This window comes from Halichoeres trimaculatus, unplaced genomic scaffold (genome assembly GCF_033239565.1).
Source record: "Halichoeres trimaculatus isolate MK-OKI-2021-1 unplaced genomic scaffold, fHalTri1.1 fHalTri1_scaffold_13, whole genome shotgun sequence".
Taxonomy (NCBI): domain Eukaryota; kingdom Metazoa; phylum Chordata; class Actinopteri; order Labriformes; family Labridae; genus Halichoeres; species Halichoeres trimaculatus.
In genome coordinates, this window is record NW_027437191.1 from 15,451,246 (window position 1) to 15,576,435 (window position 125,190).

Genomic DNA, 125,190 nt, shown 5'->3' on the forward strand with positions numbered 1-125,190 from the left:
ATCTCATAGCAACCACGTTGCTATGGCAACGGGGATACAGATGCCATGTTGAGGTGATATGGTGAGTGACTGGCTGCCTGACTGGCACTTTTTCCAAAAGAGAGGGAGAGAAAGAGAAAAAATAAATGCATGATTCATCTATTTTCCATTCCTAAATTATTTTCTTGCATCATTGGCCTCCTACCATTTCCTGCTTGTTCTCCTTCTATAATTAGTTTTTACCATTTCTCCGAAGCTCAGCCCGAGTGATGCTCCTCTCCACTGTGGATCAGTGACGTCTGAAAGTGGAAACATTTATGTAAAAGTTTGAAAGAACATGTTTTTTTCTCAGCACTAGTTAAATAACATAAGAGAGGATAAATGCAATGTTTCATTTTCAGTCCATGGGGTTAAAGAGGACAAGGTAAAGTGATGATTTAGGCATATGAGTCTATTTCATTTATAAAGCACTTTAAAAGCAAAAGTTGTTAAGCACTTAAGTTCTGCAGACATAGACTGTTCACATTTCAGCATAAAAACAGACAAGAAACACTACAAAGAGAATGTCAAATTAAGTAACAGAAGATTAAAACTAAAGTTCTTTAAACAAGTTAAGCACAATTAAAAGCAAGGGAATCAAAGTCAGTCTTTTGGTGTTTCTTAAAGGGGACAAATCATGCTGATGCCTGATTTAATACTTACATGTAATATAATAAATTTGAAAACAAGACCTTTCACCCCCTGATATATATTTTTTTCTGATATCCTAGAACGAGATTTGATGCCTCTGAAAATAGGTCATTGCCAGATGGCCGCGAGATTTCAAACATCCTGACGACACGAGGTACCGTTTTTTTATTGGAGCAATCTGATAAAGCAGCTCCTCCTCTGTGATGTCAGTTAGTCACACAACCGCCACCCAGGGATACACCCACTAAGAGCCGAGTATAACGGGGGTAATAACATAGTGACGAACTGACGGTAGAGGCTTTAGACTACACTTTCAGCATGATGGATAAAACAGACAAAGAAAAGTGAAGGAGCAGGATGGAGCCCTGTTATAGAAATAGTTTATTGGTGAAGTCTGCCGATATTTCCACGTATAAACTATACATGTTACAGTACCGGTTTGACTCACCACGCTGAAGCGTCCTGAGATGATCTGTGTCAAGGTGGATTTTCTTCCTCCTGAGCTGCAGAACAGTCTGGGTCTGACTCGGGGTCCAATACAAAAGGATGTATCCTACACTCTGCCATTTTATTAGTGCTATCAATGCCTTACAGTGAAGTTTTGGCAAACAGCAAACTCGCTCGGTCTGCTCCATTCAATGTGGCGATTTTGTAAATACTGCCATGCTGCAAAAACTGCCCCTGGCTCTACCCCCTCCGCCCCTCTGATAGAACTGACCAATCAGAGCACAAAGGGCTGTGACGTTGTGAGGTTACTGGAGGTCATTCTCGAAACGGAGCGTTTCAACCAGATCTTCAGAATGGCCTAAAATGAGGATATTGAGAACGCCATTGTGGGGCAATGAAGGAACTAAATGACTTGTACTGAGGGCAGAAATGCTCTACAGGGGTCCTAGTCTGGTATAGTGAAAAGGAGAAACAAGCATGATATGTCCCCTTTAACAACCCCCAGCCATAGCCAAGGAGGGGAGGCCTTGTCTCTGGCCTTTTTAGTTCATCATACAGTGCACGGCCCTGGAGAGGCTCTGGGGGGCCTTGTTTTGCTGTAAAGAGTTGACAAGTTCTGATATTTATATGAAGACGCAGACTGTGTAAGGATTTATTAATCAGAACAATTTCAGAAGGAACTCCGTGGTACAAAATAACCAATGTGAGAAAAAAAGGACGGAGGTGATATGCTGACGTTTCTTTGACCTTGTTAAGAGCAGTGCAGCAGCTTTTAGTTGAAATTGACTTTTAGGAAGTACCAAAGTAGATTGGATTGAAGTTTTCAAGCCTGGTTGATACATATGAACGCATGAATAACTGTTTGGAGATCATGGGGCATGGGAAATCCCTGATTATGGATATAATTCTGCTTTAAAAGAAACTGGACCTGACCCCTGCATTGACATGTGTTAGAGTCTGAAATGTCACAATGACCCGAAATGTAAAATAAAAATGTAGTAAAACCCGAAATGTAACAACTGGTTGATAATGTAATAAAAGTGCTGAGCATGAAATGTTATTTTTTTTTAAACCCACCATGTAATAACTTTCTGCTCAAAATGCAACTACTTGTTTCATATTGGGTTTTATGACATTTTTTTAATCACATTTGTTACATTTCAGTTAGTTACGATTCAGGCTCAGAAATGTGTCTGGTGAAACTTGAATTTTGAAACTTGAAAAAAGAACTCCAGTCTAATCTATATCAGTGGTTTGCTCAACACTGAAAATGTCCTTTTAGTCATTATGTTTGTAGATGACAGAAGTCCTGTTCTCTCTCAGACAAATGTTAATTCATTGATGAGAAAATGTAATATTGGTTTATCTGCCCAAGTGTAATGCTTAGGGAAAAATAAAACATATTTGAAAATCCTCAGCTGTTTTTCTAAGAACTTGTCAAAAATTCAAACTGGTTCTGTTGAGACGCCTCATGATTCAGCTCCGAGGAGATTTTGTTGATGAGAATCTGAGCTGGAAAGAATAAAATTTATTGGATTCATAGAAAAACTAATAAATCTCTTTTAAAGAGGGATAAGTCCTCTTCTTTCCACCAGTTGCCTCTTTACTCTCGATTAAAGCCTAATTTATCAATTTCTTTCAAATTCTGATCTAGTTTGGGTGGGTACTTTTCCAACAGCTCTCCTGTAAACTGTCGGTTCTACTCCTCCAGAAACGCTCTGATAGGATGGCAACCTGATCAAAGTCAAATGTCTTATATTCTGTTTTATTTCAGAAGCTCCAGACATCCCAGGATCTGGATATTTTTCTCTATTTAGCTTTAAACAGTTTGCCTGTAAAATCTAACATAAAGTGTATTCAAATCTTTTGTAGAATAAATATTTTTATTAGTACAGTTGTTTCTTAACCAGATCCTTGTTTACAGTGCTCATAAGCCTGATATTCTTATTTTCTGCTCTTGGAATTAGTAGCTGTAACTGAATTCATATCCATCAATTACTTTTATTTATTTATTTTCATTCATTTTTTTCATTGTGTTTTTTTTTTCATCTTATTCATTTTTTAATATTTATATCTTGTGCAGCCTCATGAGCTCCCTTCATTATCTGTATTTTTCTTTTTTTTTCTCTTATGTACAATTTTAATCACACACAAAGTGGAGATGTAATTAAAGTTCTGGGAGAGCATCTTGGTATGAGAAGTCTCTCTATTTATTTTCTGTATTTCCTCATTTAACTGCAGGACATTGTGAGCTTGCCAGCGTTTATTTTTGAGAGAGAGAAAAAAAAAAGCAAAAATGCCATAAAACAAGAATTACACATTTAATCATAACTGGCCTAGATAAAAAAAACTTACTTTCATGGGGTGCAGCTATTCAATACAAAGTTTTTAATTCCTTTTTTTAACTGAACCTGTGATTTCAATATTCTGCACACATGATGTGTTTCTGTTTCCCACAGGTTTTACACTTTTGAACAGATAAGCTCAAATATTAAAGATGTAAAGAGTAAGGCTCACAGTCTGTAAAAGGTGACAGTCTCTCTCACCAAGGTTTGCACGAGATGTCCCCTTCCTAGAGTGACTCATATGTGACAGTTGTGAAATGCAAATACTTCAAACGGTACAAGAAAAGCATCATAAAGTTCAAAAACAACTAACTGCCTGAGTCATACATAAAGGGACCCCCCCAATCCATATTACCCTAAACTTGTTTATCCGGTATCTTGTTGAGTGGCATTTTGACGCGTGCTATTACAGAAATAGTGAACGGTTTTTAAGGGGAGTTGTGTGGGATATTTTTCAGTAGTGAGTGTGTCAGCCACAGAGGATCCAGGTCAGTTGGACCCCTTGTTTGAGAAAGTGTGTAATGAACCTAAACGAACGCCATTGTTGGAAACCCATGCTTTATATTCCCATCTGGACGCCATCCTTCAACACACATGTTAGCATCTGATCCTCACAGCAAGAAATAGTGACACAATGGTGTTGAATTCCCCATATCAATCCAATGGCTTATCTTGGAGATGTTCTGGAGAACCAAGTCTAATCCATGGAGTTGACAGCTCCCAACATAGAGGACTTAAAGGATTTGCTGTTAACGTCCTGATGCCAGAAATGACAGAGCACCTTCTAGTGGAGTCCAGCAGGTCTTGTCAGGTCAGGGCTGCCCCAGCACTGACCCTGCATAATGAAGGTGTTAAAAATACATACCATGTCATGTAAACAGCGACTTTACCTTAATGAAGTGTCAAAACTTCTCTAAACTTTCTTCGAACTTTGATACCATCGCACAGCTTTCTATGGAAACGACCTGTCACTGCTCCTATGATTCTTTCTGTTATGTTATTATTACATATGCTGTGTGCATAGTTTATGAAACAGACACTAGGTCCCCTGCTGTTATTGTCCAGCGACTTTTTGTTTTTTTGCCGCACGATATGTTGTTTTTTCAAGATATTGTCTGCACATTTTTATATGAGATCCCCCCTCAGGAACGGATATTTCCTATAGCTTGACACAGGTTTGACTTAATAAAAAGCAGCGAGGTTTGGACCAGATGTGCTGGAATCTCACATGCAGTTTGATCCCATGACATCTTTGTCACGTTTTTCCTCTGACAATACTTTAAGAATCACATCAAGCTGGGCCATATGCACAGAGACATGAACACACGTAGTCTTGTAATGGATCAAAAAAGCTTTTGTGTTTTCCTGAGTGACGCTGAGGTTTGGATAAAATTGTAAAGTGTGTTTGAAGCGTGAGTGTCTCTGTTTGAATACACTGTCCCATGCTTCCAAACCTTGTTTTCAACATCATATGACTTAATGTGCTTGCGGCTACATGAAAAGTCATGGGATTGGCTGGATGAAGGACACAAGACACTTATTGTCTTACTAAAGTCTACCTTGTTCTGACCAGGGGAATGATCGTTTAATTTAAGAACTGTGTGTGGATTACAGTTGAGGCATGTGCTTTAACATGAGCAGAGTTATGTAGACCCACATTCAGAGCCGGAGGAGGGCGCTGTTTTATATGTTGGACAGGCTGGACCCTGTGTGCTTGGCTTATAAACCAGTAAGCACGAGGAGCAGTAAGAGAGGGAGTCGAGTGATAAGAAAACAACAAGTCACGGGAAGAGATCTAAAAGAGTGCAGGCTTCCTAAAACCAAGAGTCACAAATGTGCGTACAGGTCTAAACAAGTGAACCTATGAGAAATGAAACTGAATCATTGTGTGTATTTTTTTTCTATCATGTTAGTGCCTCACTGAGTAGTTACACTTTTGATGGGCTGTTTAAAAAGCTGTCAATGGCTTTTGAAAAGTTAGGTAAACAGAAACCTGATAGCAAACACATGCAGCACACGGTAACAGACGTGTTTCTTACAACCTGGTGTTAGAATTTATTGATGGCAGTTGGGTTTCTCCATGGTCTGTGCAAAAACTGGATGTAGTCTCTTAATTCTTTTTGAAGAAATGTTTTGAAACTGAACGGTGGAGGTCACGTAGAACTGCAGTTTTTGGGGGTTGCCGCTTAGGGTTTTTAAAGATGCTATAAGGAGGATCTGTGTTAATTGCACTCCCTCGCCACCATGTGGCCCGGTTTTAAATTACTTTCAGCGAAGTGTGTGTTAGTTTTGGAATTAAATGGAGATCCCATCGCAACAAATTTTCTTTGTTCAAGACAACTTTTTACTGGATATGTCGCACTGAGGTGAGGTATTTATCAGTACAGTTACACAGTGCTACGGTTTGAAATGTGACATCAAGCAAACGTTGTAGCAGCTGGCTACATGTAGCACTATTGTCAGCCTGGTGCTCCAACATATCTGTAGGCTAACGTGACAACAAGACAACTCTAAGACATGTCTATAATGTGTAACGTCAGTAAATCCTGGTTAGCTATGTCCTGCCAGTCATCTACCAAGCAGAGCTAACGTAACCTCACTCTTCATTTTATTGATAGACTCTCAAGTTTGAACAGACCACTGCAGAATAACTGCTGACTGTGGGTTGGAATGTGCATTACCACAAACAGTTTAGCCCCTGTGCTATAGAGTAATACAGCTTGAGCTTAAGGCTAATTAGCCTTTAGTTTGAGCTGTATCACTCTCCCATTTAGGTTTCTTCTGCTCTTCTGTCCCTTTTCCGTCCAACAGTTAGGCTCCAGTGTAGAGGTCGACCAATATAGGTTTTTTGGGGGCCGATGCTTTCCAAATTTGGGCAGCCGATGCCAATATGCATAGCCGATTTTTCCAATTTGATATTCAGGCCGATTGTTAAATAAATATGTATTTATCACATTTTTGTGAAACGCAGCAATTTCTGAGCAACTTAAAGAAATCTATTACAACAAGTCGTATCCAGTCCTCTGAACATTTATTCAGCTTTCAAAACAATGAAATATTTTGTCTGAGTAAACACACAATGTAACAGCATTAGTAAAGCAGTAGTAAACATTCACACTCTTCTTAAAATGTCAAAAAAGAAATTCAAACTTATTAATATAATTTGAACAAAAGTATGTAATGTATCCAAGTGGTTCCACAAGTTTGAGGTGCTCATCTTTTTTGTGCCTGATCAAAAATTGCTTCATTTTATACAATGGATCAAAAATCGGCTTTTTAAGAGAAAATATGGCCGATGGCCGATACAGAAAAATGTCCAAATATCGGCCCGATATATCGGCAGGCCGATATATCGGTCTACCTCTACTCCAGTGTCCACCATCACTACAAAATTAGTCATTGGAGTTGGTTTTAGCAGAGAAAAACACAAATCTTTGTGTTTTATCTCCTCTCTGGTGTTGTCATGGAAACCTGGATATTCTGTAAATCATTCCGGTCCTGGTCGACCCGAACTAGAAGCTAAGAAGTAGCAAAATGAAAAAAACAATTAAAATAACCTGTAACCAGCAATATTGGCGCTAACAATCTCATTTTAAAGCGTGGGTTACGATCAAGCATATATCTGGAAGGGAGACTTTTTCAAGACCACTTTTAAACTCCTCACAGCCACTTTAAGTATTTGGCTCTTTAGCAGCTAAATGCTCCTTTTTATCTGCTCTGTAAGTTTGCAGTATGGTCAGTATGGTGCTTGCAAAAAAAAACAGTATACCAGCATAAACAGTTTGTGGGCTATGAAACCAAACCAAAGAGTTAAGAGATGCTAAAATACTCTCTAAAGCCTGTGCATTTGCAACCACGAGTTACTTCTTCCTCATGACATACAGCCTTTTGATCCACAGTTTTCACCAAATTAAAAATTAGTGTGGCTTTAAATAAACTTAAAGGAACCTTTGTGTAAATGAGCAGTGTGGTTCAAATACGTTGTAAAGCGTTTCTGTCAATGCTTGATAAAAATAAAGATCAACAGCTTTGTGGTTACCAGGTCTTATCTTGGATATGTTTACTCCTATTGTTGTTTTAAAGTCTCTGGCAACTCTTCTATGGAATTTCCCTGCATACTGCAACAGTGATACTCATTAGAGGTTATCTTTGTGGTATTCGGCTGTTACAAGTATTTAGCCACACGTGGCCTCATCGGCGTCTTGGGTCTTAGATGGGTTGGCCAAAAAAGTTGAAAATGCCTTCATCTAAATCAAATCACATTTTAAAACAGTTCTTCTTTGGCCTGGTGCCTGTGTGTCTAGTAGATAAGATAACTGTCTAAAAAATTTTCTGCAACAAATATTTTTACAGATTTACAGTAGTGCCCTCTTTTCCACTGACAAACCTCACCTGAACATTTGAGTTCAGAAAAGCAAAGGGTCTGCTTTTTTCTTTCAACAAACCTAGACTTTGCACCTTGAAGTTTTGCAACTTTACAGTTGGAAAGAGTTTGCTGTTTATTGTGAGTGAAACATATCAAGTTTCACCTTTAGACCCTCAATCTGCCCCCAATACTATGCTAACATTGATTATTTCATAACTCAACAAACATGTACCACTTAGGAACATAACATGTTTTCAGTATGTGGGTTTTGACGTGTTGTCTGAATCTGAAGCTTGTACTATCTGTTAACACTGAATATTACAGACTCCATTGGAAATACTTCTATTCTTATATACCTCACACAAAATGAAATGTTTATTCAAAGTAAAAAAAAAACAACAACTATTTTTTGAATTATGTAAAGTAAAGGCCAGAAACTTAAGCACGCCTTGCACATGAGTCATGCCAATATCTCTTGAAAGTGATACGAAGATCGTCTCAGATGGTTGTGAGGGAGTGGCAGCTCCATCCATGTTGCCCTTTTACACTGACATGATAAATGGTTTGTTCCTGGGTGGCACTTATTTTGTCATGAAAGGGAAATCACCTTAAGGCCTCACTGTTGCTCACACACAAACACACACCTCAAATTGTGTATTGTCACAAGAGGCATCTATACCAAACTCTTGGCCCCTATAGAAACATGATTCCCTGGAAGACCTTTCATTTGATGCTGGTGATGTAATTTGATGATCCTCTAATGTAAAGCCTGCCTCTTGTACTTTGTCACCACAATGACAACAATGACTTAAGCAGTGGGATCTTACTTAAATTCTAGAGACTTCAAAAAGGAAACGTAATTTACCTTGTATTTAGCTGCTTACATTATAATGTTAGCTCCATAACGGCAATGAGCTCGCTCTTGGCTTCAGTCTGTAGCAAAGCTTTTCATCCTTTCTCCACATCCCCAGATTTGGACAAACGCTTTGACTAGTTATACATGTCTAGAAATCTATATTTAGGAGCAATAAAAAAATAGACTAACTTGAAAGACTGACAGACTTTCTAATCAATCTTACCTGAGAATGCAGACGTAAGTAAAAAAAAAAAAAAAAACAGTGACTAATTAGCAGACACTGACCAGGGCTGGCTAGTGAAGAATCAACAAACTTGCCCTCCATAACTTTTACTGGCCCTGGGCTATAAGGTATGGTGAACCCATGGTCTGGTGAACTGCAGGACAACTTCTACTGTTAATCTGAGACAAACACATAGTAATAGTAGGATGGTTGCCTGTAAAGTGCTGATTTGGTTTTCAGGGTCACTGGATCTGCTTTTGTCTATAGAGCTGTCGATCATGATGATTTTGTAATGATTAGCAATTAATGCCAGAAAAATGATCACTTCAATGTCTGACTCTTCTCTAATCTCCTTTTAGGGTCGAGGGAGGCTTTATGCATCACACTGCAGCCAGTCAGTGCGGAGAGGTCCAAATGTTTGGCTTCACTTCTGGTGAGTTGTCATGTCATCCTTTCTTTGTTCAGTAAATAAGGTCAAAACATGAGAAGAATTAAATCAGATCACATGTTGAAATTAGGTTAATGAAGGAGACATTAGTTTTAGACATTATTCAAACAGAAGTTTGAAATTTATTGTTGCTTTTTCAGTGAAATAGGACTAAGAATCTTATATTTACAAACCTTTGGAAAGTCTCTGTGCATAGCTCCTTAGGGCACGGTCAGACTAGCCATCCATGCTATGCCATACTCAAGCATGATTGGCTCCCTGTGGCACCATTCCCCCACTGGCCAATGCGGCACATGGTCACACTACCAGGATCGTTAGGTGTCTGTTTGCAAGAAGGGCGGTCTCATCAGCGGCAGCATAATGGAGAAAACAGAGAACATGGCTACAACTTTTATCACTTTTTGGTTCATGTTAATTATGTTTTGGTTCGACACAGCCCACTAACACCCCCACCCCTATTTAAAATGATTGCTGGGAGGAGCGGTCACAGCAGTCATACACCATGGATTATACGTCATGCCCTCGATGCATATGCATGCTTGTACTTGAGCATGAAGTGTACCTGGACTTAAGGGTGCGTAGGCAGGTTACTGATGGTCAGTGTGGCCACGCCCTTAACCATAGAACACTATCGTACAAAGAGTAACCAACAAATTATATTGAAGTACAATACATGGCAAACTGAACTACTCTTCTTTTACATTTCCATACTCAAAGTCTCATTAAATGAAAAAAGGTGACATAAGAAGACCCAAAAGTAAGGCTGGAAAATTTGTGAAAAGTCAGAGTCATCAATGGAATTTGCCTTAATAAAACTAATTGAGCCTTTTTTGGTGAAGGTTAAAAAAAAGATACTATTTTTCAAATATTAAATAATGGTAAATATATAAATATGTATATATATTACCCAAACACATCCTTTCTGAAAAAAAAAAAAAAAAACAGGGACGGTAACAGGAAAAGACGCCTACCTTTGATGACATCAGTAAGTGGCCTGAAGCTACTCAGGACCCACGGAACTCAGACAAATCCAACACAATGAAAATCGTGTAAAATACATTTGCCAGGGTGAAAACCACCCAGAAATAAGTGGTCTGAATGACTTCACACACTTAAATATTGTTTTTCACTTGATTCTCTAGCAGTTACTTTTTTGATAACAACAACATTAACATCTGAAAGATATTCTAACTTCAGTAGCTTAGGTCTAGCGATGAAAGAGGCACTGGATTTAGCCAGGTAGCCAAAGCTATCTTTAAAATCCTTACAACGTGTGGTGATGAAGAATGCTGAACAAACCCCTCAGCCTCAAATGTAGGACAACACATTTGGAAGAGAATTTATTTAAATGTGGAAAATGTTAAGTTACTGTACATCTTGTTGTAAACCAGAAAACACATTAGATCAATGGTTGACAGAGAGCTTTAGTATCTGTTTTGCAGCTCAAACACTTTTTTTTTTGCATGTGAAGGCCTCTGAGGGAACATATCTCGATGATGTATGACCTCTTTTACACATATTCTCCACCAGCAGTTCGTGACTGGCTGTCCCTGGGAGAATACTGTATGTGTGATATGATGCAGGAACAATGATGCTGGTTACAGAGGAGGGTACAGTGTCAGCAACTTCAACCTCAATGACCTCCCAGCATCCCTGCACGCAGCCCTCGCAGTCTCCGCTGTGTGGCTTTAATGTATTCAGGCTTCGTGATGCCTCAGTTAAATCTCATTATCTCTTCACATGCATGTACCGTATGGCTATGCAGTCCTCATACATTAATGCGGCATACTGCATAAATGTATACGGGGAGGGGTAAGCTGGGAGCACGATAGCTGACGTGCAACACGGCGTCAGCGCTGAAAACTTCTCTCACTGTTTCTATGCTGAAGTGGGGATGGGGGTGTTTTTTCCCTGTGTAAACCTTGCTTTTGAAATGAATTACAAGCCTCCAGGCAGAAACACGGTGATAAGACGGTCAGTCAATCAGTGATGTCTGACCAAAGAGCTTTTTAAAAATTACAGCAGTGACTTGGGTCTAACTGATAACAGAAAAAGTCAAGCGGAAAAAGACAAGGCTATCACTGTCAGGCACAACGACCCTCAAGTTATCTGCAGAAACATTTCTCTTCCTGACAGCAGAGAGGCCAAAAGTTGAATGAAATGTGCAATCACGTGTTTCTCCCAAGTAGTCTTGATGTCTGGAAAAGATCTGAGCTCAATGTTTTCTGTATTCAAAAGCAAAGTTATAAGGTAGCAACAAAATCACATTGAGCAAAAACTGGGTAATTGTTCTCAAGGCAGAGGGAAAACTCTCAGCGTCTTTTCTCTGCTAACTCAGACAAACATCAAACAGTGTTTTACCAGCTCATTTAAATGCAGTGCAACATAATTCTGTCCTTATCTGTCAAAATTTTGCCCACTGTGATGCTTCCTGCCTCTGCCTGGAAAGGACCAAAATCGCATCACTCATCTTCTTTACAGACTTTTATTAAACTGAATAGAGTATGTGCAAGGTGTTCTATTATTTGGTTCTGCCGCATATTGGACATCAATTTGTCTCTCGCTGCGGCTGGTGACTGCATCCACTCAGGCAAAAGTAGATCTAACACACTGACATGATGGGAATGCTCTGATAAGAAAATCTGTTTGACCTGAGACACACATCAAAGACCTTGCAAATGTTTTAAGTTTTTCGTCATCAGAAATCCAGTCAGGAAAATTGAACTTCTTTAGTTTAAGGTTAAATCGGCTCAAGCAGGGGTAACTTTTGCATATTGGACTTTTGGACTTTTGGACTCTGTAGCTGTGAGAGGAGCTCAAGTCTGGCTCATGTCGACTCTGCAGACTGGACTCAGATACCCCGTGTCAGAAGTGAGGCTTCCTGACAATCTGTTGCTGTCTCATCACTAGCTTTAGTTTGAGATGACTGGCTCAATATACACAGTCTCATGAGGGACTGGGTCAAAGGGGAGGGGCAAAACAGTGAAATTCAGAAGACAGTAAAAAAAGAGCTAAGTGTGTTAAAACTTTGATTCTAAATTAATTTAAACTGTGTTCTGTGACTTCAGGAGATATTTCTCCTAAAATAAAATCCCTGTTTTCAAGGCATAAATGTCATGTGACATAGTTTGGCTAACAAGTTTTTTTTATCTGGTGAATCATATCAAAATGTAAAAGCCCTTTGTACCAGTGATTCTTCTTGGCACCCTTATCCCCCCCCCCCCCCCCCCCCCCCCCCCCCCCCCCAAAATGACCATGAACTGTTATAACTGTTTGTTAAAACTGTGCGTACTTCAGTGCCTGAGAGTGCAGCAGTACTGGGGGCTGGTACCCCTTAACCCCCCCCTCCCCTCTTTCTGCATCCATGGTTATGCTAAATCTTTGTTTTATCACTTGGCTCTGCAATATAGATTCCATATGGCTGTTTGTGTGTGTGTGTGTGTGTGTGTGTGTGTGTGTGTGTGTGTGTGTGTGTGTGTGTGTGTGTGTGTGTGTGTGTGTGTGTGTGTGTGTGTGTGTGTGGTGATGTTCATGTATATGTGTCAACGACAGGGGGGAAAGGGGAGGGAGTTAAAACTGGAGAGATTCCAGATTTAATGAGAAAGTGAGTGTGTGTGTGTGTGTGTGTGTGTGTGAGAGAGAGAGAGAGAGAGAGAGAGAGAGAGAGAGAGAAAGAGAGAGAGAGATAAAGATAAATGGATTAAAGTGCGCTCCCTCACAGCCCCTAATCAGCTCAGCCTTCTTTGTTTCTTGGACTGATCCACATATAGAAAATGTACAGCACTGTACGATATATGATCTGTCTGTTCATGTATGATCTCTAAGCATCAAGCAATTGTGATGATACGCTGTGAATGTATGTATGCCTTTCACTCACTATGATCAGCATCTCTTCCCTGAATTAGATTAGTAATGATTCATTTCAGTTTCTCATATTAGATGCCAAAAGGGGGAATGCTTAAACTCAATAGTGATTATATTAAATTAATATTTTCTAATAAACAAAGTTTTTTTTTAACTTATTCTCCCATGACTTGTTTTTTCTCCATCATCACTGCTCCATAATAATGATCAACTCTGTTTCTTTTTAGAGACAAAAGATCCGCATGGAAATGACTGTGTTAAAACTTAAACACCCTGTTGTCTTATCACCTGTGTGTCAGATTAAAGTGACTTAATGAGGGAGTGAATGGAAAACTAATTCGTCACGAGGACACATTTACACTCTGCTGTAATTTACTAAACAAATGGAGCATCACTAATCACTAATGAAGCTAAATTAGGCTGGTTACAGGGGCTTGGGGTCAGAGGAGGCGAGTCTAAAGCAAACAAAAAGTAAAAGTCGACGGATTAACGTCGAAATGAACATCCTGGAACATCCCGAGAAACTGCACGAGAAGCAGGTGTGACGTCACCCGGCTCAGGTTATTACAATTGGCTTTAAAAACAGGCAGTTTCCACCTCAGTTCTGCCTGTTTTTCAATGAAAACTCATCAATAAACAACTTCAGCGTGTTTCTTTTCACAGTGGGCAGTGAAATCATCAATGTGTGATTTGTCATTTATTAGGAACATTTTGTTCATTACACTGTTTTCAACATTACAACGTTTGGCAATCGATCATGGATGAAGGCATCTGGCTGACATGAAACCCGCTGCCGGTGTCAGAAACATCAGTGTCGGTTTTCTGGCTTTGCCTTTTAAAAACCGAACTTCACAGAAACACCGGCGCGAGACATCCGCCTGGATGCACGCACACATACACACACATACACAAGTACACTTAAACACACTCACGCACGCGCGCATCAGTATTGTAGAAAAATAGAGTGATCACTAATTGAATCCAGTTTCCATACAAAAAAAAACAAGACAATCGCTATGAGCAATCAATTAAGGTCAAACACACACAATGTAACAGCCTACAGCCCAGTTACAGGCTTTAACATGACTTTAGGCTATTTGTCAAAGAGTCCTGAATGTCCGTATGCAGGAAAAACAACATGTCCCGTCATGTGTGAACATCTGGTAGCAGCATCGGAATATCTCGCACTGTGAGTTGGACGTTGAAGCAGAATGAGAGCAGCAGGCAGTTCAGCATCTTCAAACTACACATGGAGCACGGCTGTTTGGGAATTCACCAGATCGTTCCTGTATTGCTCCAGCCAGTTCCTGAGCTCAGAAATCCGGTATCCCTCTGGCCCCCTGCCACCCTGGTACACCACTCTCTCATCCCTCACGATGTAAAGTCTCTCAAAGTAGGCTCCGTACGCGGCGTTGGATGAGTTGTCCATATTATCCACCACCACGTTACTGCTCGGCACCTCAGCCAGCATCAGCCGGGCGGCTCTCAGTCTGTCCTCTAAGCACTGGTGCTTGGGGATCTGGTACGGCGCGTCCGTGCTCACCCAGCCGTCCGACGGATGGGCTTCCTCAATATACACTACTAAAAAGTCCGCAATGTCTTCATACTGTCTCACGATGCGCTGAAACGCCGCCAGACGCGTCATGAATGGCGGTCAGGAGCAGCTGCCAAAGTTGAGGATGAGCGGTCTCTTCCCTTTCATGCAGTCCAGGATCCGGACCTGCCTCCGCTCCTGGACCAGCATCACCTCAGTGTTGGGCGCAGCGCTCCCGAGGTGCGCAGATTTTAGAAAGTCTAGTTTCTGTCCATACCACACCGCCCTGAGAGACTCCAAGGTGAACATCTTATTGGAGTCAGAGACGCACACCGGCGGGTCGTCCGGGCTGTCCTGTCCTTTTCCCATTTTCAGCAGCACTTTTTTCCTAATGCACAAGAAATCCAGGAGCCACAGCATGACGGCGGCCAGGAGGAAGCGGGGCAGCAGCATCAGGCACAGCGCTGCGTGCTTCAGCGCCCTCGCCATTTGGACACCGCAGGAGTCGTGCATCATCTCTTTCCCTGCCGTTAGGATGCGACCGGGCCGGCGACAGAGAGAGACAACTCGTTGTTAGTCACCTTTACCCATTGGAGAAAACTATCTGACGCACGCAGGCGCTCTTTTTATAGGTACCGCGGCATTTGAATAATGAAAAAAAAGAAAGGAAAAAAACACGCCTCCGGTACCCGCACCGCCCACTCACATGGTGGGGATTACCTCCCGTCCACTCTGGGCTCCAAAGATCCACAGAGAGGGAGAGAGAGACAGAGACAGTGAGAAGACTTGTGTCCTCACTCCACATGTTGAAATCAAACATGTCAGCGGATGGATATATGCGTTTGAGATACTTGGATTAGTTTTAATTGGCTGTAGCTGAACGCACTCTCGCTCCTTCAAGTTGTTTTAAAAAAAACAGCTGATTAGACTTTGTTCTGCCTGTGGACTCGCATACTTTATGCCCGTCATAAGTATATGCAGCATCCTCTGTTGCCACTAGAAGGCGCTGGGTTCATACGGACGGGGAGGGCTGGATGACTCATTCACAGATCTGCTGAAGGCCCCAGAACACCTTATGGGTAGGAGGAGGCAGAATAAACCTGCTGCCACCGGTGTACAAACTGAAGAGTCCTCAGTACATTTAAGTCTTGGCATGTTTGTCTTTGGTATTTATCACATATTTAGAACTCCTGATCCCCGACGAAACTCAAATCATAACTTTACAGTGGCAATTATTTTTTGTACAATAAATGACCCCAGTTATGACTCAAGGTCACTAAAAATGTGGATGTAACTGATCAAAAGGCAAAACTCAATTAAGAGCTTAGAATTTTGCCAAAGTTCAGACAATTGTTGAGTCTGAGGGATTAAATTGGTAAAACCTGTACCCATTTTTGCCAGGATCTCATTATCTGTTACGGTGAATCCCCATTTTCTATAGATTGACTTTAATCACACCCCCTATTGGTCAATTCAGCTTTCCATTAGCTTTGGCTACCTCAGCACTTAACTAGGTGACTGACATCCAGCACAAATTCTTACATGTATGTTTTGCAGCCATTAGTTATGACATGGACACGGACTTAGTGATGTGACCCCTTATTTTTCTAAGGCACAGCTATGGAGGAGCCTTATTTGACACAGTCTTAGTCTGAAAAACCACAACCCCTAACTATGTAGGAACTAAAGATTCTTCTTATTCTTATCAAAAAAATGGCCTAGGAAAAGTTTTGTAGTTGGAGGTTGCCCTTGCTTTTACGGCCAGTCTTAAGTGGACAGTTCAGGAACTTTTTGCAAGTCTGCACTGGGTTTACTTTACAATACCTAAGTATGTCATTGACTGTGCATACCCTGCCTCTTATGGCCCAGTTTATGGATCATATTACTTTGCTGCCACCTGTTGGGTGCCAGTGTGTAAAACATTTCAGGCAGATTTATTCCTGTGTCCAAAGAAGCTCCCATCTCTTATACTGAAGAGGAGGGTGTATGGATGAACAACGTATAACCAAAGTCAGCAGAGCATAAGACTTCTGCACCCCCGGGCTAAAAACACATGACATTAATTATCAACACATGAAACATTTTGAATATGTTTTTCATTAGAGATTTTCATTTGAATCCAAAAGTATTCACCATTTCCTTGGAATAATAACACACTTATTTCAAAGTACTTCACAAACTTGTTACTCAGTAAAGGTCTGTAGTGGTGTCGTGCACATCCTGTTTTGACCAGCTGCCAATGCACTAAACCAGATACTGAGATCTGGGAACACTGTGGTGTCATCACAGCAGATAAAAGATATGGTGTGAAAACACAAGTGTCTAATCAGACAGGATGTCTAGTCATGTTTTTAAACTTTCAGTTTCTTTTTGAGCAGGTGAAGTGGAACCAAAAGTCACTGTAAATGACATACTGGAAATGTATTTGCGTTAAGCTCAGCAAACAGTCACAAATTTTGCCAGTACACATTAAAAAAAGCCTTACAGCAGAATTCCTGGAAAATATTTTTTCTTTTGTTTTCTCTTCTAAACAAACTAAACCTACCCTGAAAGTTTGATTGAATCTGAAACACAGTCTGACATTTCTGTGAGAATCTCAGCCGGTAACTCATGGAAAGACTTGTTTGGTAAAGTAGAGCAATATTCTTGTTGATAAATCTTATGATTTAAAGGAAATATCCTCTTAGAAGTACACCTGCAGACACATCACAGACATGCAGGCTGACTAAAAGCACATGTAACGATTTAACAGCTGTTGCACTCGAGACCTCTGACCGTGTTCACAGAACTTTAAAAAAGAACTGCAGACAACCCAGTGAGGAAAGGCTGTAACAAACCAGATGTCTAACTTCTAAGCTGCTTTCACACAAACATCTGTGAGTGTGAGGCTGCATCATTTAGTAAACAAAGTAGTAGAGAGAGAAGCCAGGCGCCATCCACTTTGAAAGATTCATTAACTGGAAGTGTGTACTCTGGATGAGATGTTGTATAAGACAGCCACACATGTTCCGCACTAAAAAGGCAAAAATGTCAGTTTTACTACCCATGAGATGGATACAAAACACTGTGTGCTTTACTTAATTTAATCTATTAGTTATGTAATGTTTCAGCAACCAAAACACTTTCACTTTGCCCTTTTCATCCTGAGCCAGTCTAATCATGTTTAAACAAAGTTGGCTGATGTGGCTAAAACTTAAAAGAATTTTAAATCTAAAAAGAGCGGAGCTGGTCAAAGTTTGTCTTTCATCCAAACAATAAACATATTGTCCAAAATATTCTGAGAGTCTGGATTGTGTGTAAGCATGGAAGTAAAACTATGAACTGCTACAAATCAAGTTGCCAAAAATACATATTAATGAAATATTTTTTATCATAACTTCTTATTTCCAATGTAATTACAAGTTTTGCCCATGAGGGAATGGCTGACTTAGCAAGCACTCTGTAGCTCTCTGCAAAGACGGCCTGCCTCTCCCAACTCAAATGCTAGGTCGGGTTCAGCATTTCCAATATGGCCTCTGCCAACAAGAGTCTTCAAAACTCCATTTCAGAAATAAATGGGTTACATCACGGACACTCACTACATCCATATATTCACAGTCTATGATCAAAGCTGAAACATGAGATAAGTAAACTGAAATGCAATACTGATGAGGTAACCAAGACTCTTTTATGCATTAAATCCCAGTTGTTTCATTCATTTATGATCTAATGCAAGCTTTCTTTATGACATGGTTCATTGGAGTCGAGTTAGATTATTTGATAAAGGTTTTGTATTATCCTTCAGGAAAAAACAACAACAACAACAACATAATGTTCTTACTTTGTACTTGTCTCAGCAATTCTGGTTGAGAAATGGTTTTAATGTTTGTTGTAGGCTGTTATCAACCAACAGAACTTATCAGAGACCGCAAGACCCTCCAGTGGCTTTTACTAATAGACAACTTATTTTAACAGGATATTCACAGGACCTGGAGTTCTACAGAATAATCTTTCACACACACTCATACTGGAAAGACTGTTGAGCTGAGAAGCTGTGCTCAACGTGAAATTTGTCATCGCCCCACCAACTTGCTTTCGGTGGATGTTACTGTCACTTGGTGACACATTAGCTTAGGCTAACTCCATGTTGACATTCCACCAGAGGATAAAGGGAAAAAAACAGCTTGAAGTCAATATAAGGCGTTACACCTTTTCAGCCATCAATCAAAAATGTTCAGAAGTGCATGTGTAACAGTTGGGAAAACGATGTGTAACTTGTGATTTCAATATGTTTTGATGCAACCTCATTAAGAACGATGCATAGATTAGACTTTCTTAATGTTTGTTGTACACCCAGTTTTCATTAAGTATCCTGACAACCCCCACTGAAAACAACAGAGTACTCCATTATGAAACCATGGTCAAACTGGTTTTACTTTTTCCTGCTAAGACATGGTTAAACAAAGAGCTAATGAAATGGAAAAAAAAAAAAAAAAACTTCTTCACACCCAAGCTTCACAATTCACATTTCACATTTTGCAATCATGAAAAGTCAGATTGGATGTAGTCGTGATGAAAGTTCCTGCAAAAAGAGAAAAAAAAAAACACAAAGGAACATTTTTCGTTGAAATGGATGTGACTCAGATGCTGATGTGCAAATGAACCACCCTCGCTCAAGCACTCAAAATGTAGCTTCTGATGACACACTGTTTTATTTCGTGAAGCCTATCGTTCTCACTCCATCATGCAATGCCTGCTCATTAACTCTGAGGCTTAGCATGACCCAGTTCACAGGACAATAACATGCTCTCTTTATAAGACCCTATGCATATGACAGTCGTAAGAATGAGGCTTGATTAGTTCGAGAGTAAAGTCTAACTGATCCTATAGCAGTTAAACTGAAAGCAAGTTTCTCTTGTCCCCTTTTATTTGAAAAGACTGAAAGGAACGTGCAACGTGCAAAACTTGTTTGGATAAGCTACAAAACGTTTCTGAGAAAAGTTCCAAAAAGTTCCAATGTTATAATACTTGAATGATTTGCTTTAAATCCTATTCAAAAAGGTGTTCATTAAAAAAGCAAAAATGTCATCCATCAAGTCTAAAGAGTCTAATGTTGGCTTGGAGCAGAGAAATCACTCAACACTTGGCACTCTGTAATCAAGAGTTCCTGTGAATGTAGTTTCTCCAGACCGCTCTGTTAAACTGCCGCTGTGATCTGGATTAGACCACTGGCGTCTTTCGGTTGTTTACACCCAGGCTAAAAAGAGAGAAGCGAGCATGTGTGTTGGCCAGTGGCGGTTTCATGAATCTGATTTTCCTAGAATCATTAGGACCCTGTGCTGGTTCAGCCTTGTGTGACCCAGTAGTCTGAAAGGTTATCACAGAAACACTAATTCCCTCTAGCTCGTTAACTCTTGAAAGGATCCTCAGCACACAAACACCCTAGGATGGGGGTCCCTTGAATCACAAGCCAAGTCCTTCCTCACAAACTCAGTGACCTTTGACCTTTAGAGTGGTATGTTAAAAGAATGGGATCAGATCAGTCAGTTGACTGGTTTATCCTCACTTTAACTTACAAGAATATGTTCTCAATTCCCTCTAGTAGCAATTGAGGAGCTTGAAAGAATACACAGACAAACAGCAACACAAAGGCAACAATAGATCATGTACATGAGCCTAATGTGGAGCTTGTATATTCTGTTTTACACCAGTAATGTAAATGAGTTGGCAAGACTAAAAACAATCAAAGTGACATAATTATTCCCAAATATTTTAATAAAGATATTTTGATATTAGGTGAAACCTAATATTAAAGGTAGGAAAACAAATTTCAAACTGGGCTCCTCCTTCTTGGACCAGTGTCAGCGGCAGTGCACACCCACTGACCATGACTATGTGAACACATTCACTAGCCCAGCAACCACCTCCAGCATCGTGTTTCTTTGTGTGGGAGAGACTCGAGAGCCGTGCACCTGACTTGGCATGTTAGCACAAGCTGATCATGGGTATTTGACACATTCCTGATCAGTAGAAAGCCAACTCGCGTCACTCTTCATCCCATGCTGATTTCCAAGTGCCCAAAAGTGAGTGCAATGGGCTAAGCTTTAATACTTCCGTTAAACCAACCATTTCAACCAATGGTTAAATCAAATCAGGTGAAAGTAGCATTCGATTGTTTTTCTCCTTAAGCTTGGTTTATGCTTGACACATCCACAAGGTTCACACAGCTCTGTGTGGACGAATAAAGTCATTTCAGCAGCCTTGCCCACCCATGCGGCCCTTTTCAAGCTGATGGCTCACACACATTGGAAACTTTCTGACTGCTAAACTGAGATGCATGGAGAATATGGCGGACGAATAGGAGCTCCTAAAATCCTGGCATTTATATAAGTCATCACACAGAGATCACCGTGACAACCATGTGATGATCAATTCCTTGCATGACATCGCAGCTACACTTAGCAGAGAAGAGAAACTGGTGAAAAAAGAAATTGCAAATGGTGAAAAAAAATGCAAACTTATTTTACTTTTGTTTAGTACTGTGGTGGACGTGCATTTGCAACACACCACCCCTTGCAGTTTGGGAATGGACGCCAACAGACTCCACCTAGAGTGCTAAAAAGCCACATGCATTCCCTCCAAGGAGCACCTGCCGGCCCAAAAGAATAAGGTGACGTGGAAGTCTGTCAAGCGCTTGTTTGAGGGGCCGTTGACACGACAATGGTTTTAAGGTGAAATGCAAAAGTTTTGTTGCGTTTCAGCCTCGCGTTTACATGGATACGGCGTTTCAGCCGACCTAAAACGCAAACTTTTGAAAACGGCCTCCAGAGTGGGATTTTTCTGAAACGCTGCCTACCACGTTGCTGTGCAAACGGTAAGCCGGCATTTTCAGTAGAAACGCTGACGTCACATTCCACTCCTCACGAGCGCATACAACAGTACAACAGTACCGTTGTTACGATCATCGCGAACTACCGTGTTGCGCTTGTGCTGCTCAGTCTGCTGAATCTGCTGACTGTCTTTATACAAAATGTGCATCTGTTGCTCCACTTCTGCACTTAGTATTCCCCAATACATCAGATGATTGGCTCAACTCTACTTCGGTGGAGATCTTCCAAAAGCAGCTTCTTTAGTTACAGCGCTGACTACAGGCCTGGCATGCTAAGTACAGCGTTTTCAGTCCCTCAGCGTTTCCGTGTAAACGCAGATTTTTTTCACTGCGTTTCAGCGTTTTCAAATGAAATGTTGTCGTGTAAACGGGGCCTGAGGCTGGCTCTGGAAGTACCGGAAACCACATCCATGCTACGTTTCAGAAACAGACAGGAAACATCATTGGAACAACGTCTTTTTATTATAATGTCCATGGTCTGCTGGTTTCACGTGGCTCATTTCCATGCATCACATTCATGCCGACATCTTTAATCCAGAACATCTTCTCTCCATTTCTTCCTTTAACTCTGTTCCCCTTCTTGAGTTTTGTTTCTCAGTTGCAACTTCCAGTTTTGTGGCTTTAACTTCTCTTGCCTTTTTTTCCTGCTGTTTCAGACTCCTTTCTTTGTTTTCTTAGCGAAAACAGCATGTATCAAAATCCATTCTACAAACTGATACAATCACAGAGTTCGCCAGAATATGATCAGAAACACAAAACATGGCTTATTCTTGATAACAATGGCCTGCCATTAAGATATGACCCACTGTTGCTTTATAATGACCTTTTAAAGTAAAGTGCTTAACACAGCATTTACCTTAAACAGAGAAAGATAGCGTAAAAGCACATACACAGAGGGAGGTGAAATATTTTCAGCCTTGTTAAGGATCTGCTTGTTGCAAGAAGAATTCCAATCTCTTTACTTTACTCCACTGATCTTAGAGCAGATTTTCACAGATTATATTGCCCGACTCTAATCACCTTACCTCTCAGGAACATTCATTGGGTTAGTTTATTAGGAAAATTTGGCTAGTTCTTGTCTCATAAAACTTTTAAATCCTAATAAGACTTATTAAATTAAAGTTTTATTTATAGCAACACTGGGCTCACATAAAAGGCTACCTGAATAAAACAAAACAAATACAGCTAATTAATAATTCAAGACCCACTGATAGACATGTGTATATTGTTATATTATAGTTTTCTGATCAGCGTTTTCTTGTTTTTTTCGAAGAATAATTCAAGTTTGAATCTGTTTTACTTTGCAACCCAACTTTTTCACTGTGAAAATACCTCTCTCTGTGTCTTTCTTTAAGCCTCCTAGTCCTCTACCACAATCCCACAGCTACTGCTACTTTTCACATTCTCCACCGCCGGCTTGACAAGTATGGCTTAATGAAACACTGGCGGCCTGAGCCTTGATTCTGTGTGTTTTCTTTTTTTTTTTTTAGAAATAAACTTGCTGGAACTCTACTTTCATTAGACACAGCCTGGATCTTGGCATGGCAGCGAGGGTCACACAAGGACATCCCAGAATAGGAAAAACAGCCTGGACTGAGCCTGCAGCAAAGCACTGAGAGTGGCAGGGATCCAGCTGAAACCACTATTAGTACACTGGCCACTGGAGAGTCGGTGAACACACACGTCTCAGGTAAGAAACACACACGAACACGCGCACACACATAAAACAGATTAGTTTTAGTGCTGTCAGCTGACATATAAACATGTGTATGTCATCTATCATGTTAAGTACGTGGTTGAAGGTTAGCTGAGGATGCAATAAAAGGCACTTTTTCACTTTTCATGGTCAAATAAAAATACAGTCTCGTCTTTTATATTCGTCAAACATTTGAGTAGGTTTGTAGTTACCAAGCAACCGCCATGTAGTCATTCTCAGGCTAATCCGTCTAGGCCGCTGAGGCTGCATGGAGCCTTCAGTGCACACTGATACATCACCTCAGATCACCAGCGGCCTTTTGTCCACAAGAACACCGCTGATACACCAAACCACATGTCTCTTTTTTCCCTTTATCACATCACACAGCCTGGTCATTTAGCCCAGGAAAATAACTCATCTGTCCTATTGATAAGGTGTCATTGCTGGAGAAATGGGTACACTTTTCAACACCTTGTTCCTTGCTTTGGTTTATCTGTCTGGGCTACCTCCTTTGACTTACCAAAACAAAGCAGATAAAGCCGGGAACTTACAGGCCTGATGCTTCCTCTGTTAGACTGAAAGAAACTAAATAATTTCTCTGACAACACTCTAGCGAGGCTGCTAATATGATCTTGATTTGGACAGGAATTCCAACGTCTTTTTTCTCAAGCAGCCTGTTCATAAAATAGTTTTTTTAAGAAGGTCATATCAACAGGAATTTAGTTTTTTAATGGATATACTTGTAAAAAAGAAACTATTGTTGTCTTTCCAACTTTTGTTAAACAGACACAAGTTTCTCTAAAAATAAAGAGCAACAGAAATCTGAAAAGATTCAGTGCAAGCTCTGCTTCTCTGCAGCCTCTTCAAAGTCAGATTCTAAAACCTAATGGACAACTCTTCAGTGACTCTTAGCATTCTGCGTTCAAACTGCTCTGGAAAAATTATTCATTTCTTGCAATGTTGTTGTCCATCTATGTTACATTTATTTTGAAAATTCTAAGTAAGAGCATTGACTGTTAGTCTTTATAGAATAGATTTAGTTTTTTGATGTCACATATCCATTTTTGATTCAGTTTTGTAGCCTATCCTAGTCAGGAGACATATTGAAAATGCTAAACTCAACCAAGCTTATGTCGAGGTGGTGTGAGGAAAGAGGCGGGCTTTGAGCTTCTTCTCTAACAGCTGCAGGGAGCCCACCTGTTAGAAAAGCCTTCATCCCTGTACAATGTCTGCTGTCAGAGAAACTACTTTTGCAAACTGAATTTATTGTTCGTAACAGGCTGTAAACATTTTTATTTTTGCTCAAAGATTTGTTATTTTTGGCTTAACTTATGGTAGCATCCTCTAGTGGACACTTTATGAACTGCAGTTTTTAGCACTCCCGAAATGTCTTCATCTCTTGTGGCTGGAGGTTCATATGGAAGTATAACTGCCACACCAGAAAAACACAAGAAAACGCATCAGTATCATGTTATAACATGGTAAGTTCCATGTTATTACATGATACTGAAATACGACCATAGACTGTATAAAAAATGGATGTCATCTTGCTCGAAGTGAGGTCGCCAGGAAAACTGCTCCCTCTGGTGGCTGACTGGAGTACAGGTAAAAAAATGCAGCTCTCCAGGCATTTCAGATGATGATTGACTGCTGCCTTTCTTGCAATTTTTTTAAAGGATTGTAAAATATTTCAAAAGGTATAGGCAAAAAGAGATTAGACTTTCAAAAGAAAGAAAGAAAAAATATTATTGCTACCACCCAGCTCCACTCAGATTCTCCCAGAATCCCTCACAGTCTCTACTGCACACACTCTGGCTGCACAACTGCTATCAATGGCTGCGCCTGTGACGGGGGGTATTTTGCCCCCAAAACCATACAACGGTAAATGGCGGAGCCATGCTGTCCACTCTGTATACTGTTAATGATTACGACCCGATAATGTGTTACCTTTTTGGCAGGGTTGGGTTGGTGCATCGTGTTTCAATGGAGCTTTCTATGCCCCTCCAGCTTGTAGAGGATAAATGAAGTTACCTCCAGAAGGCCGGACTTATTCTTCCTTCTGTAGAGCCCCATGCATTTCAAAATCCATCCTAGAGTACACATACTTATCACTGTTTCATTGACATTAATCAATAGCAGCACAGCATGATCTCCTCATGTCCTTACCCAAGCATTAAGTAGAGTCTGATCAAAACATAAAAGTGAGCCATATTCAATGATTTTGCTGTTCTCTGTTCAGTTTCTCCAGTCAAACACAAGTTTAACAATATGAAAAATCCCTTTAGCATGATAATGAAGTATCGAGTTATAACATGAATGTTTAGCATCATGTTATAGTGTGATCATACACTGGTAAAACATCATACTGATGTATTTTGTATTTTGTTTTGTTTTTTTCTGGCGTGGCAGCAAGATGCTCCAGGAGGTTGTTGCTTGCGTAAGAGTTAAAAAAAAGTGCTGTGTTTCTGAATCAGTCAAATCTCAGTTTCAACTTGGTTTGTATAAGTAAACATGATTATAAATGGCTAAACTGCCAGTCTGACTTTGTCCAAAGGCCACAGATGTGTTTAAAGGTAGAGTTACAGGATTTTCCTGAAAAATAAAATAAAATGTCAGTTTTTACAGGAATAATTCTGCTGAATTGTCTCCTATGGGCCTCTATGTGTGGCTAAGTGGCACAGGACTAAGGGCTATGTGATTTTGCTTTCTGCTGTGCAGATATGTGTCAAGTACTTGTGATTAGCCTGTACTAACATGCCGAGTCCGGTGCATGGCTCTCGAGTCTCTCCTACGTAGAAACATGATGCTACAGGTGGTTGCTGGGCTTGTGAAATTGATCATGTAGCTTCGGTCAGAGGCTGTGGGTGTGCGCTGCTGCTGGCACTGATCCTAGGAGGAGGAGCCCAGTTTGAATGTTGTGTTTACAATCAAATCACTAAAATTCCTGCAGACCCTACATTTAAGCTTTATACTCATGTCCATCCTCTGCAGGGTTCTTTCCTCATTTTCTGATTAATTCCTCAGTTGAAAGAAAACCTGTTTAACTTAACAACCTTGAAAAAACAGATCCATACATCGGGGTTACAGGATCAGAGCTTGGAAATTGTGTTGGTTTTTGAGAGTACACAAAATTAAAACACATGTGACTTGTCTTTATAGTCAGCAGTCACACTGGTTTGGCAAGAGGACAAATAATAGAAGAAAAAAGCAGCCAGTTAGCATAGCATAGTGGAAAGTCAGAAAATAGGATGAAACAGTTTGCCTGGCTCTGCAAGGTGATAAATCAGCCGATGCCTCGTAAATTCCTTATACGTCCCTGAGCTCCATGTTCCCCGGTCACTCCGAGCCAAGAAGCAATACATTACCCATACATCGTATTTCTCCTCAGGGAGCGTATGAACATATGTACGCATGTGACATTAATATATGGCAGAGAGAAAAGCAAGTATGCGGATTTCTCAACATTTTCTATGTTTGAAGAATGCATGACGCACATATAGGTGACATTAACATGTTCTGAGGAGAGATGCAAACATTTAGATTGGACAGAATCCAAAATGACTCAACATGTTCTCATGTTATTGCCTTGTATAGACTTCACTTTAATGGAATTGGATTTATAGATTAGTCTTAAATGTTCTCAGTAACACTGAGACTACACAGTAGAAAGAGTCTTAACACATCCACAATTATTTAAAGTGGTTTTATAGAAAAGACAATTAACTTTTTGTGCAGTCTGTGAAATAAGAAATAAATCTACAAGCTTACTTTAACATGATGTTTACAAAGCTGTCCTTCACTTTTGTACACATTGAAGATACTTATATTGTTAAGTTTCATATCACAGTTAGAACAGTTGTGACACAATTCCTCAGATTTTTCTCTTTTTTTTTTGTATTTTTTAGTCTGTTTTTCTAAATCCGTTCCCTCTCCAGTTTGAACTCCTGCCCTTTAATGTGTTTGCTGAAATCCTATGTGTCCAGCTCTTCCATTATCACCCCCCTCCCTTCAGCGCTGTTATCTGTCTAGTAACTTATAATAACAATAATGGACCATGTAAAAACCCATAACTGGCAATTAGCAATGTGCAACATATAGTTAATGTTGCCCCTCACAAACCTTTGCACTCAAATAGCTGAAGTGATTTTTTTCTCGGTGAAGCAGAGCAAAGTTTTGCATCATTTATAGACTACTTTCCTGCTCCCACATGAGCTGTTTTCCCCTCACAAAGGACCAGTTTCCATAGCTAAGGGGTCACAGACTCACATGGAGTAGAGGCTGAACTTCTTTGAAGTCTCCAAATATGTTTTTTTTTTAATGCTTTGAGGTTGACATTTACAGAAATATTTGGCCTTAAAAGTGTTTGCTCTTGTTAGCCTGTCAGGATTTGAGGTCTGTTCTAACAGAGAGGTCTCACCCAGAGAGTCATATGCCTACTGTATGCTTTTGTCCTTCTTTCAGTTTGTCATTGCACATTAAAAATCAGGAGTTTAGAAGATAAAGTTAAAAAAAAATATTTTACTCCTTGCTTACATGTAAAGCTGAAGGCTAAACATGCCCTCACAGTTTCAATTAAAATTGAATTTTTGCTCCTGCTTGAAAAAAGCTTTTTTATGTTCAACTGAAATCTGCCTTCTTCTGGTTAAGCTGTATGAAGGACGCAAACTCCAAAACTTTGTTTTAAGGTGCAAGTTTAGAGGAAAAAGAGTTGAATTGTAGTCTAATCATGTCAAATTACCATACCATACCATACCGACTTTATTTATAAAGCACTTTTAAAAACAACCACAGCTGTAAACAAAGTGCTGTACAGGTAGATTGAATAAGGGTGCGGTCACACTGGCCATCCAAACCGTGCCGTGCCTAAGCATGATTGCCCCCCGCAGAGCCAATCCCCTGCTGGAGAGTACGGCCATCGGTCACACTGCCCCTATATGAACCAGACTTTAGCGGGTATCACACACACGCATGGCCTGCCTACATCATCATGAAGCGTCTGTTTACATGAAGTGCGATCTCATCAGAGTCAGCACAATGAGACACAGAGAGCAACTTTGCTACAACTTTAGAGACTTTTGGACTTTTATTAAGTCGTTTTCGCCTGACACAGCCCTCTAACAACCCTCTAACAACCCTGCTTTGTTTAATTTGATTGTCGAGGGATGCACTTGTGGTGATCATACGTGAAGGATCACTTTTTTTTTTTTCGTTGCTAGGCGCTGCCCAAGTAGCTGCCTGTTGCAGCAGGTCTCTCTTCTTTGTCTGTTTCTTGTAATTTTTCGTCTCTTTTTCATAATCTTTGTATTTGGAGTGGATCATTGCTTTGTATGGCTCATTTGTTGATCATGGACACCAAACTTTTTGTGGCTTCAGCGATATTTTTACTATTTTTGCTCCTGTGTTTGTCTGGAGATCCTACATGTAACCGTGGCCACATTGTTTACATGTGAAGTCAGCTGTTAGCAGCCTGTAGCATGTCAATGCTAACTGGTGTAAGGCCTGATGTTTTCCCACAAGGTGAGGAGAAGGAGGTGAGGACGATGTGCTGGTTCTCAGGTGTGAGCTAAGAAGTGATGACGTGGACCTGTCCTTCCATCCATCATTGTTGGGAACGTGGGATCTATCTCTGGTGGGATGGATGAGCTCGCCGTGCTAGCCCAGCGGCATCGTGCTGTTCACAGACGTGGCTGATGGAGCTGACATCGGACGCCGGCGCCAGGAGCTTCGCCTGCTGTGAGCAGACAGGATCCAGGAGACAAAGACTGAACAGACTGCTGGGGAGGCTCAGTCCTGGACCCTGTGGAGGTGGAGACTGGCTGGGCTGGAGAGTGGTGGATGGGGCTGTCGTCATCTATTTTCTTGTGAACCTTTTTGCCCTTTCTGTGCCCTTTCTTGCTTCTGTTTTGCTTGATTGCTGCTGTGACTCCCGAATTTCCCCTCAGGGATACATAAAGTATTTTCTATTCTATTCTATTCTATTCTATTCTATTCTATTCTATTCTATTCTATTCTATTCGCTGTCCGCGTGCTTGTGCTCGTGCATGAAGTAAACCGTGCCGAAGCCCACCTCTCCAAATTATGCCAAAGCAGAGAAGTGAATCGTGCTTGAGCATGGCACAGTTGCGTTCACACTGGCCTAAATGGGCTGAAGTGTGCTTAGGCACGGCACGTTTGGCCAGTGTGACCGCGTCCTAAAACAGATAAGGAAAAACAGACACACAAAAGATAACATAGTAAAAACAACAAAAATAAAAAAAAATAGATAAAAGGGAATAAAAGAAAATAAAAGGGAATAAGACTGGGCAAAGAAACAAAGTCTTGCCGAGGTTAAAAGCCAAAGAATAAAAATGCATTTGAAGCCGATTTTTAAAAGTGGACTTCCATTACTTCACATCTGGGACTCCAACTTCATGTCTACTCAATGGATAGTAGGAGGACGCTTTAACTTCAACCTGGCTTCTCAGACACAGACACATAAAGTATAACAACACTGTCATCCCTCTGTGTCTGTTTCCCTCTCACCTCCTAATCTCAGCTATGAAAAATCAGAAGGAGGCGCCAACCTACTCAGGGGTATGTGTAAAGCTGTGACTGAAGTCTCTGATTACAGTGGGGAAAAAAAATGGACAAAACTTTCTGTCTTGACCACATTTGATCATTGTAGATTACATCAACCCACCTGCAGGTTTCATCTTTCAATCCTGTCAGTTTGAGCATGTGGAGATGAAGATCAGGTCGTAAAACACGAGGTAAACTTGATGTGAGATTTAAAGCATGGTAATGGCAGTAACCTAGAAATATCTATATTACATCTACATGTCTCCTCTATTAATCCTATGAATCTATTAATCACCACTAAGCCTGCATCATTCTCCACAGGGTCTCACTGCTCCTCAAATTCACATCGCCTTCTAATCCTGTTCGTGCTCATAGAATCTTTCCAGTCAAGAAAAGTTGATCGGACTACTAACACTTGTCTTTCTACATCTACTAAACAAAGCTCAACTTGTTCAAATTCTGATGCCACTACTGAGTATTTAAGCTTTCTCGTTTTGTATCCCTCAACTGAATCCTCTCAGGGCACTGTCATTTCTATCAGATTAATTCTGCTGACTCATCAACCTTACGTCAGGCCTCAGGATAGTGCAGACTGTCTCTTGTGGAACAAGTTTTCCCCCAAAACCCTTGAAAAAGAAATTAACTACATAATATTTATATTTTATTATTATTCTGTTTTACTTTTAAAGAAAAAAAATACATGTTAATTCTATACTCAGGAATAAAGTTTCTCTTTGGTACTTTGGTGAGAAGATAAATAACTCATGTGTTAAGGTAATAATTAGAGTATGTGTACGCACACTTCACATCACCTTAGGAGCCACTCCGGCTAACTAAGTCCACCCTAGTGTACAGAAAGCTGTGAGCAGACTTCAGACCTAATTTCAGGAGAATAGAATAGAATAGAACTTTATTGTCATTGTTACAAGTACAACAAAATTGAAGTCATAGCAGCAATCAGGAAAACAAAATTAAGAAAGTCCAAAAAGGTCCATAAGAAAATAGATGATGACAGCTTGTCCATCATTGTCCAGTTCAGCCAGCCTCCACTTCCACAGGGTCCAGGACTGAGCTTCTTCAGTCATGCTTCATCTCTGTCTCCTGTGTTCTGTCTGCTCACAGCAGGTGAAGTTCCTCCAATGTGGCGTTGGTGTCTGATGTTAGCTCCATTAGCCATGTCTGTGAATAGCATGATGCTACTCTGCCCTCTGGTATTCCCTTTGTTGCTGGGTTAGCACAGCTAGCTCGTCCATCTTATTGTAAATAGATTTTAAGTTCCCAATAACGATGGATGGAAGGACAGGTCCACGTCATCACTTCTTATCTCACACCTGAGAACCAGCACGTCGTCCTCACCTCCTTCTCCTCACCTTGTGGGAAAACATCAGGCTTTACACCAGTTAGCATTGGCATGCTACAGACTGCTAACAGCTGGGTTTACATGTAAACAATGCAGCCATGGCTACATGTAGGATCTCCAGACAAACACAGGAGAAAAAGTAGTAAAAATATCACTGAAGCCACAAAGAGTTTGGTGTCCATGACCAACAAATGAGCCATATAAAGTAATGATTCACTCAAAATACAAAGATTAAGAAAAAAACCAGAAAAAATTACAAGAAAAGGACAAAAAAATAGAGAGCTGCTGCAAAAGGCAGCCATAGCCAACAGGGCGGCACCTAGCAACCCAACCCAACCTGTTGAAACTGAGTTTTAACTGTTTTTTTTTTATGTATAAGAAATTCAAGGCTCATATTAAAAAAGATGGTTTCCACTCAAACTATTGTCAATGTAAGTGCAGCAGGTCACTATAGAGGAAAAGTGACATAGTGTTAACTCACACTTTTAGACACAGTTAGCCTTCATACTTCTATGGGAAAATAAATCTTCCCTATGAAATTGATGCCTGGTAGACCTGGAAAGTGTACTTATTAGCTTTGTAAGTTAAGGTCTGGTAAATACTGACACACTATATTTTGATACTAATTAAAACTGTGTTCAAACATGGGTGTCACACATAGACTGTATAAAACATGGACGCATCACCCGTCTGTTCCTAAAACCATGAAATATAGCCAGTCCGTTTTTTTAACCAGGCTGTAAATATGCTTTCTGCAGCCAGCCTCAAGTGGATTATCGATGAACAGCAACTTTAAGCACTGCCACATAGGCTTCATTTTTACTTTTACCCCTGGTGTCCCATGGTCAGCAGCTTAGGGTTAGCTGTATGACCTCTTTGCCCCTGTAAGGATAAGCTAAACCAACAAACTAATGAGCTTCCCTAAAGAAAAGTTATCAGGCTCAGAGAGATTTTCCTCATTTTGTTCTCTAGCTTTAAAATGATTCATGAGCTGAGAACAAAAGCCATGGGAAGAAAAACATAAAGAAGCTGACTGAAGCACTTCATCAAAAGCACCCTGTTAATAGACATTTTCTAAATCACCTCAGTGAGTAGTTGCATGCTTTCACAAGAAAATATTTTGAGAAGAAAAGTAGATTTCTTTTCAGTGAGCCACTCTAAATGTGAGAAGATTTACGTCCCCAGCCACAGGTGATACATATTTAGCACTGAGCTCAGCTCATTGATTGATGCTCTGTCTGAGTTCTGAAGTACCATCTGTTCATGTCTTGAGGACACTTTTTTTCTACAGCAGTGACGCAGTGGAACAAGAGCTAGCACATGGAGTCCTCTGTCTCTGTGTCGCTGGATTCAAGACGACACCAGCATTTGCTAAAGGCCACAAAGACAGAGCCTCAAGTAGCTGCACATAATTGAATGATTAGAAATTGTGCACGCAGTTACAGCAGCACTATCTGATCTGCAGGTGACACTTCTTCTCTCAGTGCAAAAAATAAATCCTGTATGTTGTGAAAGGTCTTATCCCAAGCCACTGTGACGGTTTCATCTGCCTGTAATGGATTCATGTTGTTTGCAAAAACAAAGCAAAGCTTTGGACATCTTTTGACAGATTTTTTTTTACTTTATGGGAAATTTAAAAATATGGCTCTTTTAGTGTTAGATTCAAAGCCTGTAGAATCTGCCAAAGAGCTACAGTAAGAGACCTCATTTACTCCTTCATTATGGTTTAGTTGCATACCATTCAAGCGGCAACCTCCAGTCTAAGAATATGAGACAATGCGGAAGTGTTAAAATCGTCTGTTTCTCGAGTGTCCGCTTGAGGCTGGCTCCGGAAGTCACTTACACACCAAGCCAAAAAAGCTGTTTCCAAAGCAGAAATTAACCTATTTACAGCCTGGTTCAAAAAACGTCTCCTGTCTGAGTAGCTAATTTTATTATTGGCACACACTGTACATGGGGTACATTTTTTTCTAACTCAGTAGTTCAGAGGAAAAGATTGCACGCTCACCCAATCCGTGGCACAGCTCAGGGTCACGTGACCGACAGGCACCCTATAGCTGTATGCGAAGCCCCTGCCACTACAAATATGGCTGCGATAGCCGATGTGCTTCATTTTCTGTTTCAGAAACAGACGGATGATGTCGGGGAGACTACGACCATGTTTTATACAGTCTGTGATACCATTACATTTTACACAGTTAAAGCTGATCAGTCATTAGAGGTGTTGGGCAAATTACTTAAAAAAAGCAATAAGTGAAAGTTGCTCATCACGTTCCCCAAAAAGTAACTGAATTACTCCTTCATGAATGGAATTAGTTAACAGGGAAGGTTATTATTTTGTTACTTTTTGTAATAACTTTAAATATATTAAAGAATTCAGATTTTTGTGCACGTTTTTTTTGTTCTGGGTCATAATGTAGAAGTATTGCCTATAAACTCTGAAAACAAGTTTTAACTCGACAGACTGCTCCAGATTCACCATTGTTGCGTTCTCTAGTGTGGCTATTTGAGAGACTTTGTGGTTGTAAAAAAACAAATACCCATCCATCTGAAGTCTAGCTCTGATTGGCTTACCATGATATACTCTGCCTTTAGCCAATCTCCATTAGTCATGTGTCTGTGGACCCTCCCTCCTCACTTAAAGGACAGTCAGAAAAAAAAAGAAAAGAAACATAAACAAAACACATTTTGTCTACAGCTTCCTTTGATGACAAGAACACAGCTCCATGACAGAGGTGATTTATGGGTGGTACAGAACAGCATTATGGCCACTGAAAGGCCAATTTTTGAATGATACATATTTGGGTCACATTGCGATAAAAACAAAATGTTGAGATATGGCTTGAAACTATACTTAGTATGAGGTTACAAAATACATAACTTTTTATTTGTTTGGCAGATTAAAAGGAAAAAATGTGTGTTTTCATGGCCGTTGTCCCAGGTATGTTACTGTCGAAAATGATTACTTGCTGAATCAAACAGTGACACTGCTCCCTGTGTATCAGAGAAAGAAAACAAGTAAAGATAGAGAATCCAGCTTCAGTGGGCAAACACTTTTTATCAGCTGTATTTTTACCCCTCCTAATGTTTGTACTGATGATGATGTTTGAAACAAATAGTGACTTATGTGATCATTTGTTATTGTGTGACCTTTTATTTCCATACCCAAGGCCCTCTCTGTTCTCTTCTGGCCTCTAAGAAATTAGTTTTTCTCCACCGACTTCTTTTTCTAAGGGCATGTTTCGAAAAAGCGATGAAGTCAACACTTCCTGGGGTTTCTTTTCTTTTTGAAGTTGGAATTGATTTCTGCAGTGAAAATAAATATATATTTTATTTCTTCAAATAGTTCTTTATTTATTAAACACTTTGCTCAGCTGTGCTGCAAGGAACATATTGTACTTACATTGTCTCACATTGTTCAAAAGCTTAAAGGGGGTGGCTTAGACTTAATTATGTAAAACAGTGGCCTCCTATTTTTTGATTTCCATTCTTTTCATCAAGACAAAAAACAAAAAAACAACTGAATTGACTGAACCCGTGCATGCATTTCTTATTGTTATCTGGTGTTTCTGACCCTGGCGGGGCATCCCTGACAGGCTGCTGCATCTTCACATGTTCAGAGCCTTTATGAAACGAAGAGGAGAGCTGAACACCAAACAACTTCAGTTAACAAAACATGAAGCTGGAGGGTGTTTATTCTGCTGTTACCATGGAGATATTCCTCTCAACTCACGGTTATGTAAGAAAGTTTTAAAATTCATTTATCTAAGGATAAAAGGACAATGAGCAATGACTCCTGAAAAAGAGACAGTGAAGATAAACTGTAGTCTAGGTTTTCTCTGAACAACCATGATGAATTTGATCACTTGCTTTTTAAGTTATCAACACTGACATAACCATTACTTTCTACACTTAATCAAAAATGGTTTAAAGGATCAGAGTTGGAGCAAAAGTTATGATAATAATGCCCACAAGCTAAATTTTCAGTCTCTGTTTACAGAATGTTTCCCTACCTGTCATGAAAGGCATTTTATTATGCTCTCATGTCATCTACCATGACTGAGTTTACAGTAAACAGGCTGCAACAGAACAAAATGTAGCTCAAACCAAATTTTTTGAATGTTTTGAATTTTTTTTTCATATTAACTTAATTATTTACTGTTGTTGATTAACACCCAGCTCCCAGAAAGGAAGAACGCTGTGTCAGGCATTAATAAAGACAGAATCTGATGGTTTGCAAACCCTATTATTATTTGAAAGCAATGCAAACACATATCACAATAATTGCCTCTGGGAAAATAGATTCTTATTTTGACTTCACTGCTGTGTTGCTCAGCCTCCTCTAATAATATCACTCTGTAAACAAAACTGGAACTGAGGAGACCAGTCTCTGAAGTTTTAAAGTGAAGCTCTTTCCCCTGTCTTGCCTGATGTAGAATTTCAGGAGCTCAAGAGATTAGAGTTTCTTTCATTCTTTCATTTTTGTTTCACATAAAATACCAAATCAATTTTAGTGGGTGACAAGTTAGGACTCCAGGCAGGTTTATAGTCCCTCCAAATACAAAGCCAGGCTGATGTAATGCACAGTGTGTCTTGCTGAAATATGCAAAGCATTTCTGAAAAAAGCCTGTATCTGGATAGGTGTCCATGTCCTTTTGTTCAGCATTACGCATATATGTAAGCTACTCATGCCATGTACATTTATGCTAGAGCCCGATCAATATGGGATTTTTGGGCCTGATGCCGATACTGGGGGCAAAAAGAAGCTGATATCCGATATATATCGGCCGATACCCGATATATCAAATGATATCCGATATATCGGCTGATATATATAATAAATTCATTGATATACACAGGATAAATACTGTAAACACAAATTATAACTAGCTATTGAAAAGTTCCATCTTCCATTTAATGCATGGGATTAAAGTAGATTTTAAGTAACAATGTAGCTGCTTTCAAAACATGCAATAAATACAATTACAACAAAGTACATTACAAATTTTCAAAAAAATTTTCAAAGAAGACAATAACTTGAGAATTTATAAGCCCAAGTTAATCCTATATGGCATTACGAAGTGAGATGCTGTGAAGTAGCCTTATGACGATGTTGATTAATTGGTGACAGGCTAAAATCGGCCCGTCTAATCGGTTGGGCTCTAATTTACGCAGCCCTTTTCCATCATTGATGCTGACGTTTGAGCAGAGTACTGAAAACTTTTGTTCCTCTTTAGTGCGAAGGGTGTGTTGTCCAGGATTTCCAAGAAAAATATCAAATATGGACTCATCAGACCACTGGACATCTTTTTTTGATTAGTTTACATTTTTTTTCACAACATGAGGGGATTGACATCCAATCCTCATATCATATATCCAACCAGTAACTGCAACCCCACAGCATAATCTGAAGTTCAGCCGTGGAAAACAGTAGAAAAGTTGAATTGAAATTCCAAGCCTGATCTGATAAAGGCAAGTGGGTTTGGTCAAGAGAAGACAAAGAAAGCCGTCAGTTTGAAAGAAGTGCCAAGGAAGCCATTAATGCTTTAACAACCTTCCCTGAACAGAGATCAAGGCCTTATGCTACTCTCCACCATAAGATGCAATTCTGAATTCTCTGTGCCAGCAGAAAGGCCACACTGACACAGAGGATAATGTGACCCCCAACAATTCTCAGGAACCAGGCCAACAACTTTGCTAACACCCCATGTGACTCACTGTGGCAGACTGACTCTTTTAGAGACTTGGATTTTCTAGCCTTGTCCACCACTCTGTTTAATACTGAAGAAGCCTCTCAGAGGAAAGGTGAAGCATCCTTAGGAACCTGGCCAAGTCTGGTTGTCTTAATGGATCAGGCTCAGAACTACCATGACCTGGATCTCCCCAGACTAACACATTGTGTGTGTAACATTTTAAATCACTTGAAATTATCTCTTTATCCAAATGAGGGGGCATTACACTGAAATCAGCAGTTTTTTGATTTTCACTTTTCACATGTAGGCCACCTGAACCAGAATAACCCAGTCTGGCTGCTGTAGTCTGGTGGTCTAAATTTCTGTTGAACAGAGCCCCGTTGTTTTTGCACAGTATGACACATTATCACATTTCAAAGAGCTGCTACTGAGGAATATGTGTCATTTTAAAGCCACCGAGCTGCTGTTTTACGTAGCAAAGGGTTAAAGAAGGATTACTCATCAGTGTTCTAGGAAACTAATGATTGATTCATGTCCCCTTCAGTAAAATAGACAACTCAGGGGAAGATGAAATGAGGACTAGCCTTAAAGAAAAAAAATCATACTTTCCATCTTTGTTACCCTCACACATCACTGAGGGTTCCAGCTTTGCTGCACAGCAGAGAGAAACGTGTTAAAGAGAGGTGGTGTTACTGGGAAACAGTCTTTTTTTTTTTTTTTTTTTTACCAAACAGCAGGCTCTCGCTCATGGATTTGAGAGAACAGCAGGAGAGGAGAGGATGAGAGTATAACTGTGCAGAAACACAGGGGTCACATGAGGGCACGGTGTCTCTGAGAAACAGTGGCGTGGAACAAAATGAAGAACAAGTAAAGAAAAAAAACAACAACCAGGATTTTGTTAGAAGGAGGTTAAACGAGGCGAGCAGACGGGACAAAATGAGTCACACAACATTACAAGCTTGCAGCAGGACAGGAGGAGATGTGAGTTACAACCACACATTTTATCATGTGTAAAGTTCGTATCCTGCTGGCAGCTGCAGTGATGTATTTACCTATGCTTCCAGAGTGTGGGGGCCTGGATCACACAGCTGGATGCAGCAGCACAGGAATCATGCTTGATGAGTCGTGGTTATTCATGAGCATCAATAAAACAGGACCCTGATGGGTTTATTCTTTTATTTGATTGCTTTACATAACGTGGGTGTTACATTAGCTTAGAGATAACATGTAGTGAATGATAACAGGGAGATGAAAGAGATAGGAATAAATGGCTCACAGGTGCAGATTCTGAGCAGACGTTTTCAACAGACACAGAGGGATTAGAGGACAATCAGGCCTGCCCAAAAAGAGATACTCCACTATCTCCTGGCTCTCAGGGGCAAACCTGTATCTGACAAGGTTTATTTGCTGTATCATGAGAGGATTGGGCTGTTCTGTTTTTCGAGCTTGCAAAGTTGTTTAGTGTTTTTACTCTTTTCTGTAAACCTCAAAATATGTCTGATAGCCAGAGAAGACACATGAAGGTAAAAACTTTTTTTTTTTACAATTTTGAATAATCCCAGAATTTCAACAGGTTAATGTATTAAACACATGTAACCTCTAAAAAAATGCTTTGCATTTTAAAACAGTTTTTAAAAAGCCTACATCACCAGTTTGTCCTGATTAGGAAATCTTGACTTGTCGATTTATTACGTAAGTAAAAGCTGCTACACCAGTGTGAAACTTAGACTTAGAGGAAGGAGATGATTTCAAAGTGCTTACCCATTGCAAACAATGTTTCTTTCTAAGAAAATGTGCAGAAGTGCATGTACAAAATGTCCAATCAGTGAACATGTCATGGCAGTTGGAGAGCTCCTCTCACTGACCTCCACTGACCTCCACTTGACAATGTTACTGCATGTGCACTTTGAGCAGTCTCTTAACACTTTCCTCCTCCAATCCACCTTAGACTCAAGGCTTCCACAGTCGTCCCTGTCCTGCAGTCAGGGCTCACCGTTTTAGCAAGCCCTGTAGCTTTTGAGACACCATTGCTCACTTTGAGCTGCACCTGCATGCTTATATATATTTTTTTTATCTGTTTGGCTTAAGTGAATATATACTGGTCAGCTAAGACATTTGAGAATATTTTTAAAGTGAGTCATTCAAAAAAGCAGTGGTATCCATATTTTCCTTCATGGTGGGCGCATGAGTACAGCAAAACAGTTGTGACTTTACAGTGAACAGAAAGTGAAATGAAAGTGAAACTGAAAGTAGAATTAGCCACAAAATTTGTTCTGATCTTCATCACAATGTTCACAACAATAGACAAACACACTTTGTTTGATGTAATATCACACAACAAGTTACATGTTTTAATTTTTTTTTTTAACACACCTTGTAAAATTCTCAGTGCAGGGTGAAAAAAGTATGTGAACTCTGAGATTTAAAAACTGGTTGACCCTCCTTTGACAGTAATAACTTCAACCAAGTGTCTCCCGTAGTTGCAGATCAGAGGGTTGCAACTTAAAGGAAAACATAAACAAAAGAAAGGGTGCTTAGGAAATACTCTTCCCGAAAAGTCTGTGCCGTACATTGACAGAGTTCTCAATCTTGTCTGAGTCTGCTGGTATTCCTTTCTGGCTTTTGCTGTGGCAACAGTGTTGCTTTTGGCCTGGATGATGTGTTTGAATTCTTCATATTTTTGAAGAATAATTGTCTACTTCTCATGGGTAAAGAAGGGTACTCTGCAGGGTTTCTCCTGATTCTTAATGTTTGCAATTGGTCAGTCGCACACAAAGAGACATCAGTGTTAGATTTAGGGATTTTCATACCTTGCCTAAAACTCTTTCCAGGAACTTTGATGTTAAAACAAGATTATGTTTTGTTTATTTACTAATCTTTAAGCTCATTTCTGTGACAGAAAATTATTCATTATTTACTTTAAGCTCCCATGAGGAACTTCCATACTGTAGATTTTGGTGCCCCCTGTGGACCAAAAAATATGCCTTACCTCTTTGCAATTTTGTCTTGAAGTAGGGTTTTTCATCCCCAAAACCTCATCCTAGTGTGTTTTTCTATAAGTCTTGCACGTCTCTCTTCATGAATCTTTGCCATGGAAAGAGCTTTTAAAAAGTCTGTGTATGCAGTTTGAAGTTCATCTCTTATCTGACACCTACTGCATTACAACAGTTTCAGGCATTGAAAATAACCACTCTGAAATCATTAGTCTTTATACTTTTGGTTGTGTTTGCCTTGGTTGCTCAGTGGACTGTCCAAACAAGAAAACAAAAACTATTAGCTATGAGCATACAAAACTCTTAAACAGCTGCATCAAAAGTGGAGCCAGGAATAATATTGGTTTTGTTGCGTGTGGCTGAAAAACGTGAACAATCTCAAACTAGGCCAATATAAATAGACATTGGGAGCAGGCTTGTTTCTGGTTTTAGTCTTAGAGCAGCAAACTTTTTTGTAGTTAAGGAAAGTAAATATCAAAACATGAGAAAAATGTGAACTTACTTCTAGGATCTTGACAGTTTGCATGTTCAACCCTTCTTGAGGTAACCTAAACTAATTGGATTGAGGAAAGAAAGGTTAAACACTTGTAGGTTTAATATAAAACAGTCAGTAACTATAATCCTGATCAAGATACCATAAATAGCCGAGACAATCCTCCCATTCAGCATGATAGGCTATAAATACCTGGTTCTGCCAGGATTAGTGACTGTCCACTTTAAATTTCCTGGTCAAATATGTGACACTGGTTCAAGATTGAAGCTTATTAAAAACATTATTCAGTACCTCATGCACAGAGAGCAACCTGGATAAATCTAATAATTCAAACAGTCCTCTGACAAGTCCCCATTTCTGAGATGAGTGGCTTTTAGTGAGAAAGAGAGACTACCTACTCAGAACCAAAGATTTAAATAATGTAACCCCTGATTTTGTATTGTATCAGACCTTTTTCCCCTAGTTACATATTGGATTCATAGTCTGCCAGACACAGAGGTGGCCACAGGTGGCCTCGCTAATCCCTGGGCCAGCGGCGACAATCCAGTATGTCAGCCTTTTGACAGAGGAAAGACAAGGTAATCTGTCATGATACAGACAAATAGAGCTGTTTTGGATTAGATGGATTGGATTTTTTTTTTTCACATCTATTTTACAGTTCCAGTGCAAGACCATCTGTGAAATAAACAGCTAGAACAATCACATCGAGATGTTTTGTGTAAAGCTCAGTCCAGGAACATAGCATTCCCAAACCCTTAATGGACTTATAAGTTGAGAAACACTTGAGTTACTCTCCACTCTTATCATATGAAAATATAGATATGAATAAAACATCACTCAAGAGAAGATATTGTTAAAATTATAGTGTGTCATAATGACACACTATATGATGACAATGATCAGATTGATCACATTAGCACCAAGATGAACCTTTGAGATTCGCAACATTGTGTTTCCAGCACAAGAAAGAGAAGGAATACTTTGAGCAAGCATTTAAGCGAGAGACAGCTTTGACCTAAAATGTCCCAACATCACCTGTGGGCTTCATGTGTGAACTCAAAGTACTGAATCCAGTGACAGAAGCTTTCAGTGGACTTTAACCTGCAACGTTTGATGAACAAAGTCTGTTAAATGTTCAGGTGAGTCAATGTGTAAACGCTGCAGGTAACAGACTAGGAAGTACTGGCTAGAGGCTGACGCTTAGCACAGCACTTCTCCGTTTACTGCAGTCACCTATACATTGGTTAAATGACATGTATTCATTTGCAGATCTAACAGGTAGACTTATAAATAAAAAGAACACTGAGTTCCAGCAGGTGGATCTAGATGGGGTTGCCAGCTGGTATCTCTGACTTCCAAGTGAGATGCAAAGAAATAGATAAAGACATGCTGAACAGGGAGCTGTTATTGTCTCGTATGGAGCCAAGTGGCTGCGGGGAAGATGCAACATGAAAGCTAGTTAGTCATCAGGCACAAGCGCCCAGATTTAACAGTTGTTGAGACAGTTCAATCAAAACCACAGACATCCACCAACTGGTATTCTGGAACAAGTCATGACAATACAGACTGTAGGGCCAAAGATAGATGTTCAGATTGATCAAATGGAGAAACAAACTGAGTGATTTTGTGCCCTGATGTGTAGGTTTCTGTGAACAGATGATTTACATAAAGCATAACTTTGATTATTTCACCTGAAGGATCCCATTAATGCATTAAAACTGCCTCCTCTGTCCTCTGCTATTATAATACTAAATGACTCACTACATCAAAAGTCCTGTCCTTCACCTGCAAATTCTGTGATCACTTGCATAATCCATTTATTGAGCTCAACCTCACAGGGAGGTCAGAGAAAAGTCAACAGAGGAAAGATTTTTTTTTTTACTGATAATATCGTGCAAGTTATTTGGAAATACAACTAAGAAAACAATATCTGTAGATGCAGGGAGTTGAGCAAACCTGCTCCTGATTGCTGACAACAATAACTGACAGGGTTACTTTTTTGTTTATTTGTTTTGCTTTGTTTTTGCATTTGAAAATAAGTAGTTCATGCATACCTGAGGACGAGAAAGGTTCAGATTTAGTAAGCAAAGACATTTGTCAATTCTATCTGATCATATCATAACGGTGTGCACATAAAAGAGATCATACAGCACAGTCTCTGGTTCTTTTCCTTGGAAAAAAAAAGGTGGGTCATCAGGTGCTGTAGATTCAGTGGTTTTGGCATCAGATACTGCTGCTTCGAATTTCTTCAATACGTCTTTTGTTGTGATGAAGACTGCTCAGGTTACTTAAAAGATTTGTTGTGTTAAAACTTGAGGACTATTTGCTCTTATCGGATTACATGCGGCACGTTTTGTTAGTTGCAATCATGTTGTCCTCTGATAGACTGAAATACATTCACACCAGTGACGCTGTTTTAATCCCTTGTCAGTTTGTTGTTGTTGTTGTTGTGGTTGTACTTGTTCTTCCTCTCTGTTTTTAATGACAGATACACCACCCACTGTGTCAGACTGTGCTTGGTTCTTAACACGTAAATTAAAGCTACGGATCAGTTGTTTCTAATGAATAAAACTGTTATCAGACTAATCATTGATTCATTAAAATATTCCCTTTAGCCAGCAGATTACTTTTCAGCCTGACATGTCGTACATTCTTACTAACAATTTCAACCCATGAGAGCTGCAAAATACCAAAATTTGTCCACATTTGTAAAGAGCACATGTCCCCAGGAAACAGCTTAATACTTTTTCTTTGAAGGAACTGTGTGATGCAAATTGCATTCCTCATTGAAATTCATTCATATAGCTGAATTTATGTCAGGCAGAAAGAAAGGAACATTTTGTACTAGGGATGACAGCATTTCATGGAGTGAGTTCACCTGAGGTGAGTTTTTATATCGAGGCTATAATAGAAGCAGTATGTCCCACAGTGCCCTGGATTTCCCTTTTGAAATACTGCCAACATATCAGACCTCAAAGTGTGCCATGATACGCTTCATGACCTGGAATATGACTGAGTGTGTGTCTGTGTGCTTTTTCTTTCACAAGCAGCTGCTGAAAATCACTGTCTGTGAGTGGTCACATGATCCTCCACGTCATTTCACTTTCAAAATGAGTACAAACGTACATGTGTCTGTGCATGTGCTGTTTGTCCACTCTGGAAACAGTCTTCTAGTACATTTTATTGTTCATCGAGGCGACCTGTATCAACCGGCACATCAAAGATTGTCTGAAGTAATCCCTTTGCTGTTTGCATGTCATGTGAGCAGAGTGTGCCGGGCAAACTCAGAACCCTCTGTCCCACAGTTCAACTAGAAACTCTGTCTGACAGCAGAGGTTAAATCGCTGCCAAGTTTCCCAGGAGACATTTGAGTCATGGACCCAGTATTACAAGAACTGATGAAATGTCTTGGGAGTCTGACGAGAAATGGTTTCAGGATACAACAAGTTGGTCTTCTGCCAAAAATTCACGTCCTATTAATGTGGCCCTGATCTTTATCTGTTTTCACTTGTAGAACGTACTGTCTTCCTCACAACACAACAGCACACTACTAGACCAATGAGGATCACATGGGGGAGTTTTTTTTTTTTCAATATGTGGTCCAAATAGGATGAAATACAAGATTCTCCCATTGGATTTAAACAGAAAAAGTAGCACAGTATGTGTTACTTGATAATAGGCTGTATCACAAACACCCCAATAAGAAGCAGTAAAGGACATGGTCACACTGGCAAACCGTACCAAGCTTAAAGTGATACTCCGGGATGGAACAAGTTGGGTCCTATCACAAGGTTTAGAGCAGAAATGACCCCTACAGCAGTGTTTTTGTGAAGCAGAAGCCCAGGGCACACGCACCAAACACCCCCTCCCTGCTCCTCTGCCGCTTTCTTATGCATTCAGATGGGGCCATTTTTTACTTGACCAAAAACACAAATAAACGGGCTCCCACCGAAAAAATCTGATATTGGTCTGCATTCACGCTTTATTAGGAGAATTTTCAGTGAGTTACTCTAACACGAAAACACAGCTAAATAAAGCTCTAGTTCTCATCGTGTCGTAAAACGGCGCTAAGCGGCGAGCGCCTCGTAGCCAGCTGTGGCTCTGCAGCAGAGGTAGCAAGTGTGACTGCAAGTGTGGTATGCCTAAGCACGATTCACTTCTCCGCTTTGGCAGAGGTGGGCTTCAGCACAGTTCACTTTGTGCGCGTGCATTAGCACAAATGTATAACCCATGACGTAAGATCGCAGCAAGCGCACCTCTCAACAATCATTTTAAACAATGGCGAGGGTGTCAGAGGGCTGTTTTCAACCAAAACAACTCACCATAAGTCAAAAAGTCCCTGAAGTTGTAGCAGGGTTCTCTCTGTCTCATTGTGCTGACTCTGATGAGATTGCGCTTCATGTAAACAGACGCTTCATGATGACGTAGGCGAGCCATGCGCATGTGTGATACCTGCTCAAGTCTGGTTCATATCGGAGTAGGGTGACCTATAGGTATGGGTACTGAATTAGGTATTTTTAGAGGTACCATGTTAACCTAAATACATCCTTGTGACTGTGAGGGAATGGAAGAGTAGGCGATTTTGCTATTTAGCAACAAGTGCAAAAAAATCTGCCAATGGAACAAGAAAAAAATGCTCGGAAATTTGCTCAAAACTAGAATAATCTCTTAATAACAGTAACTTTTCTCTTGTTTCATTGGCAGATTTTTTTTTTACTCATCACAAGTAATTCAGACCTCATTCTGGTCAGGAGAATGTGGCTTATATTGAGTCTAAAAAGACATTTTCTACTGAAAATGAGACAAAAACACCTGATAAGATTTTTCCAGTGTGGAACCACTAGTTCACTTTCTTCTGTTGGCTTTTGATATTTTTTTATGTCAAAATATTAACAGCCCGCCTTTATCCAGGCTTTGAACCAGCAAAAGTGACCTATAAGAGATTACACATGTGTAATTAATTTACATGCATTCCCCTACTCTGGTTGCAGCTTGGGGGAGACTGCTGGGAATGAGGAGGATTTGTCTGTCTATGAGTGGTTTGTATGGGGGATGAGCCCACGGCAGCACCCAGTGCTTGCTGAGAAGAGTACTTCTACATCAGAAGCGCCACACTCCAGAAAAGTCTAGATTTGTTGCTAGTCGCTGAGTTGAAACACTTGTGCCTCTTCTCACGCCTCTCCTTGAACTCTTTTGCGCCCCCATGGGAGGCACACCTCACACTTTAGAAACCACTGTGTATTTTTCAATTTGTTAGTCATCCAGAATTCCCATTTTATTTCCATGATAATGTCTGCTGTTATTCACAGTAAGTGACAAATATTGATAGTGATTCCAAACAAGCTTTTCTAATGCTAACTTTGTAAAGGAACAAATCATGTAAGTCGTATGAGGGCATGTGTGGTTATTCATTCTTTCTTTGCTGAAACTTGGTTAACCTTTGTAGAAGGTGCTCTGAACTTAGCCTCACTTAACCTGATCCCTCATGTGTCTGAAAACATGTGACAGGCTAATGATGTGTCTAAGCAACATGCAGAACATATACAGTTCAAACATGCATTGTAGACAAAATAGGCCAACACTGTGACACGTGAAAGCATAAAAATGGGTGGGAAAAAGTTAGAACACTATATTTTCCATGCCAGAGGTTAACGGGAAGTTAAGATGTAAAAGAACAGACGTGTTCCTTTAGATTGAGGACAGGCTGCACCCATTAACATGTAAACTTTGACTGACACAGTAATCTATTAAGTTTTACAGTTTCACGTACTCTTGTGCAAACCCTTTCTTCAGTTTGTCAATTGACCAAAACATGTTCCTTGTAAAGTCTGACACAGTTGCAGACATACATGCAGGGTCATTGAAGAGGGAACGTTGAGTGTAAAGTCCTTTTTTTTTGTCTTAGACATTGTCCAGACTCTGTCATCACTGTTATTAAAACTTTGATGGAATAAATAAATCCCAAGGAAAAGTCACTGTGTAATGCTCTGACCGCAGGATCATTTGTGTTAATCTATGCCAAGTAAAAACAGTCTCAGCCCTTTGGGTACATTGGAAACATTGTTTTGCATGTTTCCAATTGGAGGGCATGAAGCTTTTTAAATTCTTCTGCCCTTTTTGGGTTTTGTTCCCTGATTTACTGCAGTGCTTCTTAAGGCTATCTGAGGTCAACACGTGCCCCGTTTGGTGACCTGTAAGCCAGGCCAGGCATGGCAGGGTTCATTGCTAAATCCTCTACCTGTGCTGTGTGACAGCTGTAGAGCATCTGTCCCCAGTGAGTGGCTAGTCACTACGTCTAGAGAGAGCATATGCTGACTGACTGAAGCTGAACTAAAATCTTTTTATGTGATTTCATTAAAAGAGCAAGCATAAAGAATTTAGAATGAGAGATGTTAAAGAGTGTGCCCCCGACAGGTCTGTCTGCGAGATAAAACAAGCATATACATTTTTTAAATTCTTGTGAGTTGAGTTTTAATCTTCAATTTTAAAACAACCTCATGTCATTAGGAGAGACACTCCCTGTGACTCTTGGCACTTTGTAGAGTGATGCAATTTGTTTGTGTACAAATATACTTATCACCAGAATTTACTCAAAGCCCAACACACACATGCGGATAGAAGATTGATCAAGGCTCACGTGTTGGCTCAGTTTCAGTGCCCAGGGCAGTACAGTGGGTTCATCTTAGCATTACATTACATGTTACACATTGATGTGGATCTTTAATAAGAATGTCATTACAACTTCTTAAAAGTGAAGCCAAAATAGTTGGTGCTCCTGAAAGCAACTGTGTGCAGTATCAGACATAAAACCTGCTCCCATGTTGGCAGAGGGGACACTGGTCAAAGTACACTTAACATGAAGTCTTCAAAAGCAGCCTTATGTTTCTCTGTTGCTGTGACAGCTTCCAGCTTCCCTCTGTCACATCACTAGAGTTGTTTTTATTCAAGCCAGTGTGTCAACTCACACTGGATCCACTCCATTGTGGTTTGGCTGCTTCTCTGCGCGGCAGCTCACAGCAGATACAACAATCCTATTTTTACCAGATGCCAGTGCTGTGATGAATCAATTCACAGATGGAGTAGGGGAAGGAAGTTGTGCATTGAGACCACCTAAAAACAGCCAGTGACTTTCAAAATAAAACAAACCATTTCAAAACTCGAGCATATTTAGCTTGACTATAGCAACAAACAGATGTAATGAGCCTAGCCAGACCAGGAGTCAACAGGTTTGAGGTTTTACTGCTTATCATAAATAAGGAGAGGTAGGTACTCCTCAGTCTTGTGACTCCAACTGTCTGGCAGTTCTGCATGGTGCTGGACTGCCAGGCAGCAGAGGAGCAGAGCCAGACTGATGTATTTGAGCCAGTTGAGCCAGTTTTGTACACTATATTTGCAACAGCATAATCATTGTGTTTAATTGAGGGGGATTCGATTTGTGTCCCAGACTTTGGCCCAGTGAGAAAATGTCCACAAAAACTGATCATTTAGAAATATCTTGTTGCATTCTTAGTTGGTCCACTTATTTTTATTTTGTCAATGTCTTCTGCTCCTCTGTCTTTCAAACATAAACCATTTGACTCTGCTTTCTCCTGAGGCCATGTTTTGTGCACACTAATTATGAACTATTTATACTACACACACAAACCTTAACTAACAATTTGAACAGAGCTGTTTTAAAACCTCCTCTGGTGCTCCTCGACAGGTTGTGATAAGGCCATGGCATTAAGTGGCTCCATTTCCGATAACTACCTGCTAACCATTCTAGGGCTTCAACTACGATTGGATAAAATCGCTAAAAATCGATAAGTGAAAGTGTGAGCAATGTTTTTCCATAATCGATGCATTGTGCTGTGCCATTACTGAATTAGTTTGTCTTCAGTTTATTTGTCTTCTTCTCTCTTTGTTGGATTACTTAGCAGTTGGCAACTAGCTAAAAGTATATTACCACCACCTACTTGACTGGAGTGTAGAGGAGAGGTTGAGCCGACAGGTAAGGGAAACCAGTAAACACGGAAATAATAGCAGAGCTGGAGAAGCCGTTCATCCAGAAAAAATCCAGAGTTTGGGAGTATTTCACAGTGAGTAAAAGCACACAGAGTTTTAGCTAAAACATTTGCAAAAATGACCTTGCATGGCATGGCAGTACGACTGCAAACATGTCAGGCTCATCGATGACGAGCTGGGGAGCTCAACAGCGTGGCGAGTAGCTACAAAATCCCACATACACTCATTTTATATGTTGTGAAATGCATGGTTTGTCTTTAAGGACTCGTTTTGTCTTTTTATTGAACCGTGGTTGAAAACCACGAGGAGTTCATTAAACCATTGTTAGCATTAGCGTTAGCTGTTATAGGTAGTGTCTTCTGTCTTTGACTCTTTTCTGCCTGTAGCAAACAAGTCAACATTAAGCTGTCCTCGATTAACTCTCCTTCCTTTCTGAGCTCTGTGGTTCCCACACCTTTAAATACCAACAAAGTAAATGTCAAAACTTCTAAAACTGCTGCTCTCATCACCTCTGCTCATAGTTTAAGTTTCTTTGTAGGACCGGTTACCTTAAGTTGTTCTAACCTGCTCAGCCCTCTTTGTTAGGATCGTTGGAAAGGATCCATATGAAAATATACATGCTGTTTTTAAAAGCTGTATGTAGCTGTATGTCTGCAGCTAAGCGTCTGCTTCAGCTACCCCCCTGCATTACTATGTCGAAGATGATTGAATTATTGCTCTAAAGGGGACCAAAATTCCTTAAAAAATGTTGGACCCCTCAACGTTATTCCTCTCCCCTGATTTTTTTTCCAGAAATTACACACTGAGTAAAACAACATCTCCAGCAAATTTAGCCACAGCAAAATAACTGCATCAGTAAGCTGACCGTGGTTTGGTTTGCAGAAAGGCCAGAGCATCAATACCAAGGCCAGTGTCTACTGCTTCAACTCTGACAAGAAAATAACACCAGCAAAGGAAGTCTGTGTCTGTCTTTGGGCTTATTTTGGCTTTAATTTGAATGAACAGGATTGGGAGGACACATGTTTTTTGAATTTAATGTGTGCTCAATGACCTTAATTATTTTATTGGTACAAGTATCCAAAACTAAGCATTTTTTCTTACAAGAATTTTACAGTTAATGGTGTAAGGTCGTCTGTTTTTTTTTGTTCCCAGTCATTTGGCTTGGCAGTGCTGAATGGCTTCTGTTTCCGCTCCTTACCAAATAAACAGATCTGAGTGCTATATCAGTCCTGACATTTTTCCTCTACAGGCTCTGAGTAAATTTAGAAAAACAGTATATTAAACTTTTTTTTGTTGTTGTTTAATCCATTTTGCAAGATGACTGAGAACATCTCTTTTCAGGAAATGAGTTGTTCCTCTTACTTTAAAATATACAGTTACTGGCAACAAAAATGATCAGGACATGAAAGTTTTCTCATTTATAATCCGTCTCGAGCCACAGTGGGTGATCTCCGGAACAGTTGGCCTCTTGGGTCTGTATGTACTTCTGAGTGGAGCTAAGAATAATGTGCCGAGTAAACATCTTGTTAGCAGCAGTCCTTGATGATGGAGGAGGTAAGAAGTGAACGGCCAGACTTCTATAAACAGAAACCGCTTTGTGACAAGCCTAAATGTGATGCATTTAAAGAGTTTGTTTACATTAGTGGATCTCAGTTTAGCATGTGATTCAGCTTATTTTCACTGTATTTGTAACAAAGTTAACTCCAGTCTTTCACAAGTGTTGCTCCTTCTTGGATCCGGGCCATTTTAGCTTCCCCCTGAGGCTAAAAAGGGATCCTTATGTTCTTACTGAATTCCATGTTACGTAACAACTATTTGAATAAGTCTGAAATTCTGCAACTTTTTTTCAGTGGCAAAACAACAAGGTATCAAACTTTCTCAGTGGTACTCAAAAGGATTTTTGCAAAGGAGGCTGGCGATGAGTCATGGAATGCATCAGCCACATTACAACACCCTCTGCCCCCGTTTTGTTGTGATGTTTATGAAAGCAGACTGTCCCGGTTTTCAGGACATGAGACGTGTGCTTATTCAGTATCGCTGCTTGACCTCAGCTCACCCCACCTGCTGCGAGTAAATCTTTCACCTCATTTGAACTCTGTGGATCCCTTGGGCTTGGAGCCCAGGGCGATAAACCCATCCGACTCCACTTAACTACAACTGTTAACACCCAGTGTGCGGGAAATCTCTGTATGGCTTAACTGAGACAGAATTCTGGGGATAGTTTTGGTGAAATTAGCAGGAATAAAACAGTTAGAGGACAAAAAATGAAAAAAGCAGTTAAATGGCTGAGTGATAGTCAGATAGCAGAAGCTACTGTCTCAAACTTTAATTAACAACACAGTCTAAATGCATGTGTCATCCTCTCACATTATGTAATGCTCCGAGGGTAGGGGTTGGGTTTTCCTGCCAGGTGATCTGTAAATGCACCGGAAAATTACTCAGCTGCACCAACACGCAGACCCTGTGATCACTGATGATCAGAGCATGCCCCTGCACTCCCTGTCCTCTTTTCAAACCCTCTGTCCTCCACTCACCTCTCTTCCTCCTCCTCCTTCTCACATCCTCTTTTACTTTCTTTTCTTTCCCTGTCCTTTTTAAATCATTTACTTCCTTATTCTATCCTTGTCTCACTTTCTCTCCTCCCTCCTGGCCTCCTCACCCTACAGTCTCTCATTAAAGCCCTTATTCTGTTTTGAGGGTAATCCTTTATATGAGACGGGTTGACTCTATGGGAGAGATGGAAATAGCTCCTGTGATGTGATCCATTGTCTCTTTGGTGAAAGAGGTGCTAACTATGACTCACCTCTGTCTTCTTCGACATGTAGCAATGTCTGACAACCAGTGTTGGGCCAATTGCTTTAAAAAGTAATTGAATATAGTTACTCGTTACTACCCAAAAAAGGAACTGAAACTGTACCGGAGGTAATCCTGGCATAAATGTAAGTAGTTACCAGGATAAGTAGTTATTATGTTATGTCAATGGTATCCAATTCCTCAGCAGAGTATCAGCTTCTTTACTGTCAATATTCTGAATTTCGTGTAGTAAACCGAGACTTTGGTGACAGATGAACTGGAAAAAGCAATGATGGTTGTTTTTTGCCTCTTAATTTCAGAAAAAAGGACACAAAAAGACAAATGTTAATAGAAAAAGTCATGGAGACGGCATGAATGTGGGCTGTATGCATTATGGTGTGAATTGGTAGTGAATAAAGTCGTCATAAGTACTGGAGATAGACTTTTTAGTTCCTCTTCGGTCAATCAGCTGATTCAGCTAACGTCTTGATTGGCTTTGCTCTGGTACAAGTGACAGTACATGCTCAGCTCACAAATATTAACCATGTTCATTGTCAAGGGTCTCTCATTCAGGGGCCTTCTAATTGGCTCTGCCAGGACCAAATCACACCCCACACCAGACAAACACAGGAGAAATAGTTGTAAAAATATCACTGAAGCCACAAAAAGTTTGGTGTCTATGAACAACAAATAAGCCATACAAAGTAATGATCCACTCCAAATTCAAAGATTACGAAAAAGAGACAAAAAATTACAAGAAACAGACAAAGAGAGAGCTGCTGCAAAAGGCAGCCATAGCCAACAGGGCGGCGCCTAGCAACCTAGGATGACGCCAGAGCAAGAAGGACAGCTCCTGTCCTGTGCCTTGCTGAACAAGCCAGGTTGGATAACAGCTGTTAGATATTGGTGCATACACCATCAGAAAATGTCATAGCTTTGTAACATTTGAAATAGTAATTGATAAGATTCCCCATTGCAGGAAAACAATAACGGCATTATCAACACTGTTATTTTTAGCGTCTTTGTTCTGTCAACTACTGCTGAGTAAAGCTACCCACATGTGGATGTTTTTAAATTTTGATCAAAGTTGACCATTATTCTTAAAAATGAACCTAATTATTGACATTAAATGGTAATTGAACCCAACAATTAAAACCACACATCAAAAAAACATTATTTCAAAAATTGACCCTCTCACACAGAAATAGACCACCCTGGTTCCACTGGCTGGTTTCTTTTTTGTGTGGTTGCCTCCTGCTGGCTGTCAGAGAGAACAGAAAACTTACAGAACCAGTACAGTCAGTGACTCAAACAAACTGCAAAACTAAATTCTCAATTTTTAATGCAGAGATGGGTTTTTGGTAAAATATCACGTAGAAATAGTAATTTTTTAACTTTCACCGTTAATTTCTTGACCACACCAAGCTCATGTCAGCATAAGCCTCTGAAAGATGTGACGGTCTGTTACAGATGAAACGAGGACATGCCCTCTTTAACATGTTTGCTCATGTGGTGGCACGCTGTTTGTTGTGCTCCGTGCCCCTTCACTGTAGGTCATTCCCCACCCTCCCAGTTCTCACTCACAGGCCAGAGATTTTGGACCCAAAAGGGGATCTTTGAGCCAGCAGTGAGGACACGACCCCACAGTTTGTGCCTTTGTTGCTGATGGCGTCCATCATTGATTTGGTTGTTATGTTGTCACCACAGAGGGAAATCAATTCACCTGAACTGACCCTGAAGAGTACATAAATACACGCTAGGGCGGAAACACTCTGAGCTCTGACGTACGTTAGGGGAAAAAGGATGTTTCATAACAAAACATTTGTAGATGACATGTGGTTGAAATTGTGACTTTAAATGCATCGTTTACCTGAGCCATGCTCATTTGATTATTATGCATCAATGTAACAGATGTTATTGTTGTTGTTGATGTTTAGAACAGCGCTGTGTCAAAGTAAAGTAAATGGCTTTGAGCTGGAAAGGGTTTACTGCCCTCTGCTGGATTTAAAGAGCGATGTGACTAATTGTATTAATTTACGTCCCAGACAAGCAGAAAAGCTCCAGCGCACAGTGACGTGCAGCTTCTTTCTCTGCGTAAGCTCACTGTTAGTTCATCTGTTTTGGAAAATGGACCCTCAAAGTGCAGTGCCAGTTTACACAAGGGCCCCAGTGTTGGCTTTCTTTCCTAATCCCAGGGATTGAAGAGGGTCCATGTTCCTGGGTGCAGTTCAATGCTGAGACTTTAATTCATTAATTCAGCAGTGTGCTTACTGTGTTTAATCATATTACCACATAGCAAAACTAGGACAGGGTAAGAGTCTGAATTAAATGAACATTGGTGTGTTGATGGGGCCTGATCAGCTTGGGCCCCTAGTAAGTAAGTGTGGCACTATTGTATAAGTTCTTATGAGTTACCCAGTTATTTGTTGAACACTGAATACTACACCCGAGGGTAAAATGTAGGTTTGATTTCAGACATGATGTGAGTCATCATGGTGTGTCATGACAAATAGTGTGTTGCAAAAGTAGGATTTCTGTGCTGATGAACAGTGTTTATGGGGCAGCTGTGGCTCAGTGGTGGAGTCAGTGGTCTCGCAGTTGGTAGCTCAAGGGTGAAGCCACAGGTGTATATGATATAACAATGTAGAAGTATGAGTGGACCACAAAGAACTGAGCACATTTGCATACTGCACATTAAATAATAGAGGTGTTCAGGTTCAGGTTATTTTATTGGTACCCGTAGGTAGAGCTGTTTTGCAGTTAGTGAGATTACAACAACTGTTTCAAAACACCAGAGACAGATGTTAAAAAAAATGTAGTAAAGTGCTCCATGTTCCGTCAACAGAAAAGGCGTAAAGGAAAGGACAGTAGCCTCCATTAAGATCAAATTAAAACCTCAAAAACTCAGCAAATCAATATCTCTCTAAAAGCTAAGGATAAAACCAAGTTTAAGATAGAAATTTAGGAAAGGAAAAAGCTCTGACAAAAGGGTTATCTGATCGAGAGCAGAGGGATGCTGTTTTTTTTTTTTAACATGTGCATACAGTTTTGGTACGGCCACATCACTTGATTGTTTCCACACTGATAATGTGTAGCTCAGTTCAGTTTTTGAGGGGCACATGGGGTGCTGGTAAGAAACATAAGCCTCGTTTATCAAGTGGTTCAGTTAAGTTCATCATGGCATGCATTTTATAAGGCCTTTTTCAAACCGCCCCCTACACACTCCCCCTCCATAACGGAGTGCACTCCGTGATGGAGTCACACTCGCAGCTGAATGAAGCTCACTTCATCAGGGTGTAGGGTATAAATACAGCTTTGTGACAGAAACTTCACTCGATCTCAGGCGGAAACAGATATACAAAGAAAAAAATAGAAAATACAACATAGAAAATACAAAAGAAACTTAACCCCACTCTTCTTTGGCTGCATTTCTTTTTTTATTGAAGAGTTTTTCTTGTTTCACTCTCGCTTGAATGAATTCTTTTGTTTTTGTAACAGTCCCTGTAAATATAAAACACTCAAATAAACATGAACTGTCTGAACAAATGCAAGGCCGGCCTTAATCAATGACATGTACATCTAAAGTTGTGAACATCTGCATGACAATGATTGAATATTTGTGTTAGTTTAACAGTGTTTGTGCAGGCACATATGCGTGGAACTTACATTTGTATGTTGCTTCCTCCATGGCTGACACTGGACGCAATTTAGCGCTGCACGTGCTCAGCGAGTCGGTGTCTGTGCAGACTCGCTTGTGGAGGGTTTTATAGCTCGCTACCCCTCCCAGCGGATCGGTTTGGGATGGCTCTTAATGTGACGGACCCTTTGCAAGAACGCCCAAATGGAGGGGTAGTGGGTAGGGAGAGTGTGAAGGGGGCGGTTTGAAAAAGGCCCATAGTGTTTCCACTGACTGATCCCAGGACAGAGGCCCAAGTAACACTATGGCGTCATGCTATTATAATGCGGCTATCAGCATCCAGCTTACATACCGCCTACCACAAGGGGGCACAGGTGGCTGTGGTAACGCAAACGGGACCAGGCTTAACCGAGCCAACCAAACCTCACTGATCTAAACTGAACTGTCTGGTCAAAATAGGGCTTTAAATGCAGATTCTTGTAGTGGGGTTTGTTCTGGATTAGATCTTTTTTTCTTCACGACACTTAATTATTTCAGACTAACAAATGTCTCAATATTCTTCAGTGTTTCCAAAGTAGAACTTTTTGTTAGTGTCTTTTCTAAATTAGAGATGACTGAATATTGGGTTGCTGTCTCCATGTTTGCAGGGTATGGAGGAGCCATAATAAACTGAGAATTTTGAATTTTAAATTAAAGAACATTTATTTACTGATCTGGGATGTTAGTAGTCGTGAAAATTGGCAGTTGAAATGCTGAATATTTATAGAGATGCTGACTTTTTCTGAATGAAATGAAAAAAGTGCACTCCAGCAGATCCACTTGGCAACTGTCATCGTGTTCAAATTCAGATTAAATGCTGATGCAATTAGTCGCATGGTTGGCACAAACCCAATGTGCTATCGCTGTCTATTATGACCTCACTCTCCCACCACTCTCTTTATCACGTGTGCCAGCTTCACACACACACACACACACACACACACACACACACACACACACACACACACACACACACACACACACACACACACACACACACACACACACACACACACACACACACACACACACATGCTTGACCCAAATCAAAGTCACTAACAGTTATTTTCATGTAATACTTACATACTTGAAACTTGAGTAGAGGCGGTGGCAGTGCAACAACACAAGACTGTTTGTGACATCACATTCAGGTAATCTTTGATATGATGACAACTGTTAATGTCAGAATGTCTCATATCTCTCATCAATTGATTGGTTCATTAGATTTTAAATTTCCTCACTCAAATGTGTTGAATCATGGAAAAAAATCTGATTTTAAAAAAGAATTATAAAAAGTTTGTTGTATGATGTGGGACTTTTATCCAGCTGGTAGATTAACTATAGAAAATAAATAAATAAAATAAACAAATGAATAAAAATGCATCTAGCTGAAATGCCAGAGCCCACAGTCTCATAATATTTGACCCAGGAAAGTCAGAGCATAACTCATGTCCTTCCTTTTTCTACTTTTCCCCTTTTATCCACAGTTGTGGATAAAAGGGGAACTTCCTTGCAGCATGCAATGCCTAAGTCATGAGTTTGTTCGGTACTTCAAAAGGCTTTTACTCTGCTTCCTCCCTCTGATGTTTATCAGAGTGCTTTACTCTTTTCAGATTTACTGTCTCTGTTTCTTCTTTGATCCAAAATGCAGTCTGACTTACCCGTATTGTGAGGGTTTTTTTTCGTTATGTTTTAAGATTTGTTCCTTATTTTCTGGATTCACTGTGTTAAAGGGACCAATTTAATGATGTGAAAGATAAAAAAGACAATTTCAGCTGCAAGCAGAGTTGATTGGGCTCCTCACACATTCATGCATTATAGGGTGTGTTGCAGTAGAGTGGGCTGCATGTCCGGCAGAAAGGTAATGTCGGTCCACTTACAGCTTTTATCACAGATATAGAGTTTAGAGCAGGTTAAACATTACATACAAGATCTACATCAATACCCTTTCCAAGACATCAGGGTGTTAAAAGAAAAGTCCCAAACCTGCATTTCATAGGCCAAAAACATTTAATCACCAAAAAGTGAAATGTTTCATTTGATTACTTATTCTTATAAAACTAAATTATGGTCATATCTGTATACACTTTAGCATTTTAATTTGGTAGTGATAAATTAAGTTTTGCTGCTTGTTGCATATTTGACTTGGTTGTAACTTGTCACTCAACTGGATTATGTTCATGTTTCAAGTCAGTCAAGCAGTTTCCAGTCAATAAAACGTTTTTCTGTACCAGTGGGTTAAAGCTAAGAACTGATAGGATCACGAATGTCAATATGTTGGTGCACTGTCAGCCCAATCTAACAATTGGAATACTGTGGAGAACAACCAACATCAAAGACAACAAGGATGTTCCCTGAGAACTAATAGTACGAGAATTATTTGCATGCAGTAAGTTTTATTTGGCATTGTGGCTCTGTTTCCAGAGCTCCCTGCACGTCCACAGGCCCACTTGAAATGCCAAAGCCTGAGATGGGAAGAGAGCACCTCTCCTCTCTTAAAGGTGCATATATGAAAAGCAAAGGCAGGGAGAGCAGCAGCAAAGACCTTTAAAGGTACAGAACAGTGACAACACATGACATTGGTGAAATCGGACACAAACAAAAGGAGGAGCTGGGTTGGAGGTGGCTTACGTTGCGGTTTTCAGTAAAGCAGCATGAGTAGGCAGGCTGAAGCACTGAAGCATCCCATTTTTCTATTGGCTTATTTTATGCATAATCAGCTGAGCCCTCAGCTGAAAGGGCTAGTGTTAGGGCAGGTGATGTTTTTTGTAGGCCAAGCCTGACTTCATGGTCTGTTGGGCTCAGTTTGTGGGTTAAAAGTTACTCTACTTCTATGATGTTGTGTGTTTCAGACATAGAGCCCAGTTTCTGTTTATATTGGAAGTTGTATATTCAAAATGACATTTTGTCACTTCATATGGCTGCTGTGAAAAAGGAGTAAATGCAAGCGTATTGGCTACAGCATTGACTGACACAAACACAGTATGCATCTTCATGAGAGAGAGCGAGGGATTGATTTCAAAACACACCACAGAGAAATAATCAGTGCTTCCTAATCAATTCCAGAGGCTCACATGAACAAGACGTGTTGAACAAACTGATTATCCAACACTGGAGAGAAAGAGAGAAGGAAGAGACGGTTCATACTCTAAACAGGGAAGATGTGCTTCAAACATAGGTACATGAAACCCGGAGCTGTCTGTGGTCCTGAACTTCACTGATCCTCTTATCAATTAATCTACATAATCAATCACAAGGGGGACAGATATCACTGTAAATCAAAAGTTTAACAACACACCAACAAAGTAAAAATCCCCAAAGCTGTGTGAACAAAATGGCTCAGTTATCATAGAGTAAATCTATCATCTGGAACTAATCCAACAGCACCTAAAATGTGACGGTAAAGGCCTGCATGTAGCATTTCAAACAACTTCCTATAGGCTTACACAGTCAACACTGGAACATACAGGTACTCAGTCTTTTTCCACAGGTACTTAGTCCTGAAAGCATACTGGGAATCGGTGCCTATGGCCTCAAGCTCACGCCAGCTTGGCATACAGCTGCTATGTAGCAGGAGTTCATAAGTAGTGCATGTTTTTTCCTGCTTGTTTCGAAATCATTAACGCTGGCTTAAAACAATCTAACTCCCTCCAAGCTCCCTCACTCATGAATCACAGGCATCACTGACGCTCATAGCCTTGTCTTTTGATGACCTTTCATGGTCCTGCCCGCCCAACACTCTCTGATTCACTGGTTTGGAGCACAATTAGGATGTGGAAGATGAGCAAACAGAAAAGCGGAAATATGTTCAAATGACCACATTGTAATACCTTTGCTTCATCACTTTGCTATTATGTGTCCTCTGAAAACTCAGTGGTAGCTTTCTTCTGACTGGGACACTTGGCCAAATTAAGAATAAACTTTCTTCAATCCACATCGGCAAAATTATGCATATTCATTATCTTTGACTTCAGGCACAAATGGCTGATGCTAAACCATTGTGAGCACTAACAATAAAACTCTGACAAATCTCATGAATTGTGGGAAACATTTTAGAAATCTGTAAACATGGTGTTAAGCAGGCTGTAGGCAAAATGCACACAGAAAAGTGTGTTTAAAACTTAGTGAAATAAAACAGAAAATGATCACTACTGAATGATTTTTAGTCATTCCTTTGAGCTCCACTTCTTGCAACGATTGCGTTCAATTGATTTCCTTCCTAATGAGGTGTGAGCTGTTGGGCTTCTAGTGAAAAAAATGAAGGCCAGTTGCTGGTAGAGAGCCAAGCTGTACTTCCTGTTACTGAGGCAGAACAAATTGAGCAATGCAAAGTTGGACTTGGTCATTGAGCAAATCTCACCCAAGTGAGGTGGGACCAAACCCTTCAAACAATTAATTTGGCTTAAGTTTGTCAGTGTTGCCATGTGTGTTTGGCGGTTCCGGGGAACACTGGCTCCCCCTCCAGGGATGTGTTCTGAGCCCTCCTGCTGTACACCCTGATGACCCACAACTGTCGTACCCATAGACTGTATATAGAGTGGACAGTATGGCTCCGCCATTTATCATTGTACAGTTTCCAAGCCAAAATTCCCCTGTCACAGGCGCCACCATTGTAGCAGTTTGCAGCCAGAGTCTGCGCAGTAGAGACGATGAGTGATTCTGGGAGAATCTAAGTGGAGCTGGGCGACAAAATCGAGAGTCTAATCACTTCTTGACTCTACCTCCTGACATATTTTACGATCCCCAGAAGAAATACACGAGAACGGCATCTGGCATCATCATTAAACGTTACGTAAAACCTTGTTTTTAACCTCGTATAAGTAATGAAAATTAAAATTTCCGGAAAAAATAGGACTTGAATATAAGACAGCCAAATGATATCTTCAAACCACCACAACAATCGGATGTGAGAAACATTTCTATGATGTGTATTAACTTTTTAAAGTTTGACCACGGCCCATCTGGAATGGCTGGAAAGCTGTATTTTTTAACCTATGCTGCAGCCAGCCACCAGGGGGAGCAGTTTTTGTGGGAACCTCACTTCGAACCTAACAAGCGGACATCATTTTTTTTTTTTTTTACAGTCTATGGTCGTACCAGATCCAGCACCAGCTACTTCCTGATGTAGGATGACAAGTAGGCCTACAGGGAGGAGGTGAGACATTTGGTGGACTGGTGTAAGGTGAACAATCTGCTCCTCAATGTCAACAAAACAAAGTAGATCATCGTAGACTTCAGGAGTAGCTGACCCAGCCACATATTAGTCCTAATCAACGACACAGCAGTTGAAGTCGTCCCTTGCACCAAGTTTCTGGGGGTGCATATCACAGACACCCTCAGCTGGTCACTTCACACCTCTTCCTTGGTGAAGAAAGCTCAGCAGTGCCTGCAGTTCCTGCACCGGATGAGAAGAGCTTCCCTCCCCACTTTCTTTCCACCTTCTACAGAGGGACTATGGAGAGCCTGCTGCCCATCTCTGTCTGGTTTAGAAGCCGCAGAGCCTCAGACTGTAAACCTCCGCAAAGAGTGGTAAGGAAAGCAGAGAAGATCATTTAAGACTTATTTTTTTCTTTATATACTTCTACAGTCTTCAGTTTTATACACTGCCCCCAGTCAAAGTATAAGTCAGTTAACAGAGTGACCATTGACAACAAGGAATAAAAAGGCCTCTCAACGTGCTTTCATGTCTGTGTAAGGGATACAACAGAAAACTGCTGCCAAAGGAGTCTAAAATAGCACGTCAAGCTTTATGAAGTGCTGAAAGTGTTAATTGGAACAGAGAATGTTCTGGAGTATTTACAGCGTGTTCACTGACATAAAATAAACTCAAGCATCCGTTTTAAGATGCCAGCCTGCTGTGTCACGCCTATGAATCAGTGAAACGTCTGGCTGAGGTGGCCTCTTTCCTCTGTGGTATGTTAACTCCATGGGCCTCATTGAAGGCCAGACCGGTATTGAGCGAGCGTGTTCTTACTTTAGCTTTGTTGTATGGAAACAGAAAGAACATGGTGTACATCATTAGTAGTGGCTGTGACCTACTACTGGAATGAAATAAACAGGACAAACAAAACCTTTTTTGATCGCCTCGGCCTTGCATGTTGACTCTTTCGAATCTGACTCTGTTGTGTGAAAATCTGCTCACACTATATGGTCTGCTGATCTGAATGACCTCATTCAACTTCACTGAGCAACACGTTTGAGAAAGCAGCAGCTCCACTGCTCTTTAGCAACTTTTCTCTGTAATTTATTGAATACATGACCTTTCCATACTTGTGCTAACGATGCTATGAGGAGGATCTGTTTTAATTGGACTGCCTCGCCATCTTCTGGCCCGGAGTCTCACACACACTGCCATAAAAATGTGACTTTTAACCAGGCGTGTGTTTGTTTTGGAACAAATTTTCTTTATTCAAGACAACTTTTTATAATGCAATGAGGTAAGGTATTTATCTCTAAAGTTACGTAGCGCTACAGTTTGAAACGTGACAACAAGCAAACGTAAGTTTGCACCGTATAGCTGCGTTTCCACCAAGCAGTACGGGTCGGTTGAGTACGGTTTGGGATGGTTTGGGACAGTTAAGTCTGATCCCGTTTGCGTTTCCACAGCAAACTGTGCCCTCTCGTGGTGGGCGGGGTGTAAGCCGGATGCCGGAAGCCACAGCTGGTAAACAATAGCGCGACGCCGTAGTAGTTTACCCCGCTATTAAATCCAACAAAGAAGAAAACGCAACACAGTAAACAAAGAGTACAGATGGAAGACATGCAGCATTTCGTCCTCTCTGTGATTTTCATGTAACTCTCTGTTACAAAGTGCAATCAAGCTTCGTTTTAGAGAAGTCTGTGTGCCACCAGGAGAAATGCAGCCGCTGTCGGGGTGAGTGACGATTATTTTGACCAATCAACCGTCTGCAGTGTGTTGCTCCACCTCCCGAGAGCGGATCGGTTCAGTCTGGCACCCATACGAAAGGGTCCCAAAAAGGTGGGACGGTTCGTCTCGGTTTTTAGGGATCCGTCCCGGGATGAGTCAGTGGAAACGCCGCTAAAAGCGCACCGTACCGAGACGAACCGACCCGGACTGCTTGGTGGAAACGCGGCCTATGTCAGTAGCTGGCTAACCCTGCTGGCAGCTAGGGATGGGTACCTTTTACATTTGATATGATACGGTAGCGATGCCTGGTACCTGGCAATTGGTTGCGGTACTCATTGGTACCAATTTTTGATACTTTTGTTGTGTTTATGTGGTAAAAATATCAATATCTTTAACAATAAAATATATATTTTTCAGTTAGACATATTCTCCACTATATAACCTTGCAATGCTGTGTTTATGTCTGGCATGTAAAATGACTTACTCTTCCACTCTCTTACTATCACAAAGATGCATTTAGGTACCTAGACATGGTACTTTTTGATTTTACGTGAATCAGTATCTGGTACCCCTGACAGAAATTGGTTGGTACCTATAGAAGTACCTAATTCGGTACCCATCCCTACTGACAGCCCAGTGCTGTGATCCCTAATTTACACATAAAGCCTGTGTGCCACGCCGCACTAAGCATTGTTTTGAAATAACCTATATTGGCAGTGATAATCTCATTTTAAAGGGTGGATTATGATCAGGCATACATCTAAAAGGGGCACTTTTTCATGATCACTTTGGGACTCCACGTAGCCCTTCAATGTTGTGACTGTTAAATAAAAAAGGCAATAACACTCAACAGAGAACTTCATTCATAAATTTGAAGGAGTAACTGATGAGTAGATGATGCCAGCTTTTATGAGTCACTAAATCCAGCAATGACAATGTGAAAGTATAGAAAACATCTTGTCTCTGAGAACAGTGAAGAGGACAATGACAGGGACAAAGACACAGACTCGCTGTGTTAATATTGTGCCTTGGGCTAATATAAACCATAACTGGCAGACAGCTGCCAGCTATCGTCAGTACGTGTGATGTGTGTGTGTTAAATGTTGTTGTGGTGACAATGATTTCTGTTGAAATTGCTCCATTTTCCATTCTTATGCTGTTATTTTGATGATTGTATTCTTTTCACAGTAAAAAAAAATGTTTTTAAGCATGAATCTGCCTTTTTTGGCCATTGCTTTGTCCTATAATGCCTGATCATGACCTTACAGGCCCAAGTAGATCAGTCCTTTTTTATCCACTTCAAAAGTGAGTAACAATTTTAATTCATTTTTTTTCTGTATAAGGAATAAACAAATAAATCAGTAAATACAATGTATGACAGAGAAAGGAGTTTTGAGGTCCTGGGTGATTAGCTCACTTTTGTGGTCATTTAGAGCAGCAGGCAGTTTAGAGGCTTGACCATCTTTGAAAAAATAAATCATCAAACTCAAGAGAAGCCTGATTTATACTTCTCCATCGACTGTATACTATAATGGCCAGCACTGTCATACAGACTTGTGCATTGTTATGCAATACTCCCTGAATGCTTGTAGCATTTCTCTGCTTGTGAAATCACGTGTTTCTAGTCTTGCTACGTTTTCTGCTTGTTTGTCCACAGAAACTGTGCCACTCAGTGCGTATAATGTAAAGTTGGAGCAGATAAATGATTTGGTGAATCGATTTATGACCACATAAATTTTATGATTCAAGAGATTTACAGTCAATTTATTGGGATTCTGAAAAAATTAAAACAAACCTAAAAAAAAGGTGCTACCCAGCAGACCAACCACAGCTCTTGTAGTCTTTGTTGTTTTGATACATACTGTAACAGTTTGAAGGAACTGCATGTCAAAAATCAGGATAGTTTTTCTGATTAATAAAACAGATTCGTCCACCATTTCCTAACTGTGACATGATCCGTTCCACTCTGTTGTGTCAAAATCATTCGTACCTGCTAAGAATCATTGAGATTCCTCATACCTCCCTCCTCTTGACACGGCTGCCGCCTAGCAATTAGTGGTTTTTCAACCACTGAGCAGATGGGTGATGTAACGTCACTCTTGAGAAACCAGAGAGCCCTTTTCTGTCAGTCTCCTCTTCTTTAGCTGGCCAGTCATTGCAACCTCTCTTCTTCTGTCCTCTTTGATCTCCAGTTATCCCCTCCTCAGTCAGCTTCTTTCTAAACCTCCCTCAAGAGAATCAAATATTCTTCTTTTTTACTTCAGTGGAGCCTGTTTGTGGCTGAGCCCAGATATAGTCCCAACATGCCCCTCTGTTTTAGACTTTAGTCCCTCCCTTGCTGTGCAACTCATATTGTCCTTTTCCTCGAGTGCCTTTTTCACTTGGCTCAGTGCTGGACCTCGACTGTAATCCTGTCTCATCCTCCTACCAGGCACCTGCTATCCTTTCATTCCCAGGTCAGTTAATTTATCACACATCCATGATCCCAATAGGCTTGCTTCTATAACCTAAGTTCAGTCATTCAGTGTTTGAGTCAGGCATACCCTGGTGTAGCCATGCTTAATCCTTCTCCATTTAAAAAAGTTAGTTTTTTTTTCAACTGCTTAAAAAATCATTTGGCTGATGTTTTGGGTTTGGACAAACCACAATATGTCTCAATACATCAAGACATTAACACTAGCAAATGTTCTGGTCTTTGTCATTTGGACTCAGTTTATAAGTGTAATGCAAATAAATGTAAATTGATTTTCTTTGCTTATACCCTTGTAATGTGGTTTGCAAAGGACAGAAAAATGAACGGAAGATGTCTTTGTTTTAGTCCTGAACCCATCATTTAACTACTTTGACTTATTTAACCTCTGACACGTACCATATTCAACTAAGTCATGTATATGACGTCACTGCTCAAGCTAATTTTAGCCACCCAGTGACGCCATGGACGTCGAAGGTGAAGGCCTAATCTTCTCTTCACAGAATTGACTGGTAAAGATTGGTTTATCACCTGCACAAAAAGTTGGACTTTGTCAACTGCTGTGCACCTGGTTTGAAAGAGTGTGTACACAGCTTGAGAGACTGGTTTGGTCCAATGTATTCGAAGGGATGGTGCAGTCACTAAAGCAAACAAAGGGAGGGGCAAAGAGCTCAGTCTGTGTGTCATTGCTGTTCTTCTGATACCAGGTTTTTATTGACACACACTCGATTAGGCACACAGGGCCTCTCTGAAAATGAAATATTTGCCCCTTAATCTGTCCTAGAACAGTTAAATAATTAAGCAAATCAAGATCAAGACACTCAAAAATGAGCTGAGATTGTATAAAATAAAAAGTCAAAAATAAACAAAACAAAACCAATGACGTCTTAGTTGTCAAGAAGTTTTGGAGTTTGATGTTGGAGTAATCAACCATACTGTGTTTTCATTAGTTTTTAAGTAACTGCTTTGGTCTGTTTAGCCTACAGCCTATCAGTGATTCCCTCTATTCTTGTTTTTTTTTATGTGTTTTTGATGCTGTGTCTGAAACTAATCAGGGTTGAAAATGGCAATGACACTAAAATTTCTCAAAGAAACATCTGTTTAATCATTAACATGCATGTCCCTAAACTCTCAGCTGTTTATATATATATGTGTATATATATATATATATATATATATATATATATATATATATATATATATATATATATATATATATATATATATATATATATACATATATGTATATATATATATATATATATATATATATATATATATATATATATATATATATATATATATATATATATATATAATTCTTTCTGAAACTGTTGTATTTGTGGAATTAGGCAGAAAATGTTTGAGTTATTTTTCCGTGAATGTTGTCTTCGTTAAGTCTCATCTCATTCCAAGAAACGCTTTTGTCAAAGGGTTTAGGTTAAAAATGGTTGTTTCAAAGTTGTAGCAAATTTCTACATGACTTTTAATCATTCATTTATTTATTTGTTAGTTTATTTTAGTTTATTTCATTTTTTGTTTATTTAAAGATGTTGCCTTTTACTTGTCTTTAAAGTTTGGGCTTATTAAATATAGTGCTTGAGGTTGTTATTGAAATATAAAATTAAATTAGTTTAAACAAACTGATTGTTATCATGTCTCGTGAAAATTCTCATTTCCTAAAATGTTCAATATTTGTAAAGAATGTGTAAAATATGGTCTTGTTTTGAAAACAATTGGTCACTTTTTGTGCAATATCTCATTTTGTCACATGTCACTTTACAAATTGGTGTCTCCTGTTAATTATTCTAATTTGGAAAATGTGATCATGTTTTGAGACAGAATTTTTATGTTATGTCATTTAATGACACTGAAAGAGTTAAAGTGTTATGTTATCTCATTTTGTATAATGGTGTTTCATTATTTCATGCTGGAAATTGATATTTTCTATGAAATGTCTTACTTCTTAAAATGAGATTTCCTTTTTTTTATAATATAAATTTTGTTTGTTTGATCCAATATCACTGATCGCCGATCATATCATCAGATATGGTTTATAAGAGTAAACATGGATCCTGCTAGCCTTAAAACCTGAAGTGGCCACTTCAGGAAGTCTACCACCTGTGGTGAAGGACCCATTAATATCAGACACTTTTCCATCAATCCCCACGATCCTGCTGCCTGGGCTATCTGCACACACACCCCCTCAGGTGTCATTCAGATACACAGAACAGAGAGAGTCACGAAGCAATCATAACAACTGTGCCTCGTAAGTATTTGACAGCCCACAGCAAACCAGTAAAAGACATTAAAACTCTTCACTTAGAAATTCCAAAGTCGGCATCATGCCAGGACTCAAACACTTGAACAAATTAAAAGATGTTTTCTGAGAGAACATTTTTTAAGACATTCATTAACACAATACTATCTGAATGGAGCCTGTTGGAAACTGGAAAAAAAAAGTCTGCTTAAAGGTTTCTCATGGTGTTGCAGATATCCCTTATAAAAACACGGCTCTGCTCCTTTGCCCCTTTTATTCTGCTATACGTTTTGTGAGTAGGTCATCAGAGCCATGTAACAGAAACAGGGCAAAGGTCTTCTTTACAATCTAGACACCATTATTTGAAAATAAAAGCCATCTCCAGAGGAATGTCACCCTTCAACCCTTTCATTCTACATCCTCTATATGTCCAGTTCAGCGCTCTGTGAGCCATGAGAACTCTTTTGTTTATTTTAGCAGAAATTTGGCTTTTTTTCAATTAATTAAAATTAATCATGAGAAAACACGTGAGGCATCTAGACTGAACTCGATGTGTTTACTGTCAGTTATCTCATTAAACACGAAGCTGACAAATAATAATAGGCTCCTGCAAGCAGAAAGTCCAGGTAAGAGGTGAAATATAACTAAATAAATTACCATAATGCTTGGTTGTACAGTGGCTCAATGACCGTAAAAAAACAGAGAAGGCATGGGAATGTACTACCACAGACCAGTCCCACACGGTACTAGATTAGTTCTGCTTGTGCCAACAACGTATACATTGAAATGGCTGGCTGCATGTGCCGACACCTCATTTTCTAATTAATTGGATGCAGACGTGTATATTGACGTAGAGAGGAGGTCCGCTTCAAACAGAAGTTTGAGGCTGCACTGAGGGGATACAAAAGGTTGTGGCCTCACACGGTCTTCCAAAAGGATACAAGGCTTCTTTGTCAAGAAGCCCAATGTCCTCCTGGGCTCTGATGGAGCTACGGGGTTCACGTGAGTACAGCAAACAGTCAGGGGGAGAACACAGCTGAAAGAAACCAACGTTGACTGTTTTGTCTACAAGCCTAATGTCCTCCTGAGCTCAGCTGGAACAACCCCAGACCCCCTCACACCACCGGGTGTCCCCCTGGATTTGGACACTGAGAGTAACCAGCGCAGAGCAATGTGTACATGGTGTACAAAGTACTGCCCCGTCTGTTATCCTTCTTTAAACTGTGGGATACTTGTTGCACGTGTAAATGTACAGTGTGCTGTTGATGTAAAGAGCAAAGACCAATCATGAATTAGATTAAACTTTAATCCACTGAAAAGATTAAAGACTTTATTAGCACTGTATCAGCACAACACCATAAAATGCAACTGCTTTGTTTCCATTGACTTTTCTACAGGGATGAGGAAAAACACATGCCAGTCTAAAGCTAATGTAAATCTTAGGTTTCAAAAGTGAGTTCATGTGGTGAGGAACAAGCAAAATAAGGGTCCATGTTTATGTTTATCATCTTTATGATGTGATAGGGCAACTTTTTTTTTAGCATCATCAGCACCCCATCCACTAAGTTTCAGGATTCTGCATAGATATTAATAGATATTAAGAAAAAAAGGAGTCTTCATCAGGGATACACTGATCCCATCCTGGTTTCAGTTAATGGCCTGATACAGCCTCTCAAAGCTGGATTGGGTATTGGCAGGAAAGGATCGGACCAGACACTAAGGCTATACTATGTTTTAGTCTACATGGTATAATATTTTACAATTAAATAGTCATTTCTGTAAGTTCTGAAAAATAGTTTCAACCAAATTGCTGTTAAAATTTAAACACTTAAGTTTAGATAAATATAATTTAACACTGGTGTCAGATCAGTATCTGCTTTGCTCGATACCCAAAGTCCAGGTATCGGTATTGGGACCAGAAAAGTTAGACAGGTGCATCCCTAGTGTACATAAGTGCCAACCTGCAGTCACGAGGACTGGCACAAATGTGGTTGTGAAAACTGGAGTTCCTTAAGTGTCCACTGGAGGCTCCAGAGGCCCTGTTAACACAAAGTGGATTTATAGTAAAGAATAAATGCTGATTTTTTGTGTTTATATTTTTTGGCTGATTTTTTGTGTAAACCATATGTTGCTGTGTTTTTTTCTCTCTGGCTTCACTGACTTCATCTTTCAACCCAAAAAAAAGAAAAAAAAAAAAGCCAACTTTTGACAGGACACCTGTCAACAACAGTAGTCTCCCCTGAGCAGCCAGGCAGTGCTTTCTACTCAGACTGATGATGATGAAGTATCAGGCACAGCTTGCACTATGCTTACCAAACCTTGAAAATATATGCTCATAAGCTTATAAGCTTGAGCTGCTATTTAAGAACTCTCACAGCATTTCAGAAAGCAGAATTGTTTGCTGAGAAAACAAACTTGACTGGATTTTATCCACAGTGCTACAGAGCTATTAATTCAAGTCCAGCTGTCCAGTGCTTACACTTTGAATTAATGCAATCATTTGAATAAATTGTGTTAAGCTGGTGCTTATTAAACAAAGTTAAGCCTGATCGTGACTGACCGTGACTAACTGAGCTGCTTGTTTTTGAGTTCTCTCAGTTTGTGCCAAAATGATTTTATTTTATTTTTTTCAACTTTGCAACGTTTTGCAATAGAAAGCCTTCATGCAACATGAAAGCAGCCTTTAGCTGAATGGATCAGTAGATATCAAGTGTACAACAGCTGTTGAAACACAAAAGAAAGAATGCAACCCAGTTGATGTAATATCCCAACAATTAATACCTTCATCAGATAGGTATTAAATGTTGATCAAAAGATGATCAGTCGGACTGAAAGTGCCAGTTACCAGGGTTACGCCTTAAACTGTCCCCTTGTCTTAGGTTGGGCATTTTGGCTGCTTTGAATACGCTTTGTTCCCAGTGCTTGTTTTGGGGTCAATTTTTTTTTTTTTTTTTTTTTTTTTAGAAGGGGGGATTTTGCTTCTTTATTTGTTGAGGATAGGACAGTAGACAGAGCGGGAAACTGGGGGAGAGAGTGGAGAAAATGACATGTGGGAAAGGGGCCTCTGGTTGGAAGCAAACCCTGGCTGAACACTTCTCAGGCTCACAGCTTCACCAGTTGATGTCCATCCCAGATTTTTTTTTAAAAGGACAGCTATGCTCATATTCAGCTTATAGTTACAGCTGTATCTGTGATACTGCTCTTTCCTGTAAGTAAACTGAATCAGTTTTGGACTGTCGGTAACACACTGTGGGTACTTTGATAACCAAATAATTAATTCAGGTAATGAAAAGCAGCACTAATATGAGTAACAACACTGATTTATTGTCTGCGGGAGGAGGTATTTGCTTGCTGAAACAGGTCTCACTCTGTCTGCAGCACCAATACACATAAAAGTTTTATTTTCTTGTCTTGTCCTCAGAGGGCAGTGCTTTTGGAGATCACTCTGAACCCATGATCTGTTTGCTACAGCTGGGGCGTATGAACAACAAGCTTGGTACACTTTGTCAGTCTGAACATTTGTACTTGAGATCAAGCCGTGTTTAGTCCCCACTCCTAATAAGGGATTGTGTGTTTAATCTGCAGGTTCATGTGACGTTCTCAGTGTATGATACACAACTTTCAATTGGTGAATATGTCCTTGGGCACTTGGCTGAACTCCAGAACGTCAACAAAATATTAATTTTCTGTGCTCTTTGAACAGCCTCACCTTACAGTATGAGTCAGGAAACAGAACAGACCTCAGGGTTTAACCCACAGGAAGATAAATGTAGCCTTAAGAAGAGGTTTTGTGCAATCACCGGGACGTATACTGGATTTAACCTTTCGGCAGCAATAATAAATCACAAGGGTTAACTTACATGATGACAGGTTTTCAAATGTTTATGTCACCGTGAGAGCCAAACAAAAGGCAGGTTTAAAAACATAAAACTGCTTTATAGGACATTTTAAAAGCCAGGTTGACACTACTGACATAGATTCCAACATTAAACAGCTGCAGTTTCTCTGTGATATGACAGATTTATTTTAGAATGGCTGGAAAATGAGCAATGAAATTTACTTATGTTGACAAAATCAGTACAGCAAAGCACACGTAGCAAATACAGTGTGGTTTTATGTTAAACTATTTTTGAGCATCCAAAGAAATCAATATGTGAGTTTATCAATATTCATATTGTCTCTGACATTCCCATGTGATTGGCGCATGTGATGCTGAGATCTGAGGCCCATTTGGAAAGGGAGCAGTGTTGCTTGTCAGTGCCTCAGTAAGCCTTTAAAAATTGCCACAGTCGTGGAAATGGCTCACAAGACTGCTTCCTAATCGGCTATGGTTCGTTTGGTTTTGGCAAAGCAGCTACTTGGTGTGAACTGTGGTGCATGGTTTGAAAAATCAGTAGGATGAGGTTGAGGCTTAAGACTCAGCTGTGGCGAAAAGCACATTTAATTTGGTAAAGGAAAGATGGCGTCACAGTTTACAAAGAATGTTTTTGACAAACAATATTAGAATAGTATCAGGCTTCTTAAAACGACCTATTCATTGTACTTTCTGTAAATTTTGTTAAAAAAAGAAAATATTTAAAATGTCCTCACAAGATAAAACTACCAAAGGGTGGTTTTAAGCCTCGGAGTAAAGTCTCAAGAAGCAAGGTTCAAATATTAAAGTAACCAGTCAGTCGGAAATACTTGTTATTCTGCAAAATGTTGTTTTGACAAAGTTAGCTCTGTTGTTTCCTATTCTTGCTATTTCCTTTTTAAGCTTAATGCAGGTGAAATCCAATTAAGATTACAAATAAGCACCTCTGAGCCTAATAAAAATCTAGAAGAGAAGGAAATTATCTATTTTCTTCCAGCTCTATTACTACAAATCGGTCTCTCCAATGCTATATCTAGACTAAACTCGATTTACAAAGTAGCTTCCACTACGCTCGAGTCACTGCAAAAAGCATGCAAGGGTTTCATTATCCTGTAAAGTTTGAGCACTTCATAAACTGTTATTTCTGGCTCAACACATGGTTTAAACATTTCTACTTTTCTTCCCCTGAGTCGACTCTGCCAAAGTTTTGACAGAGTCAAGAATCTCCTGCGTGTTTGACGGAGACTGAACTGGTCTGAACCCTCCACCGTTGCACTCGGCTGTCACAGTGAGTAGGCGATCAGAGATGCCAACGTCTAGGCTGCTGAAGGGCTCCCACCCAGTGCTGCATGACAGTTCCATCCATTCGCATTTTCTTTTTCTATTCTTATATCTGTACTTTTTACTTTTCTTTTGTTTTCTCTCCTCATTCTCCTCACTTCACACCGAGTCACACTTGTCCTTTTCTTGCTCCAGTGTCCCTGTGTTTTTTCTGTGCCTGCTCATTATACTTCCTTGCAAAGCATTCCTCTTTATTCTCCTAATTGTCTGTTTTTCTTCACACACTCTGCAGCCTTTTGCTCGGTTCAGTTCAGTTCACTGTCTTGAGCACTTCCTGTTGCTCTCTGTGGCTCCTTTAAACACAGACTGGCAGTTAATGATGCTCGAGCGCTTGCCATAGAGACACTTTTCAATCAGTGACGCTGATCAATATTCAAAGTGTGGATCCTCAGCGTGAAGCTGTATGCAATATGGAGGGCTGAGGAAAGCGGCATAAAACGGCCTCCTCCTGGGTAGTCTGGGCATTGGGCCAAATCAAGGGGCTGCTCTCTCTCCGTCTCTGCTCATGTCCATCCTGGCATTACTGACCTGATTAACCCAGATTAACATACTGCATTATTTTAGCTTATCAGTAATAATTCTGAACCTTTTAATAATTTGAGCCTTGATTCACGTGAGACCTGTCCTTTTCCTCATATCGTCACATACTCTTGCCTTGTTTGTCATTCCTAACAAAGATCCCATTTGGAACACTTCTGCATGTAGGTCCATGGTAATCTTCTTTATTTCTGCCTGAAACCTGTTCTACATCCGTCCTGTTTGGTTGAATGTTCATTGTAAAAATCTGCCTCTTAACCAGCTACCCTGCTTTCCTTCTTGCCACCAGCCTGAACCACAGGGGTCTAGCCTCATGGCCAATCATACTGGAACTCAACAGGACAATATCCAGTGTGGGAACCATCTGTTGTCTTGTTTTAAATGATACTCTGAAGCTTAGTTGCTGTGTAGATTTAAACAAGACTGTCCTCTGGAGAATTTTCTGGCATGGAGTGGTGTGCCCATAGAGTGAACAGTATGGCTCCGCCATTTATCAATGTATGGTTTTGAAGCCACGGATGCAGCCATTGTAGCAGTTGTGTAGCCAGAGTCTGCGCAGTAGAGACATTGAGGGATTCTTGGAGAATCTGAGTGGGGCTGGGTGACAAAAATGATCATTTTTTTTCTTACGAGAGTCTAATCACTTCTTGACTCTACCTTATGACATATTTTACAATCCCTGAAAAAAATACATGAGAACGGCAGCTGCCAATCATCGTTAAACATTACATAAAGCCTCGTTTTTAACCTGGTATAACTAATGAAAACAAAACTTTTCAGAAAAAAGAGGACTTGAATACAAGACAGCCAAATGATATCTTCAAATCACCACAACAATCGGACGTGAGAAACATTTCTACGAGAAGTATCAATTTTTTAAAGTTTGACCAAAGCCCATCTGGAATGGCTGGAAAGCCAGATTTTTTAACTTATACTGCAGCCTGCCACCAGGGGGAGCAGTTTTTGTGGAGACCTCACTTCGAGCTGAGCAAGCAGACGTCCATTTTTTTTTTTACAGTCTATGGGTGTACCACATACATGAGAAATTCTTGCTAGGGTGTATGCTGCATTCACTTAATAAAATAGGACTCTAGAGAATGTTTGGTAGGGAGAACATAGAAATCAGACTCAGAATCAGAATGCTTTATTGGTCCTTGAGGGGAAATTACATTTCAGTTACATCCCATCCAAAACATATAGGAACACATGGTGACATGGGAATACAGGAAGTGGGAGAACCTTGGAGCTGCTAGTGTGCCCATATGAAATAAAAACATTGGGAGAAGAGAGGGGGGAAAACAGTTAAATTCCACACTATGCCCCATGACTATAACTTAGATATAAAAGTGTATTGCCCCACACATGTAATTAGCAAAGCTCAGGAAAAAAATAGGAATATATGGTCATCTCTGTGATCCTCTAAGCTACCCATCACATATAACCCCAACTCCATCCATTTCCAACCAGCTTAGACAAATGGAGTTTGTGAGATTGTGAGAAAGACCCAGAAACAGGTAGACAGCCGGAAAGCAAAGATATACTGATGTACAGCTGTGCTTCAGTCAGATCCTGATGAGGAGACAAACTATTAGCAGGTGAATGATAGGCATGTGAAAGATAGCCAGGTTAACAGTGACAAATAGATAAATAGATAAATAAATAAATATCATGAGGCTTGTAAAAGCACAGTTTGTAACAAAGACCCAAAATGTAATTTAAAAGTATGTAATAACCCCTAAAATGTAAATACTGGCTTATATTGTCACAGGTGTGCTGAGCCTGAAGTGTAATAAAAAGAATGTTAAAAACAAAGAAAACAAACAAAAACAAAACCGACCCAACATGTAACAAAATTTTATGTTTTGGGTTTTATATCAGTTTTTTTAAATCACAATTTGGGTTGTTGTTACATATTGGGCTCCAACAAAGCAGAAAAAACACAAAAGAAATAAAGAAAAAAGAGAAAGACATACACAAACCAGAAAAAAAACTAACAAAGAACAAAGAGAAAATAAATGACGATGGAAGGATGGAGCCGGCTTGATTGTGGAAATAGATACAGTAAAAGCAGGAAGGAGAAAACATGATAACATGGTCATTTTAAATCCCTTTAATGATAAAATTACGCCATGGTAGTAGCTTACTTGAGACATCACTGCATTTTTTGTGCAATTGACAACAGGGAGATGATACTTCTGATGATACTTAACATGGGTAAGATCTGCATCTATTTCCTCCAAAGTCCAGATAACACGTTAATTATCACATATTATATAAACATTGTCTGTGCAATATTCATAAAAATATCTGCATCCCTTTCCAAATGAAAACCCATAAATACTGAAAAGGAGTTCAACAGGGATCCATATTGGGTCATCAGATATTTGTATTCTTACTTTGGCCTCAGAATACAAATTGCAAAATATAACAAAATGAACAAGCTGTTCTGACATTTCCCCAAAATTCCAAAATGTACAGGGGGAGCAAACAGGATGAATACATTTTTTTAAAAATATATAAATGAAATCTTTTATTTGCACGTAGTGTTCCTGTGGTCTCTTACCAAACCCATCAGTCATCTCATTTTCATTTGTTCTGGTAAGAAGATCTTGAGCTGCTGTCATCCTTACTGATTTCTCTCCGACGTCAGATTCGAAATGGGGCAGGCGCTGTAAGGTGGTGCCGCAGAAGCTCAACTTCAGCCTTTTAGCAAACAACCAAGACAGCAGCTTTTGTCGCAGGACGGTTTAGTGAATCTGCTATTTTGGCCCGTTGTACGCAGCGTACGATGCTACTGTGCGCTGCGTCACACCCTGTGTTGCTCTGATTGGCTGTCCTGTCCCTTCCAGAGTCACTTTCGCATGGCTCTGAATAGGCCTGGTGACAAAAAGCTACCAAAACATTTCTAGACATGTTTAAGACTCCATGTGAAAGAGGCCTTAGAAACATGCTTACTGTTGGCACATTGGAGGCAAGTGGAGGCAGCCACTTGCTAATTCCAGGATTCTGAAAAAGGCATGACCACAGTATGCAGACTTGTTGCACCCTTTACAGAAATTACTCTAGTGGACAAGTCTGAGTAAATCTAATTCTCTTTTCTTCATAAAACACAGGCTTAAATCAGATTTTTATGGGAAAAAAATCAGTTTCTGACTGTCTTTAAAATGTATGATAAATTGTATTCACTGTCTCTGCCTTGTTTTATTACTTTAAACTTAAGTAAAAGAAACAACCTTATGTGACAGATTTAATTTGACTGCTGATATCTGCAACAGCAGATCACAATATACCAACGCTCAGCTGGTTTTCAGTAGTATGCAACCGCAACTGGAACAAGCATGAAACTCATTCCCCTGAGGAATTGGTGGTGTTGAAATAATTATTTCTGGGATTGTATTAATTAGTGGCTCCTTGTGTGTGTTTTTAATCTCATACTGAGATCCCGACCAAAGAAACATTGAAAAAAAAAAGAACAAGTACTGAAACTAAATGAAAAATACTCTGACAGAGCTGGTTTGTGTTTAATATCATCTGCTCTTTTATGTCGATGAAACTCTGACAACTATTCAGCTGTTAAGTATTGTGCTTGTCATGATGCAGTCTTCCAATCAAGACACAAAATAAGTATATTACAACACATTATCAAGCACTCCAGCTGGAATGTGCTTGAGCATTAAAACTATTTCATTTGGTCCATTTTTCCAACTCCAATTTGCCACACTTAGTTCAGAAGAAATATGAAGTACATTAGCGCCCCCTCTCCTTCACCTCCATTATTTCAGTCACACTGCTGAGCACACTTGTTAGTCTTCAGAGAGAGTTCCCTTTTTTAAATGCATGCATCCTTTAACTTACTCATCTTGGGCAAACATACTTTTCTCACGATTTGCTGGAAAGGGTGTATAGTTTTCCAGGGTGACTATCTTTTCCATGTTTGTATTTTTTTTTTCTCTCCTCTTCCTCCTCCTCACTGTTCTTCTCTTTCTAGCACCCTTACTGTGTACCCTTCCTTCACATCCCTCCCACCTCACCCGACTGATGCCATCTGAGGTTGCAGGCCCAGGCCGTCTGAGCTGCAAATTTACCCAGCAGCACACGTCACTAACAGGGGAACGCAGAGCTCCCAAAATAGCCCAAACAGCAATTGGTGAAAGGGGGGCCCAAGTGGTAGTTACCGAGGACTGATTCTGACAAGGAAATGAAGCTTTTTGAATATCACGTGAACACCAATCACTTGATTTGTTACCCTCACTTGTATTGAATTCATTTAAACACTTTGTCCAACAGTGAGTAACACTGGGTACAGAATTGACATTGTCTTGTTGCCAAGAAATATCCATACAGCCAGACGATCGATGGAAGTGTGTATCACTGTTAGAAGATATCTTTTCCCATCTCTATCACTTGGGATAAAAAGGCCCTATCCCTTGCTTTATCCACGGGAACGCCATGAAAAGACACACAGGCAGAGATTTTAAAGGACTGCTCTATGTCAAAGGTGTCACTTAATTTAAGCTTTCACAGCAAAGCCGACTGCAACTTTATTAAACTAGTTCTGTAGATGCTTGCATAATTGTGGGCTGTTGTTGCATAAGGGGGGAAGACATGCAGGGTTTAATTAAAAGCAGCTAACAAAGGAAACATTCAAGGGTTTTGTAGTTTCACAGTACCAGCTCTAATTCCTAGAATCCAGCAAGTATCCCTTTGTGAAAAAGCTTGGTTTATGAAGTACAGCCTTGGTTTGGAACCCCATTAAAGGAGTATGAATTCAACAAACCCTGGGCCGACTTATGTATGGCCAGAACATGAGCTATGTGTGTAGAAAGCTGTGAACTGCACAGAGTTTCTCATAATCTTTCTGTTAGACCACTTGAAGTTCGTTGACAACTGAGCTCTTTATGAGAACAAGCACAGTTGTTTGGAGATGTACGGAAAAAAGGAAAGTTTAATTAGGATAAATAAATCACTTTGTGTCTTGTTCAGGTTTTTGTTTACAGCTCACAGCACAGACGTCTGCCACAGAACTGACTCGGAACATGTCTCCCGGGGTCTCTCACCTGACATGACCCCACTTCATCCACAGAGTACTCTGAGGGCTTTTCAATCATCACAGTTCAGTTCTCTTCAATGAATCAAACTGCCGGCTGACAGCCCATGCACTGTGGTGAATGCGATGGTACGTCAGAGTGTGTTTTTGCTGTTATAAATTGTCATACCTGTTCTGTACTTTATCTTCTTTTGAAGTACCATCCTGAAAACTTTACAAAAGTTACAGTGCCGCCTTTATGAAACAGGAAGTTACTGCTTCACATTGGCTGGAAAATATCAAATATAATTAGGTAATTCGAAAACCTTAACCATACTCCTTTATGAGCGTAATGCTATTGCCGTGACAACATGCACTTCACCATTTTGAAGAAAGCAATTCATAAAGGGATGAACATTCTGTTACTGTCTCCAAATTAGGTTTGTAGGAGCCCAATAGCCTGTAAAAATTATAGCCTGTAAAAATTGTTTTCCAACCAGAAGTATTGGGTACTTTTAGTTCCTGGTAAACCATTCCCAGGTACTTCATGATTCCCGTGGCCCATTGTTTTTCTGCGTTGCCACCAAGGGACGAAGATTGTGTAGATTATGCAAATCTAGCCAGTGATTTAAGGAGACAAAAAATAAAGGTAACTGCAAAACATTGCCACACTAGTTTAATACTGCAGTTAAACTATTGGTTTTGAGGATACTCAGGATATTTATATAGAACTTAACTTAAATGCCGTCTCAAGGACTTCTTCAGTGTTTCACCAGGAACTGACAGAGACACATTCACACTATCAAGCTCAAAGGACATGATTTTTTAGATGTTACTAAACCAAGTCAGTCACGGCAGTGTGTGATGTTATTATGGATGGGGGGTAAATTAAAAAAAAAGAGTCACTGTGGCCGAAACCACCCTTTAATAGCTCATTGGTGCCCCCTACTGCACCGTCAGCAGAGACATGACATTTATAGGGCATATGTATCATGCCTACATCTCCAAAAAAAGTTGTTTGAAACTAAACTTAGCATGAAGCTAGCTATTTAAATTGACTGAAAGTCATTTTTTTAGTGAATCATATTTCAACAAACTAAATCAAGTGTGTTTTTTTAAACCCTGCAAGTTTTAGTCAGTGCGTGAAAACGGGCTAAAATGTGAACATTTATTGCAATCACACATAGAACTTAAAGGATATGGCAAGGGCAGCTTTTTTTCTCTGTTTCCCAGAGATACAGCTGAAAGCAGAGTTTGAAAGTTTTAGGTTAAGAGAACAGGGGCTTCACGACCTGGATGTAGAAGAAAGAGGAAGCTATTAACCTCTGTCACCAGACTACTGAGGAGGCCGGTGGTCAAAAACCCTTGAGTGACAGCTGCAAGACTTGGTGGCAGAGACACTGAGGCGTCAGTTTGCACAGTTAGGCACATAGACAGTGAATGTCTCCTTGGATGAACTCTACGACACACACCATCACTGACCCACAAGCGCGTCAAAAACAAGCTTCAGTATACTCAAAACTAGAATACTAAACTGAACAGCTAAAACACATAAGACACAGAAGTTTGGGGATTCTGTTCGTGATGAAACAAAACAGGAACTTTTGTCTGATCAGCAATCCTCCCCTGAAGCCAGCTGATGCTGCTGTGCTCCTAAAGATGGCAGCAGCGACAAAAATGTCACAAAACTAAAACCTATGAACAGATCAAGAGCAACGGGAGAGGGGTTAAAAGGGATGATGCTGAGTGCCATGCAACAGTTAAAAGTTCGCACTGAGTTAAGGAGTTGAGACTTAAGTTCAGACAGGTTCATCCTTTTTGGATAACTCTGCGTTTTTCTCCCCAGAGCCCTCGGCATTTGAACTCCTGCTGCGTCAACTCAGTGGTCTCGGATGAAAGAGGGGGCTTTGTTTTTCCACATAGTGATGTTTTTATTGGTTGTAACAAGGCTGAATGCAGCGTTTTGCACCAGAACTAACAGAACAGCACTTGAGAGACTATCTCTGGGAAGAATTGTGTTTGTCTATTGCATGGAGTGAGTTATAAGACTGCCACAGTTCTCAATGAAGAGATTCTGGCAGCTTTTGGCAGTCCAGCACCTAATTAATACACAATATTGGGCTTTCATTTGTCAGTCAGCTGTATATCATGGTAAGTATACAGTTGTGTTGAGACACAACCCAAATAAGAGGGGGAGTTATTGCACAAATAATGTCAGCGGGTTGCTGAGTGTTGGTGGTTCTCTCCATTAGTTCAAATATTTCCTGGATTCCACTTCATATTGCTTGTGGGATAATCTGATTCAGTTAATTATTCCAATGAACAATGGGTTTGTTTGTCTTGGTACTTAGAAACACAGGAGGTGGTCAACACAATCAAGGACTTAATACAAGAGATGAACCCCAAGTAGTTTCATGGGAGCACTAATTCTTATTAACGATCATCTTCATATCTAAATTAATAAAGAGGGGAAGTGTGCCAGTTTTTGTTGTAGGTAAGTGTTTCAAGGGGCAAAAGTGAAAGCACTTATGCCAATTGTTACAAGCAAAGCTTTATCACTTGCCCCAATTGAAAACCTGCTTAGTTGGGACAAACTAGATTTAAGGCTCCATGAAAGGAACAGAGACACTGATTGTTTCTGCATGGCTCCTCTCAAGTAAGATAAAACAGATATTTCTGAGGTCAGCTTGCAGCTGTGGAAAGTTCAGCATGACCTTAGTTCTAATCAAAGCCAATATCCTGGCAAATTCATCCCAAAAGGATTTATTTTTTGTTGTTGTTTTTGAGGCTTGTTCTGCTCGGATTAAAAGAGGCAACAGGTCCCATCAAAACTTACACAGATGTCATGTATTGTAAAGACAACGTGAACGGTTTTATTTCAAGAGAGAAAACATAAACAGGGATTTAATAGAAGATTAATCTCTGATTTCTGTCGTTATGTGACTAAACATATATGAAATTATTCCTATGTCCCCCTCTTACACATTATGGTACCACGGCTCTACAGACAAGAACATTTAATATGTACAAACGTAACCAAGAAAAGGTGATTCTGAGGCCTCATAATGACAGTATTCATTATTACGTGTGTGTGTTGTTCTTTATATTCACTTATTAACATCTGTGTGAAACTGCACTGCCAAATCTTAAACTCAGTTTAATTCTCTTCAAACTGAAATGGTCATGAACATTTTTGTACCATAACATGGGGAGTGTTACGGAAAAGTGTCACAAAAGAATCTGAGATTTTCTTTTAATTTGGTTTTATATTGGGTGTTCTGTAACTGCAATTTGACAGACCATCTGTTTCTATTGTTTGCTTGTTTTTGAGTTAGATGCATGCAAAATGAAAATGTCTTTTCCCTGCTCTACCTGACATAGAACGTGTCAAAACTGCGATCCCTGCCCCTTCCTCCTTTTTAAATGGAGGACTTTATGCATTGCCATAGCTGAATCAAATCAAAGGAAGTGTGCAGCTCAGCAGGTATCTTTAGACAAAGCTCAGTCTTTCAGATCACAGCCACTGGCAATCGCACAGTGCAGCCTCTTTCTTCATTTTAATACTTAATTTTTGTGTATTTGTAAATATCAGTGTTGTGTGTAATCCAAGCTGGTACTTTGTTATCAAGACTGACATCCTTTCTCTATATCTGTTATCTGTAGTCATACTTATTTGTAAACAAACATGATATGATGTCCCTCTGACTTTAAAGGGTGCTGTGCTAAAAAAACAAAAAAACCCCAAAAACATAAGCAACATATTTGTGCGTTTACTTCGTCTTAAAGGATAGCATATACATGAATAATACACTTGCAAAAATCTGCATGAAATTAATATAAATCAAAGCAATAGCTGCAACAGAGTTTTCCCTTTTCATTACCGAACGAAAAGTTCAAGGATTAGTCAATGATAACGCAAGACCATCAGTGAATAGTGCCAAGCAACACTTAACTTAAAGTTCACACTGTATTGAGTAGTCACGTTACACTATCTATGAAAGGCACATCAAGTGCTGACATGATATTCATATCAGAAATAAATAAAAAGAAATGTATGTCACATACACGTATTTCCTCTTGATACACATATTTTCTGATCAAAGAACCCTGATGTAAGTCTCCTCCACCCTGGCACCACACTTAGTCCACATGATAGCAGCAAGACTAAAAAAAGTGTCTCGTTTTCTGGGAAACAGCAAATTAGAAAATGTCTTGGAGAATGATGTTAGATCAAGGGTTTGTTTTTATGCTTCGGCTTTGTTCATGAGAGAAGTTTCTGTTGGTGATACTGTGAAAAACCCAGAACCTGATCATCCCAAGGCTCTTTCCTTCTATTCCGTGCTTCATGGAAATAACTCCTTACAATCCACTTCATCTAGTTCTTAAACATATCTGGACTGTGCATCTTTGCTTCTGGGCTGAAATTAACAAGCCTTCCTCTGGACATGCACATGAATCATTCATTCATGTATCCTCTACTGCTCATCTTGATCAGGGTCGCAGGTGGCTGGAGCCTATCCAAGCTATCTTCAGGCGAGAGGCAGGGTACACCTTTAACTGGTTGCCAGTCAATCACAGGGCTGACACACAGAAACGGACATCCTTTCATGCTCTACGGGCAAGTCAGAGTCACCAATTAACCTGATGAGCATGTTTTTGGACTGTGGGAGGAAGCTGGGGTACTTGGAGAGAACCCACCCTTGGAAAAAATGCAAACTCTCTACAGAGAGACCCACCTTGAGGTTGGGATTTAAACTGGTGACCTTGCTGTGAGGCAACAGTGTGCCTCCATGCAGCCTCCATGTACATGAATCATACATAGAAATTGTGCGTGCTGCAGCTCATTCATGATTTCAACCCACTGCTTTGTAGGGACTTGATGTTTGCAAAAACGCTCAAGTTTAACAGTCTGAAGTCTGTTTAGATCCCATAGTGCACTGCTCTTCAGATTCTACGTCAAATCAGTCATTCACACTTTTTTGGTCAACAAACTGTTGAACCAAAGAAAAGTGAAAGTCTTCAGCTGCCCTGGGAGGCCATCTAGTGGTCAGATGGGTGCTGGTCCAAAGCTGGTACCAACATCACTGACTAATTATTCTTGAGCACATTAGGATTTAGCATCTTACTTTCCTAAACAGATAGTTATAAGTGTAACAGTATGTTAAATTTAATTTACAATACAATACAAATATTAATGAAATACTGCAATGCAACAGACTGCAAAACGTTTTTGGCATTTTGCACATAAAACACACAGACAGTGGCAAGAGGTAGTCAATACTATTCAAGTCCCACACGAGGAGGATCACCACTATCAGGTGCATGCTTCAGAAAACCTGTGAGAACCTCGTATGTAAAAAACACCACCATGTTGACAGGAAACGCCCGCAGACAGTTGATACCTAAGCTCCTGTAGAAAACACCAACCCCCTCCATCCTCGCTGTCTCTGTGATGCAGTGATAAAAACCCTTATATCGCTTTGTCTCCCTCGCTCCATCCATCTGTAAACGGGCTTTGATGACATCCATCGGCGTTCCTATGGACCAACCTACCATTCCTGCTATTCCACCAGCCAGCATTACACCAGCCCAATCTGAAAGAAGTGAAAAGATAAAGAGTTCAATGAAAGGAAATTAATCCTTTTATTTTTTTCTGAAAGGATTAATTCACCTGACATTACTCACTTGGTCTTTTCTCACCACTATCAGTCAGCCACTCACAGATGGTGGTGTAAGTCAGAAAGTAAGTTGCATATGAAGGCCCGTCTCTCAGCATGAGTGGCAGCACACCTCTATAAAGTCCCTTGAACCCATCTTCTTTTATTATGCTCAGCAGACAGTGAACTGGACCATGGTACTTGGGTTTGAGCATGCTGACTCCCTTACGCTTGGACTCGGTCTGACACTGCAGACGCACTTTAACTATGTCACCAGGAGACATCACCAATGTCTGCCAGAAGAAGACAAATAGCAGCAGACGTCAAGGAAGTAGAAACCACAAGAACCTGAGCACTTTTTACAAAGGCGTTAAAACATGTGTCAAAGTAAGAGAAAATGAGAGGATATGTTTTGTATCCTTTACCTGAGCTATCCCTCCAGCCAAACCGGATAGGAAGACATCAAGTTTGGTGTTGGGACCACATCCTCGTGCTTGGCTCAGACATTGCAGGCAATTTCTGTATGTCCCAAACACCACTGAAGAAGTCATTGTGATTGTAATGAGAGGTAAGGACATGCCTTTGAAGAAGCCATGTACCTAATAAGACAAGAGAAGGTCTTTGAGTCTGGTCAGCTGTTTTCAGATAAATCTTGAATTGGTCTAACTGATGTCTCAGTGTTAATCCAACCTGGACTTTTGCAGAAAAATGGTGTAATGAATAATAAATGATGAATTTGGCTGCAAATCTTTTGTAGTACACATCTTCTTACACACCTGACATTGCTACCTAACCAACACACGTGCACCACTGCAGATCCTCTTGATTGTGTATCTTTAACAGACCTTACAAGATTTTTTTTAATTCTCTTCTGCTCCTGAAGCATATTACCAAATAAAAACCTGGCAGTAAATGGGACTTTGTTGTCCTGCTTACCCCCTCCTTTGAAAATGTAGCCACCGCACACTGCCATACTCCAGTGAACTGTTTCTGGGTCTGGATCCGGACCTTAAAGGAAAAAAAAGTTATGTGGTAAAAATGTGTTCCTATGTTTTGCAGTCATCTTGAATTTTTAAAGCTTAACACCTGCACACCTGTCTAATTTGCAAAGAAAATAGGTATTCATTGCAATGTTTTGGTGCTTGACATTAATCTGGCAAACCAAGCATTGGCAGGTGTGTGCCAAAACAGATGCATGAAGTAGCTCAAAGATGTGTGAATCTCCATTTTTTAAAAAAAATAAATGTTACTTTACTGTACCTTCACAGTATCAAGAGGGTATCCCACAGCAACTCCACATGCCCCTGTGCGTTTCCAGAAAAGGGAAACATCAAGGACACAAAAGCAACGTGGCAATGCATACAGTTACAGACACTGAACAAAATTATGTGTTTATTTACAGATGACGTGGCTGTTTTTAAATCTTTTAATATATAGCTTTTTGAAAGATGTCCAAACAGTTACCAAAGCCTTATCAAAGTTATCTGACCCCCCTCTTCATGTAAAGTGGCCCTGGTGCTAGTTCCTAGCTAATGCAAGTGCTAGTTCAGAGTTGGTTTAAAAAGAGAACTCACAAAGAACTAACTTGTTTTTTGCAGACAGGGGTCACCAAAGAGCAATGTCACAACATCACTAAATATGCCAGGAAACAAGTAAATAATTCAAAAGTACAAATAAATGCATTGGTTTACATTAAGGGTACATTTTTCCATTTGATTTAAAAATAAGGGGTAGAGGGTAAAAGGGTGACTCCCATTCTGACAGGGGGTAATGCGTGGAAGTGAATCCATAGCTCTAGATATAAACTTTGAAAAATCAACAATAAATGAATTGTTTTAATTAATGACTCACCCAACACTTGTGAAGACATACTCTCTTTAATTCATCTGTTTTTACTCTTTTTTTTTTTTAAATTTGGCTGTCTTCACCAAAATATTGTAGGTTGGTGTAATTATAGCCACAGTAACCCCACCTCAACGTCCTTTCTCCAGCCAAGCAAGGAGTTGATGCTTCTCTTCTGTTCTGGTTAATTTGGTTAAAAGCTGATGTGGCTCTGAACACAAGGATCTGGTGCCTGATTAAACACTGACTCTGAACTAGCACTGGAACAGTTTTGGTGGTTGAATTTGACTTATTCAAGTCATTACATAAGTTTCAGTTTATTCAATATCATCATGCCTCACTTTTAGGACGTGCAGCCCAGAAAGAGAGATGAATTGAAGTTTTTTTTTAATGTGATATAATTTAAAACATCATTGAAGTCCCAACAGAATAGTTATTTGTGTGGAAAACTGTAAAATAATAGCATTTCAGACACGTTAACTATATCTTTAACCTCCTGTAAATTCTTCAAAATGAATAAGCTTGATGTTGAAAGAATAAAGGCTGTCACAACTGTCACTGTTCAAAGACACATAGGCTATCGTGAGGACTGATCTGCTCTCTACACACGTTGTCATTCCGCCACACATACAGAAGCTAGCGAGCAAACTCATTTCATCTACAGAAGGACGAGTTGGACTCTTACCTGCGCATGATCCGGAGACAAAATCAGCAATGTGCATCCTGACAGATTGAAACTAACGAACAGAAACTAGTTATATGTGAGTCCATTCCTCCTGTTATATGTGCTGCATAGCTGTAACCTTGAATATGTTGCTGTTACGTGACGTGTTAAAGCAGGGGCGTGTCATGCTACTAGCCAAACGGCGTCGAGTGACAACATTGGCTCCGAATTTACCCGAGGACAACCGAAAGTTCATCTTCATCTGAACACCTGTTTAGGAGCCGTAACTTTAGAACTTATAGTGTGTACTTAATTTCAGTGAAGTTGTTTCATGTAAAGCATTTTTAGTTTTGGTTTCAGTGTGACACTACTATTGCCAGGAAATAGACTGCTTCAGTCCATCAATGACACGAGACAGTTCATTCAAAAGCAAAACATCACACGGGATTAATGACGCACTCCAGCATTGGACGGCCTTCATCATTCAGCCAATGAAGGGACAGGATTATGTTATACGTAGGGTGTCGGCGTCACTTCTCTAATGTGATTGGATGAAAAATCTACTCGAGGCCGGTAGGTCCCGCCTACGCGCTGTTACTTCCTGTGTCACTAGCTTGCTTTGCTACAGAAATAAAGCTCCTTGACAGACCCAGAGAGCAGGGAGGGAGTCCGCTTTGACTGCTCAGCCCACAACAGTTCACTGGGTTTGTGTAGGTCAACAGGAGACTGGTTTTAGAATAAACAGAAGACAAGCTGGATATCCTGGCGGTGAAGTTTAAGTTGTTATATCATTGAGGGGGGTCTTTAAAATAGCTACTCGGGGCTAGCTCACGTATAGGCTTGTCTTAAAGTTAAAATAAGCATTTTAGCTTAATACAGGACGTGGAGCAGTGACTGTTTGTTGTAGTAATAATTTAAAGGTGTCGGTAAGCGATTTCAATTCATAGAATTGTTTGAAGCCGTTTCAGTAAGCTGTAGGTGATAACTAGTCCCTCTACAGCAAGGTGACAGTGACGAGCAGCGATGGACTTCGTTGCAGGATGCATCGGAGGTAAGTCATTAACAGCTGCACTTTATCTTAGATGATAACAGCCACTTCGGTTTGAGGTATGGTAACCCAGTCCGATTAGGATGAGACTTTTTTTGTGGGTCTTTTATAAAGGGATATCCGTAAAAAAAAAAAAAAAAAAATCCAGCCCCACTCTTGAGGAATGTGATGCAACTCGATCACAAGATTACAAGTGCATTTTCTTAATTCCACCGCTTGTTGGCACACTGAATCCAGCCTGGTTATTCCAGTAATTACCGCATATTTCATGGTGAAATAACTTGACTCTGAGTCAGTTTTAAGTCACCAGTGATGTATTTTAGTTGCTTGCTAACTAAGAAGATAATTAGAAGAATAAAAAATTCTTTAAATTTCATAGTTTACTTAATGAAGAGGCTGCATGAAATCACATGAACTGATAACATTGTTCTGTTGTCTTCAATTGGCTTTAATCGAACAAATTTATTTTTGTGTGGCCAGAGAACCCTTTTTGCATCGGTTACACTCATATATGTACTTACTCCTGAATAATGCACCAGCCCTCTGTATTTCTCCCTGGTGTCATTTGAACAACCAGCTGAGGGTTCGAGGAAGCAAACACCAGGCAAGTGCAACCTGAGCCACTCAGCAGAAATGGTTTGGCTGTTTAAAGTTTCCACACTCCTCATTCAGCAGAGGGCATGAATCAGTGCACTCCCTCCTCGCAGACCAATCCCAGGGGTTGCTCAACAGTAAAGGACAAAGCGGACCATGTGGTTCCCCTCCCTCTCACTGTGCGGATGATTTCGGGGAAACTGTCTACAGTAATACAGGAACCTGTTTGCAGCCAAAGTAGTGCTCAGCTCGAAACTAAAAGTATGGTCAGCGAAACGAAAGCATTTGTGAAAACAGATGGTTCAAGTCTCAATGTTCAAATTAAGGGGGATGACTGAGGGGAAATTTTTGATAACAACTATGATGCAACATACTCCACTGTTTGTTTTCCCCATCCTCAGTTCATGCCAGTGTGATGAGGTCAATGACCGCTCATCATTGTGTTAAACTCATGGGTGCTTGTGTTCTTTGGCTCACAGATAGGGCTCATTCCCGATAGGCCCTTTTTACAAATAGGTCAGGTGCTTATGTGGGATTAGCAGTCTGTGGTTTGTTTACTGTTGGAGGGCAGGTGCACAACTAACTCCTATTCTATTTCTTCATGATTTTCTTTGATCTGAAGAAATGGTACTATTTCACATCTAAATTAAATAAAATGATTAAGAACAGTGGTATAAAAATTAAGTAGTTTGGCTTCATGGGGTAGTCATTTCTCAGTGTTCCCATAATAATTTAAAGTTGTAGCAGAATATAGTTGAAATACAAATATATAACATATATCCTGTTAAGCTCTTATTTTTCTTAAGTAATGTGTGTGTGCGTCTAGTGATTTCAAGTTTTCAGTCACTGAATGTGTGGTGTAAGTACATCAAACTATCATGGAGCAAGTGTGTTTTAGAAAAAAAATCTGCTTTGAAAGTTGTTCAATACCTTCCAAATGCTCATACTTTGTGTTGCTATTAGAGAAACAATACAGAAATTGCTACACTGAGTATGAAGATGCAAGTACCACAATAAAGACAAATTAACATTGTCATACTGCCTGCAAAAGCCCAATGCAGCTGTGTGTTGTGTAACTTTCTTCTCAGCCTCACCTCTTAATATTGTTTGTGTGTAGTCCAGGAACTATTATCAGATGTCACCACTGACTCAGGTGTGAATCCCAAACTTGAAACAGAACATAGGCATGTGCTGCACAAGGCTCGGTTATGTAACTTTGGAATAAGTGCTATAGAAAGTTTTATAGGGTGACAGTGACGATGATGAGTGAGCTGATTCTGGCTTCAAGAGCAGTGTTACCTTGGAGGACATGCAGCATGCTCTCGACTTACACAACAGTGCCAACAGAAGCAAGCGAGGCTTTTGGCTTTCTAAGAATGCTACGATTGGCTTCAGATCTTGGAATAGGCCTGAGATGTCAGTGGATAGATTTTACTGAGAAAAGTGGAGTGTGCCAAAACTTGGAGGATCATGACTCCAAGAGTTACCATTTTATTGGTTAAATTTGCAAAACAGAGACAGAGATTGTTTCGCTTGTTTATTGGCTGCCTGAGCTACAAGCAGGGCAAGAGCTAGGGTTGAACAATTAATGGAATTTAAACCGACATCACAATGTGAAAGAACTCAATTTTCAAATTGCAAAGGCTGCATTTAAAAAAAAAGGAAAATTTTTAAAGTGCATTTAAAAAGTGCATTCCACATGTTGACATATTTCAGTGGCTGAGCCGGAGATTTGGTCTTATTTAGATTTCTGCACTTTATTTAGTGTGTGGTTCAGAGAGGAGAGGATTTATGGTTGTTTTTCAATTTATTGTTCATACCAGGCCTGTTGTTCTGCAGTGCTTTGTTCCTTTCTTTGATTTTCAAGGTATTTTATGATAATGATATTACACATCTACAAGGTTTGAAGTTAAATCAATCCATCGCTATTCTGCTGTGATTGTTATAGTTAAATAAAGATATGTTATTTGTATCAATTCATCTTATTACATCTTAATATGTAGGCCTAGCCTATAGGAAAGAATTGTTTATATGTTACAGTTAGGGATGCACGATATTGGATTTTTGCCGATATCCGATATGCTACAGATACCGATAATCACAAGTTTGTTTGTTTTTTCACTGTAAAGAAAGCTAAGTCTATCCTGTACTGGAATTTATATGTTTCTCTTATTGTGACGGTCTTATTTGTTTAAGAAACACACATAAAACAAGACAAAAAACATTTGATTTTACCATAAATAAGAAATGTATTATTTTTTCAAACTCAAGACATTCAGTATTGAAATACAGAAAAATAATTTCTTTAGATCACATGAACTTTAAATGTACAATGCATTTTTAAAAATAACCAAGTTGCATTTGATTATTTTAGAGCTACTGTAACAACCTGGTGACAGACACAGAGCTCTGCAGTGCAAATAAATGAAGTGCTACATTTTATTTAAGGAGCTTATTTTTCAGATGGAAAAAATAATAATCCTAACTGAATAGCACCTTATCGGCTGTGCATATCGGCAGAAATTTTCATATCTGTCGATACCGATAAATGTGTTTTTAAGCTTTTATCAGCCGATACCGATATTGTGCCGATAATATCCTGCATCCCTAGTTACAGTATTGGTCGCGTTGGTCTTACTATGAAACGGTTTATTGATTGTGTTTAGTAAATAATGCAGAAGATAAACCACATGCTCAATCACATTCACAATATTGGTCCCAAAAAAAATGCAATTAGATTATTTTCCAAAATCGTTCAGCCCTAGCAAGAGCACAAATATTTCAATTCGAAGTATTGCAAGTCTGATAAAAAGAGATGGAGGGAATTTGGACTAAAATTGACAACAAGACCTTTTGTATTTTATCTAAATGAATGCTTCACATGGCTCATACGGTATAAAACAACCCTTTCATGCAGCAATGGTTTATCTCTGTGTTCTTTTGTTCCTCAGGTGCTGCTGGAGTCTTGGTCGGACACCCTTTTGACACAGTTAAGGTGGGCAAAGGTCTTTTTTCATAGCACTGTGTCTGTATATAACCTATCATCAGGCTCTGTTCAGTAAATCTGTGTCATGATAAAGCATTTTATTAAATTAAATTCAGGTCAAGTGGATTTTTGGTCACAGTTTGCAATACTGGATATAACAGCAGCCAATCTGCAACAACATGCAGAAAACAAAGTTAGTTTTAAATTATATGGGATACCTACTTTAGAACACCATACCATAGTTATTCCTTCTCATAAACCGAGGGTAAGGAAGAATAAAGGTTCAGGAGGTCATTTGTTGACCAGTCACCATGCAGAATGTAGGCCACAAGTCTCCCTCTGCATTGAGCAACAGCACTAGAAAAGAGGGCATGAGAGAAATATACTCATCTCATGCTTCAATGCCGGACTCAGATATTCCTCTCTGATCTTTTATGATGTATTTATTTGTGCTGTTAATGATTGGTTTTGATGATCACTGAAGACTGCCTTGTTTTTTAGGTGAGACTGCAGGTCCAGAATGTTGATAAGCCTCTGTATCGAGGGACCTACCACTGTTTCCAGTCCATCATACGACAGGAGTCGGTATGTTGATTTAATTTTGCTCTTTTATCATATAATATTTGTATACATAGATTGTATATAAGACAAAAGGCTTGAGGCTGTGTTGTTTATGTATTTGTTTGTCTGTGTCTGGATGTTATCTCATCTCAGGGATTGAATGTGATACGTGTTTTCCTTTAGGTTGTTTGTTGCTGTTTACATCTAACTTCCTTGGCTGTGAAGCTATGAGCTCATGGCTGCTCAGGATAAAACCAGCCAGATGCCGTAGTCATGTTAGACTGAATCTATCTTTAGAAAGGTCCAGCCATCCTGGATGGTTGAAACAACATGAGTTGAGTTATGTCACTCCTGGTCTCATGACAGATTGAGGCACCTTCACTTGTTGTGCTAAAGTGAAGGACACCATGAGTGCAGCTAAGTACGGTTGGTTGATTTAGGTCATACATATTTTCGAGCTTCTCATTAAATAAAACCCCAAAATAGATCACTATAAATGTGTTAAAATGTTTAATCAGAGAGGAAGAAAGAACTGTTTCCACGATTTTATTTAAATCAGCTGCTGGGTGTTTTGGATGTTTATTCATGCTGCAGGCTTTGTTTAGAAAAAAATATGACTTCTTAGAAATACCCTAACTGGCTTTTCTGCTAAACTTGACACTCTGATCAGGCTGCATCTTTTTGCTTTTAGGAGGTAAAACCTAGCAACATAGGCTGACCTGCAAGTTCTCACAAGAAGAGGGTGGGTTCATAGGGTTTGAAACAGCACAAATAAACTGTAGATCTTTCTATCAAAGTGGAAAAAGGTTCCCACTGTTACAACTTAAGGCACTTTTATTTTCTCTGATGACATCACTACCTGTATAACCTTCATTTTAAAATCAAGCGTACAGTGTAATGAAACTCATTGTGGGAGTAAATTCTGTAAACTTTAGATAATTATAATGATAAAAAATTTTTTTAGCTACACAGCCAGTATTTGTGGTTGTGTAGCTGAAAGGAAGCTTAAGTTAGATTATTAAATGTTTAAAAAAAGCCAAAACACCCCTGATAGGTCGTGCAGTTTGAGCCAAATCAATAATCACTTTAGCCTCACTTTTGTGGTCAATCTTTTCATTCAGTCTATTTATCTAATTAACATTTCTAGCAAATATAAGAGCTCTTATAAAGGCTTATAAAAATATGTTTCTCCACTCCTCTGCAGGTGTTTGGTTTGTATAAAGGTATTGGCTCTCCTATGATGGGCCTTACTTTTATCAATGCCATTGTGTTTGGAGTTCAGGGAAACACTATGCGGCTGCTGGGACAGGACACCCCTATGAACCAGTTCCTCGCCGGAGCAGCAGCAGGCGCCATCCAGTGCATCATCTGCTGCCCCATGGAACTGGCTAAGACCCGTATGCAGATGCAGGGAACTGGAGAGAAAAAGTCCTCTAGGAAGCTCTACAAGAACTCCCTCGACTGCTTGGCTCGCATCTACAACCGAGAGGGTCTGTGGGGCGTAAACAGAGGCATGCTGACCACACTGATCCGGGAAACACCAGGCTTTGGTGTGTATTTCTTGGCCTATGATGTGCTGACACGCAGCCTTGGCTGTGAGCCAGATGACCGCTACATGATCCCCAAACTGCTGTTCGCCGGAGGCATGGCTGGCATCGCCTCCTGGCTGTCCACCTACCCAGTGGATGTGATCAAATCGCGGCTGCAGGCAGACGGGGTGGGAGGAGTGAACCAGTACAGCAGCATAGCTGACTGTGTGCGGCAGAGCGTCAGGAAAGAGGGCTACATGGTGTTCACACGGGGTCTCACCTCCACGCTGCTACGAGCCTTCCCTGTGAACGCGGCCACCTTCGCCACCGTCACCCTCATCCTCATGTATGCTCGAGGCGTGGAGGAGGGATCCAAAGACTGTGAGGCAGCTCAGCCGAGTCACCACGCACAGATACAGCAACAGGCCCAACCCTCCAGCCTGTGACAGCACAGAGGCGTCACTCTCCACCTGGGCACTTTATAAGAGCAAGGGAAGAAGAGTTTCACAAACAAACCCCTTATCACCATCTGACTCTGAGTCACAACAGACCAGTCATTCCCTTTCAGGGTCAGAACACACCTGCTTTTTATCTCCTCTACAGACTCCTTTTTTATTTCCTTTTTAAAAAGGAAAAGCATATTTATTTTTATCAATAACTTGAAGTTTGTAGTCTGAAGCTGCAGTCGTGGTGTTGCCACATCAGTGAGGCAGTCTGAACTGTGACATTCAAACACATTTTAACAGCTGCTTTTATTCATGACAAACCTCTTGTATGATACCCATCCAGACCTGTTACTGAGCCGCCACTCTCATGGTGTCTAAGTTGATATCTCTTGCAATTATCTTGAAAAGTGTAGTTTTAACTGCATCTGTACATACCACAGATTTTGACCGATCTCTTTTATCATTGTATGATTGAAACATGACTCCTGCCTTATGAGATGAATACTTTTATTTTATTTTTTTTACCTAACTGCTTCTGAACTGAATCCTCTGAAGAGCTGAGCAAGCAGAGAGGGAATGTAGCATTTTATAAGTGTGAAGGACTTCTCCATTTTCTTCAATTCAAACCAAAAAAATCCTGTCAGCTGTAAACTGATAACCACTGAAGCACTGGTGGTCCATACAGCTTATGTTGGTTTCTGTGTTTTACGCAAACACTGGCTATTTTTTGGTTGTTTGGACAATGTGAAGTTTAATCACCCTGGCTTTACTGTTCAGTAAAAGTCCTGATCCAGGTGGAGCATGGTGCTACATGCAGTACAATTCTTTATTTCTGATCTCCTTTTAAAAATGTTTATGTCATTGAGCTGTGTGGGATACAACGGTTATCACAGGGTCAGAAACTCATGATAACATGAGGCCAACAAATGCCTCTCATTTCTTGTTTTTGTGTCAGTCTGACTCTTGAGTTTGTTTCAAGTGCATTCAAGTTGGAAACTTTGCATAAATTTGTTCCAACGACCTCCATGCTCGTTCCCAGAACAAGCTCTAGGACCTTTTCAACACTCTACAACCTGCAGCACGACTCACAATACGATGTGTAAACTTATGTCAGGGTTCAGAGAAGAAGTTATTGAGGGTGAAATCTTCTACAGAAGCAATCGGATCCTCTGACAAATGGTTAATTTTTGTGAGTGGGTGACTTTTCTTTACAAAACCCCTGCATGAAGTGTCCCTGTGGAAATTTCTGAATGTATTGTTTGCCATAACTTGATAAAATGTGTATATTTGTAAAGCAGTACTCCATTTACTGTACCAAAACTTGATTGTGGCTTTAATCAGAAATATTTATTTTTATTTGAAGTATCTCTAACATGTAGTCTTTCTTCTGAGAAGGACTGTTTTGGATTTTGCATGTGCTTGGTCAGTATATCATTTATTATCTTGATATTTTCTTTCAAAAAAAATTTTTATTTCCCACTTGAAGCCCGACAGCGACTGCGTTTTGCTCATTTATCTATGAGGACTTTCTATAAGATATGACCAAAAGTCAGGGGACAGCAGAACGTCAAAGCTGTATGAGCTCTGTTGACATCATGCTATTGGACTCTGGGCACTGATACTGAATAAGATCTCAAATTTAGCTTGATTTGCTTAAATAATCGTATTATATTCTTTTTATAAAGACAAAAATCTTTAAGAACTGCTCCATACTGCTGTCCTCCCCCTCCTTATTTTTGATGACACACTGTAAGAAAGACTGTTGGAGAGTAAGTCACAGATGCACTGAAACCTCTAAGTATCTTGAATGTATCCCACCTGTACACACTCACAGGTGTTCTGACTGAACAAGATAAAAGAGAGAATCATATATCTGAGCCCTGTTGTTTAAATCAGTGCTGCTGAAATGCTGCTAAGAATCCTGAACCTGATCCTGGCTCTGCTTTGATACTGTGGGAGGATGAAAGTGGAAAACTGAAAAGGGATGTTTAGTCTGTCTGTTGAGATTGTTTGTGTTAATCAATAATTTCCCCTAACAGCAGCTGTTATCTCAATAGTCTAGGTGATATCTGAGGATCGCTGTTTGTCATCTAATTTTAAGTTCTGCTGTTGTTTAAGATGCAATATGTACAGGATATAACCATAATGTGATATTGTGTTGAAGTGGTTATGTAAATATTATATCTATATACATAAAACATATATTTTTAGCCTAAATTAGTCATGTGCTTTTCTGAATGTTTGGACAGTTTCTAAAGTGATCAGTTTGCAGTAGCTCTCACATTGAAGAGATTATTCATAAAGAACTGAGACTTGATATTTTTGTAACATAGTCATACTCAACCTATTTGTCTACATTTGTCACTGAGGATCTGTACACATGGGTTAATAAAACTAATTCAGAAGCTATTGGCCTGTGTTTTCTCTCACACACACACACTTTTACAAAGGATAATAACATTTCATGTTTTCAGTTTGGCATATGTCCTCAGAGTAAGATTTGACCAATTTATGTTGTTAAATACTTATGTTACTTATAGCCTTCTGTTAAAAGATTCTTTAATTTATTGTAAACAAAGATAGTATGCATTTTTAGGTTTTATATATTTTTTAGGCTAACTTCTGTACGAAACTACTGCACCATACACACAAAAATGAGTAAAGATGTTTTGTGTAGGTTAAGTGACTGTAAGCACTAACATGAAGTAAAGCACTAAACCTGTTTTCTGGATGTTTAAACGTTTCTATGCTTTTACTGGTTTTTACCAGAGATGATACCTTTAATAGTGTGTTCTCTGTGTATGAGAGTAATGGTTTTTTTTCCTCCATAGAGATTGAGTGTCAACCTTGTGACTTCAGCCTCTACCATCTCTGTAAGCAATAGGTGTTATAGCACAATGTAGCCAGCACAACTTTAACTGCTCTTGGTTGAGCTGTTGATCTATTCAGTTTGAAACAGAAAAAAAAAAAAATCATATAATGGATGATGATTAAATGAGCTCATCAAAGGTTGAAGGGGAGGCTGTTAAAGTGTATATGGGTACTGCACAATGACTACTGTACAGTCATTACTAACCTCCTTCAGAGCCCTTTTTTTTCAACAAAAATCGTTTTAACATTAACCTGACTGAGCAAAAACAAAAGCAATGAATAAAAACGTTTATAAATACAAAATTGTACTAAGTAGGAAAATACTTACATATAAATGACCCACTTTTTTGAAGAAGAAAAAAAAAAAAAAAAAAAAAATTCTTCAGAGGTCTAGTCGAAAGTGATTTTCAGAAACCCAAAGAAGCCTGCTGTTGTGAATCCTACAGCTTGTTGATGTGCGCAGTGAAAGTGAGAAAGTAGCTTGGGTGCCCTCTATTGATGGATAGTGGTAACTATCGGAAAGGCTGTCAGAATTGTAGTAGTGGCACCCCCTGGTGGCCGAAAATCCTGCTTACATCTGGCTAGCGAAGCCGAGCTGGAGGCCGAGACATGCAGCACCAGCAGAGCAGGTAGAGAAGACTGACCCAAGCTACATAGTGTGAGTTTGTCTGAGCAAACTGTGACTATTTGATAAGTTTGGGACATGTTTGGACTAACTGTTCACATTTGATGCTGTTTTGATGTTCTTTTATGTGTCTCCAAGCTAATGAGCAGATGGCATGTGCATAGTTTGGCTGGTGTATGCTGTTAGTCGTGTACTGTGTGAGACTTATAAGCAATATCATTTAGCGATTTAGTTCTCACTGTTCTTGTATGTACATATATCGGACATACTATGATCAGCCTTACATAAGAATTAAGATTCCTTGTTATTTTATGGCTGGATTTATGTTGTATCATTTGTGTTTTTCGCATACATCACATGTTGAAGTATTAGTGTATTATCGTACTGTTCCTGTGTGTGTAGAATAATTCACTAAAAGGAAAAGTCAACCGTATTAAGACGTCTTGTGTGTTCTTACCATCACTCCATGGTTAATACCATTGCAGGTCAACCTACGTCTATACAGTCCTAAATAAATGGCTATTCTATTGTAACTACAACACTAGGATAACAACATCCAAAATACATATATTCTCCTTCTACTAATTCCACACAAACAGTCCCCTATACCTTCCAAAATCAAAACTGCCTAAAGAAACTATTCCCACTTGCAAAATAAATACATAATTGTAAAAATGTTATAAAAACTGTGTTACATTTTATGAAACCATGCAAACAGAAAATTGTTTTCAGTATTTCTATGTTTTCCCATGACCCCTTAGATTACCAAGTTAGGATAATAACAGTATCAGTACAGGCAGATTTATGTTGGGAAAAAAGTGATGAATGCGCATAGTCTAATTTTCTATTGATCATCTAAATGAAGTATCTTATTCCTTTTTCTGCCAGGGGCCTTTTTCTGTCAGGGGCTTCCTGGACCATGATTTGGGGGGCACTGGGCTAGAAAGTTTGGGAACTTTCACTTTAAACTTTTCATCATCACAGATTTTGGTTGATTCAGCATTTTTGTGTCGCAGTCAAAAACCTGAGGACAAAACTTAAATGGTGCATTTACAAAATCTGTCACTTTTTAAGGCCTTTTGTCAGGAAACTCTCTTGCAGATGACCACAACTAAATCACCAAAGACACTCTGCTTTGTCAAAAGGGGGCACCAAAACCAACAAAAATCAAAACTCAGCTTTGTCCATTGATTTGTCTTTATTGTCATACTTCTGTAGCTTTATCTTCTCTCCTTAAAGGACTCACAGTTGACTGTGTTAAACTGTGTTAAACTGTCTTTAAAATGACTTATTTTAGTAGATATTGAAGTAAAAAAAAAAAATGGTAGAGTGACAAGTCACAGGCGTCATCAGCTTGAGGATGTTGGCAAACACTGAGTGTGTTAACCAACTTTAACGATGAACCTGAAGTGTACCTCTTCACTGTGAGCAGACCGGTCAACAGGATGGCTGAAATCATTCCCTCTGTAATTAAGACGCTAATGCTGTTATGTGTCTACAGTTCCAGTAAGTAAGACTTCTACACACTCTGGTAAATGTCATTAAATGATCTTATCTTGAGCATAAAATATAACATTCAACACTTTATTTCTTTCTACAGGCATTAATGGAAGAGAGAGTTTGATTTTGGCTGAACTGAGTAATGGTATCAAATATCAATGTGGAAAAGATTTAGTTTGTTATCATATTTGGCAACTTAGCACAGAAGAAACTCATGATCACATTGCCATACTCACTAATGGAGAGATAGAAACAGCTCTAACAGCAGACTCTGAGGATTCACAGTGCACTCTGAAAATCAAAAAGTTCACACTGGAGGATGCTGGACGTCATCACTGCAGACAGAGGCCAATCCTCTTCCCATCTGACAACGGTAAGTGCTCTCAATATTTCAGTCTTATGAAATTATATGAGTCTGATTAAAGCAAAAAGGAGACATAAGTCTTCTTTTATCTTTCAGTCCTCTCAAACAGCCCACAGTTAAACCTCATGCCTGGTAACACGGTGTCCCTGCAGTGTATCCTCCTCACCTACGTACAGCAGGGACACTGCTACACACAGCTACAACAACAGGTCAGCCTAACGTGGGTGGATGAAAGTGGTGCTGTGATACAGGAAGACTCACAACAGCACTTAAATCAGAAGTCTGCTTGTGATGTAACTCTGACTGTCAACTATCAAAGTCCTATAATGCACAAGTATAGGTGCCAGGCAACTGTGGAAGATCAAGTCCTGACCTCAGTGGAGTTCAGCATAGGACGCCCAGGTCTGTATGATCCATCTTTCCTATTCATCTCGTATTTAATGCAAAATATGATAAATGACAAACTGTTTTAACCTGTGTGTGTGTGTGTGTGTGTGTGTGTGTGTGTGTGTGTGTGTGTGTGTGTGTGTGTGTGTGTGTGTGTGTGTGTGTGTGTGTGTGTGTGTGTGTGTGTGTTGCCCTTAAAGGAAAAGGAAGAGGAAGAGGACGGTTCATACAGGAAAAAGAAGCTCAAAGTCAAGGTACTGTTTCATTCTAATTGACCAGAAAATAGCTTGCTGTCCCTGTCATTAACTTTTTTTTTTTGGAGGTATACAGTATCACTAAAGTACAGTTACTCCTGTACAAATTAAAGGCCAAACTTTTGGTTGTATAAAAGATTTATATTATCAGCTTTATTGTTTATGAGACCATAGAAAGAAAAAATAACCACAAAAACAAAAAACACCGCACTGTTACCTTCACTCAATAGCTCCAATTGTATGTGTTTTAGTTTGAAATATAAAATGAAGAGACACTTGTAGACACTGCTTATTTTCTCAAACAAAAAAAAACATGAATAAAAAAAATGTGAAAAAATAAAATAAAATAAAATAAAATAATAAAAAGTATGGCTAACACCCAGTTATTTGATGTTAAAAATACATTTTCCCCAAAAAACTGTGGCCTGGTCAGATTTGTCGACCTGCATCTTCTTTATTGGCCAGCAGGGGGCAATTCAAACAAGTACATTTTCTCACCCTGTTGGCACATTCTTTCAGTTCTTCATAAGCAAACAATGTTAACTCCTCTGATACCTTCTGCTTAAGACCCAGAAAGTCAGACAGATTATCAGAGGCCTTAGCACACATATTTTAAGATTATATTACAAATAACTTGAGAACCTGTTTCACTTCTCACCCTAAAATAAAAAAAAATTATTCAATATTTTTGTCTTTTATTTTGTTAAAACAAGACATTTTACTAGATTTTTAGGTGATATTGGCTCGTATTAAGTCTAACAATACTTAAAAATAAATAAATAAGCAGTTGTCCCAATAAATGAATGAATACATATTCCACATTTTGTTAACTTTTAAGGTTTTTATTTTTGTCAACAACTAATTTGGCGATAGTCTAAGAGCTATGCATATCTGGACATAATCAGTGGTGTGGTTGATATAAGTAACAGGTGAGCATGTTATAGCCCTGTTTGCAGAATTCTTGATTGATTCAGAGGCTGGTGCTGCTGTCTGGGCTTCAAACCCACTCTTCAGAAACTCATGTGGGGAGGTTGTTGGCCTGATTACAAATTTAAAGTCTACTTTCCTAAAGCATGATACCAGTTATGTATATAGATATATTAAAAGTATGGTTAACAAAACAAAAAATGGGTTTGTTTGATCAACATAAGTTACTGCACTCGGTTAAGAAATACTCAATGTGAACTTTTACAGGACTGTTAGAAAAAAGCAAGCTATTTGAATGGTATGGGGTCAGCACTTCATTTGTTAAAAGCTATCAGATACTAGAGGGCTGTTAAGCATGCAGATGTGTGTGGTGTCAACCTCCTTATTTAGCATTATATAACTTCTCAGTTAATGTTTATAAATTGAATGACTTGTCCCCACAATTTAAAGCTGTGTTTTACTACTTTAATAAAAAAAACTTTTTACATTTACAGGTGGTAACCAGGACATAATGGCTCTTGCTGTTGGGTTGGTGGGATGTGCAGTTTTGTCAGCCGTTGCTGCAGGGTTTGTCGTCAACAGAAGACGAAAAAAAAGTGAGTTCCACTTCCTGAAGCTATAGAAAGACTCTGTACAAATCATTATAACAGAAATTTGACCCCATAGGTTCCAGCGTGCAACAAGCCTATACATGCACACTGTCACTTCCAAGCATGCCCTCGCATGTACACATCACCTTACTCAACTGTTCTCTGAGGTCTCTGAAGAAATAATGTCTGACGCATTTGTTTTGCAAATACAAGTTCTGTTTACAATTTTCAACTCATGATGAAAACCGTTCTGCAGATGTAGAGAGTTGTGTCACACTCTTCCTTATGTAACCTGGGGTTAGACAATCAGTTTATTTAATTCAGTGGTTTTTTTTATGATCGCCTCATTGGTTTTAAAACTTAAAGAATCTGGGGAAAGTCTTCATAATACTGAGCACTTTTTGGTCTCTTTATTGTCAGGACAGCAGCTGCAGAAAGAGTCAGAATGCCCTGTCAGCACCAGCAATGTAAGTGCATTGTACTCATATAAATAAACAAAATGCACAATTGTATGTACAATCAACCCCTTATCTCATTTATTTGTGTGTTTCTTTAGGTTATGGATGCAGATGATGTGATCTACGCTGATATCATGCTACCTGTTGCATCTGACTTTGTTTTGGTACATGACAATGAGTCCACTGAATATGCCTGTGTACAGTATAAATAATCAGCCGTACAAAGCATAAATTGGTCTGAATCCTGTCCCTGTCCTTGTGCTTTAACTGAGCTGCTGCCATCTATGATTAAACTGTAATAAGCTTCCCAACTGTAGCTGTAGTTAGCATTCAACATGCAGCCTGTGGTCATATTCATCTGATTTCGTCCTGAATCACAACATATATTGTAAAAACCTCAGTACATGGGACTCATATTCTGCTCCACCACTGTCATATTTATTATGAAAACATGGCATGCATTTACTGAAATCCACATGTCTCTTTCCATTCATTCAACTTTTTGACTATGTTATTAATGTTTAGGTCTATTCTGTATCAAAAGAATATCCTTATACGTACTCTAATATAAAAATAAGCTGTGGAGTGAGATGTATTCAATAAACTTGATTTTGAACTTGTGTTGTATCTGGTAAAATACCTTTCACATAGTGTAAAAGACCAACGATTTTACTTTTCTACACTATCTTACCGTATAATATTAAGGTGAGAGGAATTTTGGGACTCCAATCTTAAATTTTTTAATTAGGAAATTCAGATCTTTATTTTTTCAGTATGAGCAAAGTATACTGGCTGTAAACCAATGACTTTTAAATAATGTCACCGCCAGATTAAGTAACCTGCAATATGTTAAAGTATATTTTGCAAAACCCAAACCAGTGATACAGTTTTGGGTGGTTTTGTTTTGGGACACAATATGTTAGCAGGTGACTGTGCCTTGGCTCTTACTTAAAAAAATGTAGTTTAAGTTTGGATAACACCTGAGCTTGGTCTGTCCACTTTCTACCATCCTGTACAAACACTTACATGAGCACACATGCAAACAAACCTGTCAGCCACAGCAGGTGATAGACTGCTGGAGCCGGCCCCGATGTTCTCTATTTGCATGTTAAATGCTTACTGCCAGCCCTCTACTGTGTTCACAGTGCAGCACAGCTAATCTACACACCTAAGGTGTGTGGCTGGCTCCGGCTTTGAGTCCGAGGGGGTTGAGGAGATGGTGAAGACACAGACATTTACGAAAGCCAACGAGTTGAATGAAGTGGAGAAGCCCTTGTAATAGGATAGAGACCCTTGTTGCGTCCCCCTCTCTCCCTGTATAGCTTAATAAAGTAGAACATACTTTAAACTGGAGATAGAAACTCTTACAATAAATAACTCAAAAAAAATTTCAGAATGTGAAATTACAAAGTGCAGACCCTGAACTCTGCTGAAACTGAAGATCTCAGTAAATCTTACAAAATTAGAAAAGTTTGAACTAATCTGAGAAACATAACATTTTAGCAAGGACACACCTCCACAATAGTCGTATGTCCAGCAGGATGCTTCATGCTTGGTTTAAAACAGCAGACCATAGGCTAAAATGTTTTGGTGTTTTTTTGTTTTCAGTGAAACAGTGGCAGCAAGTGAAGGAAGCCCCTGATCAAGAGAGACAGGTTTTGAACCACACACTTATTTCCATAGCTTTTAACAAGTGGGTGTCTAGATGTATCATCTCAGCATGTAGTGTCAGAAATACAAACCAAAGTGTTGACGTTGTGCCTTTTCTTTTGAAAACCCCCACACACTCTCACACATTGTCTAGGTAGCTGATAAGCTTCAGGTCAGAGACTTGAACCCCAGTGAACCTCAGGCACCAGCTTGTCTGCCAAGTGCTTGGAGTGGACACATCAGTGGGGGCCAAATGCTGCTGTCCCCTGGGGAGTGTGTGTGTTTCTGTGTGTGTATGGGGGGGTCTACAGTAGGAATGGCTGGGGGCTGGGGGACAGTCACAGGATTGTTGTGCGTGTGTGGAACAAAAGGCCTTGATTACTGAAATCCTGCAAAAGGCAGCAGTGGAGGTGTTAAAAGTGATACAGTGGAGAAACAGGCAGACCTAGAGGCCTTCTCTTTGCTCATAAAGCTCCTGTCCACACCCTGTCTGCACATATCCACTCCAATCCACAAACCAGCCTTTCTGTCACTGGATTTAGCTGACAAAAATTAAATAACATGAAAAAAGACATTTGTGAAAGCAAAAGCACAGGTTGTGTTTGTTTTGTTATTGTACATAGTGAATAAATTCAACCAAAATCAAGAATAAAGTCAACCATAGTGAATTTGTAAGAAAATTATGACACAAACATGCCACTAAAATTGCTTCACAGGATAGGGTATTAATGGAAATTGGGACAAAAACAAGCAACATTACATTCAAAAGGCTATTTATGCCATGATCAATGACTCAAACCAGTTTAACAGATACCAGGACATAAAAATCAAAACCACATGGACGTACAGGATGTCTTTAGAAGACCAAAGGTTTATCCATCCAGAAAATAGTTCAGATAGTTTATGGGCTTTAAGGTCAAGATTTGTTGTACTGTTTTTTGAGGCAACTGGAAACTTGACAAATAACCTTGAAAGTGACTTGTTGAAATCCAGAAATTAGCTCTGAGACATTAGCCATCATTGTGTTTATATATATATAAAAGCACCTCTACCTGTTAACATACATGACTACCTCCTTGTTCCTCAGCCCCCTGACACATTAGCCTGTTAACTGTTCACATTGAAGTTGACCCTGCCTGAGGTCTGTTGGGGGAGAGGGGAAGCAGGGGAGAGGGAGGGGGTAAGGTGTAGGGGGTAGGGAAGGAGGTGTTTTGTGACGCAGGACAAAAAAAGGCGAATGGACGATTAACAATTTCCTGCAGGGAGGTGCGGTTATCACTCCCCAAATCTGTGGAGCTCACTGGAGCTCAGGACACTACAGCTGCACGCGCACAATGGACTGATACCCGCGGAGTGAAAATCGGAATCAGCTGTGAAACCTCCACCACAAGCCCGTGACTGTTTGTCTGAGTCACCATCGAGTCTCTGGACGTTCAGGTAAGGTTATGTTTAGTATAACTTTTCTGCGTGTTTAGAGGGGAGCACGTTTTAACCTGACGTGTTTTGTTACCTGTGTGAAAGGTGAACACGTTAGCCTTTTTGCACAGGTTGTAGGGAGGTGGAGGTTAGCTGCTGGAAACTCGATTAAAAAGATGTTACATTTTCTTGTTTAGGTCGATAATTCAAATGATAGGGATGATTTGAAATACGAAACTTAAATCAAAAATTACCCGAAGGTCAGAATGTGTGCCATTGTAGGAATTAAAGCCAATTCTACCAGAACTTTTGAACTGAATTCAAATAGTATTTGAATAAAGTTTATTTTGTTTTGATGTCAACGTAAGCCTGGTTTTGTAACTGTTTGCTTAACGTAAAATTGGTTCAAACTGGATTGGTAAAAATTGTGCTCCTCATGTTTGATATTATGGGAGCTAAAATTCAAAACACGCCTTGTTTCCATGCACCGTTTTTTTTTTTTTTTTTTTTTTTTAAATTCAACTGTATTTGTCTGTGAAGGAATCAGAAACATGTGCAGTATATACGTATTACATTTCCAGTTTCAACGTTATCATTTTCCTGTTAAATTGAACCATTTAAAAAGAAGTGACTGAGTTAATACAGGCAGACATCATCTAAGATAAGCTAAAACCTGTTTTGTCCACCCACTGGTAAAAAAATATGTGGTGAAGGACATAGCAGATGTTTGTCAAAGCTGTATTAGCAGTGTAAACCCTATCTACCTGAACAAGTTCACCTGGTATCTTCTGCCTTAGAACAACTGCCTAAAATGTTTTTACAACTCCCTGAAACAACATGTCACTGATCCACCTTCTCCTGCCTTTAATAAATTTGTTTTCCATCTCCTCCTCCAGGCCTACCAGATTTCAGGTATGATTCAAAGGAAGGAGGTCGTGCTGTCTGTTCTCAGGGAGCTCCAGGAGGCCACAGAGAGCCATGGTCTGGAAGCACTGACCAAAGTGGTCCTGGAGGTGGATCAGATCCTTGCCCCCTTCCAGCTACCCACATCACCATGTCAAGACTTTTCTGACAGGACAGGTGTGGATGACACAGCTCATGGCCTCTACCCCGATGATGCACCCATGGGCCTTTTGCCTCTTAAGTGCAAAGGAGAAGGCAACCTGTTGTTTGATGCTGTTAGCATGCTGCTAGTGGGCGACACTGGGCTTAGCTTGGAGCTTCAGGTGAGCAAACCTTTATTTGTTGTATCCTCTGCAGCCGCACCTACAGTGCATCCTGAAGCTTGATGTTAAAATGCAACAAATTATGCCCCCACAGGTACGGACGGTTGTGGAGATGGTGCTGTGGAAGAGATACTACTTGTCTGGGATGATCGACTCAAAAATGATGCTTCAGGCAGTGCGCTTTAGTCTTTGTGCTGAGGAGTCTGAAGACATGCTCAACCTTCCTGCAACAGTCCTGGAGGCCATCTTCGATGCTGATGTCAAAGCATCTTGCTTCCCTGGCTCCTATGCCAACATGTGGCATGTGTACGCTCTGTCATCCATCCTAAAGTTTAACATCTACTCCGTCTACCCCATGTTCAACTTCAAAATCCGACCCTACTTCAACAGGGTCATACGTCCAAGGACCTGGCCCAGAGACTCTGAGCCACATACCCTTCATGTCATGTGGTCTGGTGATCTGCAATCTGAATCCTTGTTTAGGCCCAATCATTTTGTTGCCCTTGTCCCAGCAAGTCACCTCTCATTTGGAAGTCCTGAAAGTGAAGAAAGGGAGTCGCCGATCAAGAGTGAGGAGCTGCTGAGCCAAGACTCACAGCTTTGTTACCCAAGTCTGAAAGACAAGTACAACATCACCAAGAGGACCTTCTACCGCTGGAAGAGGCAGACAGAGGAGCATTGCAAGAAATCAGCAGCAAGGTACGAGGCCAAGTATTTCCTTCAGGCATGCTACCTGGAAGGCAAGCTCATCCCTTTGCACCAATTCAAAGAGTTCTTCCCTGAGATCTCCCGCTCCTCTTACTACAACTGGAAGCATGAGCTCATAAAATCTGGGGGAACCTTCTCTGCTTCATCCTCCACTGGAGAGATAAGTCCTGGAGAGAGCACTGAACAAGAGGTCTGGTCTTCCCCTGAAGCGAAGCAGGATGAACCAGATCACCACGACAGTGTTGCTAGTATGTTTGGTCTCAGCATGGGAATGCCTGGTGTGGAGCGGGCCCAGAACGTCGCCAATATGCAGGAAGCCAAGCGCTGTCTGCAGAGCTGCATCGTAACAAATGGCTCCCTCCCATTCAGAGTCTTTAAAAGAAATTTTCCAGGTATCTCCAGGTCAACCTACTACAACTGGAGGCGAGAAGCTTTGCTGTACAACAGAGGGTACAAGGGCAGCGTTGGCAGCAGTGAGGACAGCTCAGATGCTGACAAGAGCCAGAGTCCAAAGAGCTTGTCCCCACTTCTGCCCACCATCAACCATCCAGTTGTACCCAGAGTGAGGGTCTTCAGGCGTAAACACAAAAGCTTCCGGCAAGCATATTTGAGCAAGAAACAGCTCAGGGATGCTGCCAAGCTACATGTGCGGAGGTCCAAATGGTCCCTGACTAAGTTCAAGCTGAAGTTCCCTACAGTGTCTCCATGTTTCTACTGGCTGTGGCGTAACAGTCAGAACCACAAGAAGAAGATGTCCACGCCAAGTCCAGAGATCTTATTAAGCGGTCTGGAGAACTCTGGTGTGACTGAAAACACAACAGTGGAGAGCATAGTGGCTTTTCAGCCGGGGCTCCCATTTACTGAGAATCCAAAGTATCCAGAAAGTCCTCCCATGCCTTCCATAAATTCCATACAACCAGGGCAAAACTACCATGGTAAGGTGATCATGGATGAGCAGATGTTTGCGATGGATGTGGTCGCTCTGGCCAACTTCAAGGCCAAGGCCAAACTGTTCCTGCAGCAGCGCTTTGAGCAAAAATCATTCCCAACGTTCAAAGAATTCAGGTCCTACTTTCCCTTTACCCCACGCTCAACATACTACATGTGGAAGCGAGCTCTGTATCATGGTGTGTCACTGGTTCATGGCTAATTCCATCACGCCCCTTTAACCCTGTTTGGATTTGCAATGTGGAGCAACATAACAGCTTGATGAAAGAACTTTCCACAAAATTCCTTATTTTGTAGCTGTACTCTTTTTGAAGACTCTGTACCTCCACCTTGTTGACTTCATGTTTTCATGTTGCTAAAGACTCGCTTAGCATCTAAAAGCATTGTGTCCTTGCCCTACCCCTCCACCACAGCTCATTCTTCCCTCCTGGACATTTGCACATGTGTGAAAAGAAACTGAGTGCTGGGTCTGTTTAAACCCTGCATGTTGCCCTCCAGGCAACAGGCAGTTCAAAGCTGGAGTCTGAAGCTGTTTCTCTTCTTTTTCTGCTCCTCTTTTATCTGTGAGAAACAATGTACACTGGAGCCCTAAGTATTACAGTTTCATTGAAAGAGGTGTTGGACTTTTTGTTGTCGCTGAGTGATGTACGGATCTGAATGATTCAGGTTCAGTTGTTTTATACCTAAAACTTGAAATTGTCCAGTTATTATTTTTAAATTCTTCTGTTAAAGTTTACCTCACTATATTCAGGGTTTTGATTAACAGGGTTCTAGTCATGTATTGTTATGTTTATTAATTGTACACACTCCGAGGGATTCACTTTAGTGCAACAAAGTTTAGGGTTGTTTTGTGTCCAGCCTCTTTTCATCTGGCAGTGAACAATGTACTAACTGTGAAATTTGTCATGTTGTAATTGCACTAAGATAGTTTCCATCTCACTTATGAATGTATTTGTTTCCTTGGTGAGTTTGCAGTTTGCTCCTTCCATTTACATTCATAAAAAATGTTTACATCCTTTTTTTACTTGAACATATGAACAAATATATTCTATTTTTGTTACACCCTTAGAACTTCTAGTACAAAACTACCTATTTCTTTGTAAAACCTGCTGCATTTTTGCCTTCAGAAGCTATTTTATCTGCTTTTGTCTTCCAGTAAATGAACCTTTTTCTACTCAAACGGGTTTTGGTGTCCATTTACTGTTCCCATTCATAAGATGTCAGGGACTTGTTTTGTGGTTAATCCATGTAATTGACCAGTTTAGGAAATCTTTGCTCACAGTTATTGTATCTTAAACCAATATTAGCAGTGTGAATAGAATAGAAAAAAAAGAATATTCTTTTGTTGATCCCCCATAGGGGAAATTTTTGCTGCTTTGTGCTTCAGTTTAGTCTGAAATGATGAAATGTCCTGAGCTTTAATGGTAAAAACAGCATTCTGTATGACTACAAAGTAAATTTAACATCATGTTTTTAATCCAGTCACTAGAAAAATCTCTGAGTTATTCTCTGAGTTAATCAGCCTTCGTTCCAAATCAATGAGCCGTTTTCCTGCTGAATTAATACACCTATGAGCATTTCTGGGGCACAGTCTTCTGCATAATCAGCTGCATGTTGATGTGAGCCCACTCCGGGGATAAATTAGACAGTTAACACACACTGCAGATGAGCAGCAGAGGTCTGCTGTATGTCATGACCCCAAAGACACAGCAGGCTGTGCTTTGTTAATCAATTTGGACAACAAGAGTTTCCTACCAAATGAAAAATGGATCAGAAGTAAGCCTGTGTTACCAAATCCAAATGAGCAAACAAGCAGGTCAAACTGAGCCTGTGGACAAAGAATAGAAATCAGCTCTGGGAGTGTTTTTGTGGTTTTTAGCTCACTGCCTTCTCTCTACTTAGCTATTGTGCTCATGCTAATGAAGGTAATGGTCAAGGGTGGGTGGGATGGAGTACAGAGGGAGGGGGAAGGGGTTAATTGTATGCGTGGGGATGGAGGTGTTAGAGATAAGGCCAAGAACATCCAAGGAGCAGGGGGGAGGGCTAGAAGTGTAATGAGAGGAAAGAGGGGGGCTGTGAAGGAGACCTCACTGTTTTAAGATTATGGTGAACCCATTGTCTCTATTAGCAATGAACAGTGACTGAACTATGTGTCGAGAATTACCCAAAGATGTCAGTAATGGCCTTGTTCCCTTCCAGCCATTAAGCGTCTCTCATTTTAGGCCGATCTACAGTGATTCCTAAGGTTCCTCCTCATCCTCATCCTGATGTTGGTCAAACAAATGTTTGGATTGAGTTGGGTATTGTTCTTTTCAGCTTTTTCATATAGTAAAAGACACATGAAAGTCCTGTTTTCTTACACTTCAATAAGCTGAACTAATCACAGGTGATTTTACCTGACACTGATCATGTGTTTTTCATTTATGGTTTTTATAAAGGAAAATAAAAAAAATAAATGCATAATAAGACAAAAAAATTATTATAGTAACTGCCATAGGTAGAAACCAAGAAAGTGTACTTAGTCCAGAGTGTCCTTTCGTCCTTAAAACTGTAAACACATAAAATATTTATATCTTCAGAGGTTATGGGCATTCTCACTCTATATTTTGGGCCCTTCTTTGGGCTGTTTTGTAAAACAAATACACAAAACAAGGCAACAATTCAGCAAAAAAAAAAAGAGAGTGATCAATCATTTATTTTAAAAGTTTAGAAAGGATGAGAAATGAGCAGCCTCTTCAGGGATTTGACTCCATTGTTGAATCTTCATGTGCTCACAATGTGAGACTGGGAGCAGGACAGGAAACGCCCCAGCAGAGTCTAGACATAGGAGGTGTTGAAGGAGGAATGCTGGATGAGCTGAGAAGCAGTGCTTGAACACTGACGAGATGGATTAGAGGTGACGGGGGTAGAGGAGGGTTGCAGTGATCAAACTGAAGCAAAGAGAGAAAGAGAGTGCGGGCAGATTTCAGAATCAGACAGGAGCAAAATGTTTTACTCATTACCACAACAAAAGGTGGGACACTAAAGAACCACGTGTTTGCTTCTGAAAACCCAACCTTAACATTTCAAACCTTTGCAACCTGAAAGCAATTTTCTTTTGTTTCAAAAAGTTTTGTGATCACTCAGGTATCCAGCCGGCATCTGACCCTGGAATAAGCAAACAGCTGATTTGATGGAGAGTTTTTCTTAACCTGTGGGTCTGCCTGCCATCTCCATCTTCATTACCTTATAATAGGAGGTGCTCTCATTGGCACAGAGCTACTCTGCTTTGTTTACCTCAAAAATAGCATGAAAATAATGAGGGTTGGCAGGTGGGAGCTGAAGTCTTCAAGGATTAGCATACTGCAGAAAGAGAGAGAAAGAGAAGGCTGAGATAAAGCAGAGGCATCTCAAGGATGCCAGGTTTTCTCAGTAAACAAAGCAGACCATGTGGGACTCTTCAAGCTGCCAATTACCCTCTGATAGGACAGTGATGTAAACTTAGAAGAACTGCAAAACTTGACCCAAGTGTGGGTAAAGTCAGGAGAGGATGAGAAGGGGAAAAACTGATTTTTCCTCAAAGAGCAAATAAGGAAAATTATATATATATATATATATATATATATATATATATATATATATATATATATATATATATATATATATATATATATATATATATATATATATATATATATATATATATATATATATATATATATATATATATATATATATATATATATATATATATATATATATATATATATATATATATATATATATATATATATATATACATATTTTAACCACAAATCCCTGAAGATACACATAACTTTAGATATGCATAACCACTGTTTTTCCAATAATAAACATCTTTTAGAAAAAAAAAGCAAAGAAAGTCTCGTCTAGTAGAAATTTCCAACACAAATTGTTTGTGCTGGCATATGCACAACTTGTCCACTAGATGGTAGTGTTGTGCTTCAAAAGACTTTATAGCTTGGTTCCACTGCTGATGAAGACACACACACACACACACACACACACACACACACACACACACACACACGCACACACACGCACGCACACACGCACACACACACACACACACACACACACACACACACACACACACACACACACACACACACACACACTTTGATTTGAGCACAAAATCAATGTTTTATTGCACAGTCCATGCTGGTTGTGCAGATCTCTGAAGTTATATCTCCATTTATGAATATATTCCAACGTTTAGCTAGCAATCAATAAACTAAATAACATTTGGAAATAAAAAGAAAATGTTACATACCAATCAAAAAGTGCAGAAAAACGATGAAAAGATGCCTCTAATTACTCTGAGCAAGGCATTTCAAACTGCTTCCTGCATTTGTTTTATTTATGTAAGTTAAATGCAGAAGATTCAAACTTCAAATCATTTCAGTACTTTACTTTCATTTGTGCACTTTATATGATGAATTTGTGCATTTAAGACATTTTTTCCTCTGCTTTTTTTGTGTTCACTCTGCAATGTTGTAAAGTCAGCAAAAGCTCTCATCAGTACAGGAGCTTTCCTGCAGCCACAGCTCACTTTTTCCTCTAGGTAAATAAACGTTGCACTTCAGCAGGAGAGTCATGGTTTGACTTGGAGTTCAAGTCTCATTGACATTTAGCCAGATGAATAAAGAATAAACTTGTGAGTCAGAGCATAGGCAAGAGGAGCTTTGACCACTGACTGGTGTCATACATGGAACAACTCTGGTGTGAGAGCAGCCAGGCAGAGCGGAGGTTATGAAGGAAAAGTTCCCTTAGTTTCACAATGATTGGACCAAGTCTTGTTGAGTGCTGGTATACTATAACTCCAAGCTGCTGATATTAATTTGGATGGAGATGGTGAAAAACCAAATGGCAACATCCAGCCTGAAAATATGAGAATGCTTGAATTGCTTAAATCTGCTTCTTCCCGAGTGACCGCTTGAGACTGGCTCCAGAAGTACCAGAAGTTACATACAAACCAAGCCAATAAAGCTGTATGAACAGCAGAAATCAACATATTTGCAGCTTGCTACAAAAAAACGTCTTTAGTCTCACTCCCTAGGCACACAGTCCCTCCTTTGGCACACACTGGGGTGGTATTTTTCTAACTCGGCAGTTCAGAGGGTAGTATGGTTGCGAGTTAACCCAACCAGAGGCACAGTTCAGGGTCACGTGACTGCGAATTCCCTGTAGCTGTCAGTGTGGAGACAAGAAGCCCACTACCATCATGGCAGCACCAGCCAATTTACTTAAAGAATCGGTTTCAGAAACAGACGGGTGACGTCAAAGAGACAACGTCCATTGATTTTACAGTGAAAAACAAAAGCTTATCACTACTTTTGTTCTGACTGCCTCATGATCTCCTGAAGACTGATGGGCCTGTTCGCATTTGTGCTCTTAAAGGATTGTTTTTCATCGTGACATAGGGCCGTTTTCACCATATGTGTATATAACTCCACGATAAATGGTGCTTTGCAAAACAATACAAGACAAGGTCAACATAATTTCTGATGGATGTAAAAGTATGATCCAGATCTTCACAATATTCTGGATACCAAGATACAGAATATGAAATATGTACTGGATCATCATAATTTTCAATACTGTCAGGTAACAAATTATTGTACAAACCTGCAACTAACACCAAATTGTAGCAGACAGTCTGCTGAAAGGTAGTATAACATTAAAGTAGGACTAAAGTGTTGTGTGACAATCACAATATGCTTGGTGGAGGTCTGTGCTCTCTGAGTGTTTTTCTAGTTGCTAAGGTGGTACTGCTCACACTGCAAACAAACAGCTCTTAGAGATTAGAAATAAACTAAGACAACCTGTTTAGGTTATTGTGACTTGTTTTGTTTTAGATCAGAGTGTGATTACTGTGTTCTCATACATCTGAGAAGGGAAACACCCTCAAATAAGCAAACTGGACAACTGTGCACCTGTTAGCAGCCTCTAGCATGTCAATGCTAACTGGTGTAAGGCCTGATGTCTTCCCACAAGGTGAAGAGAAGGAGGTGAGGACGACGTGCTGGTTCTCAGGTGTGAGCCAAGAAGTGACGACATGGACCTGTCCTTCCATCCATCGTTATTGGGAACGTAAGATCTATCTCCAATAAGATGGACAAGCTAGCTGTGCTAACCCAGCAAAAGAGGGAATACCAGAGGGCAGAGTAGCATCGTGTTATTCACAGACAAGGTTAATGGAGCTAACCCCAGACACCAACACCATGTTGGAAGAGTTTCACCTGCTGTGAGCAGACAGGATCCAGGAGGAGGAGGCTGGCTGAACTGGAGAATGGTGGACAAGCTGTCATCATCTATTTTCTTATGGACCTTTCTGCACTTTCTATACACTTTCTTACTTTTGTTTTCTTGATTGCTGCTGTGACTTCAATTTCATTGTACTTGTTACAATGACAGTAAAGTTCTATTCTATTCTATTCTATTCTATTCTATTCTATTCTATTCTATTCTATTCTGTGTGCTGTTTAACACGTTTGTTGAAATATCTCCTCTTTCACTGTTTTTCAAGCTCTCATTTGCCCTAATGCTTCACTCTCTCATACAGTTAAGCCTGACTTTGGTATTAGTTCATGAAGTTGTTCACACTGATTCCCTTCCACATAAATCCCCACCGGGAAGGAACTGACTATTTCAGGAGAGACTCTGTTAAACAGTTTATTTTTCTTTCTCCTAAAAACACTTTTATTTTTTGAACTTGCATGAATTACTCACAGTCTTATAATTCATAATTCATGATTCATAAAGCCCTGCTTACATCGTCCGTCATCATAGACAGTGTCCACATCACCACCAGCTGGCTCAGCTTAACGTGATTCAGCATAAGTCACATTAGGCTGCTGACACAGAGCACAGTCAATCGTCTGTGAGCCTGAACAGATGACGACTTTTTCTGTTTTATCGTGATAAAATGTTGTTTGGCTGAGTTAAAACCAGGGCAGCTCCGCAGGGAAGATGTGACTTTATTTAACGAAGAAACAGGTAGATGTGGAGCCATTTTACTCAAGGTGTATCTGCATGTAAAATGGGGTCGTGAATTGTTCATGTCATCTGAGGAGACAAACAGCTTTTTGTGAATTTTCCATGAATAATGCGAGATTTGCTTGCTTAATTATACATAATGTCAGCAAAAGAGCATGCTCAGACCTTGAAGGCATGAAACAGAGAGTAATTTTCTAGCAAGATCTAATCCAGTAAACAAGTATTAGCTGTCTCACATGACTTCAATCAACTTTCTATATCATTTATAGTGATCTACTGTGTGTTTTTACTTTTTCTGGTTGGTTTCTGCTGTTTCATCACACACTCACACAAGCTAGTCCTGATCAGAGACGTGTGCTGACAACTAAATCAATGCATCTCAACCACAGAGTTTTCCATCCTACCTCTTTTTTTCACTTTCATTTTGCACTGAATCAATTATCCTCAAGCTTTTTGCTGATGAAAGCGTGTTTGTGTGAGAGAGAATGAGGAATACAAGAGATTGTCAATGTATTAGCAAGAGCAGTTTATGCAACTCTGATCCCAGATGCTGCTTTTGCATCAGACCACATGTCCATGGATAATAATCAGGGCTAAAGGTCAGGTAAATAAGGGTCTTGATGGGTAATCCATGTTTGCAGTCACGTAATCCTTTGTGTATGTTTGTTTTGATGGTCCTGTAAAGTTCCACCACCTGTTCTGTTTTCCTTCAATGCAAGCTGCCTTGATCCCTCAATTGAAACATCCCAAAGTCAGAGCTGTGGAGCAGAGCAGCCAGATGGGGAAGTTCAATAAAGTAAAGGATCTAAAGATAAGAAGGTGGGGAAACATCTATATCCACCTGTTCATCCAGCCGTCCATGTCAAGCCCAAGAGGAGCTTCTGGGTGAAAGCCAAATAGGAGTTCAAGTGTTTCAGCATCAAATCAGCCTTGGTATGCTTTCCCTATTGCTGAACAGGTTTCCTTCTGTTGTTTCAGGTAGTGAAGAAATGACTTCTAAGTCCAAATAAGGATGAAGTACAGAGTTAGCTTTACTAAAGCCATGTTTCCACCAAGCAGTCCGGGTAATTAATCCAATTAATCCAACGAAGAAGAAAAACGCCGTACCGAGACAAACTGAACCGGTCTGCTTGGTGGAAACGCGGCCATAGATACGGGGAAAAATTCAAGTGACCCTGCTGTGCTCTTGAAAATTGAATGAAAAATAGTCCAGCCCATAACTCTCTGTAAACCTAAAGTTGTTGGATTTTGAATAATGTGACAAGTGTTAATGTAAAGAGACTCTTCAGGTGTGTACTACTTCTCTGACCATCAAATATTTCCAGGCTACCTGTTGCCCTTTGATTCCAGTCTATGCTATGTCAAGCTAACCATGTCCTGTTAATTAATCTTACAAACTCAAAGGTTTTTGTTAGTGCTTCCAGTCATGAATTGGATTTGCTCCCAGCTTCCTCTGGGTCTCTGTGTTAATGTGTTTTTCTAAGTGGAAGCGAGGGCTAGCTAACCCTGCTTGTCAAGATATGATTTGAAAACTCCCACCCCCCAGTACCTCAGCTAATGCCCTCTTTTGATTCCCCCATGTTAATGAGACAGCCTTATTAGTAACCCCAGCCTTGTCAAATGAACCACCCATAATGACAGCGTGGGCTCCTATGTGAGCTTGGTGGGTGTTAGCACAGCTGTTGGTTCAGCTAATGGCTAAAGTCCTGAGTTGTGATTAAAAGCAGCCTGACCATGAACCATGAACTCAATTCAGCTCCGGCTTTTGTCTGCAGAAAGAGAAGATAAGAGCTAATTGCCAGATTTAGTTTCAGCCGTAGGAAAGAAGAGGCACAAACAGAAGGATAACTATGAAGTAAGTGCTGGAAATTAGAGTTTGGGTAATAACTGCCTGTCTGCATTAGTAAGTGCCAGCAAACACTTTAAATTGGAGCTTGGCAGAGTTTTTGATTTCCAATGTCGACACGACTTCAAACTTGTTAATACTACTTCATGGAGGAAGAAAATCAGAAATAATCCTGATTTACAGAAACTTTTCTTTTTGACAGGAGAGGTTATACAAGGCGAGGGTCCAAGTGTCCTAAAATGTCCTTGTTGTACCTCCTACTCATAACCAGCCAGACAGTATCAGTGCATGTGACCTAGATAGAGATTTTAAGAGACACATTATTATTACATTTAAGTCTCTGCTGGTACATCTTCAAATGACACAGCTCTGCCACCTCTGCTCTCCAAGCTTTCAATCTGAAATGAGTGTTAGAGCAAGGATACAACCCTGTTGGAAGGACGAACACTTTCAGGGAAAAAACAACAACATTTGAGGTAAAAAGAAAATCTGTAAATCCAGCACGAGTTGAATTAATCAAACCCTCCCTTGTGTCACTCTCAGTCTTTTGTTTAATTATATGGTGAAACCATTACAGCTCTTTAGGCATACAAAATCTCAAAATGCATTCAGAAAGCTTTAGGATTGTTATAATTAAAGAAATTTACTGCAACAAGACTCACTGACAGGCAAAGCATTTCATACCACTGCTCTTATGAGAGCTTTCTCCCTGAAGTGTTTGTATGTTTCTGGAGGGATTTCACACACAGAGGTTATAGATTTACTTTTTCTTTGAAAAAGGTTTATTTTTTTTAAGTCCTTGCATAATACATATCCAAGCAATAGCTGGTCCATTATATCAGGTTAAATTATTCATTGATTCAAGGAGATTAGAAGAACATAAAGTTCCCTTTTCCTGCTTTGAAGAAATAAAAGGATAATTTGTTTGACCTAAGACTTATAAATTGCATTGATTGCATTGGCTGCATCCAGCTCAATTTTTCATCTTTAATTTTTCCTTAAAGACATTTTCTATTTGTAATAGCTGTTCAGGTAAAGGGATTGGTATTTTGCACCAATACACAGATGGAAGATGTCTTCCACAGATTCTGTGTTCAAATAATAATAACAGGATCTTGACACTAGTTGGTGCCAAAACAGTGAAACTCCAGGCTGGACACTTTTCATCTACCACGATCCTTAAACTAAAATAGGCCTCTATGGAAGGATAGAGTTGAAAATATTGAACTTTTGACACAAATTCGCGTGAGGCTCAATGACATTCCCCCCTGACGTCATTGATTTGATGATGCCACCAGCTCCGACTCCAACCCCGCTGAAAGATGGACGTAAAAATAATATGTGCGGTGTGTCATCATCCAGTTATACGATACAACATGTGTACTCCACAGAGACCAGAAAAAAAGGAGCAGGCTTGGGTGAAAGTCGCTGAGGAGACAGGTTTTGAAGGTAAGTTCTGTGAATATTTGTTTCCAGCTTGATTTGCCTGCACAGGTCATCACTGAGTCTGACTAAACCCCTTCATTATCCCCAGGGAGACCTCCGGGAACATGGGTCAGGGGGTCGAGGATGAGGTCACAGGGAACAGCCAGGCAGGGCCAGTGGAGGTGGATTACCAGGGAGAGGCTGCAGGCCCCTCGGGTTGAGTGTAGAGGTTTGTTGAGAGATGAATATGCACACACATAAAGCGTCAGCGCGTCACTCCTCAGCTTATCAAAATGGTCCGGCGTCTAGTGCGGCACATCACAGGCGTGACACATGTTTAAATTCACCAATTCGCGACCGGTGTGGCCGCAGCAGATGGATACATAATTTGGATTTTACAATCACATACCAATAGCACAAAATAATAACCAGCTCCTGATAGCCAATACCGATCAGAGAGAGACATTTTTATATCTTAAAACAAAATTTGACATAGATTTGACCTAATGTGTGAAACACTTCCATCCATCCATCCATCCATCCATCCCTTTTATCAGTCTTTCACTTGCGCACCTTCTGCAGTTTTGAAATATTTGCTGTGTTGCATATTTCTTTTTTCCTTTAGATAGATAGATAGATAGATAGATAGATAGATAGATAGATAGATAGATAGATAGATAGATAGATAGATAGATAGATAAGTACTTTATTAATCCCAAAGGGAAATTCAAATTTATTTGGCAATTTTTCAGGTGACAAAAGAGTATTTTTTGTTCTTGTTCTTGTACTGTATGAAATCACATTCTGCTAATAAGTACTGCTTTGTCAGGATGTGTCAGCTTGTTATTAAATCAATTAAAGCCTTTTTTTTGATCATAAGAAATAAAAGTATAAAAAAACTGCGGACACAAAAAGTGTATTTTATACACACTGTATTATGGTTAGATATCGCCTTTATTGACATCCTTATTTTAAACTCCAGGAAAACGTCAGTCCCTGTATATTTCCACTGTCACTATGCCAGCATGCTGTAAAACTGTACATATAAACTGTCTACCCCTCTAATAGAAGCAAAGATATACTGATGAAAAGGTAAGAAGATTAGCTGTACCCTTACAAGCATCCATAAGGCTTGTGTGTGTGTGTGTGTGTGTGTGTGTGTGTGTGTGTGTGTGTGTGTGTGTGTGTGTGTGTGTGTGTGTGTGTGTGTGTGTGTGTGTGTGTGTGTGTGTGTATGTGTGTGAGTATACTGTTCCCTCTCACACAGCTGAATTATAGCTGTGTCACTTCCAATCAGCTGTGTAATATTTCACAGGAATGCAGAGGAGTCCCAAATCCCTGCGTCTGAGTGCATTTGTTCATCTGCTGGCTCTAAAGCACAACTCTTTGATTGTATCTGGAGAATTGGGCCATATTGTTTCTTAAAAACACCTAGAAAGAAGAAAAAGACTTCAACTTTTGTGTAGTGCATGTTTAAATTCACCCTTAGGAAGGCTTCTGATGTTTTAAAAATGTGCTCAGGGGCTCAGAACCCTCTCCGAACAGATTCAAGGGAAGAGATGTAGGTGCCTGGAGGTGTTTATGAGCTGACAACCCTGTGCATTAAAAGGTAGAAGCGAGTAGGGTGAGCATAGAGGGGAGCCGACCATATAGAGATCAAGGTAAGATGAATCCGTCATGTTACTTTAATGGGTGCAAAGTGGGAGAATGAGGGAAAAGGGTTGATGCTGGTAATAAAGATAAAAGAAGCGCTCTGGGTTTGCTGCATCAGCACTAGTGCAGAGGTCCATTAACCTCTTGTGCTACACAGCATTTATTGGTGTAAAATGGGGTAAAAAAAAAAACCTTGGTCACTTGACTTATAATTGTTGTGGTTCCTTTTTAACAGATGTTTGATCCACCAAACCACTCTAGCTCTAACTCCAAACTGCTGCCAAAAAAGGAGCAATGCTCTGTTGTGCCTTTGCAATAATACAAAGATTTATTTGCATAAAAAAGACGTTATTTAGACACGCAGAAAAGGAGAGGGCAGGAATAACCCGAAACTCAAGCAGACATCTCTTCCATTTGTACCAAGAGCAGAAAATAAGAGGCCAGAGTTAAGGCTGTGTTATGCTTTCTGTGCTGATGTAACGCGCAAAAATCAGACGCACAAGATCTGCAAGAGAGAATGAATGGGACTTTTATTCTTTTTAACACCCGGGTAGTTTCTGTTGGTGTCCATTCCCAAACTGCAGGGGGCGTTGTATCACAAACATAAGTCTAGAGTTGAAGAAGTCTTCCTTTGTTTACAACATAACGTATCTGTCCCAGAGATTTTTTCCAGTTTTTTTTTTATAACCAATTTCTCTTCTCTGCCAAGAGAGGCCGCAATTTCAGCCCACAAATTATTTGTCACTCGATTGTCACAGTGATCTTTGTGTGAAGAGTCCATCATTGCCTGTATTTCTGCACGCGAACCACCAGGAGATCCCGTTCTTCTCCCATTTTGTCCGGCAAGTTAAAAATTTTTGAGTGTGCCCAGAGCGGAAAGGGACTACGCGGGGGGGAGGGGGCGTAGGTGGGAAAATATTGTCATTTGTCTGCACAAAACCATGCAGACCCAGCAGACACGTCAAACATAAATCGGCCTTTAACCTCCTTGAAGCCATGATCCCCTGGTGACATTATAATGTATAACTGTGAGTTATCTACATAATTATGGTAACTTACTTGGTTGCTTTCTATAATCTGAGCCAGCAGGAACATGTGCTAAACAGAAGAGGGACCAGGATGGAGCCTTGGGGGACTCCACCTGTTTTTTTGTCTGCTTAGATGTACAGTTACCTCTAGGCACAAAAAAGTCTCTGTCCTTCAGGTAACGTTAAAACCAGCTGGACCACAGTTCACCTAAATAAGCAACCCAGCAAACCAAGGATAATTTCACTCACCTTTATTTTTTGCAATGATGGAAGCCTAACTTTGCTGTCATTGGGCAGGACAAACCCCTGAGGGTGTCCATTCTATCAACAACAAACATACTCACATTTTTGGACAATTTGGAGTCACCAATTAGATTAATTAGTTCAATGGGTTATGTTTAATACCTGGAACAACATCCGTGGGGCAGGTGCCAGTAGAAACAATCTTTTCGCTAACGTTTTCCACAGTAATGATTTAGCGGCTACACCCGTGACACATTTGGTTTTTTATAAAGGGGAAGATACAATTTTTTTTTCTTTGGTCAAAAAATGATGTCTTTGACAAAAGCAGAAAATCCGACACACAACACAGCTTTGTTCACAGGGGGCGCCAAAACTTACACAAACCACAGGAGCTTTGTGTTTCATACACTAAGATGACTGTTTGAGATTTGAATGTTACAGTAAACAAAAGGAATATCAAATATCATCACTGAGATATAAAGTTTTCAGTCACCTGAGGCTGTATGTTGCAAGCTTGTTTTCGCATTTGCAGGAATGAGCAGAACAACCACAAAAGCTGCGTTTTACTTTTTAAATGTGTGACCTAGTAATGAGCATCGTAACTCCATTTAAGGTTACTTCAAGAGAAAACACATTCCTCTTTCTCTGTGGTGATGCTTCAGTACTTTATTTTGTGTATAAAGTACTGTTACCGTCACAATAAGTCCAGGTGAAGAGGAGTGAACTTTGAAGAGCAGAGTGAAGCTTTGTTTTCATTAAGTGTAAATTAAATGGCATTTTCCCTCCAGGCTGGATGTTCAATCTTTCCTGATTTATTAACTTTGGAAACAAACACTGGGAGCTGCGCAACAGATGACCAACAGATCCCCTGGGCCAGGTCCTTCATCTGAAGCCAGCTGCTGTAGCTGTGCTGCTCTACCATGTGTCCAATCCAAAGGGGTCTTATCTGTCAGAAAAATATTGACTGCATTACTCATTATCAGGCCAGAGTGCCTCTGCTGGTAAACTCACACTCAATGAAGCCAGCTATCAAAAGCAATACTCCGCGGAGGAAGTCTGGCCACAAGGAGATGATCCCTGTGCAATCATACATCTCTCTCTGTCTCTCTTCCTCTGTCTTAAATAATCTGTCTCTGTCTGTCTCTCCCTCTGTAGCTTTATAGCTTTTTAATCAACTCTTCCCTCGGCAGATCGCTGCTCTTCCAGAGGCAGACGGTGAAGGGAAACAAGATGAGGACATCAACTTCACAGCCTTCAGAAGCCCGCTTATCACCCTCTTCCAATAAAGATGACTCTAAGGGAGAAAAATAATAACCACTCAAAGCCAGTTTGTGCTTGTAATTTACTTTACCTCAGTGTAAGAAATCATGTAGGCCAGCACTGGCATAGGTCATGAGCTAAAAGGTAAAGTAGAGATCACTATTCTTATGAAACAAATGAAGAAATGAAGCTTTCGTGTGTTTTTTTCACAACATGGATGTAATGTAACATTGTGCGCAGATTTTCATACAGCTACATGTTCGTGTGTCATAGAAATCCCTAAACCTGCCTGTAAACTGCTCAAAGAGTCTGTTACGAAAACAGCACAAGATCTACAGAAGACTTGAATATTAAATGAAGGGATGATTACAGAAGGATTCTCTGACTGGTTCATGACACGTTGGAGGGGCAGGCTTCAAACACCAAGGTCCACCCAAAGCTTAGCCCCTGACAAGCCTCCAGAGGGCTGTTCAATTAGAGAGAAGGGGTTTGCTCCTTCAAGATACAGCAGCTTAAAAAGGGTTTTTAAACAGGGTCTGTACTAAGGGATTTCTAAAACATCAGTTAGAGAAAAACAAATATTTGTAAATCATTTGAAGCTACTACAAGGGTATCAGATGGAAAATAAAAACCATAAAAAACAATTATTACCCAAGCGGCAACCTCAGGTCTAAGAATATGAGACAATGCAGAAGTACTAAAATCTGCTGTTTCTTAAGTGTTCGCTTGAGGCTGGCTCTGGAAGTACTGGAAGTCACATTCACACCGAGCCAAAAAAAGCTGTTTTCAAAGCAGAAATTAACCTATTTGCAGCCTGGTTCAAAAAACATCTCCTGTCTGAGTCACTCATTTTACTACCGGCACCCACTGTACGGGGGTGAATTTTTTTCTAACTCGGCCGTTCAGAGGATATTAAGATCGCGAGCTTCTCCAATAAGAGGCAGAGCTGAGGGTCATGTGACCGACAGGCGCCCTATGGCTGTAGGCGAAGCTCTTGCCACTACCAATATGGCCACCATAGCCAATGTGCTTCATTTTCTGTTTCAGAAACAGACAGGTGACGTCAGCGAGACTACGACCATGTCTTATACAGTCTGTTATATCACCCTCTCTTTAAACATATTTTCCCATAAACACAAGGAACAGAAGTGAGTAACCTGGCTGTCTTATGGCTGTCAAATTAAGGCCCCGTTTACACAGAGACTCCCGCAACGATTCTTCCTTTGCGTTTTCAAAAGCCACCTGCGTTTACATGAGGACGGCGTGAAAACGATCCGTGTTCATACGACTCCAGGAGGACAAGTCACTTCTTCTGTTCTTTCTTTTTCTGCCGTTTTGTTGTGTGAGACGGTCGGCAATCCAACCATAACGCGCATTACCGCCACCTACTGGCTCAACTGGAAATGTGGCTGAGCACGGAGCCTTCACCTGAAACTGCGAGTGCGCATGCGGTGACGTCAGCGTTTCACCCTGAGATGCTCCGCTCTGTGTTTACACGAAGCTGGATGGAGGAGCGGATTCAGATCTTTCCACTCTGGGGAGCATTTTCAAAAGTTTGCGTTTTCACTGAAAACGCAACGTGGTCTGGTCTAAACAGAAGGCCAAAACGCAACGAAATGTTTGCGGAATCGACTGTTTTCGGCGTCATGTAAATGGGGCCTCAGTGTCTGCCCCCAATTTATCGATGCCTCTAAGACCACCAGGCATATTATAATTTAATTTGTAGTTATCATTTCATTGGTGGACAAAATCTTTTTCCTCTGCAACTCAAATGGCTTAGTTAAGCCAGGCTAATTTTCTTTACAGAAATATTTGCTTACAGAAAAGTTCAAGTGGTTTAACTTTTACTCCAAAAATTCCTTAACTTTGTGGTCTGAACGGTCCAACTACTGCTCGAAGCGATTGCTATTTCTTTGTTTTATTGATGTGTTAGTGTTATAAGTTAGCAAACACTTTCCTTTCACTCTCAATGGGATCTAATTAAGAAAACTTTTTGGAGTCAGTGCTGAATGGTAAACTTTTCTCTCTTTACCTTTCAAAAGTCTTTCCTAAACCCCTTTTGTTCAGCTTTTAATGAAGACATGACAAATTTAGACTCTCCTTAATGGGATGTAATACATCTGTTGCCTGTATTCGTAACCTGATTTCCCCACTGAAATCACAGAATATTTATCTTGTCTTGTCTCATCTTCTACCTGCTGAACTAAATTAACAGTCAAAATCTGGGAAGTGTGCCATGCTGAGCTCGCTGGGTTTTCAAACATAATAATGGGGTAAAGTTTTTCTTTGATCCAGTTTGTTTTTCTGTCTCAGGATTCTGCCTATCTTGTGCCATTGTTCACGTCAGGAAAGTAAGATTTATTTGTTCAGCATATCCACCAAGGCATCATCTTTTTCTAACAACTGAGGAAGAACAAAAGAATGGCTGGAGATACATACAAATAAAAAGAAGAAACCATTACACTGGTTGTCACACTAGCCTTGAATAAATATATATATTTCTTCTTAAAGGCTGAACTTCAAACATACATAACACTCAGTGTCCTTGTACTGAAGGATCCACATAGTACCTGTGAACAGTTTCTTTTAAAAATAACACTGAGGAGGGTGAGTGGCGACATACATACAGACAGAGCTGCAGCATGTATCCAAAGAAAAGACGAGGTAACAGAAGGTAACAGAATCTACTGTTACAATCTAACATAGGCTGTCACAATGCCTCCTTGCGGAGGACAGTGCGGACAGCAGACAGCAACACAATGGGACAGGATAGGAAAAGAAAGGGTCTACAGTGGAACATAATAGGCCTCATTCACAAACGGTGCGCACGCACAAATTGGAAGACGATTGTATGAGTTCCTCCGATCCGAGTCCCAAGCAAGTAGAAAGTCATTTGGTCCAAGTCTCAAGCAAGTCTCAAGTTTTTTCTGTTGTGGGCAAGTCAAGTCAAGTCACAAGGTTTCAATTCAAGTCGACTCAATCATAAGGTTGTCAAGTCAATGGTTATATCTCAGGTTTATATCTTGGAGAGAGTAACCTTATCGTCCTACAGTAAATGTCACAAAGTACGATGCAAATTGGTCTGCTGTCGTAACTTTTTCCTGGTGCTTTGAATGGGAGAATGCTACTCAGACTCCAGAGATCCTTTAAGGTCTTATGGAAATAAACAGCAACATTATAACATTCAGCAAGCTCATACATTAGGCAGTGTCCAGCTTTATCTCCTGTATTCTTGAAGACATTGAAAGCAATGTGGTCACCTGTCATTCTGTTTTTTACAATTCTGTTTTCTCCCACCCAAAAGCTGAGAGGGCTGGAGGGACAACTGGCAGCTAAGTTTAAACTGCAGACATTCCTTAGTATGAGTATCTGCTGACTGCTAGAAGTAAGATGCTGTACAATTTCTTGCTTGTCCCTTAAAAAAATGATAAAACACTGCAACTCTGCATGGATTAAATCATATATTGTAATATTATAATGGAGTACAATTATATTTTAATATGTCATTGATCATCAGGCACAAATTTAGCTGCCTATACTGCCTGGACACGTGCATTTGTTTTGCTGGCATAGGGTCCTTTACCTTTGTTCCAAAAAAATAACAGCATGGACTAAATGCAACTAAAGCTGGAGGAAAAACTTATCAGAGGCTCCATGAGAAGGAATAAAGGTTTTGCGTGGGAGTTATTTACTCTGCTGGCGAGTCACAACTGGATGTTTGTTATGAAGAATGATAAAGTGTTCGAAGACGGGGCTTGCTACCATGAATGGATATCATTTATGCAGTCACATAGGCTACAGTAGCTCAAATCAATGTTTGGGACAGTTGTCTTATTTTCAGCAACAATGTTCAAAATGATCGAAAAACATATCAACAAACACATGCACACGCTGATACACTTCTAATGGTGTTAGCTTGGTTTTATTTCCTTGAAGGTTGGACATTGTTCCCTTTTTTTGTTTATTTTAGTGTTGCATATCTTGCATTGCACGTTTCTCTCTTTTCCATTCGAGTGGAAGTTTTTAAAGGCAAACTGCTCTAATTTTGGAGCAGCAGAACTGGCTACAGGCTTGGGGGCAGTCGCCATCATTATCTAACAACTGCTACATGTTGTGTGTGCCCATTGGCTGCTTGTTTGCCTATGATGTTGCTACACACCTTTCTTCAGTCAATCAATCAATCATTCAAAAAAAGTGTGAACCCATAGTGTAGTGAACATGCTACG

The 125,190-nt window shown here is 40.0% G+C and overlaps 5 protein-coding genes across 7 annotated transcripts; 3 read left to right on the forward strand and 2 right to left on the reverse strand.

Moving 5' to 3' along the window:
- Nucleotides 1-13,902: 13,902 nt before the first annotated feature.
- Nucleotides 13,903-15,462, reverse strand: LOC141801919 (thyroxine 5-deiodinase-like). Its single transcript, XM_074685256.1, has one exon. The coding sequence runs from the start codon at nt 15,266-15,268 to the stop codon at nt 14,462-14,464; it is 807 nt and encodes a 268-aa protein (XP_074541357.1). The 5' UTR covers nt 15,269-15,462; the 3' UTR covers nt 13,903-14,461.
- Nucleotides 15,463-23,219: 7,757 nt separating this feature from the next.
- On the forward strand, nt 23,220-94,977 carry LOC141801662 (mitochondrial basic amino acids transporter-like). Of its 3 annotated transcripts, XM_074684799.1 has the most exons (5): nt 85,982-86,330; nt 86,405-86,455; nt 89,998-90,041; nt 90,534-90,617; nt 91,798-94,977. In XM_074684799.1, the coding sequence occupies exons 2-5, from the start codon at nt 86,428-86,430 to the stop codon at nt 92,566-92,568; spliced, it is 927 nt and encodes a 308-aa protein (XP_074540900.1). In that variant the 5' UTR covers nt 85,982-86,330; nt 86,405-86,427; the 3' UTR covers nt 92,569-94,977. The 3 variants fall into 3 exon arrangements, with proteins under 3 accessions (XP_074540901.1, XP_074540900.1, XP_074540899.1); XM_074684800.1 differs by lacking the exons at nt 85,982-86,330; nt 86,405-86,455 and adding an exon at nt 23,220-23,310; XM_074684798.1 differs by having other exon boundaries at nt 85,982-86,455.
- slc25a47a (solute carrier family 25 member 47a) lies at nt 80,152-85,567 on the reverse strand. The gene is made up of 6 exons (XM_074684802.1): nt 85,426-85,567; nt 84,159-84,202; nt 83,835-83,906; nt 83,324-83,497; nt 82,927-83,191; nt 80,152-82,835 (listed from the first exon to the last, which is right to left on the reverse strand). The coding sequence occupies exons 1-6, from the start codon at nt 85,460-85,462 to the stop codon at nt 82,522-82,524; spliced, it is 906 nt and encodes a 301-aa protein (XP_074540903.1). The 5' UTR covers nt 85,463-85,567; the 3' UTR covers nt 80,152-82,521.
- A 1,069-nt stretch (nt 94,978-96,046) lies between the features above and the next one.
- On the forward strand, nt 96,047-101,014 carry LOC141802152 (uncharacterized). Its single transcript, XM_074685624.1, has 8 exons — nt 96,047-96,097; nt 97,497-97,570; nt 97,665-97,937; nt 98,025-98,330; nt 98,516-98,569; nt 99,991-100,092; nt 100,507-100,553; nt 100,643-101,014. Exons 2-8 carry the CDS (start codon nt 97,510-97,512, stop codon nt 100,754-100,756), a joined length of 957 nt encoding a protein of 318 aa, XP_074541725.1. The 5' UTR covers nt 96,047-96,097; nt 97,497-97,509; the 3' UTR covers nt 100,757-101,014.
- Nucleotides 101,015-103,430: 2,416 nt separating this feature from the next.
- vrtn (vertebrae development associated) lies at nt 103,431-107,621 on the forward strand. Its single transcript, XM_074684629.1, has 3 exons — nt 103,431-103,631; nt 104,507-104,836; nt 104,931-107,621. Exons 2-3 carry the CDS (start codon nt 104,525-104,527, stop codon nt 106,692-106,694), a joined length of 2,076 nt encoding a protein of 691 aa, XP_074540730.1. The 5' UTR covers nt 103,431-103,631; nt 104,507-104,524; the 3' UTR covers nt 106,695-107,621.
- The last annotated feature ends 17,569 nt before the right edge of the window (nt 107,622-125,190 follow it).

Coding starts and splice junctions, on each gene's coding strand:
- vrtn (XM_074684629.1), top strand. CDS start 104,525: ATGATTCAAAGGAAGGAGGTCGTGCTGTCTGTTCTCAGGGAGCTCCAG. Junction 104,837..104,930: donor GGCTTAGCTTGGAGCTTCAG/GTGAGCAAACCT, acceptor ATGCCCCCACAG/GTACGGACGGTTGTGGAGAT.
- LOC141801662 (XM_074684798.1), top strand. CDS start 86,428: ATGGACTTCGTTGCAGGATGCATCGGAG. Junction 86,456..89,997: donor CGTTGCAGGATGCATCGGAG/GTAAGTCATTAA, acceptor TTTGTTCCTCAG/GTGCTGCTGGAGTCTTGGTC. Junction 90,042..90,533: donor ACCCTTTTGACACAGTTAAG/GTGGGCAAAGGT, acceptor CTTGTTTTTTAG/GTGAGACTGCAGGTCCAGAA.
- slc25a47a (XM_074684802.1), bottom strand. CDS start 85,462: ATGCACATTGCTGATTTTGTCTCCGGATCATGCGCAG. Junction 83,498..83,834: donor CTACATTTTCAAAGGAGGGG/GTAAGCAGGACA, acceptor TTGTCTTATTAG/GTACATGGCTTCTTCAAAGG. Junction 82,836..82,926: donor TAGTGGTGAGAAAAGACCAA/GTGAGTAATGTC, acceptor CACTTCTTTCAG/ATTGGGCTGGTGTAATGCTG.
- LOC141802152 (XM_074685624.1), top strand. CDS start 97,510: ATGGCTGAAATCATTCCCTCTGTAATTAAGACGCTAATGCTGTTATGT. Junction 100,093..100,506: donor CAACAGAAGACGAAAAAAAA/GTGAGTTCCACT, acceptor CTTTATTGTCAG/GACAGCAGCTGCAGAAAGAG. Junction 100,554..100,642: donor GCCCTGTCAGCACCAGCAAT/GTAAGTGCATTG, acceptor GTGTTTCTTTAG/GTTATGGATGCAGATGATGT.